We start from the raw sequence: 144,179 nt of genomic DNA on the forward strand, positions 1-144,179 counted from the left end.
TTCTTCTCGAATTACAATGGAGACCTCAGAGACCCGCTCGTGTTGCCTTGGGAAAGTCCAGTCTCCATGCAAGTTGTGAGGGGCCTCTCGGGATTGCTCTCCAGTTGCTACCAGGGCCACAGTCTCATCTGGAGTTGAGGCTGGAACTTCAGGGTTTCTCTCCAGTGCTGACATGGATCCCGGGGTTCCTCTGGAGTTTTCACAAGGTAGTCAGGCCTCATCTCATGTGGAGACATGCCAGTCCGCTTTCCTCACAAGCTGTAACAGTAGTCCTGTCGAGTTGACCTAGGGATCTTTGGCTTTCTCTCAAGGAGACACAGGGCTATCATATGTGCCAACTTGTTGTGAGTCAATATTCAGGATTACAGTTGAGTCAGTGCAGGGTAATCAGGTGTATCTGGAGTGGACTAGGACAACGGGGTCTTTTGGATTGGTGGCACGACCCCTGGAATTCCTCTCGACTATCACGTTGAGAGCGCCTCCTCTTGAGGTGCAATGGGAACGCCGGGATTCTTTTCCCAACAAAGCAGGGAAATGGACCCTCATCTTGAGATGAGGAGGGGAAAATGGGGCTCTTCTTGAATTGTGGCAGGACCCTCGGTGTTCCTCTTGAGTGGAGACGGGTATGTCGGGGAACTTCTTGAGTTGCCTTAAGGGTGTCAAGGACCCTTTTGAGGCTCAAGAGGGATTGAGGGATTTCTCTCATGGTGCCGCAGCGGAAAAAGGCCTCATCTTGCATTGAGGGGAGATTCTCCTGGCTGTTCTCGAGGTGCGGCAGGAGACTTGGTGTTCCTCTTGAGTTACAATGGGGACTTCATGGACCCGCTCGTGTTGCCTCAGGAAAGGCCAGTCTCCATGTGAGTTGTGACAGCACTCTTGGGATTTCTCTCCAGTTGGTGTTGGGTCCGAGGTCCTCATCTGGAGCTGAGGCTGGCACCTCAGGGATCCTCTCCAGTGCTGACATGGATCTCGGGGTTCCTATGGAAATTCAACAGGGGAGTCAGGCCTCGTCTCGTGTTGAGACAGGCAAGTCTGCTCTCCTCTCGAGCTGTGTCAGTAGTGCCAGGCTTCCTGTCGAGTTGACATAGGGATCTATGGCTTTCTTTCCAGGTACCACAAGACTGTTGCCAGTGTCCAGCTCCGGTGGATCCAGTGGACTCTAAATGGGGACGAAATTGGAGTCTGGGAAAGGACTATTTAATTAGAATATAAAACTGTTTAGAAAAAAATACTGTAGTAGGAAAATTTAATGGAGATAAAAGGCTGAATAACTTTGTTTAGGCAGAAAATGAATAAAACCTCGAGAAAAGAGGTTTCCACCATCTACGTTAGGCCACAGGCACCCGCTTGAATAGGGAGGGTGCCCCGCCTTGGGCTCCCTCTCGTGTGGGTCTTAGAAGCGAGGGCAAGTATGTAGACGTGGTGAGCCTCCGCGCCCCAGATGAGAATTCAGCCTGAAAAAGAGAGAGAGGGAGAGGGACAAAGAGAGAGGATTTCGACATGACAGGAGCCAGATTTCCAAGAAACCAGTTCGAGAAGCTGGTCTGAGAAACTGTTCCATCCTTTACTGTCCGGAAAATCTTTTTATACCCTTGGTTGTACCTAGTGATCAATGGATAATACAAAATAATGCAGCGTCAGCAGCCCTGACTCTTATCAAGATCAGGCTTTCTCTCTGCATACCCAGCTGTATACACAAGTCTTAGGTGATTTACATCATCTTATGGCCAGAGGGCCAATTAACATTTTATGGCCCTTTTCTGATAAGGGTCTGTCAACCAGAAAACCTTAAAAGTGTTGTTCTTCCCAAAGTCTGGTGCCACTCTCAGAAAGCACTAAATAAATTACATTCTTACATAGCAAGGACACAACAATTTATAACAAAGAAAGAGGAGTACAGTCATTTGTAACAAAGAGAAAATTAATTAACTCAAAAGTCTAGTGTTGCTAACGTCAAAACTACTATATTCATTTTCTATATCTCAATTACATTGATTAATATCCTTCAGGTGCCTAAAAGATAAAGAATATGGAGGCCTGGCAGCAGTCAATGACTCAACAGTGAAACCCATCACCAATATAATTTGTAGCTTTTTAGAAATGGCTCTGTATCTTTAAGATGATTAAAGCTTCGTGCCTCTCGCAGTTGGGGGGCTGTTAACAATCACAAGTTGTAAAAGTCCCGGGGAACCTGCCAGGAATGTTAGAGAGCCATCAGAGGGATTTGAGCTGAAACATTTCTTTAATATGCATGAGACCGGATGGAGCTCTAAGTTGACTTTTTCCAGAGAAAGGCGGTGGGGGACAGCCCCTGTTAATGACAGAAGAGTGGAAAGCACAGTACAATAAGGCAGGCAGTCTCTGTTTTGGGGGATGGATGTACAAGAAAATCCTTGGGGAAACCCTGAAGCCAGATCATGCCTTTGTGTATGTCAGGCATCCTTCCTCATGAACTTTGCCAAGGGCGGGATTATTCACGCTGGCTTCCAGCAGGCTGTCACACATGCCACTGTGTTGTGAGTCGATACTCGGGGTGACAGTCGAGTCAGGGCAGGGCCATCAGGTGTATATTGAGTGGATTGAGACATCTGGATCTTTTGGAATGGTAGCATGACCCCTGGAGTTCGTCTCCGCTTTCAAGTTGAGACCGCCTCCTCTTGAGGTTCGACGGGAACAGCAGGATTCCAACCGGACGATCAGGGAAATGGACCCTCATCTCGAGATGAGGAGAGAAATACGGGGCACTTCTGGAGTTGTGGCGGTACCCTCGGTGTTCCTCTTGAATGGAGACAGATATGTCATGGAACTTCTTGAGGTGCATCAAGGGTGTCAAGGACCCTATCAAGGCTAAAAGGGAAGGTGGGATTTCTCTCAAAATGCTGCAGCTGAAAAGGGCCTCTTCACGCAGTGAGGGGAGAATCTGGTTTTTCTCAAGTTGCAGAAGAAAACTTGGGGTCCTCTCGATTTACAATGGGGAAGTCAGGGACCCGCTTGTATTGCCTCAGGAAAGTCCAGTCTCCTTGCGAGTTGCGAGGGCCTCTCAGGATTCCTCTCCAAGTCGCTGCTGGGTACTAGGTCCTCATCTGGAGCTGAGGCTGCAACCTCAGGATTCCTCTCCAGTGCTGACATGGATCTCGGGGTTACCTGGAGTTTCCACAGGGGAGTCAGGACTCGTCTCGTGTGGAGACATGCAAGTCTGCTTACCTCCCGAGCTGTAAGAGTACAGTCAGGATTCCTTGTGGAGCCAATATAGGGATCTGTGACTTTCTCTCGAGGTGCCACAGGGCTATCACACATGCCATCATGTTGTGAATCAATAATCGAAGTGATAGTCGAGTCAGTGCAGGGGAATCAGGTGTATCTGGAGTGGACTGGGACAATGGGGTCTTTCAGAATGGTGGAACGACCCCTGAAGTTCTCTCGACTTTCAAGTTGAGAGCGTCTCCTCTTGAGGTGCTAAGGGAATGCTGGGATTCCTTTCCCGACAAAGCAGATCTCGAGATGAAGAAGGAAAAACGGGGCTTTTCTTGAGTTGTAGCGGGAACCTCAGTGTTCCTCTCAAGTGGAGGCAGGTATGTTGGGGAACTTCTTGAATTGCATCAAGGGTGTGAAGGACCCATTCGAGGCTTAAGAGGGAAGGTGGGATTTCCCTTGAGACGCTGCAGTGGTAAGGGCCCCATCTTGCATTGAGGGGAGAATTTCCTAGTTTTTCTCGAGTTGCAGCAGGAAACGTGGGGTTCCTCCCGAGTTGTGACGGGGCACTCAGGAACCGGCTCCGGTGGCCTCAGGAAAGTCCAGTCGCCGTGAGAGTTACGAGGGGACTCTCTGGATTCTTCTCCAGTCTGTGCCGGGTCCTAGGTCATAATCAGGCTGAAGCCTCAACCTCAGGGTTCCTCTCAAGTGCTGACATGGATCTCGGGGTTCCTAGGGAGTTTCTACAGGAGGATCAGGCCTCATCTCGTGTGGAGACATACAAGTCTGCTTTCCTGACGAGCTGTAACCATAGAGTCAGGCTTCCAGTAGAGTGCACATAGGGATCTGTGTCTTTCTCTCAAGGTGACACAGGGCTGTCACACGTGTCATCGTATTGTGAGTTGATACGCAGGGTGACATTTGAGTCAGTGAAGGAGACTCAGATATATCTGTAGTTGATTGGACATCAGGGTCTTTCGGAATGGTGGCATGCCCCTTGGGGTTCCTCTCGACCTTCAAGTTCAGACCGCCTTTTCTTGATGTGCGACGGGAACTCCTGGATTCCTTTCCCGACGAAGCAGAGAAAGGGACCCTCATCTCGAGATGAGGAGGGATAAACGGGGCTCTTCTTGAGTTGTGGCAGGATCCTCTGTGTTCTTCTCGAGTGGAGACGGGTATGTCAGGAATTTCTTGAGTTGGCTCAAGGGTGTGAAGGACCCTTTCGAGGCTCAAGAGGGAAGGTGGGATTTCTCTCGAGACATCCCAGTGGAAAGGGCCTCATCTCGTGCTGAGGGGAGAATCTCCTGGTTTTTCTCGAGTTGCGGCAGGAAACTAGAGGTTCCTCTCGAGTTATGACGGGGACCTCAGGGACCCGTTTGTGAGGCCTCAGGAAAATCTAGTCTCCATGCGAGTTGCGAGGGCCCTCTCAGAATTCCTCTCCAATTGATCCCGGGTCATAAGTCCTCATCTGGAGCTGAAGCCACAACCTCAGGGTTCCTCTCCAGTGCAAACATGGATCTCAGGGTTCCTCTAGAGTTTTGACAGGGGAGTCAGGCTTCGTCTCATGTGGAGGCATTCAAGTCTGCTTTCCTGCTGAGCTGTAACAGTAGAGTCAGGCTTCCTGTCAAGTTCACATAGGGATCTGTGGCTTTCTCTCAAGGTGCCACAGGGCTGTCACACATGAAATCGTGTTGTGAGCCAATACTCGGGGTGACAGTATAGTCAGTGCAGGGGAATCAGGTGTATCTGTCATGTACTGGGACACTGTGGTCCTTTGGAATGATGACACAGCCCCTGCAGTTCCTTTCGACTTTCAAACTGAGACTGGCTCCTCTTGAGGTGAGCCCGGAATGCCAGGATTCCTTTCCTGATGAAGCAGGGAAAGGGACCCTTATCTCAAGATGAGGATGAAAAAACGGGGCACTTCTTGAGTTGTGGCGGGACCCATGGTGTTCCTCTCCAGTGGTAACGGGTATGTCGGGGAACTTCTTGAGTTGCGTCAAGGGTGCCAAGGACCCTTTCGAGTCTCAAGTGGGAAGTTGGGCTTTCTCTCGAGACTCTACAGTGGAAAAGGGCTGCATCTCACTTTGAGGGTCGATCTCCTGGTTTTTTTTTTGAGGTGCGGCAGGAAACTTGGTGTTCTTCTCGAGTTACCACGGGGACTTCAGTTACCCGCTCGTGTGGCCTCAGGAAAGTCGTCTGCATGCGAGTTGCGATTTGCTTTTCGGGATTCCTCTCCAGTCGGTGCCGGGTCCTAGGTCCTCAACTGTAGCTGAGGCTGCAACCTCAGGGTTCTTCTCCAGTGTTGACATGGATCTCAGGGTTCCTATGAAATTTCCACAGGGGCATCAGATCTCATCTCATGTGGGAACATTCAGGTCCGCTTTCCTCCTGAGCTCTAACATTAGAGTCAGCCTTCTTGTCGAGTTTATATAGGGATCTGTGTCTTTCTCTCAAGATGCCACATGGCTGTCACACGTGCCATCATGTTGTGAGTAGATACTCAGGGTGACATTCGAGTCAGTGCAGGGGAATCAAATGTATCTGTCATTGACTGGGACATCAGGGTCTTTTGGAATGGTGGCACGACCCCTGGAGTTCCTCTCGACTTTCAAGTTCAGACTGACTTTTCTTGACATGCGACGGGAATGCCGGGATTCCTTTCCCGACAAAGCAGGGAAAGGGACCATCATCTCGAAATGAGGAGGGGAAAACGGGACTCTTCCTGAGTTGTGGCGGTACCCACGGTGTTCCTCTCGAGTGGAGACGGGTATGTCGGAGAACTTCATGAGTTGTATCAAGGGTTTCAAGACCCATTCGAGGCTCAAGAGGAAAGGTCGAATTTCTCTCGAGACTCTACAGCGGAAAAAGGCCTCATCTCCTGTTGAAAGGAGAATCTCCTGGTTTTTCTCTATTTGCGGCAGGAAACTTGGGGTTCCTCTCAAGTTACAGGGACCAGCTCGTGTGGCCTCAGATAAGTCCAGTCTCCATGTGAGTTGCAAGGGGCCTTTCGGATTCCTCTCCAGTGTGTGCTGTGTCCTAGGTCCTCATCTGGATCTCAGGCCACAACCTCAGGGTTCCTCTGCAGTGCAGACATTGATCTCAGGGTTCCTATGATATTTTCACAGGGGAATCAGGCCACGTCTCGTGTGGAGACATGCAAGTCCGCTTTCCTGCCGAGCTCTAACATTAGAGTCAGCCTTCCTGTCGACTTGACATAGGAATCTGTGGCTTTCTCTCAAGGTGCCACAGGGCTGTTGTCGTGGTCCAGCTCCGGTGCATCCAGGGAATCCGAAGTGGGGATGGAGTTGGAGTCTTGGAAAGGACTATTTAATTAGAAATATAAGAGAGATTAGGAAAAATAGAGTAGTATTTAAATTTAATGAAGAAAAGATGCTGAATTACTTGGTTTACAAGGAACACTAATAAAACCTCAAGACAAGAGTTTTGCAGCATCTACACTTGGCCACCAGCACCCACTTGAATAGGGAGGGTGCCACGCCTTGTGCTCCTTCTTGCGTGGGTCATAGAAGCCAGGGCAAGTAAATAGACATGGTGAACCTCCACACTCCAGATGGGAATTCAGCCTGTAAAGGAGATGGGGGGAGAGGGAGAAAGCGAGATGGAGGAAGTCGACAAGGCGGGAGCCAGATTTCCATGAAACCAGTTCAAGAAGCTGATCTGAAAATCTGGTCCATTCTTTATCGTCTGGAAAATATTTTTATACCTTTGGTTTTACACAGAGATCAAAGGATAATACAAAACTTTGCAGTGTCAGCAGCCCTGACTCTTGTTAAGACCAGGCTTTCTCTCTGCATACCTAGCAGTATACATAAGCCTTAGGTGATTTACATTATCTTCTGGCCAGGGGCCAATTAACATTTTATGGCCCTTTTCTGATGAGGGTCTCTCAACCAGAAAACCTTAAAAGTGTTGTTCTTCCCAAAGGCTGCTGCCACTCAGAAAGCACTAAATAAAGTTACATTCTTACATAGCAAGGACACAACAATTTGTAACAAAGAAAAAGGAATACAGTGATTTATAACAAAGAGAAAATTAATTAACTCAAAAGTCTAGTGTTGCTAACATCAAAACTACTATATTCCTTTTTCTATATCCCAGTTACATTGATTAATATCCTTCAGGTGCCTAAAAGTTAAAGACTATGGAGGCCTGGCAGCAGTCATTGATTCAACAGTGAAACCCATCACCAATATAATTTTTAACTCTTTAGAAAAGGCTTTTTATCTTTAAGATGTTTTAAGCTTCGTGGCTCTCGCAGTTGGGGGGCTGTAAACAATCACAAGTTGTAAAATCCTGGGGAACTTGTCAGGCAAGTTAGAGAGCCATCAGAGGGATTTGAGCTGAAATATTCCTTTCATATGCAGGAGAACGGTTGATGCTCTAAGTTAACTTTTTCCAGAGAAAGGCGGTGGGGGACAGCCCCTTTTAATGTCAGAAGAGTGGAAAGCACAGTACAATAAGGCAGGAAGACTCTGGATTTGGGGGATAGATGCTCAGGAAAATCAGGAGAAACCCCTCAAGCCAGATCATGCCTTTGCGTATGTCAGGCTTCCTACCTCATGACATTTGCGAAGGGCGGGATTCCACATGCTGGCTCCCCGCAGGCTATCACACGTGCCATCATGTTGTGAGTCGATACTCGGGCTGACAGTCGAGTCAGTGCAGAGGAAAAGGGTGTATCTGGAGTTGGTTGGGACATCAGGGTCATTTAGAATGGTGGCACGACACCTGGAGTTCCTCACAACTTTCCAGTTGAGAGCACCTGCACTTGAGGTGCATTGGGAAGGCCGGGATTCTTTTCCAGACCAAACAGGGAAAGGGACTCTCACCTCGAGATGAAGAGGGAAATACGGGGATCTTCTTGAGTTGTGGAGGGACCCTCTGTGTTCCTCTCAAGTGGAGACGGGTATGTCAGGGAACTTCTTGAGTTGTGTCAAGGGTGTCAAGGACCCTTTTGAGGCACAAGAGGGGAGGTGGGATTTCTCTCGAGACACCACAGCAGAAAAGGGCCTCATCTAGCGTTGAGGGGAGAATCTCCTGGTTTTTCTGGAGTTGTGGCAAAAAATTTGGGTTCCTCTCGAGTTACGAAGGAGACTTCAGGGACCCAGTCGTGTGGCCTCAGGAAAGTCCATTCTCCATGTGAGTTGCGAGGGGCCTCTCACGATTCCTCTCCAGTCGGTACCCGATTCTAGGTCCTCATCTGGAGCTGCGGCCACAACCTCAGTGTTCTTCTCCAGTGCTGACATGGATCTCGGGGTTCCTATGGAGTTACCACAGGGGAGTCAGGCCTCGTCTTGTGTGGAGACATGCAAGTCCGCTTTACTGCCGAGCTGTAACAGTAGAGTCAGGCTTCCTGTCAAGTTGAAATAGGGATTGGTGTCTTATTCTTGAGGTGCCACAGGGCTGTTAAATTTGCCATTGTGTTGTGAGTCGATACTCCATGTGATAGTCGTGCCAGTGCAGGGAAATCAGGTGTATCTGGAGTGGACTGGGAAATCAGGGTCTTTTGAAATGGTGGCAGGACCCCTGGTGTACCTCTCGACATTCATCTGGAGACCGCTTCCTCTTGAGTTGCAATGGGAATGCCGAGATACCTTTTTGATGAAGCAGGGAAAGGATCCCTCATCTGGAGATGAGGAACAACAATGGGGCTCTTCTTGAGTTGTGGTGGAACCCTCAGTTTTCCTCTCGAGTGGAGACGAGTATATGGTGGAACTTCATGAGTGGCATCAGGGATGTTAAGGACCCTTTCAAGGCTCATGAGGGAAGGTGGGATTTCTCTCGAGACGCCGCAGAAGAAAAGGGCCTCATTTCGCGTTGAGGGGAGAATCTCCTGGTTTTTCTCGAGTTGTGGCAAGAAATTTGGGGTTCCTCTCGAGTTGCAATGGGGACTCAGGTACCCACTCGTGTTGTCTCAAGAAAGTTCAGTCTCCATGCGAGTTGTGAGGGGCCTCTCAGGATTCCTCTCCAGTCGCTGCCATGTCCTAGGTCCTCATCTGGAGCTGAAGTGGGAACCTCAGGCTTCTGCTGCAGTGCTGACATGAATCTCGGAGTTCCTATGATGTTTCAACAGGGGAGTCAGGCCTCGTCTCTTGTGGAGATATGCAAGTTCATTTTCCTCTTGAGCTGTAACAGGAGTGTCAAGCTTCCTGTCGATTGACATATGTATTTGTGGCTTCTCTCATGTTGCCACATGTCTGTCACAAGTGCCATCCTCTTTGGAGTCAATACACGGGTTGACAGTCGAGTCAGCGCAGGGGAATCAGGTGTACCTGGAGTGGACTGGGACACCGGGATCTTTTGGAATGGTGGCACGACCCCTGGAGTTCATCTCGACTTTCAAGTTGAGACTGCCTCCTCTTGAGTTGGGATGGGAATGCTGGGATTCCTTTCCCAACGAAGCAGGGAAATGGATCCTCATCTCAAGATGAGGAGGGAAAAACGTGGCTCTTCTTGAGTTGTGACGGGACCGTCGGTGTTCCTCTCGAGTGGAGACGGGTGTGTCGGGAACTTCTTGAGTTGCATCAAGGGTGTCAAGGACTCTTTCGAGGCTCAAGAGGGAAGGTGGGATTTCTCTCAAGATGCTGGAGCAGAAAAACGGTTCATCTCGCATTGAGGGGAGAAACTCCTCGTTTTTCTCAAATTGCACCAGGAAACATGGGGTTCCTCTTGAGTTACGACGGGGACCTCAGGGACCTGCTTGGGTGGCCTCAGAAAATTCCAGTCTCCATGCGACTTGTGAGGGGCCTCTCAGTATTCCTCTCCAGTCGGTGCCAGGTCCAAGTTCCTCAACTGGAGCTGAGACCGCAAACTCAGGTTTCCTTGCCAGTGCTGACATGGATATTGGGTTTCCTGTGGAGTTTCCAAAGGAGAGTCAGGCCTCATCTCGTGTGGCTACATGCAAATCTGCTTTCCTCCCAAGCTGTCAGTAGAGTCAGGCTTCCTGTCGAGTTGATATAGGGATCTTTGGCTTTCACTTGATGTGCCACAGGGCTGTTACACGGGCCGTTGTGTTGTAAGTCGATACTCCATGTGACAGTCGATTCGGTGCAGGGGAATCAGGTGTATCTGTAGTGGACAGGGAAATCAGGGTCTTTTGGAATGGTGGCAAGACCCCTTGAGTTCCTCTCGACTTTCAAGTTTAGAGCACCTCTTCTTGAGGTGAGACGGGAACGCCGGGGTTCCTTTCCCGACAAAGCAGGGAAAGGGACCCTCATCTAGAGATGAAGAAGGAAAAACAGGGCTCCTCTTGAGTTGTGGCGGGACCCTTGCTGTTCCTCTCAAGTGGAGTCGGGTATGTCGGTGAACTTCTTGAGTTGCATCAAGGATGTCAAGGATCCTTTCAAGGCTCAAGAGGTAAGGTGGGATTTCTCTCAAGACACCGCAGCAGAAAAGGGCCTCATCTCGCATTGAGGGGAGAATCTCCTGGTTTTTCTTGAGTTGTGGCAGGAAACTTGGAGTTCCAATCCAGATACGACGGGGACCTCAGGGACCCGCTCGTGTGGCCTCAGGAAAGTCCAGTCTCCATGTGAGTTGTGAGAGGCCTTTCAGGATTCCACTTCAGTTGGTGCCAGGTCCAAGGTCCTCATCTGGAACTGAGGCCTCAACCTTGCCTAGAGCCAGCACGGGAGATCCCACACATGACAGAGTCATGCGGAGACGCCTGATGGGCAAGGCGAGTCAGGCCTCAGGTATTCCCCCTGGATTTCCCTGAACATCTACCCTCAAAAAACCAGAGTCTGCCTGCCTTATTGTACTGTGCTTTCCACTCTTTGCCTCTAAAAGGAATTAACTTAGGAGTCCAGTTAACTGTCTCCTGCATATAAAAAAGTGTCTTGGTCTGGGCCCCCTTTGATGGCTCTCTAACTTGCCTGACATGTTCCCCTGGACTTCTTACAACTTTTGAATTGTTTACAGCCCCCCAACCACGAGAGGAACAAAGCTTAAAGCATCTTAAAGATACAGAACCTTTTCTAAGAGCTAAAAATCATATTGGTGATGGGTTTTCACTGTTGACTCAATTACTGCTGCCAGGCCTCCATATTCTTTATCTTTTAGACGCCTGAAGGATTTTAATCGATGTAATTGTGATATAGAAATAGGAATATAATAGTTTTGATGTTAGCAACACTAGACTTTTGAGTTAATTACTTTTTTATTTATAAATCACTGTACTCCTTTTCATTGTTATAAATTATTGTATTTTTGCTATGTAAGAATATAACTTTATTCAGTGCTTTCTCAGAGTAGCACCAGACTTTGGGAAGAACAACACTGTTAGGGCAAATAGGTCTTCTGGTTGTCAAACCCTTATTAGAAAAAGGAGCCGTAAAATGTTAATTGACCCTCTGGCCAGAACATGATGTAAATCACCTAAGACTTGTGTATACAACTAGGTATGCAGAGAGAAAGCCTGGTCTCAATAAGAGTCAGGGCTGCTGATGCTGCATAAATTTATATTATCCATTGATCTCTCTGTACAAAAAAAGGTGTAAAAGTCCTTTCTGGACAATAGAGGAGGGGCCAGTCGCTGGACTTGTATCCCCCATTTCTTCTCTTTACTCTATTTTCTGGCTGAATTCCCATCTGGACCAAGGAGGCTCGCCATGTCTACTTACTTGCCCAGGCTCTGAAGTCCCGTGAGAAAGGGAGCCCAAGGTGGGGCACCCTCCACTATTCAAACGAGTGCCAGTGGCCTAAAGTAGACGGTGCAAGTTTCTTGTCTTGAAGTTTTATTGGCTTTCCCTGTAAACCAAGTTATTCAGTCTCTTTTCTCCAGTAAATTTTCCTACTATACAATTTCTTCCTAATCTAATCTTATATTTCTAAATAAATAAGTTTTTCCTCACCACGCCGTCCCCACTTCGAATGTTCCAGGATCCACTGGGGCAGGACCCTGGCAAGAGGATTCCTCTCCAGTGCTGACACGGATCTCGGGGTTACTGTGGAATTTCTACAGGGGATTCAGGCCTCGTCTTGTGTGGAGACATGTAAGTCCGCTTTCCTCCTGAGATATAACAGTAGTCACGCTTCCTGTCGAGTTGAATTAGGGATCTGTGATATTCTCTCAAGGTGCCTCAGGGCTGTCACACGTTCCATCGTGTTTTGAGTCGATACTCGGGGTGACAGTCGAGTCAGTGCAAAGGGATCAGGTGTATCTGGAGTGGACTGGGACACCAGGTCTTTTGGAATGGGGGCACGACCCCTGGAGTTCCTCTAAACCTTCAAGAAGAGAGTGCCTCCTCTTGAGGTGCAACAGGAATGCCGGGATTCCTTTCCTGAAGAAGGAGGGAAAGGTACCCTCATCTCGAGATGAGGAGAAAATAACGGGGCTCTTCTTTAGTTGTGGCGGGATCATCGGTGTTCCTCTCAAGTGGAGACGGGTATATCGGGGAACTTCTTGAGTTGTATCAAGGGTGTCAAGGACTCTTTCGAGGCCCATGAGGGAAGGTGGGATTTCTCACGAGATGCCACAGTGGAAAAGGGCCTCATCTCGCCTTGAGGAGAGAATCTCCTGGTTTTTCTCGAGTCGGCAGAACACTTGGGGTTCCTCTAGAGTTACGACTGGGACCTCAGGGACCCACTCGTGTGGCCTCAAGAAAGTCCAGTCTCCATGTGAGTTGCGAAGGTCCTCTTGGGATCCCTCTCCAGTCGCTGCCGGGTCCTAGGTCCTCATCTGGAGCTGAAGCCGCAACCTCAGGTTTCCTCTCCAGTGCTGACATGGATCTCGGAGTTCCTATGGAGTTTCCACAGGGGGGTCAGGCCTCATCTCGTGTGGAAACATGCAATTCTGCTTTCCCTCCGAGCTATAACAGTAGCATCAGGCTTCCTGTCGAGTTGAAATAGGGATCTGTGGCTTTCTCTCGAGGTGCCCCGGTGCTCTTCCTGGGGTCCAGCTCCAGTGGATCCAGGGAATTCAAAGTGGGGACAGAATCGGAGTCTGGAAAAGTGCTATTCAATTTGAAATATACAAGAGATTAGGAAAAAATAGTGTAGTAGTAAAATTTAAAGGAGAAAAGTGGCTGAATAACTTGGGTAGGCACAAAAGTAATACAACTTTGAGACAAGAGGCTTGCACCATCTACGTTAGGCCACAGGCATCCACTTGAATTGTGGAGGGTGCCCCACCTTGGGCTCCCTCTCGCGTGGGTCTTAGAAGCCAGGGCAAGTAAATAGACGTGGTGAGCCTCCACGCTCCAGATGGGAATTCAGCCTGAAAGGAAAGGGAGAGAGAGGTAGAAAGAGAAAGAGAGGAAGTCAACAAGGGGGGAGCAAGATTTACAAGAAACCAGTTCGAGAAGATGGTCTGAGAAACTGTTCCATCCTTTATTGTCCAGAAATTCTTTTTATACCTTTGGTTGTACATAGAGGTCAATGGATAATACAAAATTATGCAGCATCAGCAGCACTGACTCTTATTGAGATCAGGCTTTCTATCTGCATACCTAGCTGTACATTCAAGTCTTAGGTAATTTGCATCATCTTCTGGCCAGAGGGCCAATAAACATTTTACGGCCCTTTTCTGATAAGGGTCTGTCAACCAGAAAACCTTAAAATTGTTCTTCTCAAAGTCTGGTGCCACTCTCAGAAAGCACTAAATAAAGTTACATTCTTACATAGTAAGGACACAACAATTTATAACAAAGAAAGAGGAGTACAGTGATTTATAACAAAGAGAAAATTAATTAACTCAAAAGGCTAGTGTTGCTAACATAAAACTACTATATCTTTTTTCTATATCTCATTACATCGATTAATATCCTACATGTGCCTAAATGATAAAGAATGTGGAGGCCTGGCAGCAGTAATTGACTCAACTGTGAAACCCTTTACCAATATAATTTTTAGCTTTTTAGAAAAGGCTCTGTATCTGTAAGATGCTTCAAGCTTCGTGCCTCTCGTGGTTGGGGGGCTGTAAACAATCCCAAGTTGTAAAAGTCCAGGGGAACCTGTCAGGCGAGTTAGAGAGCCATCAGAGGGATTTGAGCTCAAACATTCCTTTCATATGCAGGAGACCTGATGGAGCTGTAAGTTGACTTATTCCAGAGAAAGGTTGTGAGGGACAGCCCCTGTTAATTTCAGAAGAGTGGAAAGCACAGTATAATAAGGCAGGCAGACTCTGGTTTGGGGGAGTAGATCCTCAAGAAAATCCATGTTGAAACCCTGAAGCCAGATCATGTCTTTGTGTATGTCAGAATTCCTTCCTCAAGAACTTTGCAACTGGCAGGATTCCTCACGCTGGCTCCCGCAGGCTGTCACACGTGCCATCGTGTTGTGAGTCGATACTCGGGGTGACAGTCGAGTCAGTGGAGGGGAATCAGGTGTATCGGGAATACACTGGAACATCGGGATCTTTTGGAATGGTGGTGTAACCCCTGGAGTTTCTCTCGACTTTCAAGTTGAGTCCGCCTCTTCTTGAGGTGCGACGGGAACGTCATTATTGCTTTCCTGACGAAGCAGAGATATGGACCCTCGTCTTGAGATGAGGAGGGAAAAACCAGGAACTTCTTAAGTTGTGGTGAGACTCTCCATGTTCCTCTCGAGTGGACACGGGTTTGTCAGGGAACTTCTTGAGTTGCATCAAGGGTGTCAAGGACCCTTTCAAGGCTCAAGAGGGAAGGTGGGATTTCTCTCGAGACGCCATAGCTGAAAAGGGCCTCATCTCTCCTTGAGGGGAGAAACTCCTGGTTTTTCTCGATTTGAAGCAGGAAAATTGAGATTCCTCTTGAGTTATGACAGGGACCTCAGAAACCCGCTTGTAATGCCTCTGGAAATTCAAGTCTCCATGCGAGTTGCATGGGGCCTCTTGGGATTCCTCTCCAGTCGGTGCTGGGGCCTATGTCCTCATCTGGATTTGAGGCCAGAACCTCAGGATTCCTCTCCAGAGCTAACATGCATCTCGGGATTCCTAAGAAGTTTCAACAGGTGTGTCAGACTTAGTCTAGTGTGGACACATGCAAGTCCGTTTTCCTCTCAACCTGTAACAGTAGTATCAGGCTTCCTGTCAAGTAGACATAAGGATCTCTGTCTTTCTCTCGAGGTGCCACAGGGCTGTCACCCCTGCCATCGTGTTTTGAGTCGATCCTCGGGGTGACAGTCGAGTCAGTGCAGGCGAATCAGGTTTATCTGGAGTGGATTGGGGCACTGGGTTCTTTTGGAATGGTGGCACGACCCCTGGAGTTCCTCTCGAGTTTCACGTTAAGATTGCCTTCTCTTGAGTTGCGACAGGAACGCCATGATTCCTTTCCCAACGAAGCAGGGAAATTTATGCTTACCCGGTCCAACCCCGGTTGCATCCAGGGTATCCGAAGCATGGATGGCGAGGTGAGAGAGATATATAGTATAGAGAGGGATAAGGAAAGAATTTGCAGTTGAGAGAATAGAGGAGAGAACAGAGGCTGATATACCTTGGTTTACACAGAAAGCCAATAAAGTCCCAAGACTAGCAACTTACACTGTTCACATAGGCCACTAGCACCCGCTTGAATAGCAGAGGGTGCCCCGCCTTGGGCTCCTTCTCACCTGTGTCTTAGAAGCCCAGGCAGAGAAGTGAACACAGAGGGCCCCTGCACCCCAAGGGATCAGCCTGAAAAAGAAGTAAAGAGAGGAAGAAAGTACGACACGGGGAGGCCAAGCTTGTGCAAGACCCATAGCTTTATTTTCAAATGGAGATTATATACCCTAAGTTTTACATAAGGGAAGATGCAGAGTCATGCAGGGGCAGCAGTCCTGACCCTTATCAATACCAGGCTTTCTTTCTGCATACTTTTCCGTGTGCAAAAGGTCTCAGGTTATTTACATTATCTTCTGGCCAAGAGGCCTGTTAACATTTTATGGCTCTTTTCCTTGATGAATGTTAATCAACCAGAAAACTCATTTGCCTTTGAAGTGTTTTTTTCTTTAATCTGCATCACCCTCAAAGTACTAAATAAAGTTAAGTTACATTCCTACAGAACAAAGGTGCAGTGGGTTACAACAAAGTACTTAACTCAAAGATCTAATGTTGCTGATGCCAGGGCTACTACCTATTTTTTCTATATACCAACTATATCAACAAATACAAGATATGAAAACTTGGCAGCAAGTATTGGCTCAACAATGAAACCCTTAACCAGTCTATTCTAATGATTTTTAACTCCTGAAAAGTCTCCACATTCCTAGAATGTTTTAAGATTCCTGTGCCTCTCGCAGTTGGGAGGCTGTAAACAATCACATGCGGTGTTGAAGAAGTCTGGATAAAGGCAAGTTAGAAAGCTATCAGAGTTGTTTGAATTGAAACACTCCAATCACATGCCCAGGAGACCCATAAACTAGAGCTCTAAGTTAATTTGCTTCAGAGAAAGGTGGTCAGGGACAGCCATCCATTGGTAACAGAGGTGTTGGTGAAAAGTGGCAGAACAGCCAGATTCAGGTTTTGGGGTAGATGCTCGAGCAGGTCCAGAGGATTCCTCAAGTCCTGGGTCGTTTTTTCCTGTAAGGCCTTGTCCTCTTGACCTTTGTCATGGATGCGATCTCCGGTGCTGGCTCCCAGCAGACCCTCATGTCAAGATGAGGAGGGAAAAACGGGGCTCTTCTTGAGTTGTGGCAGGACACTCGGTGTTCCTCTCAAGTGGAGATGGGTATGTCAGGGAACTTCTTGAGTTGCATCAAGGGTGTCAAGGACCCTTTCAAGGCTCAAGAGGTAAGGTGGGATTTCTCTCGAGATGCCACCGAAAAGGGCCTCGTCTCGTGTGGAGGGGAGAATCTCCTGGTTTTTCTTGACTTGCGGCAAGAAACTTTGGGTTCCTATCGAGTTACGACGGGGACCTCAGGCACCCGCTTGTGTTGCCTCAGGAAAGCCCAGTCTCCATGCGAGTTGTGAGGGGTTTCTTGGGATTCTTCTCCAGTTGGTGCAGGGGACAAGGTCCTCATCTGGAGTTTAGGCCAGAACCTCAGAGTTCCTCTCCAGTGCTGACATGAATCTTGGTGTTCCTATGGAGTTTCATAGGGGAGTCAGGCCTCGTCTCATGTGGAGACATAGAAGTCCGTTTTCCTCTCGAGCTGTCAAAGTAGTGTCAGGTTTCCTGTCAAGTTTACATAGGGATCTGTGGCTTTCTCTAGAGGTGCCACAGGGCTGTCAAAACTGCCATCATGTTTTGAGTCAATACTCAGGGTGACAACGCAGAGGAATCAGGTTTATATGGAGTGGATTTTGTCATCAGGGTCTCTTTGTATTCTGGCATGACCGCTGGAGTTACTCTCGAGATTCAAGGTGAGACCGCCTCCTCTTGAGATGTGACAGGAATGCCGGGATTCCTTTCCCGACAAAGCAGGGAAGTGGACCCTCATCTCGAGTTGAGGAGGGAAAAGCAGGGCTCTTCTTGAGTTGTGGCAGAACCCTCGCTGTTCCTCTCAAGTGGAGGTGGTTATGTTGGGAAACTTCTTTGGTTGCATCCAGGGTGTCAAGTAACCCTCGAGGCTCAAGAGGGAAGGTGGGATTTCTCTTGAGATGCCACAGTGGAAAAGGGCCTCATCTCATGTTGAGGTGAGAATCTCCTGGTTTTTCGAGTTGCAGCAGGAAATTTGGAGTTCCTCTCGAGGTACGACTGGGACCTCAGGGACCTGCTCGTGTTGCCCCAGGAAATTCAAGACTCCATGTGAGTTGCCAGGGTCCTCTCGGGATTCTTGTTCAGTCAGTGCCGGGGCCGAGGTCCTCATCTGGAATTGAGGCTGGAAACTCAGGTTTCCTCTCCATTGCTTACAAGGATCTTGGGGTTCCTATGGAGTTCCAACAGGGGAGTCAGGCCTCGTCTGGTGTGGAGACATGCAAGTCCAGTTTCCTCTCAAGATGTAAAGGTAGTTTCAGGATTCCTGTCATGTTAACATAGGGATCGGTGGCTTTCTCTTGAGGTGCGACTGGGCTGTCACACCTGCCATCGTGTTTGGAGTCGATACTTGGAATGACGGTCGAGTCAGTGCAGGAAATCAGGTGTATCTAGAGTGGATTGGGACATCAGAGTCTTTTTGAATTGTGGTACGACCCCTGGAGTTCTGCCAGGAGCCAACCTAAGGAATCTCGCCCGTGACAAAGGTCATGAAGTTGGAGGCCTGACATATGCAAAGGCCAGAACAGACCTCAGGGGTCCCCCTGGACATTCTCAAGCATCTACCCCAAAACCAGAGTCTGCCTACCTTACTGCATTATTCTTTCTCTTACACTTCTGACATTACCAGTGGCTATCCCCCACCACCTCTCTGAAAAGGAGCTAACTTAGAGCTCCAGTTAATAAATCTCCTGGGTGTAACAAGAGTGTTTCAGTCCACAAGCTCCTCTGATGGCTCTCTAGCCTGTCTGATAGGTTTATCTGGCCACATGTGATTGTTCAAGGCTCCCAACTGTGAGAGGCACGAGATGCTATAAACTTTCTAATTACAGATTCTTTTGAAAAGTTAGAAAATTATGAGTATAGTATTAGCGAGTTAGTTAGAAATTATACCGGTGGAGGGTGTCATTGTTGAGCCAATATTGGCTGCTTAGCCTCCATATCCCTTGCCCCTTATACACACCAATTGATATAACTAGCATATAGGAGAAATAAGCATTAACCTTGATATTAATCACGTTAGACCTTAAGTTCACTTCAGTCGCTCAGTCGTGTCCAACTCTTTGTGACCCCATGAATCGCAGCACACCAGGCCTCCCTGTTGATCACCATCTCCCAGAGTTCACTCAGAATCACGTCCATCGAGTCCATGATGCCATCCAGCCATCTCATCCTCGGTCGTCCCCTTCTCCTCCTGCCCCCAATCCCTCCCAGCATCAGAGTCTTTTCCAGTGAGTCAACTCTTTGCATGAGGTGGCCAAAGTATTGGAGTTTCAGCTTTAGCATCATTCCTTCCAAAGAAATCCCAGGGTTGATCTCCTTCAGAATGGACTGGTGGGATCTCCTTGCAGTCCAAGGGACTCTCAAGAGTCTTCTCCAACACCACACTTCAAAAGCATCAATTCTTCGGCACTCAGCCTTCTTCACAGTTCCACTCTCACATCCATATATGACCACAAGAAAAACCATAGCATTGACTAGACGGACATTAGTCGGCAAAGTAATGTCTCCATTTTTGAATATACTGTCTAGGTTGGTCATATCTTTTCTTCCGAGGAGTAAGCGTCTTTTAATTTCATGGCTGCAATCACCATCTGCAGTGATTTTGGAGCCCCCAAAATAAAGTCTGACACTGTTTCCACTGTTTCCCCAACTATTTCCCCTGAAGTGATGGGACCAGATGCCATGATCTTCGTTTTCTGAATGTTGAGCTTTAAGCCAAGTTTTACACTCTCCTCTTTCACTTTCATCAAGAGGCTTTTTAGCTCCTCTTCACTTTCTGCCATAAGGGTGGTGTCATGTGCATATCTGAGGTTATTGCTATTTCTCCCGGCAATCTTGATTCCAGCTTGTGTTTCTTCCAGTCCAGAATTTCTCATGATGTACTCTGCATATAAGTTAAATAAGCAGGGTGACATTATACAGCCTTGACGTACCCCTTTCCCTATTTGGAACCAGTCTATTGTTCCATGTCCAGTTCTAACTGTTGCTTCCTGACCTGCATACAGATTTCTCAAGAGGCAGGTCAGGTGGGCTGGTATGCCCATCTCTTTCAGAATTTTCCACAGTTTATTATGATCAACAGAGTCAAAGACTTTGGCAGAGTCAATAAAGCAGAAATAGATGTTTTTCTGGGACTCTCTTGCTTTTCCCATGATCCAGCGGATGTTGGAAATTTGATCTCTGGTTCCTCTGCCTTTTCTAAAACCAGCTTGAACATCAGGGAGTTCATGGTTCACGTATTGCTGAAGCCTGGCTTGGAGAATTTTGAGCATTACTTTACTAGCATGTGAGATGAGTGCAATTGTGCAGTAGTTTGAGCATTCTTTGGCATTTCCTTTCTTTAAGATTGGAATGAAAACTGACCTTTTCCAGTCCTGTGGCCACTGCTGAGTTTTCCAAATTTGCTGGCATATTGAGTGCAGCACTTTCACAACATCATCTTTCAGGATTTGAAACAGCTCAACTGGAATTCCATCACCTCCACTAGCTTTGTTCGTAGTGATGCTTTCTCAGGCCCACTTGACTTCACATTCCAAGATGTCTGGCTCTAGATTAGTGATCACATCATCATGATTATCTGGGTCGTGAAGATCTTTTTTGTACAGTTTTTCCATGTATTCTTGCCACCTCTTCTTAATATCTTCTGCTTCTGTTAGGTCCATACCATTTCTGTCCTTTATCGAGACCATCTTTGCATGAAATGTTCCCTTGGTATCTCTAATTTTCTGCTAAGTAAATTATTTTCTTGATTATAGCCTACTGCACCTTTGCCCTGTAGGAATGCAACTTTATCTCGTGCCTTTGGATGGTGGTGCTTGACTTAAGAAAAATCACCTTTGGAGAAAACAAGGTTTCTGGTTGACTAATCATCATCAGAAAGGGTCATAAAATGTTAGCAGGCCTCTTGGCCAGAAGATGATGTAAATCACCTGAGAACTTTGTATATCGGAAGGAATGCAGAAAGAAAGAGTGGTTTCAATAAGGGTCAGGACTGCTGACTCCACATGACTTTGTATTTCCCATTTATCTCCAGGTATGTCTTAAAGTATACAAGCGGCCCTGGAAAATAAAGAAACAGGACCAAAGACTGGTTTCCCCCATGTCATGTTTTTTCTCTCTCTTCTTTTCTGGCTGAATTCCCATCTGAAGCATGGAAGCTTGCACACCCTACTAATTTTGCCTGGGCTTCTAAAATCTGAACGGGGAGGCACTTTATGTCTCCACTCCTCCGGGAGCCCAGGAAGATGCCTGTGGCCTCCGTAGGTGGTGCAAACCCCTTGTCCCAGGGTTTTATTGGTTATCCGTGTAAACCAAGTTATTCAGTCTCTTTTCTCCACTAATTTTCCTACTACACTATTCTTCCCTAATCTCTCTCCATATCTTTAATTAGACAATTTTCCTCTAGACACCGACTCCGTCCCCACTTCAAATTACCCTGGTTCCACTGGGGCTGGACCCTGGCAAGTGGTGCTAGAACAGAATTAAAGTTAAGAAAGCCAATATTCAATCCCTTTTTACATTTGTATAAGAGCAATATCCTTGGTTTCCAGAAGAGGGCACTGTTAATTTAGATTCTTGGGTGAAGCTAGGAAAACAGCTGAAAACTTATTATACTTTGCATGGGCCTCTAGATGCTTTTGCTCTGTAGAATATAAGAAATGTTCTGGACTCCTGTCATGAGGCTGTTAGATATCCTATGGGAGAGGCTATAGCAGTGGATGATGGTGGGTCTCCACCTTTTACGCAGATCATATTTTCTGCCATTGACGAAGAAAAGGAGGGAGACCGTGCTCTAACTCCTGAGGAAGGAGAGGGCTTACAGGACACCGTGGCCAGATGCTCTGGCGAGCCTCCCCCCCTCTACACAAACCTTTAAAAATTTATCCACCACTTTCTGATTTAAGGTGACCACCCCACCGCCACCTCCACTTGCGCCTCCCCACTTTGCCCCCAAAGCCTCCCAGAACAATTGCCTAAGGCTGAAAAAGATAAAGAGATTTTTTTAAAAAACAAAAAACAGAGCCTGCTCCTTGCAGAAAACCCCCTCAGGGGGGGCCTCACCCAAGCAAAAAAGAAAAAAAAGAGAGAGATAAAAAAGAAGAAAGAAAGAAAATAATCGTAATAAAATGGATTTTACAAATAAAAAATGTTTCTCTTATAGCTAAATGGGGCATTTTTTCCGGCAACGTCCTGCTAAACAGACACAACAAGCCATGCCAATCAAGCTCAGGTAGCTCAGGACTGGACCTCAGTTCCACCACCTCAACAATATTAACACCAGATAGCCCCACTATTAAAATCCCTACAAGGGTTAAAGGCCCATTACTGACAGATTTGGTGGGAATTATATTAGGCAGAAGCTCTTTAGCCATGCAAGGCCTCACAATTATCCCTGGAGTAATAGATTCAGACTATACAGGAGAAATTCAGATAATGATTTCACTCCCAACTAAAACTTTACAAACACATCAGGGACAAAGAATAGCTCAACTTTTATTTTTGCCTTATCACACTGCAATTGGGCATACAGCTACTCAGAATGAAAGGCAAGACAAAGGATTTGGGTCTAGTGACATAGTTTTTTGGGTAACAGAAATTACTCAGAAATGCCTTATGGAAACTGTTCTGGTCAGTGGCAAGTCTATTGTGGAGTTGTTAGACACAGGAGCAGATGTTTCTTGTATTTCAGGAAAATACTGGCCCAGTTCCTGGCCAACTCATACTACTGAAAGTGAGTTGGTGGGATTAGGAAGAGCCCCTGCAATAGCTAAGAGAGCAACAACCTTAGATTGGCAATTTGATGATACTCGTGGAACTTTCCAACCGTATGTAATTCCTTCACTCCCCTTTACCCTGTGTGGGAGGGATGTACTGTCTCAAATGGGAGTGTTACTTTTTAGCCCCAATGATAATATGACCTCTCAAATGCTGCAAATGGGCTATGATCCATCAAAGGATTCAGTAAACAACAGACAGGAATAATTGAGCCAATTTGCCCAACTCCTAGACAGCTCCATACTGGATTGGGGTATCCAAATTTATAATGGAGGCCATTGTTTTTGCTGCTGACCCCATTACATAGAAATCTCAAGACCCAGTGTGGGTGGAACAATGGCCTCTGCCTAAAGAAAAATTACTGGCAGCTAAAACGTTATTTTCTGAACAACTGGAATTGGGACATATTGAGCCCTCCATAGCCCCTGGAACACTCCTATTTTTGTTAAGAAAAAAATCTGGTAAATGGCAACTTTTACAGGATTTGAGAGCAATTAATGCCACCATGGAGGATATAGGGGCCTTACAACCTGGGCTCCCTTCCCCAGTAGCCGTTCCAGAGGAATATAATATAATTGTAATTGATTTACAAGATTGTTTTTTCACCATTCCCTTAAGTGCTGAGGATATAAAGCCATTTACCTTTAGTCTGCCATCAGAAAACCTTAAACAGCCTATTTAAGGTTTCAGTGGAAAGTTACCTCAGGGAATGAAAAATAGCCCTACCTTATGTCAAAAATTTGTCAATGCAGGTTTAGAAAATATTAGAGCAAAATATGAATAAGTATATATGATTCACTATATGGATGATATTTTAATAGTTCATCCAAATAGAGCTCATTTACAAACCATCCTCCAAGATTTAATTCAGGCATTGTCAGCTAGAGGCTTAAAACTTGCTCCAGAGAAAATTCAAACTAACCCACCCATAACTTACTTAGGAAGGGTTATAAATTCAGAAACAGTGACTCATGTCCCGCTACAATTAAGAAGAGACCATCTCATTACTTTAAATGATTATCAAAAACTTTTAGGTGATATTAATTGGATTAGGCCCTATTTAAAATTAACCACTGCCGAATTAAAGCCTCTTTTTAACATTTTGCACGAGGATCCCAATCCAACTTCAAAAAACAATTAACTGCTTAGGCTCTGGAAACCCTAGGCAAAGTAGAAAAAGCCTTATCTGATAGCTATGTAAAAAGAATTGATTTAGCAGCAAACTGGCAATTCCTTTGCCTAGCAACCCCTACTGTACCTACGGGAGTTTTATGACAAAATAGCCCCCTAGAATGGGTCCATCTTCCCACTCAAGCTAAAAAAAATAGTGGCTTCTTATCCAGGCTTCATAGCTACATTGATATTAAAAGAAAGAAAGCAGAGCATTGAATTATTTGGTAAAGAGCCATCAGAAATTGCAATTCCATATAATAAGGAACAGCTTGATGTTCTTTTAATGTTTGATGAAATTTGGCAGATTGCTATATGAAAGTATTTTGGTCAAATTTTGCATCATTTACCCTCATATGTCTTGTTAAATTTTATATCTAGACACCCAGTCATTTTTTCCTGTTAGATGCAAAAAGTTCCCTATTCCAAATGCTCAGAAAGCTTTTACTGACGGGTCGGCTAATGGGAAAGCTTCTTATAAGGATGTAATACAACATGTCTTTACTTGTTTTTCATATTTGTGTCTGCCAAAAGCTTTAAAAACTGATAGTGCTTCTTCTTATATTTCTAAGTTTTTCCAAGAATTTTGTATAAAATTTCAAATAAAACATAACACAGGCATCCCCTATAATCCAAAGGAACAAGCCATAGTTGAAAGAGCACATCAGACAATAAAAAATACAAAATCAAAAATTAAAAGAAGGGGAATTTAAATATAGCTCTCCCCATCAAATCTTGCAACATGCTCTCTTTGTAATAAATAACCTAAATGCTGATTCGTCTGGAACCACTGCAATGCTTTGTCATTGGTGTCCAGAGCAACAAAATGTAAAGCCTTTGGTAAAGTCCCTCTCCAGACAATGGAAAGGTCCTGACCCATTATTAACTAGCGGTTGAAGATGTGCTTGTATTTTTCCACAGGATGCAGATTCACCAATTTGGATCCCAGACAGACTGATTCACCATGTTGCAGTCCCCCAGACATCCGGTTCCCCCACTGCTTTGATCACAAAAGAGGAAGGGCACTCCTCTGCCCCTGCCGCCGCCACCGCCTCATGGAACAGCTGCATGCCGGGAGCCATGGGCGGGGCCAGCCTGGCTGCCAGGGCCCAGTGTGCCATGCTCACAGCCAGTGGCCCCGCCAGTGTCCGTCTGCACTCGCTTGGCCACCACTGGGCCCAAGACCAGTTTAGCGAGGGGTTGAGGGTGGCGCCCGTGCACTCGCTGGCAAGAGAGGCAAGATAAACATCGAGATCCCAGTGGGACTGACAGAGCTGCTGCAGCACAAACTCCAGGAAGTCCATGGGCTGGTGCCTCAGGACCTCCTCGGTTGCTCCCTCAGATATCATATGGAACACTATAGATGATCATTCAGGGTATCCAATTTGGAAATCTTGTACTTATAATTCAAGGATTGATTACAGAATACCAGGAGGAGAAAAAAATTATTCTATTTACTCTATTTTTGCTTGTCTACCCTCTCCTTATGTTTTTCTCTTTGCTAACAATTCTGGAAAACTTAATATACAAATGAATTATTCAGGTGGACCCAATGTAATGACTTGTGAACAATGTATGCTTTCATCTTGTTTAACCTCTCAATACAATGTTTGTTCTTTTGTAGTGTTGAAATGGCCACCCTGTCTCATGATAACTGTAACTGTAGCTATTCATTGGTATGATAATTATGTTCTTGCTGCGTTACAACAACTACAGGATTTGATGCAACAACAGCGATTTGTGGGCTTACTTATTTTAGGGATATCAGCTTTAATAGCCTCAATCACTTCTGTTACTCTGGCAGCAATATCATTGACTCAACAAGTGCATACTGCTCAATATGTTAATACTATGTCTAAAAATGTTTCTTTAACACTGGCAACACAAGAAGCTATAGATAAAGGCGTCCTAAGATGGCAGAGGAATAGGACAGGGAGACCACTTTCTCCCTCACAAATTCATCAAAAGAACATTTCAACTCTGAGTAAATTCCACGAAACAACTTCTGAATGCTGGCAGAGGACATCAGGCACCCAGAAAAGCAGATCATTGTCTTAAAAAACAGGTAGAAAAAATATAAAAGATGAAAAAGGAGACAAAGGAGGTAGGGAGGGAGCTCCATCCTGGGAAGGGAATCTTAAGAAAAGAGGTTTCCAAACACCAGGAAACACTTTTGCTGCCAAGTCTGTGGCGAGCCTTGGAAGCACAGAGGGCAACATAACAGGGAGGAAAAACTAAATAAATAATTAAAACCAACAGATTATGTGCCCAACAGTAACTCTCCCAGTGGAGAAGCAGCGCAGATGCCTGCATCCACCACTAGCAAGTGGGGGCTGGGCAGGAAGGTGTGGGAGGCGTGGGCTTCAGTGCTTTGTAAGATTCGGGCTGGAATGCCCCGCACATAACCAGAGTGAACTAACTTGGGCTAGCAAACCAGACTGTGGGATAGCTACCACACAAAAAGCTTGAACATAAGATACTGCCAGGACCGTGAACAGAACAAAGGATGGAACAGAAATAGCCGGCTGAAGACCATCCCCCTCCGGTGACAGTCAGCCAGAGCTGTAAGGGCTGGAAGAGGGCAATCGTAGACCAAGAGAGACATTACCTACCAAAATGCAAGCAGGCTTCTTTGATAACTAAGACTTCTGGGGTTTCTGGACAGTCATCATCCGCCTGAGAAGGGACACCAGCAATACACCCAGAAAACTGAGCAGCAGAGATAGGAAAGGCGATAAGTCACAGAGACTGCGCTCGCCAAACACCTGAGCTACTCGGATCTGGGAAGGGCACAAAACACAGGCCCAACCGAATCTGCACCTCTAAGGGCTACCTGAGCACCAAACCTGAGCAGCTTAGACCAGGGAGGTGCATGCAGCCTAGGGCCGGCCTTAGATGGTTCCTGGTGGAGCAACGTAGAGCCTGAGCAGTGTGTGCCATGAGCAGGGCCAGGCCCAGCGGGGCAGAGACACTGCAAGCACACGCCAGTGTTATATGTTTGCAGCATCCCTCTCTCCCCACAGCGCGACTGAACAAGTGAGCCTAAAAAAAATAAAATGTCCACCACCGCCCCACCCTGTGTCAGAGTGGAAATCAGACACTGAAGAGAGCAGCAAACAAAAAAAAGTTAAACAGAGGGAACCGCCTTGGAAGTGACTCCACACTGCCAACAACACCAGGGAAAGGGCCAAATATATCTTTACTATTTTTACGATCATTCTTTTTGTTATTGCTGTTGTTGATATTGTTCTGTGATTTTTTTTCTTTTCGTTTTCTTCTTTTTTTAACCTTTTTAAATTTTTAAGTCCTCTATTTCTCCTTTAATTTTTATTTTTATAACCTACTATTACTTTTCAAAAAAAAAGACCCTATTTTTAAAGCAAACACCCTATATAGTCTTTTTGTGATTGTTGTTGTTGTTGTTTAATAATTCTTGTGGCTTTTTTTTTCCTCCTTCTTCTTCTTTTCTTTAATATTGTATTTTTGAAAATCCAATCTCTACTCTAGATTTTTAATCTTTGCTTTTTTGTATTTGTTGTCAATTTTGTACATTTAAAAACCCAATCTTCAGTACCCAAATTTACCTGAGAGAAAGATTACTGACTTGACCACTCTCTCCTCCTTTGGACTCTCTTTTTTCTAAACCAGGTGGCGTCTGTCTCTTCCCTCCCCCTTCTCTTCTCTACCCATTTCTGTGAATCTCTGTGTGTTCCAGACGGTGGAGAACACTTAGGGAACTGGTTACTGGCTGGATCTGTCTCTCTCCTTTTCATTTCCCTCTTTTATCCTCCTGGCCAACTCTGTCTACTTCCTCCTTCTCCTCTTCCCTGTATAACTCCGTGAACACCTCTGAGTGGTCCAGATTGTGGAGTGCACATAACGAAGTGATTACTGGCTAGCTTGCTCTCTCCTCTTTTGATCCCACCTCATCTCATTCCAGTCACCTCTAACTACCCCCTCCCTCTTCTCTTCTCCATGTAACTCAGTGAACCTCTCTGGGAGTCCTTCAATGTGGAGAAACTTTTCATCTTTAACCTAGATATTTTATCATCAGTGCTGTATAGATGGAGAAGTCTTGAAGCTACTGTAAAAATATAACTGAAAACCAGAAGCAGGAGGCTTAAGCCCAAATCCTGAGAACATCAGAGAACTCCTGAATCCAGGGAACATTAATCGATAGGAGCTCATCAAACGCCTCCATACTTACACTGAAACCAAGCACCACCCAAGGGCCAACAAGTTCCAGAGCAAGACATACCACACAAATTCTCCAGCAACACAGGAACACACCCCTGAGCTTCAATATACAGGCAGCTCAAAGTTACTCCAAAACCATTGACATCTCATAACCCATTACTGGTCACTTCATTGCACTCCAGAGAGAAGAAATCCAGCTCCACCCACCAGAACTCCAACACAAGCCTCCCTAACCAAGAAACCTTGACAAGCCACTGATACAACCCCACCCACAGTGAGGAAACTCCATAATAAAGAGAACTCCACAAATTCCCAGAATATAGAAAGGCCAACCCAAATGCAGCAATATAACCAAGATGAAGAGACAGAGGAATACCCAGTAGGTAAAGGAACAGGAGAAATGCCCACCAAACCAAACAAAAGAGGAAGAGATAGAGAATCTACCTGGGAAAGAATTCTGAATATTGATAGTGAAAATGATCCAAAATCTTGAAATCAAAACGGAATCACAGATAAATAGCCTGGAGATAAGGATTGAGAAGATGCAAGAAAGGTTTAACAAGGACCTAGAAGAAATAAAAAAGAGTCAATATATAATGAATAATGCAATAAATGAGATCAGAAACACTCTGGAGGCAACAAATAGTAGAAGAACGGAGGCAGAAGATAGGATTAGTGAAATAAAAGATAGAATGGTAGAAGTAAATGATTCAGAGATGAAAAAAGAAAAACGAATTAAAAGAAATGAGGACAATCTCAGAGACCTCCAGGACAATATGAAACGCTCCAACATTCGAATTATAGGAGTCCCAGAAAAGGAAGACAAAAAGAAAGACCATGAGAAAATACTTGAAGAGATAATAGCTGAAAAAGGGGAAGGAAATAATCACCCAAGTCCAAGAAACACAGAGAGTTCCAAATAGGATAAACCCAAGGCAAAACACCCCAAGACACATATTAATCAAATTAACAAAGATCAAACACAAAGAACAAATATTAAAAGAAGCAAGGGAAAAACAACAAATAACACACAAGGGGATTCCCATAAGGATAACTGCAGATCTTTCAATAGAAACTCTTCAGGCCAGGAGGGAATGGCAAGACATACTTAAAGTGATAAAAGAAAATAAGCTACAGCCCAGATTACTGTACCCAGCAAGGATCTCATTCAAATACGAAGGCAAAATCAAAAGCTTTACAGACAAGCAAAAGCTGAGAGAATTCAGCACCACCAAACCAGCTCTCCAACAAATGCTAAAGGATATTCTCTAGACAGGAAACACAAAAAGTGTGTATAAACCAGAAACCAAAACAGTAAAGTAAATGGCAACGGGATCATACTTACCAATAATTACCTTAAACGTAAATGGATTAAATGCCCCAACCAAAAGGCAAAGACTGGCTGAATGGATACAAAAACAAGATCCCTATATATGTGGCCTACAAGAGACCCACCTCAAAACAAGGGACACATACAGACTGAAAATGAAGGGCTGGAAAAAGATATATCATGCAAATAGAGACCAAAGAAAGCAGGAGTAGCAGTACTCATATCGAATAAAATAGACTTTAAAACAAAGGCTGTGAAAAGAGATAAAGAAGGCCACTACATAATGATCAAAAGATCAATCCGAGAAGAAGATATAACAATTATAAATATATATGCACCCAACATAGGAGCACTGCAACATGTAAGACAAATGCTAACATGAAAGGGGAAATTAACAGTAACACAATAATAATGGGAGACTTTAATACCCCACTCACACCTAAGGACAGATCAACTAAACAGAAAATTAATAAAGAAACGCAAACTTTAAATGATACTATAGACCAGTTAGACCTAATTCGTATCTGTAGGACATTTCACCCCCAAAACAATGAATTTCACCATTTCCTCAAGTGTGCACAGAACCTTCTCCAGGATAGATCACATCCTGGGTCATAAATCTAGCCTTGATAAATTCAAGAAAATCTAAATCATTCCAAGCATCTTTTCTGACCATAATGCATTAAGATTAGAACTCAATTACAAGAGAAAAACTATTAAAAATTTCAACATATGGAGACTGAACAACATGCTTCTGAATAACCAACAAATCATAGAAGAAATCAAAAAGGAAATCAAAATATGCATAGAAACAAATGAAAATGAAAACACAACAACCCAAAACCTGTGGGACACTATAAAAGCAGTGCTAAGAGGAAAGTTCATAGCAATACAGGCATACCTCAAGAAACAAGAAAAAAGTCAAATAAATAACCTAACTCGACACCTAAAGCAACTAGAAAAGGAATAAATGGAGAACCTCAGAGTTAGTAGGAGGAAAGAAATCTTAAAAATTCGGGCAGAAATAAATGCAAAAGAGACAATAGCAAAAATCAACAAAGCCAAAAGATGGTTGTTTGAAAGGATAAATAAAATTGACAAACCATTAGCCAGACTCATCAAGAAACAGAGAGAGAAAAATCAAATCAATAAAATTAGAAATGAAAATGGAGAGATCACAACAGACAACACAGAAATACAAAGGATCATAAGAGACTACTATCAGCAATTATATGCCAATAAAGTGGACAACGTGGAAGAAATGGACAAATTCTTAGAAAAGTACAACTTTTCAAAACTGAACCAGGAAGAAATAGAAAATCTTAACAGACCCATCACAAGCCCGGAAATTGAAACTGTAATCAAAAATCTTCCAGCAAACAAAACCCCAGGTCCAAGATGGCTTCACAGCTGAATTCTACCAAAAAATTAAAGAAGAGCTAACACCTATCCTACTCAAACTCTTCCAGAACATTGCAAGGGAATTGCAAACTCATTCTATGAGGCCACAATCACCCTAATATCAAAACCTGACAGAGATGCCACAAAAAAAAAGAAAACTACAGGCCAATATCACTGATGAACATAGATGCAAAAATCCTCAAAAAAATTCTAGCAATCGGAATCCAACAACACATTAAAAAGACCATACACCATGACCAAGTGGACTTTATGCCAGGGATGCAAGGATTCTTCAATATCTGCAAATCAATCAATGTAATTCACCACATTAACAAATTGAAAAATAAATGCCATATGATTATCTCAGTAGATGCAGAGAAGGCCTTCGACAAAATTCAACATCCATTTATGATAAAAACTCTGCAGAAAGCAGAAATAGAAGGAACATGACTCAAGATAATAAAAGCTATATATTATAAACCCACGGCAAACATTATCCTCAATGGTGAAAAATTAAAAGCATTTCCCCTAAATTCAGGAACAAGACAAAGGTGCCTACTTTCACCGCTAGTATTCAACATAGTTCTGGAAGTTCTGGCCACAGCAATCAGAGAAGAAAAAGAAATAAAAGGAATCCAAATTGGAAAAGAAGTAAAACTCTCACTGTTTGCAGATGACAAGATCCTCTACATAGAAAACCCTAAAGACTCCACCAGAAAATTACTAGAGCTAATCAATGAATATAGTAAAGTTGCAGGATATAAAATCAACACACAGAAATCCCTTGCATTCTTATACACTAATAATGAGAAAGTAGAAAAAGAAATTGAGGAAACAATTTCATTCACCATTGCAACGAAAAGAATAAAATACTTAAGAATATACCTACCTAAAGGAACTAAAGACCTATATATTGAAAACTATAAAACACTGGTGAAAGAAATCAAAGAGGACACTAATAGATGGAGAAATATACCATGTTCATGGATCAGAAGAATCAATATAGTGAACATGAGTAGACTACCCAAAGCAATCTACAGATTCAATGCAATCCCTATCAAGCTACCAGCAGTATTTTTCACAGAACTAGAACAAATAATTTCAAGACTTGTATGGAAATACAAAAAAACTCGAATAGCCAAAGCAATCTTGAGAAAGAAGAATGGAACTGGAGGAATCAACCTGCCTGACTTCAGGCTCTAGTACAAAGCCACAGTCATCAAGACAGTATGGTACTGGCACAAAGACAGAAATATAGATCAATGGAACAAAATGGAAGGCCCAGAGATAAATCCACACACCTATGGACACCTTGTCTTCGACAAAGGAGGCAAGAATATACAATGGAGTAAAGACAATCTCTTTAACAAGTGGTGCTGAGAAAACTGGTCAACCACTTGTAGAAGAATGAAACTAGATCACTTTCTAACACCACACACAAAAGTAAACTAAAAATGGATTAAAGATCTAAATGTAAGACCAGAAACCATAAAACTCCTAGAAGAGAACACAGGCAAAACATTCTCCGACATAAATCACAGCAGGATCCTCTATGATCCACCTCCCAGAATACTGGAAATAAAAGCAAAAATTAAAAAATGGGATCTAATTAAAATTAAAAACTTCTGCACAACAAAGGAAACTATAAGCAAGGTGAAAAGACAGCCTTCTGAACGGGAGAAAATAATAGCAAATGAAGCAAGAGACAAACAACTAATCTCAAAAATATACAAGCAACATATGCAGCTCAATTCCAGAAAAATAAACGACCCAATCAAAAAGTGGGCCAAAGAACTAAATGACATTTCTCCAAAGAAGACATATGGATGGCTAACAAACACATGAAAAGATGCTCAATATCACTCATTATCAGAGAAATGCAAATCAAGACCACAATGAGGTACCATTTCACACCAGTCAGAATGGCTGTGATCCAAAAGTCTGCAACCAATAAATGCTGGAGAGGGTGTGGAGAAAAGGGAACCCTCTTACACTGTTGGTGGGAATGTAAACTAGTACAGCCACTATGGAGAACAGTGTGGAGATTCCTTCAAAAACTGCAAATAGAACTGCCTTATGAACCAGCAATCCCACTGCTAGGCATACACACCGAGGAAACCAGAATTGAAAGAGACACATGTACCCCAATGTTCATCGCAGCACTGTTTATAATAGCCAGGACATAGAGGCAACCTAGATGTCCATCAGCAGATGAATGGATAAGAAAGCTGGGGTACATGTACACAATGGAGTATTACCCAGCCATTCAAAAGAATACATTTGAATCAGTTCTAACGAGATGGATGAAACTGGAGCTGATTATACAGAGCGAAGTCAGCCAGAAAGAAAAACACCAATACAGTATACTAACACATATATATGGAATTTAGAAAGATGGTAACGATAACCCTGTATGTGAGACAGCAAAAGAGACACAGATGTATAGAATGGACTTTTGGACTCTGAGGGAGAGGGAAAGGGTGGGATGATTTGGGAGAATGGCATTGAAACATGTATACTATCATGTAAGAAATTAATCGCCAGTCTATGTTCAATACAGGATACAGGATGCTTGGGTCTAGTGCACGGGGATGATCCAGAGAGATGATATGGGGTGGGAGGTGGGAGAGGGGTTCAGGATGGGGAACTCATGTACACCCGTGGTGGATTCATGTCAATGTATGGCAAAACCAATACAGTATTGTAAAGCAAAATAAAGTAAAAATTAAAATTAAAATAGAAAATAAATAAATAAAATATTTATCCCCTAAGGAAAAAAAAAGAATCTATAGATAGGAAGTTAGAGATGAGGGTAGGTGCCTTAGAAGAAGCAATAATGCATATTGGGACTGAACTGTAAGCCCTAAAAGTGAAAATGGCTCTGTCTTGTCACGACGACTACCGGTGGATATGCATAACATCCTTGATAGTAAATGAGACAGATTATGAATGGAAAAAATTAAAAATCATAATTCAGGTGTTTGGAACAGCTCTGACATTGCCTGGATTTAGGGAAACTTCATAATCCGATACAGACCATGGAACATTCTCGATTGGATTTTACTGCCGCTGGAGCAGCTAATGACTTTTTCCACAGTTTCTCTAAGTTCATTTCTGGAAAGAACATTCTGTCTACTATTTTCAGTTATGCTCCTGTGGGTGCTGTAATCTAGCTTCTCATAATCATTCTTCCTTGTATTGTCAGGATCCTTCGGCAGAGCATTCAGAAGCTCGCAACTGAACTGCATCTGGCTGTTTTAAGAAATAAAAAAGGGGGAGATGCTGGGAGCCAGCGTGAGCAATTCTGCCCATGGCAAAGGTCATGAGGAAGGAGGCCTGACATACACAAAGGTGGGATCAGGTCTCGGGGGTCCCTATGGACATTCTCGAGCATCTACCCCCAAAACCAGAGTCTGCCTACCTTACTGCATTATGCTTTCACCTACACTTCTGACATTACGGGGGTCTATCACCCACCATGTCTCTCTGAAAAGGAGCTAACTTAGAGCTCCAGTTAATAAAACTCCTCAGTGTAACAAGAGTTTTTCAGTCCACAAGCTCCTCTGATGGCTCTCTAGCCTGCCTGATAGATTTGTCTGGCCACATGTGATTGTTCACAGCCTCCCAACTGTGAGAGGCACGAGATGCAATAAACTTTCTAAATACAGATTTTTTTGAAAAGTAGAAAATTATGAGTATAGTATTAGCGAATTAGTTAGAAATTACACCGGTGGAGGGTTTTATTGTTAAGCCAATATTGGCTGCTAAGCCTCCATATCCCTTGCCCCTCATACACACCTACTGATATAACTAGCATATAGGAGAAATAAGTATTAACCTTTGCCGGGAGCCAGCGTGAGGAATTCCACCCGTGACAAGGTCATGTGGCAGAGCTCTGATGGCAAGGCTAATCAGATCTCAGGTTTTCCCCATGGAATTTCCTGAGCATCCACCCCCCCAAAAATATAAGAATCTGCCTGCTTTTCCACTCTTCTAATATTCTCTGGAAAAAGTCAAATCAGGGCTTTAGCCTTCTGCATTTGAAAGGGATGTTTCAGTTAAACCCCCTCTGATAACTCTCTAGCTTGCCTAACAGGTTCCCCCGGACTTCTTACAGCTTGTGAATTGCTTACAGCCCCCCAACTTTGAGAGGCACAAAGCTTAAAATCATCTTAAAGATACAGAGACTTTTCTAAAGAGTTAAAAATTATATTGGTAGAGGGTTTTCACAATTGGCTCAATGACTGCTGCCAGGCCTCCATATTCTTTATCTTTTAGGCACCTGGGAGGATGTTAATCAATGTAAACAGGAAATGGAAAAAGATATATAGTAGTTTTGATGTTAGCAACACTAGACTTTTGAGTTAATTACTTCTTTTCTTATATATCACTGCACTCTTCTTGTGTCCTTGCTATGTAAGAGTGTAACTTTATTTAGTGCTTTCTGAGAGTGGCACCAGACTTTGGGAAGATCAACACAAATAAGTCTTCTGGTTGACAAACCCTTATCAGAAAAAAGGCTGTAAAATGTTAATTGGCCCTTTTTGGCCTGAAGATGATGTAAATCACCTAAGACTTGTGTATACAATTAGATATGCAGAGAGAAAAGCCTGGTTTTGATAAGAGTCTGGGCTGCTAACACTGCATAATTTTGTATTACCCATTGATCTCTATGTACAAAAAGAAAAAGGTATAAAAGGCTTTTCTAGACAATAGGGGAGGGAGCCAGTCACTGGAATGGTTTCCCCCGTGTCTCCTCTTTACTCTAATTTCAGGCTGAATTCCCATCTGGAGCGGGGCTGCTCACCATGTATACTTACTTGTCCCGGCTTTTAAAATCCATGCAAGGGGGAGCCCAAGGTGGGGCACCCCCCCAATATTCAAGTGGGCGCCACTGGCCCAATGTAGATAGTGCAAGCTCCTTGTCTGGAACTTTATTGGCCTTCCCCGGAAGCCAAGTTATTCAGCCTTCTTTCTCCACTTAATTTTCCTACTACACTATTTCTTCCTAATCTAATCTTATATTAATAAATAAATAAGTTTTTTCCTCGCCGACGCCATCCCTGCTTCGAATTCCCTGGATTCACCAGGGCTAGACCCCGGCAAACCTTGATATTAATCACCTTAGACCTTAGGCTAAGTAAATTCTTTTCTTGATCATAGCCCACTGCACCTTTGCCCTGTAGGAATGCAACTTTATCTCGTGCCTTCAGAGGGTGGTGCCTGACTTAAGAAAAATCACCTTTGGGGAAAATAAGTTTTCTGGTTGACTAATCATCATCAGAAAGGGTCATAAAATGTTAGCAGGCCTCTTGGCCAGAAGTTGATGTAAATCACCTGAGAACTTTGTATATCAGAAGGAATGCAGAAAGAAAGAGTGGTTTCAATAAGGGTCAGGACTGCTGACTCCACATGACTTTGTATTTCCCATTTATCTCTATATATGACTTAAAGTATAGAAGCGGCCTTGGAAAACGAAGAAACAGGACCAGTTCCTGGAAACACGTTTACCCGTGTCATGTTTTCTCGCTCTCTTCTTTTCTGGATGAATTCCCATCTGGAGCGTGGAAGCTTGCCAGAACTACTAATTTTGCCTGGGCTTCTAAGATCTGAACGGGGAGGCACTTTGTGTCTCCACTCCTCCGGGAGACCAGGAAGATGCCTGTGGCCTAATAGGCGGTTCAAACCCCTTGTCCCAGGGTTTTATTCGTTCTCCACATAAACCAAATGTTCAGTCTCTTTTCTCCACTAATTTTCCTACTACACTATTCTTCCCTAATTTCTCTCCATATCTTTAATTAAACAAATTTCCTGTAAATGCCGAGTCCATCCCCACTTTGATTTACCCTGGATGCACCAGGGCTGGACCCCAGCAGAGTTTCTCTTGAGTTTCAAGTGGAGACCGCCTCCTCTTGAGGTGCGACGGGAACGCCGGGATTCTTTTCTGTTGAAGCAGGGAAATGGACCCTCACCTTGAGATGAGGAGGGAAAAACGGGGACCTTCTTGAATTGTGCCAGGACACTCGGTGTTCCTCTCAAGTGGAGATGGGTATGCAACTTCTTTGAGTTGCATCAAGGGTGTCAAGGACTCTTCTGATGCTCAAGAGGGAAGGTAGGATTTCTCTCAAAATGCTGCAGAGGAAAAGGGCCTCATCTCACGTTGAGGGGAGAATCTCCTGATTTTTCTCAAGTTGCAGCATGAACTGCGGGGTTCCTCTCAAGTTACGACGGGGACCTCAGGGACCCGCTCATGTTGCCTCAGGAAAGTCAAGTCTCCATGCGAGTTGTGAGGGTCCTCTCGGGATTCCTCTCCAGTTGGTGCCAGGGCCTAGCTCCTCATCTGGAGGCCAGAACGCCTGTGTTCCTCTCCAGTGTTGATATGGATTTTGGGGTTCCTATACAGTTTCAACAGGGGAGTCAGGCCTCGTCTCGTATGGAAACATGCAAGTCCGCTTTCCTCTCGAGCTGGAAAATTAGTGTCAGGCTTCTTGTCGAGTTGACATAGGCATCTGTGGCTTTCTCTCGAGGTGCCACAGGGTGGTCACACCTGCCATCGTGTTTTGAGTCAATACTTGGTGTGACAGTCAAGTAAGTGCAGGGGAATCATGTTTATCTCGAGTTGATTTGGACAATGGGGTCTTTTTGAATTGTGGCACAACGCTGGAAGACCGTACGTGAAATCCCACTCATGACATGGTCATGTGGAAGAGCCTGACGTGGCAAGGCGGATCAGGTCTCTAGAGGTCCTCTGCCCGAGCATCTACTCAGGAACCAGAATCTGTCTGTTTTATTATTTCATGTCTCTCACCAACACATCTGACATTAACGGGACGGGGGGGGGGGGGGCGCTATCCTCGACCACTTTTCTCTAGAGACAATTAACTTAGATCTTTAGTTAGTAAGTCTCCTGGGCCTTTTTGGAGTGTTTCAATTCAGACCCATCTGATAGCTTTCTAACTTGCCTGACAGGTTTATCCGGACTTTTACTGCTATGTATGTGATTGTTTACAGCCACCCAACCCCGAGAGGCACAGGTTGCTTTAAAAAATCTAGGAATGTAGAGCCTTTTGAGGAGTTAAAAAATCATTAGAATAGAACTGGTTAAGAGTTTCATTGTTGAGCCAATACTTGCTGCCAAGTTTTCATATCCTTTATTTGTTGTGTACCCGGGAGTGCATTAATTAATATAATTTGTCTAGAAAAAACAAGTAGCAACATTAGATCTTTAAGTTAAGTACTTTCTTTGTTATAACCAATTGCATCTTTGTTCTATAAGGATGTAACTTTATTTAGTACTTTGAGGGTGATGCAGATTAAAGAAAAGACATGTCAAGGGAAAATGAGTTTTTTGGTTGATTAACATTTATCAAGGAAAAATGCCATAAAATGTTAAGAGGCCTCCTGACCAGAAGATAATGTAAATCACCTGAGACCTTTTGTATTCCAAAAGGTATGCAGAAAGAAAGCCTGATATTGATAAGAGTCAGGACTGTTGACCCTTCATGACTCTGCATCTTCCATTATATAAAACTTAGGGTATATAAGCACCTTTTGAAAATAAAGTTATGGGGTTTTTGCACAAGCTAGACATCTCTCATACCAATTATTTCTTTCTTTCTCCCTCTCACTCCCTCTCTTCTTCAGGCTGATACATTCGAACACAGAGGCTCTCTGCATTCACTTTTCTACCTGGGCATCTAAGACCCATGCGAGAGGGAGCCTAAGGCGGGGCACCCTCTGCTATTCAAGCGGGCGCCTGTGGCCTACGAGAACAGAGCAAGTCTCTTGTCTTGAGACTTTATTAGCTTTCTATGTAAACCAAGGAATATCAGCCTCTTTCTCTCCTCTAATATCTTAACAGTTGTCTTACCTTACCCTATAACTCTACGTCTATAGATCTATATCTATATACCTCTCTGGCCTAGCCGTCGGGCTTCAGATACCCTGGAACCAACTGGCACTGGACCCCGGTAGCATGCCCCCAGTTCCTCTCGAGCTTCAAGTGGAGACCGCCTCCTCTTGAGGTGCAACGGGAATGCCAGGATTCCTTTCCTGACGAAGCAGGGAAATGGACCAACATCTTGAGATGAGGAGGGATAAACGGGGCTCTTCTTGAGTTGTGGCGGGACCCTCGGTGTTCCTCTCGAGTGGAGACGGGTATGTCGGGGAACTTCTTGAGTTGCATCCAGGGCGTCAAGGATCCTTTCAAGGCTCAAAAGGAAAGGTGCGATCTCTCTCGAGACGCTGCAGTGGAAAACGGCCTCATCTCGCGTTGAGAGGAGAATCTCCTGATTTTTCTAGAGTTGAGGTTGGAAACTTGGAGTTGCTCTCGACTTACCATGGAAACCTCAGGGACCTGCTCGTGGGGCCTCAGGAAAGTCCATTCTCCATGCGAGTTGTAAGGGGCCTCTCGGAATTCCTCTCCAGTTGGTGCCGGGTCCTAGGTCCTCATCAGGAGCTGAGGCCAGAACCTCAGGATTCCTCTCTAGTGCTGACATAGATCTTGGGGTTCCTATGAACTTTCAACAGGGGAGTCAGGCCTCGTCACGTGTAGAGACATGCAAGTCCACTTTCCTCTCAAGCTGTAACAGCAGTGTCAGGCTTCCTGTGGAGTTGACATAGAGATCTGTGACTTTCTCTCAAGGTGCCACAGGGCTGTCACACGTACCATTGTGCTGTGACTCGATACTCGGGGTGACAGTCGAGTCAGTGCAGGAGAATCAGTTGTATCTGGATGGATTGGGACAACAGGGTCTTTTGGAATTGTGGCACGACCCCTTGCATTCCTCTTGACTATCAAGTGGAGAACGCCTCCTCTTGAGGTGTGATGGGAACGCCAGGATTCCTCTCCCAACGAAGCAGGGAAATGGACCCTCATCTCGAGATGAGGAGGAAAAATGGGACTCTTCTTGAGTTGTGGCAGGACCCTCGGTGTTCCTCTCGAGTGGAGACGGGTATGTCGGGGAACTTCTTCAGTTGCATCAAGGGTGTCAAGGACCCTTTTGAGGCTCAAGAGGAAAAGTGGGATTTCTCTCAAGATGCCACAGTGAGAAAGGCCTCAGCTCGCACTGAGGGGAGAATCTCCTGATTTTTCACGAGTTGCGGCAGGAAACTTGGAGTTCCTCTTGAGTTAAGATGGGGACCTCAAGGACCCACTTGTGTTGCCTCAGGAAAGTCCAGTCTCCATGTGAGTTGCAAACGGCCTCTCGGGATTCCTCTCCAGTCGGTGCTAGGTGCTAGGTCCTCATTTGGAGCTGAGGCCGGAACATCAGGGTTCCTCTCCAGTGCTGACATGGATCTTGGGGTACCTATGGAGTTTCAACAGGGGAGTCAGGCCTCATCTCGTGTGGAGACAAGCAAGTCTGCTATCCTCTCGAGCTGTAACAGCAGTGTCAGGCTTCCTGTCGAGTCAACATAAGGATGTGGCTTTCACCAAATGTGCCACATGGCTGTCACACCTGCCATCGTGTTGTGGGTCGATACTCGGGGTGACAGTCGAGTCAGTGCAGGGGAATCAGGTCTATCTGGAGTGAATGAGTAGTTAGGGTCTGTTGGATTGTGGCACGACCCATGGAGTTCCTCTCGAGTTTCAAGATGAGAGAGCCTCCACTTGACATGCAATGGGAACGTTGGGATTCCTTTCTTGAAGAAGCAGGGAAATGGACCCTCATCTCGAGATGAGGAGGGAAAAACAGGCCTCTTTTTGAGTTGTGGCAGGACCCTCGGTGTTCCTCTCAAGTGGAGATGGTTATGTTGGGGAACATCTTGAGTTGCATCCAGGGTGTCAAGGACCCTTTTGAGGCTCAAGAGGGAAGGTGGATTTTCTCTTGGGATGCCGCAGCATAAAAGGGCCTCATCTCACGTTGAGGGGATAATCTCCTGGTTTTTCTCGAGTTGTGGAAGGAAACTTGGGGTTCCTCTCTAGTTCCAACTGGGACCTCAGGGACCCACTAGTATTGCCTCAGGAAAGTCAGGTGTCCATGCGAGTTGTGAGGGGTCTCTTGGATTCCTCTCCAGTCAGTTCCAGGGCATATGTTCTCATCTGGAATTGAAGCTGGAACCTCAGGTTTCCTCTCCAGGGCTGACATGGATCTTGGGGTTCCTATGGAGTTTCAACAGGGGAGTCAGGCCTCGCCTCTCTTGGAGACATGCAAGTCCATTTTCCTCTCAAGCTGTCAAAGTAGTGTCAGGCTTCCTGTCTAGTTGACATAGGATCTGTGGCTTTCTCTCGAGCTACCACATGGCTGTCACAACTCCATCGTGTTTTCAGTTGATATTCAGGGTGACAGTCGAGTCAGTGCAGGGGAATCATGTGTATCTGGAGTGCATTGGGACATCGGAGTCTGTTGCTATTGTGGCACTACCCCTCGAGTTCCTTTCGAGTGTCAAGTTGAGAGTGCCTCCTCTGAGGTGCAACGGGAATGCCGGGATTCCTTTTCCTGATGAAGCAGGGAAATTCACCCTCAACTCGAGATGAGGAGGGAAAACCGGGGCTCTTCTTGAGTTGTGGCAAGACACTCGGTGTTCCTCTCAAGTAGAGACCTGTATGTTGGGGAACTTCTTGAGTTGCATCAAGGGTGTCAAGGACCCTTTCAAGGCTCAAAGGAAGGTGGGGTTTCTCTCGAGACACCTCAGCAGAAAAGGGACCCATCTCGCATTGAGGGGAGAATCTCCTGGTTTTTCTCAAGGTGTGGCAGGAAACTTGATTTTCCTCTCGAGTTATGACGGGGACCTCAGAGACCCACTCATGTTGCCTCAGAAAAGTCCAGTCTCCATGTGAGTTGCGAGGGGCCTCTCAGGATTCCTCTCCAGTCATTGCCCAGGCCGAGGTACTGATCTGAAGTTGAGGCCAGAACGTCAGGGTTCCACTCCAGTGCTGACATGGATCTTGGTGTGCTGAGGTCCATCCCCGGTGGATCCACATAATTAGAAGTGGGGACAGAGTCGGTGAGGAAAAACTTATTTATTTGGAAATATAAAGAGAGATTAGGAAAGAATAGTGTAGTAGGAAATTTAGAGGAGGAAAGAGGCTGTATTCCTTGGTTTAGATAGAAAGCCTATAACGCCCCGAAACAAGGGACTTGAACCGTCTATGTAGGGCCACAGGCGCCCCCTTGAATAGCGGAGGGTGCCCCGCCTTGGGCTCCCTCTCACATGGGTCTTAGAAGCCCGGGCAAATAATAGACACGGCTAGAATCTATGCCCCAGATGGGGATCAGCCAGAAAATAGAGTAAGAAAGAAAAGACACGGGAGAATCAGTCTTTCCAGGAACTGGCCCATTCTTTATTGTTCAGGAAAGCTTTTATACTTTTGGTTGTACATAGAGATCAATGGATAATACAAAGTTATGCAATGTCAGCAGCCCTGACTCTTATCGAGACCAGGCTTTCTCTCTGCATACCTACCTGCATACACAAGTCTTAGGTGATTTACATCATCTTCTGGCTAGGCCTATTAGCATTTTATGGCCCTTTTCGGATAAGGGTCTGTCAACCAGAAAACTTATTGGCTTTAAAAGTGTTGTTCTTACTAAAGTCTGGTGCCACTCTCAGAAAGCACTAAATAAAGTTACATTCTTACATAACAAGGACAAAACTATTTATAACAAAGAAAGAGGAGTACAGTGATTTATAACAAAGAGAAAATTCATTAACTCAAAAGTCTAGTGTTGCTAACATCAAAACTACTATATTCCTATTTCTGCATCCATATTACATTGATTAATATCCTCCAGGTGCCTAAGAGATAAAGAATATGGAGGCCTGGCAGCAGTCATTGACTCAACAGTGAAAACTATCACCAATATAATTCTTAGCTCTTTAGAAAAGGCTCTATATCTTTAAGATGCTTTAAGCTTCATGCCTCTCGCGGTTGAGGGGCTGTAAACAATCACAAATTGTAAAAGTCTCTAACTGTCAGGCAAGTTAGAGAGCCATCAGAGGGGTTTGAGCTGAGACACTCCTTTTATATGCAGGAGACTGTTAACTGGAGCTCTAAGTTAACTCTTTCCAGAGAAAGGTGGTCAGGGATGGCCCCCTGTTATGCTAGAAGAGTGGGAAACACAGTACAATGAAGCAGGCAGACTCTGGATTTGGGGGTAGATGCTCAGGAAAAACCAGGGGTATCCCGGAGGCCTGATCTCAGCCTTTGACTTCTGCCAGACCATCTTCAAAATGACCTTTGTAATGGGCAGGATTCCCCATGCTGGCTCCAGGCATCGGGGTTCCTACAGAGTTTCTACAGGGGAGTCACGCCTTGTCTCATGTGGAGACATGTGAGTCTGCTTTCCTCTAGAGCTGTAAATGTAGTGTCAGGCATCCTTTCAACTTGACAAACGGATTGGTGGCTTTCTCTTGAGGTGCCATAGGGCTGTCACACCTGTCATCGTGTTTCGAGTTGATACTTGGGATGACAGTGGAGTCAGTGCAGGGGAATCAGCTTTATCTGGAGTGGATTGGGACATCGGGATATTTTGGAATTGTGTCACGACCCCTGGAGTTCCTCTCGAGTTTTAAGTTGAGACCACCTCCTCTTGAGGTGTGACGGGAACATTGGGATTCCTTTCCCGATGAAGCAGGGAAACAGACCCTCATCTCGAGAGGAGGAAGGAAAACGGGGCTCTTCTTGAGTTGTGGTGGGACCTTCGGTGTTCCTCTCGAGTGGAGACGGGTACATCAGAGAACTTCTTGAGTTGCATCAAGGGTGTCAAGGACCCTTTCGAGGCTCAAGAGGGTAGGTGGGATTTCTGTCGAGACTCCACAGCCGAAAAGAGCCACATCTTGCGTTGAGGAGAGAATCTCCTGGTTTTTCTCGATTTCGGGCATGAAACTTGGGCTTCCTCTCGAGTTAGGACAGGGACCTCAGGGAACCACTCATGTTGCCTCAGGAAAGTCTAGTCTCCATGCGAGTTGCGAGGGGCCTCCCGGGATTCCTCTCCAGTCAGTGCCAGGGCTGAGGTCCACATCTGGAGTTGAGGCTGGAACCTCAGGTTTCCTCTCTAGTGCTGACATGGATCTCTGGGTTCCTATGGAGTTTCCACAGGGGAGTCAGTCCTCGTCTCATGTGGAGACACGCAAGTCCACTTTCCTCTCGAGCTGTCAAAGCAGTGTCAGCCTTCTGTCGAGTTGACATAGGGATCAGTGGCTTTCTCTCGTGGTGCCACAGGGCTATCACAACTGCCATCGTGCTTGGAGCCAATACTCGGGGTGACAGTCGAGGCAGTGCAGGGGAATCAGGTTTATCTGGAGCAGATTAGGACATCGGGGTCTCTTGGAATTGCGGCATGACCCCTGGAGTTCCTCTCGAGTTTCAAGTTGAGATGGCCTCCTCCTGAGGTGGGACGGGAACACCGGGATTCCTTTCCTGACGAAGCAGGGAAACGGACCCTCATCTCGATATGAGGAAGGAAAATGGGGCTTTTCTTGAGTTGTGGCGGGACCCTCGGTATTCCTCTCGAGTGGAGATGGGTATGTCAGGGAACTTCTTGAGTTGCCTCGAGGGTGTCAAGGACCCTTTTGAGGATCAAGAGGGAAGGTGGGAAGAGTCCCTCATAGCTGGGTCTGGGCCTGGAACAAAGCCTGGCCTCAAAACACTCATCTTTCAGAGTGCATCAGTGTAATCAGAGTGCATCCTATGCTGGGTATTCTTTGTGATTCTCTGGGTAGCTTTCTGTCCCCTTATACACACATCAAAATGCTGACGATGGGTAACCTTCCCTTCTCTCACAGCTCTAGCACTGGCCTCTCATTACAACCAGACTCCACTTCCAAGTCCTGTCCCTACAGCAGTGGGTGCTACAGGTCCAGGACCCAGGGATCTACTGAGGGGAGATCGAGACCTGAGACTTCAAATCCCAAAGACACCAGGCCAGCTGGGTACTGGTCAGCACACTGGGCATATCGGACGTCTGTGCCTGCAGGACCCCCAGCTACAGGCACCGATGTCCCACCCCCTCAGCGAGAATATCCACTTCCACTTGCACCTGTACCTGCTCAGGTTTTGGTAGGAGATCCCGAGTCAGGGGATGAGTCACCACCTCTGCAGGGAGAGACTGCCCTGCCCTCTGCCCAAGACCCAGATGCCCACTATGACTGACCCACCCTTGCAGGGAGAACGGGCCCCCGTTCTGGACAAAGACCCAGAGCCCTTTCAGGAAACATGTCGTCCAGCGGAGCAGTTGGCTCTGAAGCCTCTGTCCCTGCCTGCTTCACGTGGATGCCATCAACTCGCTCCTCACCCAGGGCAGATTGAGTGCCCTTCCCCTGAGCTTATTTGCATCTGGTGTGTGTGTAGCTTTCTTGTGATGTTTTATTTTTTCATGGATTCATGTATTTTTTCTGTTAAGTTTTGTTAATAAATTTTACTTTAATTGATGTAATTTGGGAATATTAAGGCCTTCACAATGCTGTGTAACCATCACCAATGTCTACATTCGCATCTTCTCATTCTATCCCCCCACTTCCCAGCAAAGCCTAGATTCATGTCAAGCATGCCCCATTCCTCCCTCCCCCACCTGACAACATTCAGTCTTCTTCTTTCTCCATTTCTTCCCATTTTTTGGGTGTCCACAATCAAGGCCAATCACTGAAATGATAGAAAAATTGATTATTTTTCTGACAGAAAGGGAACATTATGGGTGCTTAGTCTTGTTAGACTCTTTGCAGTCCCATGGTTTTTACAGTCCATGGAGTTATCTAGGCCAGAATATTGGAGTGGGTAACTTTTTCATTCTCCAGGTGATTTTTCTGACTCTCCACATATTCTAAGACTAAGCTTAAGAATTCTTTTTATTTCATTTGAAGTACCATTTGGGTAACTGAAAGGACAGTGTAGGTACTTTCAGGATGTCATCTGCAAAACCAAGCCCTTTCGGCAAACGTAATCCATATAGGCATTCCTGTTGTAAATGTGACATCTCAGTCAGAAGGGAGATGCAGAGCTCTTCCTGATCCACAAATTCACAGAAGCCAAAAGAGAGAGCTGGAAAATGAATAACACCAACAACCAAAAAAGTGTTCCTCATTGGACAAAGCTAGAGAAAACACAACATCCTGTGGCCCAAAAACCCTCTCGGAAATGAATGTTCAATTAGGAAGAGAAGAAACATGTGAGGGTGGACAGGCCATGCCCATGGCCAGTGTAGTTTTGAGACGGCCTGACTTCTCAGATGAAGACACATGCCAGTGTAAACCCTTTGCAGAGAGCAGTGATGGTCATCACCGTGTAAGTGTTTACTCTGGTGTCAACATGCCCCGGGTACCACACGAGGGAGCAGACGTGGGTCTCTTCCTCTGCCCCACTCCCTCCTTCAGGAAGGCAGCTCAGGTGCTTTCAGGACCTGCCTGCCTGTCTAGCTCAGCCATGAGCTGCGACCACCTCCAGGGTAGACTCCAACTTCTCTTCTCTATGCACTGTGAACCTGCACACAGTGGGCCTTCAGAACCTCAAGAAACTCGCCCCACCCTCACTAGAGCCAGAAGTCTCCCCTGGCATCCTAAAGCCTGTGGAGTCACTTTGGCCCAAGCCCTAGTTCTGGACCCCTGGAGCCTACTTCAACCTTTACAGTGTGAATAATCAGGTCCTTTATACACAGATTCTCAGCTGTCAGATCTGAGCTTTGGATTCACAGTCAGCTCTGTCCCTCCCATGGCAGCCAGGTGGGCCACCATGCAGGCAAAGGAGCACATGAGCTGAGTTTCAAGGGAGGCATTGAAAGGACAGCACTGGATACAACTTGTTGCAAAATGAGGGAGGGTGCCTGCGCATCTCAGAAAAGGCCGCTGGTGTTTAAGGGTGGAGGAGGGCCTCGATGGTGCAAAGGAAAGAGAGATACTCAGGGCCAAAGGCTCTTTGCCTCTGTTTTAGCAGCTCCAATGGTAGCCTGTGAACATTGAACAGGCAATGTGGTCACATGAGCATGACTCTAATTTCCTCAGAAAGCAAGAGAAAGGGAGCAGGGTGTGGGAGGACCCAGAGGGTGTGGCGGGGTGGATGAAGGGAGGTGCCATTCCTTTCTTCAGTGCAAACTGACTTTGTGAGTCTCCGAGCTGCCAGACGGCAGTTACCAAGTCAGGTCCCTGCAGCACCCAGTGTGGGCTGGGTCCCTTAGCCCCTGTCACACAGACAAGCTTCACCATGTGGCCTCCCTGAGTTCTAACAGCAGGAACTGCGGGGTTTGTCTGCATACACACTTCCTTGCTATACCTGAGTTACCCCCTTCTTAGAGCTCTAGTTTTGTCCTCTAGAATAAGGCCATTGATTGCTACCTTAATAGGTTGGTACCTTAAACCTGTGACGACTCTTTAGGGTAATCCTACAATTAGTAGCTGGTGTTAAGAGATATTGGGCTTCCCTGATACCTCAGCTGGTGACATAAGCTCCTGCATTGCAGGAGAGCCCAGTTTCGTTCCTGGGTCAGGATATCCTGATCTGCTGCAGAAGGGTCAGGCTACCCAGTCCAATAATCTTGGGCCTCTTTGTGGCTCAGGAGGTAAAGAATCTGCCTGCGTGCAGAGACCTGGGTTCGACCCCTGGGATTGGAAGATCCCCTGGAGAAGGGAAAGGCTGCCCACTCCAGTATTCTTGCATGCAGAATTCCATGAATACAAAGTCTATGGGGTCGAAAAGAGTCGGACACGATAGAAGGACTTGTCCCTTCACTTTCAAGAGATATCGCCTGAATCCAGATTAGACTGAAGTCTCCCAGTGCCATCTGGCGTTTCTTCCCTGAAGCCAGCCAAAACCAACACACTTGTATTTGCAGGGTCTCCACTTAGCCCGCTGGACAGAAAACCAGCGTGGTTCCACAAGCTGACAGATAAGCAGGAGGGCTCACCGGCAAACGGCTTCCCTCCAGCCTCAGGTGGAGCTTCAAGACCACAGCAGGAGCCAGCGCTTCCAAAACCTGGGCTCAGCAGCACCCTCTTTCTCAATCCAGTGCCTCTGCCCTGACAGGAGCAGAAAGGTCACCAATTGCCCCAGGCTGACCTCACACTCCTCCCACTGCTGTAGACTGACCTCACCAGCCCCGCCCCTTTCAGCAGAACCAGAGCTCTGCTTCCCCTTGATTGCAGCCTGAGTCCCAGGCCTGGGTCCCGATTGGTCACTGCCCAAGTCCTGAGCCCATCACGGTAGCAAGGGAGGATGGAACACACAGATTGGACAGATTCAGGTCATGTGCCCATACTCTTCAGGACACCTGTGAGGGCCTCACCATATGTCAAGGTAGAGACAGTGCAATGCCCCAAGAGCAGGGCTGAGAACCAAGTCACTGTGTCCTTGTGCTCCGTGTCCTGGGACGAGCTTGCACAACGTCTCTACACAGCACTTTGTTCTCTGCAGACAAAATATTCATGACACACCTCTTCCCTTCCCAAGCGTAGTTTCACGCAACACTATTCAAAGGAGCAAGGCCTCCTGTTTGAAGATAGGCTTGGAGATCGCCCTCCTAGCATCTAGGCTTCTTCTGTGTGTCATGGTAGAATAATTGATTCAGTGAAAAAATGCCCACTAGCACCACTGCAAGCTGCTCTGGGCTTTCAGAATTCTTCCCTGTTCTGAGTGCAGGACATGTTCCAGGGGCCCCTCAAATGGAGTGAATTTTGTCCAAGGAAGCCCCTGAGACACTGAATTCCTCAATCACCTTGCTCTATGCCCTAAACTAACAAATGTTTAAAAATGCATTATATCTTGATTATAAAGTAAGGTATTCACTCATCACAAATTGTTATAAAATTTCTCAAGTTTTCCTTTCAATTGTTGGTTCTTCGTATGTGTCTTAATTGCTATGGTGGTGTTTTGTGAGGCAGGGATCCAACTTACTTTCCCAATGGGTGCAAAATAGCCCAAATGGGCCTACTCTCTTCCTTTACATATTCAGTTCAGTTCAGTTCAGTGGCTCTGTCGTGTCTGACTCTGCGACTCCAAGAAACACAGCACGCTAGGCCTCCCTGTCCATCACCAACTCCCGGAGTTCACTCAGATTCACGTCCATCGAGTCAATGATGCCATCCAGCCATCTCATCCTTTGTCGTCCCCTTCTCCTCCTGCCCCCAATCCCTCCCAGCATCAGAGTCTTTTCCAATGAGCCAACACTTCGCATGAGGTGGCCAAAGTACTGGAGTTTCAGCTTTAGCATCATTCCTTCCAAAGAAATCCCAGGGCTGCCCTCCTTCAGAATGCACTGGTTGGATCTCCTTGGAGTCCAAGGGACTCTCAAGAGTCTTCTCCAACACCACACTTCAAAAGCATCAATTCTTCGGCGCTCAGCCTTCTTCACAGTCCAACTCTCACATCCATACATGACAACTGGGAAAACGATAGCCTTGACTAGACGGAACTTTGTTGGCAAAGTAATTAATGTCTCTGCTTTTGAATATGCTATCTAGGTTGGTCATAACTTTCCTTTCAAGGAGTAAGTGTCTTTTAATTTCACGGCTGCACACACCATCTGCAGTGATTTTGGAGCCTCCTCAAAATAATGTCTGACACTGTATCCACAATTCCCCATCTATTTGCCATGACGTGATGGGAAAGGTGCCATGATCTTCGTTTTCTGAATGTTGAGCTTGAAGACAATGTTTTCACAATCCTCTTTCACTTTCATCAAGAGGCTCTTTAGTTCCTCTTCACTTTCTGCCACAAGAGTTTGTCATCTCCATATCTGAGGTTATTGATATTTCTCCTGGCAATCTTGATTCCAGCTTGTGCTTCTTCCAGCCCAGCCTTTCTCATGATGTTGTCTGCATAAACGATATAAAAGCAGGGGGACAATATACAGCCTTGACGTACTCTTTTCCCTATTTGGAACCAGTCTGTTGTTCCATGTCAAGTTCTAACTTTTGCTTTGTGACCTGCATATAGGTTTCTCAAGAGGCAGATCAGGTGATCTGGTATTCCCATCTCTTGAAAATTTTCCAACACTTTATTGTGATCCACACAGTCAAAGGCTTTGGCATAGTCAATAAATCAGAAACAAATGTTTTTCTAGAACTCTTGCTTTTTCGATGATTCAGCAGATGTTGGCAATTTGATCTCTGGCTCCTCTGCCTTTTCTAAAACCAGCTTAAATATCTGGAAGTTCACGGTTCATGTATTGCTGAAGCCTCGCTTGGAGAATTTTGAGCATTACTTTACCAGCGTGTGAGATGAGTGCAACTGTGCGGTAGTTTGAGCATTCTTTGGCCTTGGAATGAAAACTGACCTTTTCCAGCCCTGTGGCCACTGCTGAGTTTTCCAAATTTGCTGGCATATCGAGTGCAGCCCTTTCATAGCATCATCCTTCAGGATTTGACAGAGCTCCACTGGCAATCCATCACCTTCACTAGTTTCTTCGTAGTGATGCTAAGGCCCACTTGACTTCACATTCCAGGATGTCTGATAATACATGAGTGATCACACCATCGTGATTATCTGGGTCGTGAAGATCTTTCTGGTACAGTTCTGTGAATTCTTGTCACTTCTTCTTTATATCTTCTACTTCTGTTAGGTCCACACCATTTCTGTCTTAATCGAGCTCATCTTTGCATGAAATGATCCCTTGGTATCTCTAATTTTCTGAAAGAGATCTCTAGTCTTTTCCACTCTGCTGTTTTCCTCTATTTCTTTGCATTGTTCGCTCCTGAAGGCTGTCTTATCTCTCCTTGATATTCTTTGGAACAATGTGTTCATTGCTTATATCCTTCCTTTTTTCCTTTGCTTTTCTTTTCTCTTCTGTTCACAGCTATTTGTAAGGCCTCCTCAGACAGCCATTTTGCTTTTTTGCCTTTCTTTTTCTTTGGGATGGTCTTGATCCCTGTTCCTGTACAATGTCACGAACCTCCATCCATAGTCCATCAGGCAGTCTATCAGGTCTAATCCGTTAAAAATATTTCTCACTTCCACTATATAATCATCAGGGATTTGATTTATGTCATACCTGAATTGTCTAGTGGTTTTTCCTACTTTCTTCAATTTAAGTCTAAATTTAACAATAAAAAGTTCATGGTCTGAGCCACTCAGCTGCTCATCTTGTTTTTGCACACTGTATGCAGCGTCTCTGCCTTTGGCTGCAAAGAATATAACCAGTCTGATTTCCGTGTTGACCATCTGATGATGTCCATGTGTAGAGTCTTCTCTTGTGTTGTTGGAAGCAGGAGTTTGCTATGACCAGTGTGTTCTCCTGGCAAAATTCTATTATTTGCTCTGCTTCATTCTGTACTCCAAGGCCAAATTTATTCCAGGTGTTTCTTGACTTCCTACTTTTGCATTCCAGTCCCCTAGAATGAAAAGGACAACTTTATGGGGTGTTAGTTCTAAAAGATCTTGAAAGTCTTCATAGAACCTTTCAACGTCAACGTCTTCAGCATTACTGGTTTGGGCATAAGCTTGGATTACCTGATATTGAGTGGTTTGCCTTGGAGAGGAACAGAGATTATTCTGTCATTTTTGAGAGGGCATCCAAGTACTGCATTTCAGATTCTTTCGTTGACCACGATGGCTACTCCATTTCTTCTAAGGGACTCCTGCCCACAGTAGTAGATATAATGGTCATCTGACTTACGTTCTCCCATCCCAGTCCATTTTAGTTCGCTGATTCCTAAAATGTCAGTGTTCACTCTTGCCATCTCCTGTTTGACCTCTTCCAATTTGCCTTGATTCCTGAACCTAACATTCCAGGTTCCTATGCAATATTGCTTTTTACAGCATCGGACCTTGCTTGTTTCACCAGTCACATCCACAACTGGGTATTGTGTTTGCTTTGGCTTCATCCCTTCAGTCTTTCTGGAGTTATTTCTCCACTGATCTCCAGTATCACATTGGGCACTAACCGACCTGGGAGTTCCTCTTTCAGTATCCTCTCATTTTGCCTTTTCATACTGTTCATGGGGTTCTCAAGGTAAGAATACTGAAGTGGTTTGCCATTCCGTTCTCCAGTGGACCACATTCTGTCAGCCCTTTCCAACATGTCCGGTCCACCTTGGGCGGCCCCTCATGGCATGTCCTAGTTTCATTGAGTTAGACAAGGTTGTGGTCCATGTGATCAGATTGGCTAGTTGTCTGTGATTATGGTCTCAGTGTGTCTGCCTTCTGATGCCGTCACACAATGCCTACCATCTTACTTGGGTTTCTCTTACCTTGGTCGTGGAGTATGTATTCATGGCTGCTCCAGCAAAGTGCAGCCACTGCTCCTTACCTTGGACGAGGGGTATCTCATCAGGGCCGCCCCTCCTGACCTTGAACGTGGAGTAGCTCCTCTCGGCCCTCCTGCACCCGCACACAACCTTTAGTGGTGTTGAAACTACAAATCTGTGTGTCAACCACAGGTAAAGTGTAGTCGCTCAGATGTGTCTGACTCTTTGTGACTCCATGGACTGTAGCCCACCAGGCTCCTCCATCCATGGAATTTTCTAGGCAAGAGTACTGCAGTGGGTTGCTATTTCCTTCTGCAGGGGATCTTCCCATCCCAGGGATCAAATCATGGTCCCACATTGCAGGCAGATGCTTTACCATCTGAGCCACCAGGGAATCAAGCTTTCACAAATCAAAAAGATAGTAAACTGAACATAAGAGGCGACTTGCAAGTGATGTATCTGATAAGCGGTTCCTATGTAAAATAGACTAAGAACAAACAGCACTCAAGTCTCCAAGAAAAAAAGCACTACTCTTGTCCCATCCCCCAACACCAACTCCAAACTAAACACTTTAGCTCACTCTAACCTATCCCTAAATCCTATCCGTAATCTAACAATATCCATGTGCATTCAAAGGTATCCATTCATCCACAGGAGAGACAGAGAGAAAGAGAAAAAGGAAGACAGAGACTGAATTTCGAAAGGAAAAGAATGACATGTCTAGAGAGAGACACTGAACAAAAGAGAGGAAATGAGATTTTACAGACTTTTTCATAAATCTATCTCAAGTTAGAAGTAATTACAGTGCCCATCCACTGCAGAAGTGGGAAAATGACCCAAGCTTATGAGAGTAAAGGAGAAGAATGCAGGGAGCCATTATAGGCTCAGCCACCCACAGAAGCCAAGATGGGGCACTTGAACCAGAATCTCAATGGAAAAAAGAGGACCAGAAAGTTGGGTCCTCTTTTAAATAAGAGAAGGCGACCTTCCAGTCTTCCTTTCAGTCTTCCATTGGTGGAGGGAGAGGGCTGGGTCCCAAAATGGCAGGAAGGGGGATTGCCTTTGCCGAGGTCCCAGAGCCCATCCAGCCCTGTTTCTGCCCCATTCTGTGCTAGGTCAGCCATGTATTGAATATTGCCTTTGGAAAGTCCCAGGGCACTAGCTCCATGTGATATCAGCCCCATGAAAGGCATGTAGGTGTTGTAGGCTGACAGACCAAGGCAGTAGATGAGAGATTGACCCCACTCTGCAGATGGAGAGACTAGGGAAACCCTGAGGGGCATATGGCTTGTCAAGGGCCACATCACAGATGAGAAGAAGGAGCCTGTCTGAAAGAGCTGTGCCATCAGAGCTCAGGCCCTGGCTGCACCCAGGCCTGCCAAAGCTGTGGGGTGAGCAGTGTGGGTGTCACTGTGCCTGCACATGGCCTAAGGGGGTGGGTGAACAGACAGAAACCCATAGGTTTGCTTGGGGAGCTTTGTGTAAGGGACCTCGGCAAGGAACCCAGGAAATTACGTCACTTCCTGGCAACAGAACCCAACAGAACACAGAAAACGGATCTCCAGGCCTCACAGCAGAGAGGAGCCCCCAGCCAGTTCACAGGCAGCTGGGATGTTTAGCTGTTTGCCCCTTGCCAGAGGCTGGGGCCTCGGGAGAGCTCACCAGCAGAGTGTGTTGGAATGCAGTTGGTGCTGCCTAGGACACCCCGCCCGAGAGGCCTCTGGCCTTTTGCCCAAAGGAACAGAAAGGTAACACGGGAGCTCCAGCCTGGGCCATGTCCCCTCTCCCATCCCATCCAGGTAAACCTGAGTCCTTTGCCTGTGTGTGTGGATGGGGGTTTCCTGGGGTATCTCTGCCTCAAGCAAGCCCCTCGGATGTGGCTCAGAAATCTGTGGGCTGGGTGTGTCCACACACCAGGGGAGAGCAGGCTGGGCAGAATGGGGAGAGTCCAGGAAGCACCAGCTGCCCAGGAAGACCCCACACCCTCAGGGGCGTCTCCTTCGTCCAGGGTGGGTACCTGAGCAGACACATGTTTCTGCTGGCAGCAGAATTTCGAGCAAGCAGAAGCAGCTGCCATACTGGTCAGGCCCAAGTCAGTAAACTCCAGGCAGGGCTGGCTGACAGTCAGTGTCATTTCAGAGCTTCCCAGTTGATGTGGCCAATGAGGGGGGCACTCCAGTAACCTCCCAGAGGGAAGTGTCGGTTCACCATCCCCCTGCCCGTGAAGCCCAGTGCAGGGTCCAGGTGAGCGTGCCCATGTAGGGATCAGCCCAACTGGGAATGAAGAGGAAGTGGGGAAGGCCTGCTCCACACACCACCCAGGACACACCCCGGGGCCCAGTCTCAGGCTGCTATGGAGCTCAGCACACCCGGCTCTGACCCTGAGCCCCGAGAACCCCAGCCTCTGAGGCATCAGGTGGACCTGGAGCACAGCAGCACAGAATACAGAGGTGAAGAGGCTGGGGCTATCCATGTGAGTGTGTGGGGAGGGGGTGCTGAGGTACACAGGGAGAAGTCCCCCAAAGCTGGTCTGGGCCTGGAACAAAGCCTGGCCTCACACCACCCATCTTTCACACTGCAGTCAGAGTGCATCCTACCCTGGGTATTCTTTGTGATTCTCTGGGAAGCTTTCTGTCCCCATATACACACATCAAAATGCTGGCGATGGGTAACCTTCTCTTCTCTCACAGCTCTAGCACTGGCCTCTCATTAGAACCAGACTCTACTTCCAAGTCCTGTCCCCACAGCAGTGGGTGCTACAGGTCCAGGACCCAGGGATCTACTGAGGGGAGATCGAGACCTGAGACTTCCCATCCCAAAGACACCGGGCCAGCTGGGTACTGGCCAGCACTCTGGGCATATCGGACCTCTGTGCCTGCAGGACCCCCAGCCACAGGCACCGATGTCCCACGCCCTTAATGAGAACATCCACCTCCACCTGCACCTGTACCTGCTCGGGCTTTGGCAGGAGAACCCGAGTCAGGGGATGAGTCACCACCTCTGCAGGGAAAGCCTGCCCTGCCTCCTGCCCAAGACCCAGATGCCCACTATGACTGACCTACCCCTGCAGGCAGAACGGGCCCCCGCTCTGGACAGAGACGCGGAGCCCTTTCTGGAAACACCTCATCCAGGGGAGTGGTTGGATCTGCAGCCTCCATCCCTGCCTGCTTCCCGTGGATGTCATCAACTCGCTCCCCACCCGGGGCAGATTGAGTGCCCTTCCCCTGAGCTTATTTGCATCTGGTGTGTGTGTAGCTTTCTTGTGTTTTTCTTTATGGCTTTATGTATTTTTTTCTGGATACAAGTTATGCTTTTAGGCTGGTTTAGAGACCATAGATTCACAGCTTGTATATTTTTTATACTCAACTAGATTCAACATTTAGCCAGAATCAAGAATCACTTTGAACTTTCTTTCAGGAAGTCTGAGAATTATTTCTCCTTCTGGATACTCACTTCTCCTTCTGCTTTCTCATTTTCATACCAATACATTCTCTCTTTTAAACGATTACACTCCTTGATCAACTACTTTGTTTCTTTCCTCTAGCATCAGACCTTGTTTCTTGCGTTCGGCCTGAAGTTTTCTCACGATCTGCTGAAACTGGTCTTGGATGCTAATGACCATCTTCTCTTTACTGTCGGCTCTGTTTTGTGCATTACCCAGTTGCTGTCAGAGCAACACGTTTTTCACTCTGGAGTTGGGATAATCTCTTCTCTAAGGATTTCTGCTTTCCAAGGTATGTATTCACTTTGCTGTGTTCATTCTGATATATGTGTTCAATTTCCTGCTTTTGACACTCTGATTGGCTTAGATCTCTCTGGACACGTTCTAACATCAAAGTCTTTTCTCTAAGATCATCTCTCGTGTGATGCAGCTTGATTTTCAGCTTATTGAAGATACTTTCCACTGTAGATAGTTCTGGGAAAGCTTCTCATTGTTATCGCTTAGATTAGCCAGATCAAACTTCATTTTGTCCTGCAAGCATAACCACTCGTCTCTCGCTCTCTGGAAGGCAAGTTCCAGGTCTCTTCTTGATGTCTGACCTTGATCATGATCGTGTAAGGCAGCAGCCAGTCTAGAACGGTAGGATTTCACGTCCATTTCCAGTCTTTGTTTACTTTCTTTTTCGTTCTCCAGCTTAGAGGTTAGCATTGTATTCTCAGCTGTCAGAGCATTAAGCTGGCCTGTATAGTGGGATATAGTCTTTGTTAACGTTTACTCACTCAGTTTTACTGCCTTTTGTAGATCATCATCCTTTACTTTGAGAATTTCCATGTCCTCAAAATAGTTCTCTTCCTTTTCCCGGTGCTGATGTTTCAGCGCATCTATCTCCAGTCTCAGCGTGGCAAGTTCATCCTGCAGCTTGTGGTTTTTGTGCAACAGGTCTTTTGCTTCTTCACAACTATCAGAAACCTAAGTGAAACAAAGGAGATTTTTAGCTAGTACTCAATAAAGTGACATTCCATGATTTCCTCTGAAATGAAAGACTAACTTGTATGTTTATGCAATGAAAAGACTGCACCAAGTGTGTCTCCAACAGGGAAAAATAAGGTTCAATTCAATCCTCAGACTTTATACAAGCAGAATTCCCAAAGATTCAAACATTTAATGGAAGACAATGAATCCACGAAAGTAAAAAAGAAATCCCAAGAGACTTTTCAAGAAGCCCAGAACTGGAAAGGCTTCTTTCTGAACTACAACAAACCCAGAAGGCTTAAAATAAAAGATTCATAGATCTGACTACACTTAAAAATTGCATCTGATGTGGAATATTTATATAATGGAAAACTAATAAGCCATAAAAAAGAAGGAAATAATGCTATTTGCAGCAACAGGGATGGGCCTAGACATTATCACCCTAAGTGATGTAAGTCACACAAAGACAAGTATTATATCATACTGCTTATATGTAGAATCTAAAGTGAACTTATTCACACAACAGAAAGAGACTCATGGACACAGAAAACAAACTTGTGGTGACCACAGGGGAAAGCGGGGTAGGGGAAGGGATATATTAGGATGTTGGGATTAACATATACACACTAGTAGATATAAAATAACCAAGAGACATGTACTGTACAACATAAGGAACTACACTTAATATTCTGCAAGAAGAATCTGAGACAGAATATGTGTGTACGTGTGAGTGTGTGTGTGAGTGTGTATGCGTATTAGTCACTCAGTCATGTCCAACACTTTGCGACCCCACAGACTATAGCCTGCCAGGCTCCTCTGTCCATTGGATTTCCCAGGCAAGAATACTGGAGTGGGTAGCCATTTCCTTCTCCAGGCTGCTGCTGCTAAGTCGTTTCAGTCGTATCTGACTCTGTGAGAACCCATAGACTGCAGCCCACCAGGCTCCCACGTCCGTGGGATTCTCCAGGCAAGAACACTGGAGTGGGCTGTCATTTCCTTCTCCAATGCATGAAAGTGAAAAGTGAAAGTGAAGTCGCTCAGTCATGTCTGACTCTTAGCAACCCCACGGACTGCAGCCTACCAGGCTCCACCGTCCATGGGATTTTCCAGGCAAGAGTACTGGAGTGGGTTGCCATTGCCTTCTCCACCTTCTCCAGGGGATCTTCCCAACCCAAGGACTGAACCCAGGTCTCCTGCACTGCAGGCAGATTCTTTACAGTCTGAGCCAGCAGGGAAGCCCCATTTATATAATATACACACACATATACATATATATCTGAATCACTGTGCTGTATACCTGAAACTAACAGAATATTGTTAATCAACTATAATTCAATAAACAACACCACTTGCTAGGTTTATAAACACTGTATTTGATACCTCTATACATCTACTTCACAGTAAGAGCCTTACCTCTGTATAAATAGACTAAATTTTGTACAAAAAGTTTTTCCTTGAGAATATGCTACCTTCTAACATTTTAATAGGCAATTACAAGAATTACACCTATTAACAACTGTACTAGGCAGCTGTACAAATATTAACTCATTTGCTGTAATGATTCTGGAAAGGAAAAAGTTAAAAATATGAGTAAGCTGCAGCCTTTTCGCCATGTCTTTGGACTCTACTAGTCTTCTTACATCAAAACACATGTCTCTAGTACAAACACATCAATACAAAATAAGCTTCCTATTTCATTCATGGTACATACACTAATGGTAAATAAGGTAAAATTTAGAAAGCTCTTAGAAAACTATGAGATTATTTTCTGCTGCAATAACTTTCATTATCTGTCCATAATGTTTAAAATAGTAAGATGGGGAAAATACAATGAAAAACACTTAATAACTATCACTAAATATATATTATGGCATATCTATCACTGTTTTCAAAATTTCCTTGTACTGAAATAAGACACTCACAGAGCAGAGTGCTCATTTTCTCACAAGCAGAAGAATGACATTCAAAATGTGGTCTCTGAACTGCCTATAGCTTCCTCCTTACCATCAGGGGAAGTGGTAAACTAACCTAATGATCAATCGAGGAAGTGAAATCATTACCAAAACCCAGAATATCTTTAATTGGTAGCAAGAGTTCTCTTTTTTTTTTTTTCTCCCATTGGTGTGGGGGAGGCACTTTTATATGTTGTTCTAAAGAAACTACTTTTTAAAGTGTTCAAAAGTGTTTTTACAACTGATGTTGCAGTTTTTACAAAACGAAAAACAGTAAATGATGTGAAAAGGTCGCTGACAGGATATTGGTTAAAGAAATGACAGTGGAGCCAAAAACGGACTCTGATTTAGACACTGAAGGTGATGATATGCATGGAGTAACCGACACGTTCACTCCAAGGCAGAGGGACTTGGTCAGGTAGCACAGTCAATGGTGGACCACACACGGTCTTCCTTGCCTAAACCACAATCAGGGTCCTGGCTCCCCCAAGATAGTCACAAAAGATTTGAGATCGATTCCTATGGAAAACATTAAAGGCCTCTCCTTGGATGAGGCCATCGTATGTCACTACCTGACTGCTCTAGACAAATGGATTTGAATTACAAATACTACTTTCCCAAGCTCTTCCTGAGAGCTTTTCATTGTGGGAGATCTGCTGCTAGGACCTCGAGGATGGGACCCAGTCCATGTTTGAGAGGGACATTGGGTGTGGGAGCATATACCTCTGCTCTGAGATGCCACTTGAGAACTCTGCAGAAGGAAGGATAACCAACTTCAAGAGTGTCTGGTTTCTACCAACTGCTGGAAAAAAATTCCTGCACCTCTCAAGGACGCCAGTTAACACTTGTCCTTGAGGACTCAGCTAGGGTAGCTGGAGCCAGCTCTGAGCTGTTCATGGGGCAGGTGGACTGGAGGGTGATGGGCACAGAGGGAGAGGGGTCCACGACCCTCAGCCGCCTGCCAGATTGAAGGCCAGAGGCAACCTGATGTAAAATTAGGCATGATGGTCCCTCCCAGCACCCCTTCTCTTCTAGACCTATTCACTCATGAATGGTCTGTCGAGGCTGAAGGATCGGTTGCCTGAGGTGGGCTGAGAGCTTAACCTCCAGTTTCTAAACCATTCTCAACCCTGTGGTTTCTCAGGATCTATTGTGTGAGCTACTGACGTGACCTCTTCCTCCCTCTGCTTGAAAAAGTGCACCCAGCATGTCAGGATCATACAATTCTTATTTCTAGCCTTGTTTCTTTGGGAACTGAATTTCTTTTGTTTTGTTTTTAACAATTAACCTAAAATTTCCTATAACACTGAACAAAATGACACTAAATAAATGGCAATTTTTTTAAAAAGGGGATATTATAAATAATATTGATAAAATCATGTTAGAAATTTGAAATTTTCACCAAAGATTACTCTACCTGATTCAGATTATTTCTCTCAGGCTTCAGTTTCATTTCTATTGCTTGGAGAGTGTGTTCTAGGTGCTGTTTCACTTCAGCTTCTTTATTATATTGGTCTTCTTTTCTTCTTAAATGTTCCCTCATTTTTTCATATAACATCTCAGCATTTCTTCTATTCTCTTCTTGCTTTAAGGTGAATCTGCAAAATTTAAACCTCTTCTTAGAAAATCATGAGATTATTCACTGCTGCAATAACTTTCGTTCCCTCTTCACAATGTTTAAAATAGTAAACGTGGGGGGGAAATACAATGAAAAACATTTAATAATGGTCAGTGTTTTCAGACAGAGGGTTAAGAAAAAAATTGCATAAATTTTTGTTTTCATTTTCTCTTGAGAAAAATGGCTACTTCATAAATCTATGGGTGGGAATGTAAAGTAATAAAAACTTTCCTAAGAATAGTTTAGAAATATAGATCACAGATCTTTTTTAAGTTCTCATACTTTGACCAAATTATACGATATTATTAAAGAAAATGTAGTTAAAATAATTAGAAAGGTAGAAATGCATTTATAAAAAGGTGTTCCTTGCAGTATTAAATAGAACACAGAAAAGTGAAAAACAACTGAAAGTCAATTTGGTAAATATTTAATGGGGTTTCCATTATGGCAGACTTTTGTATGGTCATGAAAATGATGATTTGGAAAAATATACATTAAGGTATTAGAAGCATTTAGTGTTAAGAACTTGATATATTATTTCCAAGAATTTCACATTCCACAATACTAATAACACTTTCTCCTCTGTAAAATCCTAGAGGATAAGTTAGTCCTTATAACACGTCTATGTCTCTGCAGTATTAAAGCAAACAATAGTTCAAATATTTCTTTAAAAGTGAGGTGTACAGTACCTCAAGCTGCTGCGCTCATGTTCCCACTCCACTTTCTGATGCTCTAACTGTGATTTCACTTCTTTGGTTTCTGACAGCTCTTTTTGTAGCCCACGAACCTTACTTTTCATTCTGTAAAATTCTCCTCTAAGTAGTTCACAGTGGCTTCTTTGGCTTCTTTGAAAATCTACTAATCTTTCATGCGACAGAATTGTATCTTGAATTTTCAACAAGCTAACAGAATCTGCATGATGAAGAAAACAAAGACAGAAACAAACGAAAAATTATGTGAGTAATTTTTGAATATAAAGGACTGTGCCTTTCACGTTCACTCATCCATGCACTGAACAAGTATTAAGGGTCTATAATGTGGAAGACATTATTATTCTAAGCTCTCCAAATAAAACAGATGTCCCTGGCTCTTGTTTAGCTTGAAACCTAGTAGCAGACAAAGACAAATAAAATAAATATGAACTCAGATAGATACTCTAAGAAAAGAGAGTTCTATGATCACATAACAGAACTTGACATAGACTGGGTCCAGGAAAGATTTCCCTGGGGAAGAGATGTCACACTGAGAAATGAAGGATGAGCAGGAAGTAGTAAGTAGAGTAGGAGGAACAACCCTGTGAACAGTCTCCAGCTGCCATATGTTTTAACCAAGACAGAGTGAACAGCTACTGATTTACCTTCCTGAGTGGAGCGAGCAAAAACAATGCCGAAAAAATACATTAAACAATGATTTTCATGACAAAGGGCTTCAGGGAACGAAAGACAATGATCCTGGAAACACTCAAGGTTAGCCTAAGGAATGCCCCAGCTCACTGCCTGGAGAGAATTTCCAGGCCCCAACACGGGGAGAAGGAATGGAAGCTGAGTCAGCCAGACTCCCTGACAGGAGGTGATGAAGCTGATAGTCTGGTGAAACCAAAGTGGGCAGAGATCACAGATCAGAACTGTGGAGAGGAGAGTGTGGAACAGAGAGGAAAAGGACCCTGGAGATCTGAGGAGGAGCCCCTCGGGCATTTAACAGAGGAATGAATAGCACCCATCTGGGAGAAACCACCTGAGACCAGGGAGAAACCACCTGAAAAGACTACAGGAACCTGTGACTGGTGCTCACTCAGTCCCAGGAATTCTATCTATTCTCATGAGCCAGGCTGGAAAAACTCCTATGTACCAGCAGAATGAACAGGGTAGTCAGCAAGGTCTTGCTTCCAAGGCAGGAAATAATCAGCCCTAGCCCCAGGGCCCCTCTGGATGCACCTAACGAATCATGAGAAGCAAGAGCACAGAAGGATCTCTGGAAAACTCTCAATATTTGGAAAATAAATCACACAGATCTAAATAACCCTTGGATCAAAGAGGTAATGAAAAGAGAAAGTACAAAGTATTTTAAACTGAAGGAAAATGAAAACATTAAGACCAGCAGACATTTTAGGAAACTGACAAGCTGATTCTAGAATTCATGTAGAAAGAAGGGTGAAAACTAAAACCAGATGGAACTACACAATTTTGACCTTTAACCAGGCAGCAAAGAGAGGCAACAGTTGGGCTTGAAGCAAGGGGGTAGCATGATGAGACCTGAATGTTTAAAAATAGGCAATAATTACAGTTGCTGTGCAGACCAAGGTTCTGCCAGGTGGAGTGGCAGGGAAAGAAGTCCTGACATCATTTCAGTTACTCTAGGAGGAAAATGATGCTGACCTGACCGTGGGTGGAGGCATAGGAAAGAAGAGTCAACAGAAGGTACAGTGAGTGAGAGGATCATAGGCCTGTGGCTCAGAGTATACACTCACTTTCATGTCCTTTTAATGCAAAAGAAACTTCTGAGATGCACAGCACTGTAACATATCCCTGGCTCTAGAGCAGTACTGAGAAGGTGTGCATATATCACTACTCTATATACAGACAGGCTTTCCGTTAACATTTACACTGCGGTCCTACCTTTACACCCCACGTCAAGAGGTTCTTGCAATGTGGAATTTGTAAAGCACATCACCATACTCAGAATCAGTCTCGGATGACTGAGTTAAGTCATCCAAGTTGTTCACGTAATTGATTTGTTCTTTGACCTACACGTAAACAATACTGTTTCACAATGTCTTTAAAATATGTATAAATACACCAAGTGTACAGAGGTGATAAATCTCAGTATCAAAACAAAAACAGACATTTCTTACAACAAGAGATTTTTATCAAAAGGATAACTTTATCAACAGTTTTTCTAAATGATGTGTTCAAAGTAAACTTCTCTACAACAAAGGATGATTTTCTTTTTTACCACTATTCCTTTGACAAAGTATTTTCGATAAGGATAATATTTTTTAAAGTTCATTTTTTTTTTACTATACCTTCTTCTTTTCATACCGTGTTTTCCTTGCAGGCCTAAAAGAACAAATGATTCTTTTCAGGCTAATATTAAATATTCAAAAATACAAACAATACCTAAACTTTTCTTTTTTATATAAACTCTTTGCATTGGCAAGTAATTGTCTATAAAGGATGCAGAAATAAATAAAAGCAGCATTAAAGGACACAGAAAATATATCAGTAATATTAATAAAGTATTAAAGTTAGATCCAAGGAAAGGAAAAACATAAAGTTACTTGCATTGTGTGATAGGAAACAGTATACAAGTGTTTTTTGCACCTGTCCTTTTCCATAAGAACTAACTTTTATGGCAATACTACCTATTTGGGAGGTATTCCTTCAGTCCTTCTAAGAAAGAAATCCATTTGAATAACCAAGATATTAGCTTTCTGAGGATGTCCTATGCATCAGCCATGCATTATTAGAAACACCTGACATGTCCTAAAGGCATTTTAATCCTCACAGTCATTCTGGGAGATAGGTATAGGAGGAAATGGAGCACACAAAGGCTGAGGAACTTGCCCAAGCCCACTCAGCATGTCACCAACAGACCCAGAATTCAAACCCAGGAAGTCTGGCTTCAACACTGCTCTTCCAAAATATGTTGAGAAAGTAATATTGAAAAGCCTTTTAAAGTAATATGATAGCAAATGAATCTATGGTATTATTTCAGGTCTAGCTATAGCTATAAATAATGATTTCTGAATCTTAAAACATATTTATCAAAAATTAAAAAGACTTCAGAGGTAGGCAAGCCTGCAAATTACTGTCAATAAAGTTTTATTTTCTGTAAAGAAATTCATCAATAGGCATTCATTCATCCATTCTGCTGTTTCTTCATGCATCTGACATACATGTATTGAGCACACAATATGTGTTAATGACACGCTTAGTAAAGGAAGCACGGGTTTTGTCATTTAAATCTTTATCATGCAAAAGGAATAATTTGTGAAAGACTGCTAATAATGTTTTTCTATTGAATATAAACAAAATCTTCCCCTTTTCCTTGAAATCTATAAACAACTATGAAGTTAATATGATGTGATGTTTCAGAGCACCTTACAGAATCATAGTTACTCACCATGTTACTATCAACTAGAATCATCAAGAAATGACCATATCCTATTCAGTACAGCCTAAGTGTTTGTAAATTCACAATTACATAATTTTTGAAAATCTATATATGATAGAATTAACTTAAGCAATCATCTGCATATTCCATTACATAGAAATATTACACTTCAGAACCAATGAACAAGCCCTTACCATAAAACTATACATGAACAGAAGTATTATGTACAATTAGTTTACTGTGATAGTTTAAAGATAATGTCATACAATCAATAAGCTTCCTACTATTGGAAATGCAAACAAGACTAAACTAAATAAACACACCCTCTGCTGGCTCATTTCCAATACCATGCTGCTGCTACTGCTAAGTCACTTCAGTCGTGTCCAACTCTGTGCGACCCCATAGACGGCAGCCCACCAGGCTCCCCCATCCCTGGGATTCTCCAGGCAAGAACACTGGAGTGGGTTGCCATTTCCTTCTCCAATGCATGAAAGTGAAAAGTGAAAGTGAAGTCGCTCAGTAGTGTCTGACTCCTAGCGACCCCATGGACTGCAGCCTACCAGGCTCCTCCATCCATGGGGTTTGCCAGGCAAGAGTACTGGAGTGGGTTGCCATTGCCTTCTCCTTCCAATAGCATACATACTCTAAAAGCTCCCTTCTTAACATAAAATAAGTAACACCTGTGAACTCCACATTCCTCTTCAGTTACCATCCAGTTCTTCATTTCCTGTCCCAATAACATTCCCTACTGAATGTTTACATGTATTCATTACAGTCCAGCTTCCAAGGGGACTGTTTACTGAAATGACTTCTGGCCAAAGGCACTGGTCCTCACCTTAACCTTTAAGCAGTATTCGTCCACTAGAGTTGAGCAGTCTTAGCCTGAGCACTGTATATTGCTGCTCTATTTCCAGAAGAAGTATTCAGTGTTAATATTTCTTCCCCTACAAACATGGAATCTGGAGAATGTACCTGTCATCACCCTGATCCACTTCCCTTAAAATGCTGTCATCATTCACATGCAGCAGACCACCAGTCAATGAATCAGTCTTTTCAAATATTGGTGCAATCACACATTCTTCTGGTGTCCATTTGTCATCATTCTTTTTCTTTACTTCCTTCCTGTGCACACCAGGATAGCTACTTTTAAAAGTCCACAAAAAAGCCTATGTTTTCTAATAATTCAACTGGTAAAGAATAAAAAGCAATCAGTTCTTATAAAATTCCAACTCTTACCCATCTTAAGTCATTGATTAATTCACAAGACAGTTATAGAGTACCAACCATATGCAAGAAAACAAATTCTTCTTTCAAACACAGATATGATTATGATACAATTATGATGTATAAAACTTGACATATGAAAGTAATAAGTGAAATAAGGAAAGATTTGCAGAAGAATTGAAGAGAGGAGGTCATGAGAAACAGAAAAGGGAGAAAATCATTATACTTGGAGACTCGAATGTGAGCACAAACATCAGGCACAGGACGTCTGGGTTGTTTCTGAGAAACCTGGAAGGAAGAGCACAAAATACATGGAAAAAAGTAGAGAGATGCATCTGGAAAGACACTGAGAAGAACCTCAAGGGCTATGTTGAAAACCTGGAGTCCACTGGCTAAGCGCCTTGACTCTTAGACATGGGAGTCATAAGTAGATTTACATTATATTTTTTATTTTGCTACTAAATATAATAATGGTGAATTTAGGGATTTCCCTGGTGGTCCAGTGCTTAGGAGTCCACCTACCAATAAAGGGGGCAGGTGTTCCATTCCTGGTCAGGGAAGATCCTGCATGCCATGGTGCAACTAAATCGTGCTCCACAGCTACTGAAGCCAGCACCCTAGAGCCCACGCTCAGCATCCAGAGAAGCCACCACACTGAGAAGCCCAAGCACTGTGGCAGCAAAGACCCAGCGCAGCCAAAAATAAGTCAAAAAGAGAATTCACAGAGAAAAGCCACACTTAATTTAGGTGGTATTTTAAATGACATGAGGCACGTATACCATGAAAGAAGAAACAAAGGAAATATTTGGCCAGGGGAGGAGAGTTCACTTTTAAACCACCTGCATAATGTGGCGACAGCGGCATCATGGCTGAAAGACCGATGCCTCATCAGTTCTCCCGCCACCAATGCAATCTCGCCTCCATCCATGGACACACTCAAAGAGCTAGGAGAGAAAAACCAGCCAGCCAAGAGTACTCTTTCTAGAAAAGTTGTCTTTCAGAAATGAAAGAGAAATAAAGACTGTCCCAGACAAAGCAAACCTGATGGAGTTCATCACCACTAGTCCCGCCTCTTGAGAAATGCTGAAAGAAGTCCTCAAACTGAAATGAAAGGATGTTCATTAGCGACGAAACAAATTTAACTATACAACACACTGATTAAGACAAGTATGCAGTCAAATCCAGAATATTCCATATGTAACATGGTGGTATGTTAACAAAGGAACTCTAGTAAATAAGGCCAAGAGTATTAAAAAATAACTATATCTCTAGTAAAATATAAAATCTGTACATCACAAACATTAGCTCAAGTCAGAAATTATTTTATAGTTAAATAACAAGGGGTGTGCTGTTAAATATTGATATAGGATTACCTATCAGAACCCTCATTCTGCATAGCAGGAAACTCCTGGTTGCTATTTCCTCCACGCTTTCTCTGCTGAAACAATCCATTCTCATCAGCAGCATTGCATACATTCTCTGATACTTCCACTTCACTACTTTTGTGCTTCTTTTCTTCTTCAACCTTTAATGGAAGTTTGACACTAAGAATAATTGCTATGTACTGATTATAAAGATCTTTGTTTTCAATTTTATTATTTGACTCAGTGCTCGCCCTGAATTTAAGTGATAAAAATATTTCTGTGTTTATTTTAATTTTATCACTTACAAGTCACTGAAATGTTTGTAAAATCTGCTCCTTTCTGTTTGAGGAATTTTGAAAATTTGAATTTTGAAAATTCCCAAAATTTCAAAAATGGCTTTCTTAATAAGATGCAATTATTCATATTCAGTCTTCCCCACCTGACTGGCAGAGACAGAGAAATACAAAGACAAAGACACAGAATCTGTCCTCTTTGGTCTTTACCACCTGGAGTTTCCATTAAACAGCCAGATGTAGAGGATGTGACACCTTCATGCCTCAGAAAGGAAACATTCTTCTCTCTGCACTAAAGCAATTCTTTCCCCTCTGCCTTTTACAATTCATTTTTCACTTCCATCTGGGAGATAGCAAAAAAAGTCATGGTGAACCAGAGTTTACCAAAACACAAGGAGCAGAATGAAACTGAGGAGTTGTTAGTTAGTGTGGAATTCTGGAATATAAGTAATGCCTCCCAATTCCACATTCAATAACCACCAAACCTTACAGCTAGAGGATATAGAAATAATTTCCTAGTATTGCCTCACTATTTACCAAAAACAGCAATAAAATCAAAAAATGTTCAAGGTTTTCTTTAAGGCCCCTAAACAGGCACTCCATAGCATTTTATGCCACCAGAAGAGATGATACAATTCTGGAATGTCAAATGTTATATATTACCAAATGAATTCATCAGATTAATCAGATAAGTTAAAAGTGTGACTTTGGCACAGTAACTCAATGCCTTAGTTGGGGGTAAGGTTCATCTTTTTTTTTTTTTTTAAACAGGAGAATACATACGAGTTTTTTTGTTTGTTTGTTTTTCTTTCTTTCTTTTTTTGTCTTTTTGTCTGTTCAAACTCAGTCAGAGCACCTCTTACACAAAAGAGTAAACGAACAATTTAAAAAACCTTATTACTGAAAAAAGAAAAATCTCATAGCATCTCAGAACTCAGTCTTCTCCTTTGTAGAGAAACATTTTTTTTTTTCTTTTTTGCTCAGGGTTTATACTACATATGGTCTTCCCGGGTGGCTCAAATATTAAAGAATCCACCTTCAATGCAGGAGACCTGGGTTCAAACCCTGGATTAGGAAGATCCTCTGTAGAAGGGAACAGCTAGCCACTCTGGTATTCTTTCTAGCCTGGGGAATTCCATGGACAGAGGAGCCTGGAAGGCTACAGTCCAAGGGTTTGCAAACAGTTGGACATGACTGAGCAACGTTTATACACACACACATACACACTATCTATGTAACAAAATCACACATGTCAAAACTTTCTACATTTTAGTAAACAATATAATGGAAAGGTCTGTCTCAAAAGAAACATCTGAGAGTGCTGATTAAAGCATATGTGGGAGCACATGTATTTGTTATTTAAAAGATGCTGAAGCGGCCATACTGGAAATCTAAATGCCCAGCGATTCCGGAGAGCAGAGAAGATCACACATATTCAACCACAATGAAGAGATTAGAGGGAACACATGTTCATGTCTCATCTCTCAGTCATTCTTCCCATTCTATGGAAATATAACTTATATTTAACCCAACAGAGTTAAAGGGGGGGAAAAAAAGACACAAAACCCTAGCTGATTATTCTTCTTAAGCAATTTCCTTGGTGCTTATTCTGGCTCAGAAGACCACATAGCACATAGCTAAATGAGTTTCCCAGTCCATATGAAGACTGATGGAGAAGAATTAGATATTAGAATTGATTGAAGAACAAAAGCCATGAAAATAGTTTCCTGAATTCCTGTTATTGAGATAATAATAGATTTCTACACAATTACTTCTTTGGATGACCCCACTTTATTCATAAATGGAAAATCAAAATGGACCACATCATCAAGAAAGAGAAAAATCAAAGCAAGAGAAAATGAAAAACTCTTTTGGAAGTTAAATTTTATCTTTTTCAGAGCCAGCAACTCTACTCGAAACATGCCTATTTCATTCTTAAACATATCCGTCTCTAATTCTTAATTTACATGCACTTCAGATGCGCTGTGACTATTAGGTGGAGAAGAATTCCCATTTTCTAATTCGGGTTCCATGCTTTTATTGTCACTAGCACGGCAATTATCTGCATGCAGTGGCTTCTGGAACCAGTCCTGTATTGCTTTATTTTTCAGATCAGTTTTTTAACAACAGCAAGGGGAACGTGAATTTTTATTTGAATTTGATGTTTCATCTTACCAGAGTAGACAAGCCACAGACTAGAATGACATGCCTGTCCCATGTCTAATTTCTGATTAGTGGGATCTTGCTTCATTTTTGTGACATCTGCATATCAATCTCTTGGTCTTTCACTTAGAATATAACTACCGGCTCCCCTACTTTTTTATTTTCTGTATCATTACAAAAACTCTCCTCAATTGTCATAAACACATGTTCAATGTCTAGCTGATATTTTTCAAAGTCTACTTTATTTTCAGGGAAACAAACCTTTGAAGATGACCCACGAGCCTATCCAAGGGACCCAGACTTTACAGACTACAGAAAAACATTTTTGAGACTGGGTTCTTTTTGTTCAGGAAATGCTTGGAATACTAGAGAGACAGATATTCCAAATGCATCTTTTTCCTCACAATCAGGTATATTATTTGTAAGATTAGGAGATATTTCCTTTTGGTTTGCTCCTTCTTTAAGGTTATCACGTAGTGGATCTTCCTCAGGAGAAACGGTAATTTGGCATTCCTCACAAAATTTCACTGAACTTCCACTTTAACTCATTCGTGATGGACTTTAACTTATCTTTCCATTCTAATTTGCCTTGTTTGATACACATTTTCTTATACAGTACTACACCAGATATTGAAATTTACAGTTTTACATACCTGTGCATGGTTTTCTCATCTTCATCAAGTTTTTCTTGTTCTTCCTCAGTTATCATTTCCAAGTCTATTTCTCTTGACAGATCTGCAGGTTTAGTTAATATTATTTTGAATGTTTAGATAAAAGACATAATCCTCACTTAAAACATAGATCTAAAACATTGTGTGAAATGACATTAAATCAATCTTAATCTTCAGCTGAATATTTACTTCTTTAAGAACTACTTCCAATGACCTAAAAACTTCAACAAACCATTTGGGAAATACTAGATGTCACCAGGTTGCAGGCACACAAACAGCTCAAAGATTCAGTCACTGCCGCTGCTGCTAAGTCGCTTCAGTCGTGTCCGACTCTGTGCGACCCCATAGATGGCAGCCCACCAGGCTCCCCGTCCCTGGGATTCTCCAGGCAAGAATACTGGAGTGGGTTGCCATTTCCTTCTCTAATGCATGAAAGTGAAAAGTGAAAGTGAAGTCTCTCAGTCGTGTCCGACTCCTAGCGATCCCATGGACTGCAGCCTACCAGGCTCCTCCATCCATGGGATTTTCCAGGCAAGAGTACTGGAGTGGGGTGCCACTGCCTTCTCAATCCAAACAGCAGTGAACAAAACAATAAGAAACCAAACAAAATACAGGACAGACATATAAAGTCACCATACATTCTCTTCTCTACTTCATAACAGGACCTTTTTAACAACATGCCAAGCATCAACTGCAACATTATTCAGGGTTTACAAAATTCCTCTTGCTTTTTAGCTTTAATCAGTTCCTTCATCTGAAATGCTTCCCTCTACTTTTCTGACAAATTACTTTTCATCTTTTAAGGCTCAACCTGCTTTGTGAAGTTGTCTTTGATTACTGCCATCTTTCCCCTGATAAAGAGGTATGCCTTTCCTTGTGGCTACCTTAGTACTTTAAAGATTTTTCTAGTGTATCTTTCTAGATTTTCCTAGTGATAGATATAGACATGAACAGTAAATTATTCCTTTATATGCCTATCTTCTTGGCTCCTAGACTGCAGAGGACAGGCTCTTAAAAGTCATCTCGGTAAATATAGAATTTTTTTTTTGAAGGATAACTGCTTTACAGAATTTTGTTGTTTTCTGTCAAACCTCAACATGAATCAGCCATAGGTACACATATATCGCCCCGTTTGAACCTCCTTCTCATCTCCCTTCCCATCCCACCCCTCTAGGTTGATACAGAGCCCCAGTGTCTCTCATTCAATAATTATTTCTCAGGTTTCCGCTCAGTACTAGACACTGGAGTTTAACGAAAAATGTAGAAAAAGGTGTCAGGGATGGCTTTTCTAGAGATAAGGCCTGAGGGCAGACTTACACAGTTCAAGGGAACAGAGGGCAGGAGAGGGAGAGCATTTCAGGCTGTAGCAAGATGGGGAGAGAAGCACACACACCACAGGGTAGATATTTGTCCAAAGTGAAGGGATGGGACTGACGAAGGTCATGGCATCCATTCCCATCACTTCGTGGCAAAGAGATGGCGAAACAATCAGAACAGAAACATACTTCATTTTCTTGGGCTCCAAAATCAATGCAGATGGTGAATGCAGTCATGAAATTAAAGGACACCTGCTCCTTAGAAGAAAAGAAATGACAAACTTAGCATATTAAAAAGCAGAGACGTTACTTTGCTGACAAAGGTCGTCTAGTCAAAACAAAGGCTTTTCCAGTTGTCATGTATGGATATGAGAGTTGGACCAAAAAGAAGATTGAGCACCCAAGAACTGATGCTTTTCAACTGTGGTGTTCGAAAAGACTCATGACAGTGCCTGGACTGCAAGGAGATCAAAACAGTCAATCCTAAACAAAATCAGTTTTGAACATTCATTGGAAAGACTGACACTGCCGCTGAAGTTCCAGTACTTTGGCCACCGGATTCGAAGAGCTTACTTATTAGAAAAGACTCTGATTCTGGGAAAGGTTGAAGTCGGGAGCAGAAGGGAATGACAGAGGATGAGACGTTTGGATGGCATCACCAACTCCATGAATGTGAGTTGAGTAAGCACCAGGAGATGGTGAAGGACAGGGAAGCCTGGAGTGCTGTGGTCCCTGGGGCCACGTAGAATCATACACCACTGAGCAACTGAACAACAGCAGGGACAAGTGACGAAGGTGCCAGCAGCAGTTCAGAATTCTAGAGCAAAGGACTGAAAGGGCTAGAGATAAAGGGTCAGGCAGAAGGCAGATTATGAGAGCATCAATGGCGCCTTAAGAGGTCTAGACATTAATGTGACTCAGAGTGCCTCATGGTCACGTTTGCTTTTGAGACTGGTGGCTCTAAACACCACGGGAGGGAGGAATCTGAAGGGCATAAAAATAACCGGAGGAAGGTGAATCTGAAGGCATTAATACTTGGAATAACAAGGTGATGCAGGCCTGAACTGAGGGAGTTTTTACAGAAATATTTAGGGTATAAAACTTTTAGGGTACAGTATAGACTAAATCTTTAAGAAACAAATAAATGTACAAATCCAGGGACCCTGAAGGATAAAATAATTGCTCGTTATTTTATAAAATGTATTGACTGAGAAGAAAATGATCCACATGAACTGACTGAAGTGGCTTCTATCTATTCTGTAGTTTTCCTATCTCACATCGTCCAGTGTTGAAGGGACTCCTGTAGGCATTTTATTTGAATTTGTTTTTCTTGGACCTACCAAGCTCACAGAGAAACAAGAGCAAACAACTCAGTTGTATAGATTAAAAGAAAAAAAAGACAAACATGTTGAGTTTAGAGCCTGTAGTCACTATTCTAGGAGATAACTGAGAATATTCTGTAAATGCAAGATGAGGATAGAAAAGAAAAAAGTACAGGAGTGAAAAAAGAAACAGTGGATGATTTCTTACCATAGTCCTGACCGTATGCTAAATTAATTAGTATTTATGGACAATACATTCTTAGACATGGTTACTCAATAGACTGGGCATCCTAGTAGAATTAGAATTGACTTTCTATATACTGCTTTTAAGTGATACACCACTCCTTTATACCAAGCTCCCTTGTGAACTCTTAATTCATTACAAATACTAAAACAAGTTGATATACTATGTGGACACAGCTGAGAAGGAGGTACTATATAGCAAATTTCCCATGACTCCCATTCCCACTGGGAAAGTCAATTCTAAAAAATACGAAGTCATAGAAAACACAAGAAATATTTTACTATTTGGTATCAGAGTTGATTTTGCAGTTCTACTGAATATAATCATAACTAATACTTATGAATTGACAGCCATATAAAAACATCACTACGAAGTCCCATTTTGAGAAGGCAGTCTCTAGATGGTACCTAGTCTCCCAACTAGTCTCAGAGTTCTAAACAGAATCCTGCTACCCACTCTCAGGTATATGCTAAATACCAGCCTGAACGAACTTACTTTTTCCTAACTCTCTTTATTATTTATTATATTACTATGGTCAGAGGGAGAATGCAAACACCTTGCTAAGAGGTATTGATTGGCTGTAGGTTGCATAAACGGAGAAGGCAATGGCACCTCACTCCAGTACTCTTGCCTGGAAAATCCCATGGGTGGAGGAGCCTGGTAAACTGCAGTCCATGGGGTCGTGAAGAGTCAGACACGACTGAGTAACTTCACTTTCACTTTTCACTTTCATGCATTGGAGAAGGAAATGGCAACCCACTCCAGTGTTCTTGCCTGGAGAATCCCAGGCACGGGGGAGCCTGGTGGGTTGCCATCTATGGGGTCGCACAGAGTCGGACAAGACTGAACCAACTTAGCAGTGGCAGCAGCAGCAGGCTGCATAAAAGGAGTCAGCACAAGGTAGACTTTGCCACAAAATCTAATTTGGAACCATCAGAAGGACGGTAAGGCTGTGCCCAGGTGGCCCACAGCTGAGTGCTCTGGGCTTCTGCATTACCTTCTTTGCTTCTGTTTCCTGGCAGCTCCGACTTGCATAGCTGATGGAGCGAGTAATTCCCTACCGGGAAAACCGCTGCAGTCTTCATCTTCGTTTTATCTATTACAGTCTTCTGTCCAAATTCTGTGGATGCTGACTGATTTTTGGTCATTGAATGGGACACGAACGCACACTGACCATCAACTTTCAAATGCCTGGCTCTTTGATAAGTCTCATTATTGAGGCTCAGAGCGGCAGAAGCCCAATTTGAAAAATGTGAAAACAAAGTCTCAATTTATTAGAATGTGAGAATACAACTCTGACTAACTTGTACAAAATCTTTCTTCAGAGAATCAGTTCCATGCCCTCCTCTCCCCTGAAACTCACTAGTCCTTCACAGCTTAGAGTATCTCACATGTCACTGTCATTCATGAAGAGATGTAAACTAGTGTGTCTCATTTCTTCTACTTTTTCATTGCCTAGTATTACTGATTTTGATTCACTCAACTTCTATTACATATTCTATATTCCATAAGAACTTTACCAATAATTATTTTCTCAACATCAGTTCAGTTCAGTTCAGTCACTCAGTCGTCTCCAACTCTTTGCAACCTCATGAACTGCAGCACGCCAGGCCTTCCTGTGCATCACAAACTCCTGGAGTCTACCCAAACTCATGTCCATTGTGTCAGTGATGCCATCCATCTCATCCTCTGTCGGCCCCTTCTCCTCCTGCCCTCAATCTTTCCCAATATCAGGGTCTTTTCCAATGAGTCAGCTCTTCACATCAGGTGGCCAAAATATTGGAGTATCAGCTTCAACATCAGTCCTTCCAATGAACACCCAGGACTGATTTCCTGTAGGATGGACTGGTTGGATCTCCTTGCAATCCAAGGGACTCTCAAGAGTCTTCTCCAACACTGCAGTTCAGAAGCATCAATTCTTCTGCGTTCAGCTTTCTTTATAGTCCAACTCTCACATCCATACATGACTATTTTTCAACATACAAATATATTATTAAGAAAATTTATATCTACCTTCTTTTACACTTAATTATGCCTTATAATACTGTGTGCTCTAGAGACCATGGTTTTAAAAACACTTTTAATGAATGCTACTACTTTAATTAATGTTACAAACCTAGACAACATTAAAAAGCAAAGACATTAAAAAAAAAAAAGCAAAGACATCACTTTGCTGACAAAACCCCATAGAGCCAAAGCCATGGTTTCTTCAGTAGTCACGTACAGATGTGAGTATTGGACCATAAAGAAGGCTGAGTGCCAAAGAATTGATGCTTTCAAACAGTGGTGCTAGAGAAGACATCTGAGAGTCCATTGGACAGCAAAGATCAAACCAGTCAAAAATCCTAAGAGAAATCAATGCTGAAATCAATGCAGAAATCACTGGAAGGACTGATGCTGAAACTAAAGGTCCAATACTTTGGACACCTGATGTGAAGAGCTGAATCACTGGAAAAGACCCTGATGCTGGGAAAGATTGAGGGCAGGAAGAGAAGGGGATGGTAGAGGATGAGATGGTGGGATAGCATCACTGATGCAATGGATATGAACTTGGGCAAACTCCGGGAGAAGGTGAGGCACAGGGAGGCCTAGCGTGCTGCAGTCCATGGGCTCACAAAGAGTTGGACCTGACTTAGCGACTGATCACCACCACCAATGACAACTTCTTTAATTACAATGAGATGGTCTTTCCTCAGATTATCAATATCTTCAGAACTGATTTTTAAGCCCTGGATAGACATCATAAACTTATATGAGACATGATACTCTTGTGGGTGACCAATTGTTTCCACGTGAAAATAGGATAAGTCTAGGACCACACTGGATCACAGAGCACCATGAGGGAAGAATGAATGCAACACAGAAATATTTGCTTAACAAAAAAAGGGAACTCTCAGGTCTAAATTTCTCAAGAGAAATCAAAGAAACAAGCAAGAAATGTAAAAGTGAAACTTTAAACCCCGTGTCAACACAAAGGTCCCTTTATCATTTCACATCCAACCATGCCAATGGTTTAAAATGCTGGTTCTATAGTGTGCCCTGAGAATTCCTGAAGTCCAGAGACCCACTGGGCCAGAGGATCCAAGAGGTCAAAACTCTTTTCACAACAACTCTAAATGTTATTTCCATGCTCAGTTATGTTCTGAGTGCACACAGGAGTTCTCCAGAGACAGGATATGTGACATCAGAACTCTAATGACTAGTGGAATTAGCCATTATGATTGTGTGTGCCTGTATTTTTACCATTTTTAGTTTATTTTACAGGATTCTCTGGCTGAGGCGAGGGTTGGAGGTGGCTTGCTGCACAGTCAGGGTCACTGAGTGCAGCAGTGCATGCATGGGACCTGTTGAAGGAGGTGCCATTATCTTCATTACCTCCACCATAGTTTGGCCTCAGGTCAAACAACAGGGAGGGAACACAGCCCCACACATCAACAGAAAATTGAATTAAAGATTTACTGATCATGGCCCTGCCCATCTGAACAGGATCCAGTTTCCCCTTCTGTCAGTCTTTCCCATCATGAAGTTTCCATAAGCCTCTTATCCTTATCCATCAAAGGGCAGGCAGACTGAAAACTTCAATCACAGAAAACAAACCAAACTGATCACATGGACCACAGACTTGTCTAACTCAGTGAAATTATGAGCGAGCCATGCTGTGAAGGGCCATCCAAGACAGACAGGTCATGCTGGAACGTTCTGACAAAACACGGTCCACTGGAGAAGAGAAGGGAAAACCACTTCAGTATTCTTGCCTTAAGAACCCCATGAACAGTATGAAAAGGCAAAAAGATAGGACACTGAAAGGTGAACTCCCCAGGTGAGTAGGTGTCCAATATGCTACTAGAGATCGGTGGAGAAATAAATCCAGAAAGAATGAAGAGACGGAGCCAAAGCAAAAACAACACCTAGCTATGGATGTGACTGGTGATGGGAGTCAAGACCAAGGCTGTAAAGAGCAATACTGCATAGGAACCTGGAATATTAGGCCCATGAATCAAGGCAAACTGGAAACGGTCAAGCAGAAGATGGCAAGAGTAAACATCGACATTCTAGGAATCAGTGAACTAAAATGGACTGGTTTGTGGTTTAGGACGTATGTCATGTCCGACACTTCTGACTCCATTGGCTATTTGTAGCTCACCAGACTCCTCTGGCGATAGGATTTTCCAAGCAAGAATGCTGGAGTGGGTTGCTGTTAGGTAGGTAGAATAGGGAAAAGGAGTCCAAAATGGCAGTGGCTAAAAGACAAGGAAGGGAAAAGCCCATGAAAATAGAACAAAAAAAGGTTCCAGGACCAGAGTGAAGACTTCAGGTAGAACAAACAACACTCCTGGCTAAGCCCAATTTGCATAGGGCAGGCCCAGGTGGAAGAAAAACATATAAAAGGAGGAGCCAAAGCACTCTCTCCCTCTTTCTCTCCCACGTACGTGTGCTCTTTCTCTCTCTCTCCCTCCCCCACACACTCCTCCACTCTCTTCCCTTCAAGTCCTTGGGTTGGCATGCCCTCACGCTTCAAGGATGGAATCTCCTGCTAACTTCTAATAAGATAGAGCTGTAACACTGATTTGCCTAAGCGCTATAACAAGGTTTGTCCAAGACCCAAGAGCTGTGATGAACCGAGGGCTTTATTTTTTTTTTTTTTATTTTTCTAATTTTAAAATCTTTAATTCTTACATGTGTTCCCAAACATGAACCCCCCTCCCACCTCCCTCCCCATAACATCTCTGTGGGTCATCCCCATGCACCAGCCCCAAGCATGCTGTATCCTGCGTCAGACATAGACTGGCGATTCAATTCTTACATGATAGTATACATGATAGAATGCCATTCTCCCTAATCATCCCACCCTCTCCCTCTCCCTCTGAGTCCAAAAGTCCATTATACACCACTGTGTCTTTTTTCCTGTCTTGCATACAGGGTCGTCATTGCCATCTTTCTAAATTCCGTATATATGTGTTAGTATACTGTATTGGTGTTTTTCTTTCTGGCTTACTTCACTCTGTATAATCGGCTCCAGTTTCATCCATCTCATCAGAACTGATTCAAATGAATTCTTTTTAACGGCTGAGTAATACTCCATTGTGTACATGTACCACAGCTTTCTTAGCCATTCATCTGCTGATGGACATCTAGGTTGTTTCCATGTCCTGGCTATTATAAACAGTGCTGCGATGAACATTGGGGTACATGTGTCTCTTTCAATTCTGGTTTCCTCAGTGTGTATGCCCAGCAGTGGGATTGCTGGGTCATAAGGTAGTTCTATTTGCAATTTTTTAAGGAATCTCCACACTGTTCTCCATAGTGGCTGTACTAGTTTGCATTCCCACCAACAGTGTAGGAGGGTTCCCTTTTCTCCACACCCTCTCCAGCATTTATTGCTTGCAGATTTTTGGATCGCAGCCATTCTGACTGGTGTGAAGTGGTACCTCATTGTGGTTTTGATTTGCATCTCTCTGATAATGAGTGATGTTGAGCATCTTTTCATGTGTTTGTTAGCCATCCGTATGTCTTCTTTGGAGAAATGTCTATTTAGTTCTTTGGCCCATTTTTTGATTGGGTCGTTTATTTGTCTGGAATTGAGCTGCATAAGTTGCTTGTATATTTTTGAGATTAGTTGTTTGTCAGTTGCTTCATTTGCTATTATTTTCTCCCATTCAGAAGGCTGTCTTTTCACCTTGCTTATAGTTTCCTTTGTTGTGCAGAAGCCGAGGGCTTTAATGTCCGTCGCTCCAAATCTTTGTTGTGACGAGACAAAGAATGGAGGAACATACACTCCCATGACAGTTGCCATTTCCTTCCTCAGGAGATCTTCCTGACCTTGGCATTGAACTCGGGTCTCCTGCACAGCAGGTAGATTCTTTACCAACTGAGCTACCAGGGAAGACCCCAACTGGACTGGAATGGGTGAATTTAACTCAGATGACCATTATGTCTACTACTGCGGGCAAGAATCCCTTAGAGCAAATGGTGTAGCCATCACAGTCAACAAGAGTTCCAAATGCAGTACTTGGATGCAATCTCAAAAATGACAGAATGATTTCTGTTCATTTCCAAGACAAACCATTCAATATCACAGTAATGCAAGTCTGTGCTCTGACCAGTAACGCTGAACAAGCTGAAGTTGAACGGTTCTATGATGGTCTACATGACCTTCTAGAACTAACACTGAAAAAAAAGATGTTCTTTTCAATATAGGGGACTGGAATGTACAAGTAGGAATTCACAAGATACCTGGAGTAACAGGCAAATTTGGCCTTCAAGTACAAAATGAAGCAGGACAAAGGTGACCAGAGCTTTGCCAAGAGAACGTACTGGTCATAGCAAACACCCTCTTCCAACAACACAAGGGAAGACTCTACACACGGACATCACCAGATGGTCAATGACCAAATCAGACTGATTCTATTCTTTGCAGCCAAAGATGGAGACACGCTATACAGTCAGCAAAAACAAGACCGGGAGCTGACTGTGGCTCAGATCATGAAATTCTTATTGCCAAATTCAGACTTAAATTGAAGAAATTAGGGAAAACCACTAGACCATCCAGGTATAACCTAAATCAAATCCCTTAGGATTATACAGTGGATGTGACAAACAGATTCAAGGGATTAGTTTTGATAGACAGAGTGCCTGAAGAACTATGGACGGAGATTCGTGACATTGTACAGGAGGCATTGATCAAGAACATCCCAGAGAAAAAGAAATGCAAAAAGGCAAAATGGTTGTCTGACAAGGCCTTACAAATAGCTGAGAAAAGAAGAGAAGCTAAAGGCAAGGGAAAACAGGAAAGATATACCCATTTGAATGGAGAGGTCCAAAGAATAGCAAGGAGAGATAAGAAAGCCTTTCTCAGTGGTCAATGCAAAGAAATAGAGGAAAATAATAGAATGGGAAAGACTAGAGATCTCCTCAAGAGAGTAAGAGATACCAAGGGACCATTTTATGCAAAAATGGACACAATAAAGGAGAGAAATAGTATGGACCTAACAGATGCAGAAGATATTAAGAAGAGTTGGTAAGAATACACACAAAAAAACTGTATGGAAAAGATCTTCATGATCCAGATAAGCATGATGGTGTGATAAGCAGATGGCTCTTTACTTAGAGCCAGACATCCTAGAATGTGAAGTCAAGTGAGCCTTAGGAAGCTTCACTATGAACAAAGCTAGTGGAGGTGACGGAATTGCAGTTGAGCTATTTCAAATCCTAACAGATGATGCTATGAAAGGGCTGCACTCAATATGCCAGCAAATCTGGAAATCTCAGCAGTGGCTACAGGACTGAAAATGGTCAGTTTTCATTCCAGTCCCAACGAAAGGCAATGCCAAAGAATGCTCAAACTACTGCACAATTGCCCTCATCTCACACGCTAGCAAAGTAATACTCAAAATTCTCCAGGCCAGGCCTCAACAGCACATGAAACGTGAAATTCCAGACATTCAAGCTGGATTTAGAAAAGGCAGAGGAACCAGAGATCAAACTGACAACATCCACTGGATCATCAAAAAAGCGAGAGTTCCAGGAAAACATGTACTTCTGTGTATTGACCACCCCCAAAGCTTTGAACAGTGTGGATCACAACAAACTGGAAAATTCTTCAAGAGATGGGAATACCAGACCACCTGACCTACCTCCTGAGAAAACTGTATGCAGGTCAAGAAGCAACACTTAGAACTGGACATGGAACAACAGACTGATTCCAAATAGGGAAAGGAGTATATCAAGGCTGTATACTGTCACCCTGTTTATTTAACTTATATGCAGAATACATCATGCAAAATTCCGGGCTGGACGAAGCACAAGCTGAAATCCAGATAGCTGGAAGAAATATCAATAACCACAGATATGCAGATGACACCACCCTTATAGCAGAAATCGAAGAACTAAAGAGCCTTTGGATGAAAGTGAAAGAGGAGAGTGAAAAGGTTGGTTTAAAACTGAACATTCAAAAAACTCAGATCATGGCACCTTGTCCCATCCCTTCATGCAAATAGATGGGGAAAGAATGGAAACAGTGACAGACTTTATTTTGGGGGCCTCAAAAATCACTGCAGATGGTGACTGCACCTGTGAAATTAAAAGACATTTGCTCCTTGGAAGAAAAGCTATGACCAACCTTGACAGCATATTAAAAAGCAGAGACATTACTATTCCAACATCAATCTGTCTCGTCCAAGCTATGGTTTTTCCATTAGTCATGTATGGTTGTGAGAGTTGGACTGTACAGAAAGCTGCACACTGAAGAACTGATGGCTTTTGAATTGTAGTGTTGGAGAAGACTCTTGAGAGTCCCTTGGACTGCAAGGATATCCAACCACTCCATCCGAAGGGAATTCAGTCCTGAATATTCATTGAAAGGACCAATGCTGAAGCTGAAACTCCAATACTTTGGGCACCTGATGTGAAGAACTGACTCACTGGAAAAGACCCCGATGCTGGCAAAGACTGGAAGCAGGAGGAGAAGGGGAAGATAGAGGATGAGATGGTTGGATGGCATCACCAACTCGATGGACTTGAGTCTGAGTAAACTCCAGGAGTTCTGATGGACAGTGAAGCCTGGTGTGCTGCAGTCCATGGGATCGCAAAGAGTCGGACACGACTGAGCAACTGAACTCAGCTGAACTCCCATATAGTAAACATCAATAGACATAAACAAAAGTTCCTTGGAATTCTCAATAGTTTTTAGAAGTATAATTGGATCCTAAAGCCAACAACTTTCAGAATCACTGTTTCAAAAGATCATATCTATCCAATAGCCATTAAAGTATGATTACTTTCCCTACTTCTAATAATCAAAACCACAAACTCACACACACACACACACACACACACAAAAAGAAACACATGCACATACAACACACACACACACAGTCTGCTCATCAAAACATCTGATTGGCCTACATTCATCTGTATAATGATACTATAATGAAACAATTATAAGCTGAAATACAACTGACATATTAGCAAGTGAAGTTTTACTCTAGGGAAAGGTTAGAGTTAAAACAAGCATTTTTGGACATTAGAAAAAACTTAGAGTCTAAAGTTTAATCTCGGAGAGTTCCTGAGATGTATAGAGATTCCAAACTGAGAACTTCAGAGTATCAAAGCATATACAGAAACATGTTGAGCTGAAGCTTACAATTTAAAATTTTCTTGTTCTTATCCTTGTAAATATCTTTTGTTTCAAAACACAGGTATCAACAATAACATTTGTTTTATGTATGTCCAATTCTTCAATTAAATTTGCAAAGAAAATATTAGAAGTATGAAGACTGAGCATTTCAAATAGTTCAGTGTCCCTCTTTCCAGAGTTAACTGTGTACTTCAAAATTTATCTGAACTGGAAGTTTGTAAATCCTTCATTCTGACTGTTTTATTAGGAATAGACTCTTTCATTCTGACTGCTGACTGAATGGGGTTTGGAAACAAGTTGATTACTAAGTAATGTACATAGGAGACGATCCACAGTTCAGAATTCAAGATAAAATCATAAACATTTTTGCCTTCACGTTAGGGTATTTCCCAGGAGAATCTAAAAGGAAAAAGGGACACAAAGTTATTTACATGTAAATATGAAATCTAGCTGTACATTCATGCAGAGTTAGTACCGAGCAGAATCCTCGTGCTCAGCCTTGGCACTGAATACATTCAGTTTTAGTGTCTTGTTTTTAGGGGGATCTTAGCACACTGGTAAGACAGACATAGGAATCTACTAAAGATAGTGAAAAGGAAATACTACATTTAATTGCCACAGAATTATTAGAAATTAAAAATCTTACATGTTTCAAAATCAGTGTAGTATTTATTAGAAGTATTTCTAGCATGTAGGGAATGAACCCTATTAATCTGTTTGGCTTCAAAATTTAGTTTGGTTTGGTACATCATGCTAATGCTTCAAAGGATTTTGATGAAACAACTTTCAAAGAATCAGCTATCTTTAAAAAAAAAAAAAAGTCAATCCCTCTTTTTTCAAATTAATCTAATTTGAGTAACAAATACCAGCACAACATATATCTTTGATGCCTAAGAGTTACTCGGGAGAGGCTGTGGTTTCCCCCACTTCTTGCACCCCCTCCCACCTCCAGGATTCTCTGGAGCAATAATGATCTTATCTCTTTTCAGGGCAAATAAACTGCAGTGATCTAGAAGGAGTTCTCTCAAGTGTCCTCATCAACTCCAAACTCACCTCCCTAAGGCCTTCCTTTCCTCCTTTTGTCCTTTCACTAGATTCTCTCCTATCCAAAGGGTAGTAATCTCTGCATCTGCAGACTTAAATCTTCCCCATTGACATCCTTTCTATGGATCATACCTACCTGCGGTCTTCTTTACAGCCTGGGGCCTGGTGGACCGGAGTCGATGAAAAGAAAGCAAAAGAGAGAGACTAATATTCCCTGGGTTACATGGAAAACCAATAAAGCCCTAGAACAAGGCTTGTACTGCTCACTAAGGCACAGGGCGTCCTCTCAAGGAGGTCTTGAAAGCCCGGGTGGCAAAGTGAGCTCGGCAGGCCTCTATGCTCCAAAGAACTAGCCAGGGAGAGAAGGAAGGACACGGGAGCCCCAAGTCTCTAGTGGAACAAGGGTGCATTATTCGTGTTTGTGTGAGTTTATATATTGTTATACAAGGAAGCTTTAGGCAAAAAAATAAAGTTAAGAAAACAACAAAAGCCAGACGTACAACAACGGTTACCAATGGAATAACGAGGAATAACAATCATCACAAGGCCAGAAGTAAATCCATATCTTGAGTAAGAGGGTCGTGACTAAACAGTTTTACTGTAGGGTAAAAGTTACTGAAGGAAATCCATGCATGCGTTCCATCCCATGACCTCAGTCCTGGGAACAGCGTGCTGCTCCACTTGTTCCTGGAATACCAGGAACTGATAAGGAACAGAGGGTTAATGAGAAACAGAAAACAACATACAGGAGTCTTAAAGTTAAACATTCCCTGACACCTACCATTTCTTTCTCCCTCTTTGCTTAGCAATGGTATCTTACACCTATAACTGCTACTTCAACTCTTTGCTTCCCTCTGGCTATAAACAAGCTAAGAAAGAAACACAAAATAATGCTTTTCTTTGATCCTGTTATGTCCTGCACTATCCAATGCTCTTCTTCCAGATTTCGCTATATGCAAGGCTACACCCTTGCTACTCAGAGAGCTTGTCAAAAACACAGAATCTCAGACCTCATCCTCAGCACGTGCACTTCACACATGGTCCCCAAGCAACTAATTAAAATTTGAGAAACTCTGGCCTACACGGAGTCTGCTTCTACATGACTTCAACTTAATTCATTCTCTGGAAATCTCAGCCTCCATTTCCTCATGCAAACACGCCCCCCCAAACTGAAATGGCATTAGAAGTTGGAAACCTTCCAGTGGACTCTCTCTGAGGCTGTGGGATCCTTGGTCTCCCCATCACGCCCCCTGCTCTCTCCTTCTTTCCAGCTCTCTTGTTTTGTCCCATGTGACACCATGCTGGAAAGCAGCAACATTTCGTATGACACTGATCTGCACACATTACAGCTGAGCACCTATGGCGATGCTCCCCCAGAGGATGACACACCGCTCTGCACGCTCAGGGACCGCAGTTCTGAACGTCTTCCTAATTACGAGTAAACAGGAAGAGGCAAGAACTTTGCTATTCTTCTCTGACAAGTTTTGGTGCCAGAAGCTCACTTCAAATTCACCATCCATGTCAAATACTCTCCCTTTATCTAAAGACCTTCATTACTTATTGCCCCCTTCCCCCACAGACCTGTGCTTCCTTTTCTTCATTTCCTCCCTGTACCCTCTGCCTCTCTCATCCTTCATTCCCTCTTGCCTCTTAATTCTTGACCTTCCTTAGGTCATAGAGTATCTTGAAACAGAACTAATAATTTGTTTTTAATTATGTGTCACATGGAATCTTAATTCCTTGAGCAGGGATCAAAACTGCACCACCTGCATTGGAGAGTCTTAACAGGACAAAGTTTTAAACATTGGACCATGAAGTAAGTCTAAGAACTAATAATTTAGCTCCTTAAACTGGATTCTCAACGTAATCTGTGGTAGACACCTGATAAGATACATAATTGCCCTCCTTTTCTCATCCTTTTTCTCACTACCCATCCGACAGGTGATTTTCTTTGCTATTAGAATGTATCAGCATTCTCATTTTCAATCAACATTCTGTCAAATTATTTTTCTGTAAAATATAGTTCTTACCTTCTACTTGTCCATTTAATGTCTTTTTTCCTCTTTGACCAGCAGTTCCAAGTAAATGATCCACATACTTCCATGGAAGGCTCTCAGAGATACTCTGCTAGAATGGATGATAACAATGAGTTGCATGCAGTTTTCCTAATCACTTTTGAAGAAATACCCTACTTTTAACCTGGTTAAGACAGGTGGTGGGATCCTTTTTGTCACCATAAGGACCAGGGGACTGGTTTGGGAACAAATACAGTGAAAGAAGAGTTACAAACAGAACAACTTACCTTGGTACGACCAAGGCCTGCTACAGACTTGAGAAGTTTTGAAACAGGCTCAGGCTATAGGAAGGCAGGGTTATAGAAAATAACTATAACCTAAATATAGGAAACATATTTAGAATTTATATACAATAGATCAGTAACATATCAGTATTCATAAGCCTTATACTATTCAGTATTCTCATGCTTATATTATGAGCAAAGCCTCTGTTCCATATGATTTTATTAATATGCATCTACACTGTTCTTCAAATTTTATGACAGATGCCCTCCAACCAGGGTGATGGTTTGGGAAATGTTTCAACCACATCTTCAACATTACTATCAGAATTACTGTCCTGAGAGAAAGTTGTACTCTCTGGTCTCAAAATGCCACGTTTTGCTTCTGCTACAGTGAAAACAGAAAAGAGTACATGAGAACATGTGTCATTTCAAATCAAGGAATAACACCAGGAAGACAGTCCTCAAATAACTTACTGTTTCTCCTGGATTGCTGAGAAGCCTTCATTAGTTTCGTTAACTTTTATTTCAGGACATGCTGGAGAAGAAAATAAGAGCTTGAAGAATATAACAAGTACCAACCTGAATAAAAGAATTATAGCATCCCCCATTCCTCTATGATCTAACACAAAGAGCACAGGCTCTGGAGTCATTCAGATGTGGATTCAAATCCCAGTTCTGTCACTGACTGACCTGCTCATGGGGAAAGGATTATGACAGATGACATCAGAAGCCCCAGATGTTCCTCTCCGTACCCCTAATTGACTGCTATACAAATACTAGGACACCCACTAGATTACTTTCTCTTCCAAAATGTTCTAGGGTAATAATTTATGCCCGGCAGTTTAGAGCACTATTGAAAAACTAAGACATTTAAATTAACTGCTTTATTTTGAAATTTACTTCCATGATTAATATATACATAGATTATCACTTGTGAAGGGAAATATGAAAGTTTAGGTTTTAACAGCACCTTATTTAGATGGGCTAGAACTGCAAACAGGATAAGCTACTTCTATTCTGTTTGTCAAACAGCTAGAGACCAATGAAACAGGGAAAAAAATCAGCTGCTTCCATGAAACAGGGAAAAAACAAGGTTAAACCCATAGGAAAATGATCATGAATGAAAGCCATACTCTAAATAGAAAGCCATAAGCAAACAGGTTCACAATAAAGACAGAGAGAGGGACTGAAAGAACAGACACTGAAGAAATGTGTTCTGCAAGGAAAAATTAGGTTAACAGTAAATATTTTTTAAAAAAATTTTAAAGAGGAGGAAGAACAAAGGAAAAAGTGAGACATTTCTAGTCAAGAACAAACTTTATGGAAAAAAAAACCAAGTATAATAATGTATGTGGAGAAACATATTTAGAATTTATATACAATAGATCAGTAACATATCAGTATTCATAAGCCTTATACTATACAGTATTCTCATGCTTATATTATGAGCAAAGCCTCTGTTCCATATGATTTTATTAATATATTTTTATGCATCTACACTGTTCTTCAAATTTTATGAAAATATCAACCTAAGTTCAGCTCAGTTCAGTTGCTCAGTTGTGTGCAACTCTTTGCGATCCCATGGACTGCAGCACACCAGGCTTCCCTGTTCATCACCAACTCCCAGAGGTTTTACAGACTCTTGTCCATGAAGTCGGTGATGCCATCCAACCGTCTCATCCTCTGTCGTCCCCTTCTCCTCCCGCCTTCAAACTTTCCCAGAACTGGTATTTTCCAATGAGTCAGTTCTTCGCATCAGATGACCAAACTATTGGAGTTTCAGCTTCAGCATCAGTCCTTTCAATGAATATTCAGGACTGATTTCCTTTAGAATGGACTCATTGGATCTCCTTGCAGTCCAAGGGACTCTGAAGAGTCTTCTCCAACACCACAGTTCAAAAGCAGCAATTATTCGGCACTCAGCCTGTTTTATAGTCAAACTCTCACATCCATACATGACTACTAGAAAAACCATAGCATAGACTACTAGAAAAATCATATGAAACCATAGCTTTGCCAGAACTTTGCTGGCAAAGGAATGTCCCTGCTTTTCAATCTGCTGTCTAGGTTGGGCATAGATTTTCATCCAAGGAGCAAGCATCTTTTAATTTCATGGCTGCAGTCACCATTTGCAGTGATTTTGAAGCCCCAGAAAAGAAGTCTGTCACTGTTTCCATTGTTTCCCCATCTATTTGCCATGATGTGATGGGACCAGATGCCATGATTTTCTGAATGTTGAGTTTAAGCCAACTTTTTCACTCTCTTCTTTCACTTTCATCAAGAGGCTCTTTAGTTCTTCTTCAATTTGTGCCACCATGGTGGTGTCATCTATGTATCTGAGATTATTGATATTTCTTCTTGCTATCTTGATTCCAGCTTGTGCTTCATCCAGCCCGGCATTTCACATGATGTACTCTGCATATAAGTTAAATAAGCAGGGTGACAATTTACATCATTGATGTACTCCTTTCTTGATTTGAAACCAGTCTAACGTTCCATATCCAGTCCTAACTGTTGCTTCTTGTCCTGTATACAGATTTCTCCAGAGGCAGGTCAGATGGTCAGTTATTCCCATCCCTTGAAGAATTTTCTACAATTTGTTGTGATCCACAGAGTCAAACAGTTTAGCACAGTCAATAAAACAGAAGTAGATGCATTTCTGGAACTCACTTGCTTTTCTATGATTCAGAGGATGTTGACAATTTGATCTCTGGTTCCTCTGCCTTTTCTAAAGCTAGCTTGAACATCTGAAGTTCCTGGTTCACGTACTCTTGAAGCCTGGCTTGGAAAATTTTGAGCATTACTTTGCTAGCATGTGAGATGTGTGCCATTATGTGGTAGTTTGAACATTCTTTGGCATTGCCTTTCTTTGGGATTGGCAGGAAAACTGACCTTTTCCAGTCCTGTGGCCACTGATGAGTTTTCCAGACTTGCTGGCATATTGAGTGCAGCACTTTCACAGCATCATCTTTCAGGATTTGAAATAGCTCAACTGCAATTCCATCACCTCCACTAGCTTTGCTCATAGTGATGCTTCTTAAGGCCTACTTGACTTCGCATTCCAGAATGTTTGGCTGTAGGTGAGTGATCACACCATCCTGGTTATCTGGGTCATAAAGATCTTTTTTGTACAGTTCTGTGTATTCTTGCCACCTCATCTTAATATCTTCTGCTTCTGTTATGTCCATACCATTTCATCCTTTATGGTGTCCATCTTTGTATGAAATGTTCCCATGGTATCTCTAATTTTCTTCAAGAGATCTCATTCTATTGTTTCCTCTATTTCTCTGCATTCACTACTGAAAAAGGCTTTCTTATCTCTCTTTGCTATTCTTTGGAACTCTGCATTCAAATGGGTATATCTTTCCATTTCTCTTTGCCTTTTGCTTCTCTTCTTTCCTTAGCTATTTGGAAGACCTCCTCAGACACCATTTTGCCACTTGCTTTTCTTTTTCTTGGGGATGGTCTTGAGAACTGCCTCTTGTACAATGTCATGAATCTCCATCCATAGTTCTTCAGGCACTCTGTTTATCAGATCTAATCCCTTGAATCTATTTGTCACTTCCACTGTCTAATCATAAGAGTAAATACTACATGAAACTAATTTCAGAGCAGGAAAACTAATTTCACAACAGAACACTTTACCTTAGTATTAAAATCTAAGACATCATCATTTCATGTAGGCCTTAAATCAATGCCATGTTTGTTGGGAAACCTTTAAAGCAAAAACATACAATAAAAATAAGTGATCTCATGTCCTTGAACAAAAGGAAAAAAAAAAGTGAAAGTTTGTCTATATATTAAATGAACTTTGTTGACATGAATAAAATTTGGCCTGTTTTAAAACAGCTTTTTTTTTTTAATTTTTTAAAGATTTCTTGATGTGGATCACTTTTAAAGTCTTTACTGAATTAGTTCCAATGATGCTTCTATTTTATTTTTTGGCTGTCTGACCCCGGGTCATGTGAAATCTTAGCTTCTCTGACCGATTATCAAACCCACACTGCCTATATTGGAAGATGTCTTACTAACCATCTTAACCATTGCACCCCCAGGGAAGTCTCCAAAAAAGTTTTTTGTTACCTATTTCTGCATCCATCTCTCCCAACCTATGAAATATCTAGTGAACACTCATTCTTAGTTTCCATAACAGAGAGTAACAGCCAATGTATCGGCAGAGCCTAGAAATAATTTGTTTTCACTAAAAGTTCTAATAGCTGAACTGAAAATCCAATTGATGGATTGCAATAATTCTTGTTTGCCCAAACTGGAATAAACCTGATGACTTAAAACAAAGTAGAAGAATAGGCTTTTCCTTCTCCATTGTCTGTTCAAGGTTCAGAGACAAATCTGAGTCCATCCAAAATGGGAGTCTTGGTCTGTCAGCAGGGATAGCACTTACTGAGATGGCACCACTTTTCTCCTTTACTCTAAGGGAGTACAGGGAGTTTCCCCACAATGTCGAAACTTAAAATGTACTCAAGTCAAAGAACTAATTTATATATTTAACTTATATGCTACATGGGTACTTCTCAGTCTCTGCTGAGGGCAATGGGAGTGGACCTGAGAGCCAGGAAGGCCAATTGTCAAACCTCCTAAAACCACAGTGGCATAATTAAGTAAAAGTAGGACACAGCTACTTTACAAAGCTGCTATGATGACTCTATGAGGTCACAAATGTTAAGCACATAATGCAGTGTCTAACCCAGAGTAGAACACTCAACAAACATTAGTTTCTCTTCTCCATGTTCCCTTAGTTAAACATAATTTAAAACATCCATAAAATCCTACCTCCTTGAAGAGTCCTCTTCAGAACTCTCATCCACTATTAAAGAAAAAAGCAATATACATTTTAAATCAATGGAAGAAAAATACAGACTATTAAAACTTCAAGACCGAGGCTTTGTTTAAAAGTATTCCTTTCAAACCACACCCGGAGGCCACACTAGAGGAAGGGAACAGTGGTTGTACTATACACGTAGGCCACTAATGCCTAAGAACCACTCCTCCCCTTTAGAGTCATCAAATGCAAAACAAAATAACAAAGGAAAGAACTGCTCTTTACAATGACCATAGTCCTAACCAAACTCCAGGAGACTGAGAGAAAATGATACTATACCATGAATACAATCAGTACTATAAGCTGACAGTAGCACGCTTAAACAGCCCAGTATTTCTGGATTTCTATTGCCTGGAGCACTGAACAGAGACTATAGGTGTCTTGCTGGGACACGACAACTTCTCTGGCTCTTCAGTTCACAATGAAAACGCCCTATCACAGGGAAGCTTGGTCAAAGGCACTGAACCTCAGAGCAAGGTAAAACATCGGAAACAAAAGTCTTCTCTTCCTGGCTCTCTTTCCAAAGGCAAGAGAAGCATGAAAGACGTAGTGATTCCAGGTTTAGAAAGGATAATCTCTAGAAAGGCAGGTAGGGGAGGGCAAATGGGTAAAGGGGCTCAACTCAGTGGTGAGAATGGGGAATAGACTTGTAGTGGTGAGCTTCTGTAGGGTACACAGAAGCTGAACTTTTTTTAAAAATTCTCTCTCTAACTATACATATATAGATATGGAACTTCTTTAAAAAAGTTCAGCTTCTGTGCATATATATATGCTAACATGTTTAAAAAGAATCTCTTGAGACTATCTCCTTCCATTGCTCAAGAGTATCTGGACCACACAGAGCAGGATGGTCCAAAGAGTGGTGTGTACTAGTGAGGGATATCATTATATCAATCCTTCCCATTATATGGCTAATGTTTATAGAAATCATGCTTTTTCAGCTTGGAAGCCATACATCATCACATCCTAAGCTGATGAACAAGGGGAGGGAGGGAAGGATGGAGGGAGCCACAGACTCTGGTGCTGTTGGACAACATTTCCCAGGGGTCGTCACGATCTGATGCTGGAGGGATGACTCACATGCAGTGACTACATGGGGAGAGGAGCACTGCAAGCTTGAGCAAGGAAAGCAGGGGCAGTTATTTTTCAATGTTTGCACCCTGTGACATCAGAACAATGCTTAGTACATAAAAGACACTTGAAAGTTATCTGTTTAGTGAACAAATGAACAAACAAATAAGCATGTTTTTTTGAAATTTTTCTTTAGAAAAATACAGAAATTAACCAGAAATAACTCTATTCTGAGCGTATTTAAGACCAAGACACTGTCATCTCTGTATCTCCTCTGACTAGTGTAATAAACCAACCTACAGTTTTTGTTGTTCAGTCACCAAATCGTGTCTGACTCTTGTGACCACATGGACTACAGCTCACCAGGCCCTTCTGTCCATGGGATTTCCCAGGCAAGAGTACTGGAGTGGGTTGCCATTTTCTTCTCCAGGGGATCTTCCCAACACAGGGATCAAACTGTATCCCCTGCATTGGCGGGTGGATTCTTTACTAATGAGCCACCTGGGAAGCCCCCTTTGATTAGATCGCAGAGTCAGACACGACTGAGTGACTTCACTTTCACTTCACTCAATTAAAGGAATCATTGGATACCCTGTACAATGTGCTAGATGCTACATCCAGTGGACCTAATGCTGTTTTTGTGAATGCAAAGTATTTTTGTGCTTTTATGAGAACCTGCAGAGTCCCAAGTTGTTCTATTTGAATATCTATTATGATAATCTTTTAACTGATGGCAAGAGAACATCTTGTTCTTACAAAACTACACTCTCATGACAATTGTCCAACACACAAAAGAAAATATCTGATCCTAATGAAGTCAACCTATCTCATTCTCTCTGGATCTGTAAGGAATGAAGTTGGTAATCTAGACCTGCTTGGTACAAGAGGCAAAATAACTTGTTCTCAACCAGGCATTGCTTTTCTGCCTTCTGTACAATTGGTAGGTATCTTTCAGAAATAATCTCTCACTACTATGCTGCACACTGGCTCAGCTTTGCAGTTATTGTTTATCATTTCTTATCTTACCAGGAAGGGATTATTCAAGTTCCCAGTTTTAATGATGGTAACTATTTTAGTGAGACTAATCACTACACAGTAACTACTAACTATTCATTCACTAAATGCAAACCATTTCTAAAAATGAAAGCTCACTTTCATAAGATGTCCAATCTGCTATGCTATGACTATAGATGAAATATACATCATACTCACTTAAAAATTTTTTTCTGATTTACACAAAGATCTAAGGATTTTAGGGGCCATACTAAAGAGATGGATTTCTTTTCAGGCAATACTGTCTTTGATATTAAATCACCTACAATTAACTTCTTAAAGAATTCTGAATACTAGAGTATAAAGAAATTAATTTAAAAAATAAAATTCACATGCAATTTCACTAATTTTTTCACAGTTCTTTCATTACTGAAACTTCCTCATTTCTACTTTATCTATGGTAGAATCACGGAGAGTAATTTGGTGTCAGATGACGTATCTGGGTTGCTATTTTCAGAAGTTTTAGATCTCTTTTCTTTATATTCAGAAATCAGTTGGCCAAAGCTATGTATTAAAAATACAATAAATAATATTTTAACACTGATATGAAAAACAACTACCAAATTCTTAGATCATTTCAGGCAATACCAGAGATAATATCAAAACTTCAATTGTCGCATACTTTTCAAGTTTCTAAGTTCTATAAACTTTTATTTAGCATGTAGTAAAGGAAAAAGTAAAGGTATATTTTTACCCTGCTTATTTAACTTATATGCAGAGTACATCATGAGAAACACTGGGCTGGATGAAGCACAATCTGGAATCAAGATTGCCAGGAGAAATATCAATAACCTCAGATATGCAGATAACACCACCGTTACGGCAGAAAGTGAAGAAGAACTAAAAAGCCTCTTGGTGAAAGTGAAAGAAGAGAGTGAAAAAGTTGGCTTAAATTTCAACATTCAGAAAACTAAGATTATGGCATCCGGTCCCATCACTTCATGGCAAATAGATGGGGAAACAGTGACTGACTTTGTTTTTGGGGGCTCCAAAATCACTGCAGATGGTGACTGCAGCCAAGAAATTAAAAGATGCTTACTCCTTGGAAAGAAAGTTAGACCAACTTAGCATATTCAAAAGCAGAGACATTACTTTCTCCACAAAGGTCTGTCTAGTCAAGGTTATGGTTTTTCCAGTAGGCATGTATGGATGTGAGAGTTGGACTATAAAGAAAGCTGAGCACACAAGAATTGATGCTTCTGGACTGTGGTCTTGGAAAAGACTCTTGAGAGTCCCTTGGACTGCAAGGAGATCCAACCAGTCCATCCTAAAGGAAATCAGCCCTGGGTGTTCATTGGAAGGACTGATGTTAAAGCTGAAACTCCAATATTTTGGCCAACTGATGCGAAGAGCAAACTCATTTGAAAAGACCCTGATGCTGTGAAAGATTGAAGCCAGGAGGAGAAGGGGATGACAGGAGATGAGATGGTTGGATGGCATCACCGACTCAGTGGACATGATTTTGGGTAAACTCTGGGAGTTGGTGATGGACTGGGAGGCCTGGCATGCTGTGGTTCATGGGGTCCCAAAGAGTTGAACGCGACTGAGCGACTGAACTGAAAGGAAAGGAGATAGAAAAGGAAGATGAAGTAATCATGAACTCAGGGCCGTACAGCTCCAGTAATTAACTAGATTTAGCTTGGCATATGAAAAATCTCTCGAGCTTGCAAATCCTAGTTCTATAACCAACTGCTCTTTGTTCCTGGAGGAGTTGTTTCTCTTCAGTTCAAAGTCTTCCTCTACACAACTGGGATATTACTACCTTATTTCACAAGAGGGTTAACAGGATGTAACGAGATAATATGCCCCCAAAATGCTTGCAGAAACAGTCAAAAAGTGGAATAATTTCATCTTCAACTTTATTGCTGTAACTACTTTGGAATTCCAAGTAAATCCCAATGTGTGCCTTTTCATATGTTTAACATTCAAGTGTTCCATGAAACTGTTGGTGATTAGCTGTTCTTTGTGGTTTGTAATGTAGGGAATCTCAGCTTTTAGATAATGTGTACCTAAATTTATTTATAACATAGGCATTCACTACATTAGAGAACATAATGATCCCCCATTATTGCAGATAATTACACCAAGAGCAGAAAACTAATCACAATCAAGACCTGCCCTGGACCACTACTCTTCCTTCTCTACCTACTCAAACTCTGAACCAGCAGATCTTTCTGACAATGATTTTTAATCTCTATGTTCCTCTCCAATTCACTTGGAAGACATATCCCTACTCTTACAGTGGGTACTGGCAAGCTCTAGACAGGGCTTACCTCTCTGAATTCCAACTATCTTACTTGAGATTTAGGGATTTCTGCTGAATGGGTTCCTTATGGGGCAGATTCTGAAAACATTTAAGGTGGAGGCAGACAGAAATCCGTTGGAAGATTTTCATTATTACAGGAAACAGATCCCTTGAGGGGCCAAGCATAATTAGGGAATCTCAGGCAAGCTGGCACCCACTACTCTGGGAAGGATGACAGGGAACCTGTGACCTAAGAAAAGGTGCCCCCACAGGACAAAAAGCCGCCTTGAGGTTCAAGTCTAGATACAAAGGGGAAGGGGAAGTCTGCTCAATCTCTACAGGAGCACTTGACCCTCTCTGACAGCCTAAAATGGTCCCCACTGACATCTGCTAGCAGAAAAGATAAATAAGAGCCTCAAGGGCACCTCATCGGGAAGATCTAGGCTTCCACATGAGCTCCACATAAGATCTCTGAGTGAAAGGGGAAGCTAGGCGGCCCAGCTGCCCGAACTGGGTGCTGGTGCTTTGTTTGCAATAGTGACTGAGTGACAAGCGTATATATGAGAACAAAGGAGCTCTCACTCTGAAGTTGACGTGTGCATCACCTTAAAGGCTGGGGAACCTGGACCCAGAGGGGCGGCCTGGGAGCAAAGGTCAATCGTGAGCCCACTGCAGGATGAGTTTCTTTTTTTTCCTTTTAAAATGATTTTATTAAAGGTCTTTATAGAGCCACATCCAGACTCCAGATCCAGCTTCCAAGCAGACCCTGTCAAGACCAGCTGTAGCAGCAGTGCTGCAGCAGTAGAATCAATGCAAGCAAGAGAATGATGAGAAGGAACTATTTTCTCCCCTCCAAATGACTAGTGGAAGAGGACTGTCTCGTTGACCTTAGGGAATCCTCCGGGTTCTTGGAAAATTCAAGCAGAAGCATATAGAAAGGCAAGTCCTTAAGGGAAAACAGGATTTGCTGCTAAACTAAGTATTTCAAGACCCAAAGAACTAGTTAGAAATATCACAACTGTGACACTGTTCATATGCCATACCAAGAGGTCACACTCAGAATGAAATGGCTAATGTCAAGCTTTCTAAGGATTAAGGTCTACATGTCCTGAGATAAAGCACACGAAGCCCACAGCCAAGAGTAGCTAATTGGCCTTTGCTTGGCTTTCAGCTCTGGAGGGGGAACATCTCACCACCATTCTCCAAACTGCCTGCACCAAACTGGAACTCTCACTGGTCATGTAGCAAGTAACAGTTAAAATTATTTTTGGCTGCAGTTTAGTGAGAACTAGCATTTTAATGTGAACACTTACATATTAAAGCCACCAATAACAGCATATTCTTCTACAGTCCATCCAAAAACATCTTGAGAAAAGATGTCAGCACCTTGTTGAAGGAGAAGCCTGACGACATTTGCTGATTCATACTTGACAACAAGTATGAGGGCTGTTCTAAAACAACAGAGAGATGACTTCAGACTCAGGAAGTTGAGTTGACTTCCTTAAACAGTTAATTTGATATGCTTTAGCAAGTGAACACCTTGCCCTTTCATGAAGAACTGACCATTTACAGGCTCAAGTGTTCATCTTTGCAAATTATCTCCAAGGCTAAAATGAAGGGAAGGAAAAGAAGCCTCCTGTCCCACTGGGATGCCAGGTAGGAGTACTTACTATTTCAAAAGTCCCTGATGGGGACTTCCCTGGTGGGCCAGTGGATAAGACTCCAGGCTCCCAATGCAGGGGGCCTAGGTTCCATCCCTGGTCAGGGAACTTGACCCCATATGCTGCAACTAAGAGTTCCCACAACTAGGACCCCATGCAGCCAAATAAATAAATATTTTTTAAAAAAATAATAATAAAGTCCTTGATGGACAAGAAATGATACTGAGGTCACTTATCTGAGGCAGATGACTATTTAAGGGATAAATTCCCCATTTCTTCCTTAGTCTGATATATTCAGCTTCAAAGTCAGCTAGAGGTTGGGTTAAGGAAAGGCTACTTGCAGGTTTAAATCAAAAATATTGATAATAATGGGAATAAACATAGTCATGATGGCAGTTAATGCTGTGGACAAGCATGTGATAGGCATTAAAAATGAAATACTATATATGAAATCTTTCTTACACACAGGCACCTTTGAAAGATGCATTACTATTTGCCTTTTTTATCAGGAAACTTATTTGCTGATGATAACCCTAATTGGTAGGAAACCTAGGAATTGAACCTAGCCTGAATCTAAAGCCCATCATTTTCATCTGTATCATCCACCTCTGACTTGTCTTTGTTAAAGGAACTGTTTATCCAATCAAAGCTACCTTTCTTCCTTCTACCTGCATTAAAAATGAAAATATCAAAATGTACTAAAATGAGAAAGGATAAAAACTGATGAGCCCACAGGATCTGGTGACAGTGAGTAATAATTACCTTTTTGTGGCTGTTGTTATTTAGTCGCTATGTTGTATCTGACTCTTTTGCAACCTAGTAACATCAGCATTCTTCAAACAAAGTAATTTAAAACCAAGAATTATCCAAAAGGCAAAATCAAGTCTTTTAGGTTTACTATGCATCTTATAAAAATATCTACATATGGGATACAGATAAAGATGGCGGAAGAATAGGACGGGAAGACCACTTTCTCCCTCACAAATTCCTCAAAAGAACATTTCAACGCCGAGCAAACTCCACAAAACAACTTCTGTAGGCTGGCAGAGGACATCAGGCAACCGGAAAAGCAGACCATTGTCTTCAAAAACAGGTAGGAAAAAATATAAAAGACGAAAAAGGAGACAAAGGAGGTGGGGAGGGAGCTCCGTCCCGGGAAGGGAAGCCCGTCCCGGGAAGGGAATTTTAAGAAGAGAGGTTTCCAAACACCAGGAAACACTCTCCCTGCCGAGTCTGTGGAGAGCCTTGGAAACACAGAGGGCAACATAACAGGAAGGAAAAATAAAGAAATAATTAACACCAAGAGATTACAAGCCCAACAGTAACTCCCCCAGCGGAAAAGCAGCACAGACGCCTGCATCCGCCATTGGGAAGTGGGGGCAGGGCAGGGACGCGCGGGAGGCGCGGGCTGCAGTGCTTTGTAAGAATCGGGCAGGAATGCCCCACGCGCAACCAGAACGATCTAACTTGCGCTAGCAAACCAGACTGTGGGATAGCTACCGCACGAAAAGCTCGAACATAAGACACCGCCAGGACCGAGCACAGAACAAAGGACGGAACGGAAAAAGCCGGCTGCAGACCATCCCCCGCCGGGGACAGGCAGCCAGAGCCGTAAGGACTGGAAAGGGGCAATTGCAGACCCGGAGAGACTTTACTTACCTAACTGCAAGCAGGCTTCTTTGCTAAGACTTCTGGGGGTGCTGGACAGTCACAATCTGCCCCACGGGGGACGCCAGCGGTCCACCCAGAAAGCTGAGCAGCAGCGGCAGAAAAGGTGACAAGCCGCGGCGATCGCGCTCGCCAAACTCCTGAGCTACTCGGACCTGGGAAGGGCACAAAGCACAGTCCCAGCCGAATCTGTGCCTCTGAGGGCAGCCTGAGCGCCGAACCTGAGCGGCCTGGACCGGGGAAGTGCACGCAGCCTAGGGCCGGCCCCAGACGGTTCCCGGCTGAGCATCGTAGAGCCGGTGCAGTTTGTGCACCACGAGAAGGGACAGGTCAAGTGGGGCGGAGACACTGTGTGCACACGACAGTGCTATTTGTTTGCAGCATCCCCCCTCCCCCCTCCCCACAGCGCGACTGAACTAGTGAGTCTAAAAAACCAGCAAACGGAAGAAGTTAAACAGAGGGAACCACCTTGGAAGTGATCCCACACGGCCCAAAACATCAGAGAAGGGCCAGATATATTTTTACTATTTTTAAAATCATTCCTTTTTTTTTTTCTTTTTTCTTTTTTTTTCTAACCTTTTTTTTTAAATTGTTAAGTCATTTCTCCTCTAATTTTTATTACTATAACCTACTATTACTATTTAAAAAAAAAAAAAAAGAAAAAAAAAAGAAAGAAAGAAATTTTTTTTTTTTTTTTTTTTTAAGGCAAACACAATATATAGCCTTTGGATGGTTCTCGGTGGTTTTTTGTTTTTTGGGTTTTTTGTTTTGTTTTGTTTTTTTAGTTTGTTTGTTTTTTAATAATTCTTGTTTTTTTTTTTTCCTATCTTTCTTTCCTCCTTTTTCCTTCTGCTTCTTTTCTTTAATATTGTATTTTTGAAAGTCCAACCTCTACTCTAGATTTTTAATCTTTGCTCTTAGGGTTTTTGTTGTCAATTTCGTACATTTAAAAACCCAAACTTCACTACCCAAGTTTACCTGAGAGCGAGATTACTGGCTTGACCACTCTCTTCTCCTTTGGACTCTCCTTTTTCTCCACCAGGTGGCCTCTGTCTCTTTTCTCCCCCATCTCTTCTCTATCCAACTCTGTGAATCTCTGTGTGTTCCAGACGGTGGAGAACACCTAAGGAACTGGTTACTGGCAGGATTTGTCTCTCTCCTTCTCATTCCTCTCTCTTATCCTCCTGGTCACCTCTGTCTACTTCTTCCCTCTCCTCTTCCCTGTATAACTCCATAAATACCTCTGAGCGGTCCAGACTATAGAGCGCACATAAGGAAGTGACTACTGGCTAGCTTGCTCTCTCCTCTTTTGATCTCACCACATCTCATTCCAGTTACCTCTAACTACCCGCTCCATCTTCTCTTCTCCTTGTAACTCAGTGAACCTCTATGAGCGTCCCTCAATGCGGAGAAACTTTTCGTCTTTAACCTAGATGTTTTATCATCGGTGCTGTATAGATGGAGAAGTCTAGAGGCTACTGTAAAAATAAAACTGAAGACCAGAAGCAGGAGGCTTAAATCCAAAGCCTGAAAACATTAGAGAACTCTTGAATTCACGGAACATTAAGCAATAGGAGCTCATCAAATGCCTTCATACCTACACTGAAACCAAGCTCCACCCAAGGGCCAACAAGTTCCAAAACAAGACATACCGCTCAAATTCTCCAGCAACACAGGAACACTCCCCTGAGCTTCAATATATAGGCAGCTCAAAATTATTCCAAAACCTTTGATGTCTCATAACCCATTACTGGTCACTCCACTGCACTCCAGAGAGAAGAAACCCAGCTACACCCACCAGAACTCCAACACAAGCCTCCCTAACCAGGAAACCTTGACAAGCCACTGATAGAACCCCACCCACAGTGCGGAAGCTTCATAATAAAGGGAACTCCACAAATTACCAGAATATAAAAAGGCCACCCCAAACGCAGCAATATAACCAAGATGAAGAGACAGAGGAATACTCAGCAGGTAAAGGAACAGGAGAGTTGCCCACCAAACCAAACCAAAGAGGAAGAAGTAGGGAATCTACCTGAGAAGGAATTCCGAATATTGATAGTGAAAATGATCCAAAATCTTGAAATCAAAATGGAATCACAGATAAATAGCCTAGAGACAAGGATTGAGAAGATGCAAGAAAGGTTTAACAAGGACCTAGAAGAAATAAAAAAGAGTCAAAATATAATGAATAACGCAATAAATGAGATCAGAAACACTCTGGAGGCAACAAATAGTAGAATAACGGAGGCAGAAGATAGGATTAGTGAAATAGAAGATAGAATGGTAGAAATAAATGATTCAGAGAGGAAACAAGAAAAACGAATTAAAAGAAATGAGGACAATCTCAGAGACCTCCAGGACAACATGAAACGCTCCAACATTCGAATTATAGGAGTCCCAGAAGAAGAAGACAGAAAGAAAGATCATGAGAAAATCCTTGAGGAGATAATAGTTGAAAACTTCCCTAAAATGGGGAAGGAAATAATCTCCCAAGTCCAAGAAACACAGAGAGTTCCAAACAGGATAAACCCAAGGCGAAACACCCCAAGACACATATTAATCAAATTAACAAAGATCAAACACAAAGAACAAATATTAAAAGCAGCAAGGGAAAAACAACATATAACACACAAGGGGATTCCCATAAGGATAACAGCTGATCTTTCAATAGAAACTCTTCAGGCCAGGAGGGAATGGCAAGACATACTTAAAGTGATGAAAGACAATAACCTACAGCCCAGATTACTGTACCCAGCAAGGATCTCATTCAAATATGAAGGAGAAATCAAAAGCTTTACAGACAAGCAAAAGCTGAGAGAATTCAGCAACACCAAACCAGCTCTCCAACAAATTCTAAAGGATATTCTCTAGACAGGAAACACGAAAAGGGTGTATAAACCCGAACCCAAAACAATAAAGTAAATGGTAACTGGATCATACTTATCAATAATTACCTTAAACGTAAATGGGTTGAACGCCCCAACCAAAAGGCAAAGACTGGCCGAATGGATACAAAAACAAGACCCCTCTATATGCTGCTTACAAGAGACCCACCTCAAAACAAGGGACACATACAGACTGAAAGTGAAGGGCTGGAAAAAGATATACCACGCAAATAGAGACCAAAAGAAAGCAGGAGTGGCAATACTCATATCCGATAAAATAGACTTTAAAACAAAGGCTGTGAAAAGAGACAAAGAAGGCCACTACATAATGATCAAAGGATCAATCCAAGAAGAAGATATAACAATTATAAATATATATGCACCCAATATAGGAGCACCGCAATATGTAAGACAAATGCTAACAAGTATGAAAGGGGAAATCAACAATAACACAATAATAGTGGGAGACTTTAATACCCCACTCACACCTATGGACAGATCAACTAAACAGAAAATTAACAAAGAAACGCAAACTTTAAATGATACATTAGATCAGTTAGACCTAATTGATATCTATAGGACATTTCACCCCAAAACAATGAATTTCACCTTTTTTTCAAGTGCTCATGGAACCTTCTCCAGGATAGATCACATCCTGGGCCACAAATCTAAACTTGATAAATTCAAAAAAATCGAAATCATTCCAAGCATCTTTTCTGACCATAATGCATTAAGATTAGATCTCAATTACAGGAGAAAAACTACTAAAAATTCCAACATATGGAGGTTGAACAACACACTTCTGAATAACCAACAAATCACAGAAGAAATCAAAAAAGAAATCAAAATATGCATAGAAACTAATGAAAATGAAAACACAACAACCCAAAACCTGTGGGACACTATAAAAGCAGTGCTAAGAGGAAAGTTCATAGCAATACAGGCATACCTCAAGAAACAAGAAAAAAGTCAAATAAATAACCTAACTCTACAACTAAAGCAACTAGAAAAGGAAGAATTGGAGAACCCCAGAGTTAGTAGAAGGAAAGAAATCTTAAAAATTAGGGCAGAAATAAATGCTAAAGAAACAAAAGAGACCATAGCAAAAATCAACAAAGCCAAAAGCTGGTTCTTTGAAAGGATAAATAAAATTGACAAACCACTAGCCAGACTCATCAAGAAGCAAAGAGAGAAAAATCAAATCAATAAAATTAGAAATGAAAATGGAGAGATCACAACAGACAACACAGAAATACAAAGGATCATAAGAGACTACTATCAGCAGTTGTATGCCAATAAAATGGACAATGTGGAAGAAATGGACAAATTCTTAGAAAAGTACAATTTTCCAAAACTGAACCAGGAAGAAATAGAAAATCTTAACAGACCCATCACCAGCACGGAAATTGAAACTGTAATCAGAAATCTTCCAGCAAACAAAAGCCCAGGTCCAGACGGCTTCACAGCTGAATTCTACCAAAATTTTCGAGAAGAGCTAACACCTATCCTGATCAAACTTTTCCAGAAAATTGCAGAGGAAGGTAAACTTCCAAACTCATTCTATGAGGCCACCATCACCCTAATACCAAAACCTGACAAAGATGTCACAAAAAAAGAAAACTACAGGCCAATATCACTGATGAACATAGATGCAAAAATCCTCAACAAAATTCTAGCAATCAGAATCCAACAACACATTAAAAAGATCATACACCATGACCAAGTGGGCTTTATCCCAGGGATGCAAGGATTCTTCAATATCCGCAAATCAATCAATGTAATTCACCACATTAACAAATTGAAAAATAAAAACCATATGATTATCTCAATAGATGCAGAGAAGGCCTTTGACAAAATTCAACATCCATTTATGATAAAAACTCTCCAGAAAGCAGGAATAGAAGGAACATACCTCAACATAATAAAAGCTATATATGACAAACCCACAGCAAACATTATCCTCAATGGTGAAAAATTGAAAGCATTTCCCCTAAAGTCAGGAACAAGACAAGGGTGTCCACTTTCACCGCTACTATTCAACATAGTTCTGGAAGTTTTGGCCACAGCAATCAGAGCAGAAAAAGAAATCAAAGGAATCCAAATTGGAAAAGAAGAAGTAAAACTCTCACTGTTTGCAGACGACATGATCCTCTACATGGAAAACCCTAAAGACTCCACCAGAAAATTACTAGAGCTCATCAATGAATATAGTAAAGTTGCAGGATATAAAATCAACACACAGAAATCCCTTGCATTCCTATACACTAATAATGAGAAAGTAGAAAAAGAAATTAAGGAAACAATTCCATTCACCATTGCAATGAAAAGAATAAAATACTTAGGAATATATCTACCCAAAGAAACTAAAGACCTATATATAGAAAACTGTAAAACACTGATGAAAGAAATCAAAGAGGACACTAATAGATGGAGAAATATACCATGCTCATGGATTGGAAGAATCAATATAGTGAAAATGAGTATACTACCCAAAGTAATTTACAAATTCAATGCAATCCCTATCAAGCTACCAGCCATATTTTTCACAGAACTAGAACAAATAATTTCAAGATTTGTATGGAAATACAAAAAACCTCGAATAGCCAAAGCAATCTTGAGAAAGAAGAATGGAACTGGAGGAATCAACTTGCCTGACTTCAGGCTATACTACAAAGCCACAGTCATCAAAACAGTATGGTACTGGCATAAAGACAGACATATAGATCAATGGAACAAAATAGAAAGCCCAGAGATAAATCCACACACATATGGACACCTTATCTTTGACAAAGGAGGCAAGAATATACAATGGAGTAAAGACAATCTCTTTAACAAGTGGTGCTGGGAAAACTGGTCAACCACTTGTAAAAGAATGAAACTAGATCACTTTCTAACACCGCACACAAAAATAAACTCAAAATGGATTAAAGATCTAAATGTAAGACCAGAAACTATAAAACTCCTAGAGGAGAACATAGGCAAAACACTCTCAGACATACATCACAGCAGGATCCTCTATGATCCACCTCCCAGAATTCTGGAAATAAAAGCAAAAATAAACAAATGGGATCTAATTAAAATTAAAAGTTTCTGCACAACAAAGGAAACTATAAGCAAGGTGAAAAGACAGCCTTCTGAATGGGAGAAAATAATAGCAAATGAAGCAACTGACAAACAACTAATCTCAAAAATATACAAGCAACTTATGCAGCTCAATTCCAGAAAAATAAACGACCCAATCAAAAAAATGGGCCAAAGAACTAAATAGACATTTCTCCAAAGAAGACATACAAATGGCTAACAAACACATGAAAAGATGCTCAACATCACTCATTATCAGAGAAATGCAAATCAAAACCACAATGAGGTACCACTTCACACCAGTCAGAATGGCTGCGATCCAAAAATCTGCAAGCAATAAATGCTGGAGAGGGTGTGGAGAAAAGGGAACCCTCCTACACTGTTGGTGGGAATGCAAACTAGGACAGCCACTATGGAGAACAGTGTGGAGATTCCTTAAAAAATTGCAAATAGAACTACCTTATGACCCAGCAATCCCACTGCTGGGCATACACACCGAGGAAACCAGAATTGAAAGAGACACATGTACCCCAATGTTCATCGCAGCACTGTTTATAATAGCCAGGACATGGAAACAACCTAGATGTCCATCAGCAGATGAATGGATAAGAAAGCTGTGGTACATATACACAATGGAGTATTACTCAGCCATTAAAAAGAATACATTTGAATCAGTTCTGTTGAGATGGATGAAACTGGAGCCGATTATACAGAGTGAAGTAAGCCAGAAAGAAAAACACCAATACAGTATACTAACACATATATATGGAATTTAGAAAGATGGCAATGACGACCCTGTATGCAAGACAGGAAAAAAGACACAGCTGTGTATAACGGACTTTTGGACTCAGAGGGAGAGGGAGAGGGTGGGATGATTTTGGAGAATGGCATTCTATCATGTATACTATCATGTAAGAATTGAATTGCCAGTCTATGTCTGACGCAGGATACAGCATGCTTGGGGTTGGTGCATGGGGATGACTCACTGAGATGTTATGGGGAGGGAGGTGGGAGGGGGGTTCATGTTTGGGAACACATGTAAAAATTAAAGATTTTAAAATTAAAAAAAAAAAAAAAGAAAAAAAAATAAAGAAGATTACCACCTTGAAAAAAAAAAAATATCTACATATAAAGTAGAGGTTAAAGAATTCTTTTAAAAGAATTAAGAAACTCAATATTGTCATGAAGTAAACTAAAAAGCAAAATTCATATTTCACAAAGCTAATAAAACTAATTTGAAATCCCTCAACTATTACAAGATGAACCATCCAAACAAAAAGAGGTTGCATATGACATCAGTCAATATTATGAAGGAATATGAATCCTGCTATACATTCCTGCTATATACTGCTCATAATTCCTAGTCAGAATAATTGATTTTCTACCCAAGTGATGATGTGCTGATCACAAATGAACCCTCTTATTCATTTAACCTTGATATTACAATCCTAGAATAGCACTAAGGGTTTTAAAAAGAAAAAGAACAACAGTACCTTTTCATCTTATCAACCACATGTATATTTGTTTCTTTCTTCACTAAAAACTCCACCATTTGCCCTCTCCTTTCACGTATCACAAGTAACAGTGGTGTCAGGTCATCCTGTAAAACAGGGAAAACCATTTCTAATGTACCAGTTAACCTATTTCTAAACTGAAATTAAAATCGTGCAATAGATTCTCTGAACTTAAGAATAAAAGTCAGAAAGTAAATGAAAAAGAGCCCCCTCCTCACTGCCCTGTGCACCTTCTTTATCTTTAATATGCTCCTCCTCTGGGCATTCCCTGGTGGTCCAGTGGCTAAGTGTCAAGCTCCCAATGCAGGGGGTGCGGGTATCATTTAGCTACTGTATCAACTGCATATTTTAGGGACAATGCTGAGGCAGAAATATATAATTCTATCTGTAGCATGCATAACCTCTCCAAGGATGACCATGAGTAAACTCAAAGGTTTACAGACATTCCAGTGGGAATATTACTCTCTACATGAACATGCAAAGAGAGAAATTGTTTTTCTTTTCTTTTTTTTTTTTTTTTTTTTCAAAAAATCAACTGTAGGAACCCTGTTTTACTGCTTTCTCAGAAATGTCTCCTGGAATTTAATCTTACTCATTCTCTCTTCCTTGCTTGCTCTTTCCACTGCCCTTCCTTAAGTTAGACGTTCTGGCTGAGAGGTCAGCATTAGCTAGATGCTAACTGCATACAGAATGAGTGCCCTCCCCACCTTATCTTCAAAGACCCTTCTTGATGACTCTCATGTGATTACCTCCAGACGGCCAGGAGGAAGCTTCCAAAATCCTAAAGTTCTGGTGTCTGTCTTGCTTTACTGCTCTTTGTTAAAGATTGCAGCATAAAATTACCAATAAATACATGCTCAACATTTTCTCGGGGAGTTGCTCTTCCACCAGCTCTCCCTGTGCTGTCTCTTATAATCTTGTGTATTTGTGAGAGTTATTCAGTGCGAAACTGCCACAACCAACTTAACAATTCTAATTTGAAAAATTCAATCCCTTTCTTAAGAGATTTTTTTAGATATGAAATCAATTATAGATTAATTAGACTGTCTTTAAAAACCTTCAAATATTTATCAAAATGAACTATCAATCAAAAATTGGAAACTCAAATGCTTATGGACGGAAAGCTGATGACCTGAGTAAGTGAAAAAGCCAGGTGACACCTGTAACCCTAAAAACACATGTCCCACACAGAAGGGGTGGCCTCTGCACATAGACCAAACAGTAGGAAGGACTCAAGGGGGTCTAGATTTGGTCCTTGGAGAAGCCTGAAATTCTGCATGAGCCTCCTAAATTTGAAATGTTGACTCAGTTTGTGGAGGTAAACTAAACATATCCAAGGGCCATGTTTGATTTACGGCCCACTTTTGGTTTTATGTTTGCTGTTTCCAAACAGGGTATAAAGCAAATATTGGTATGTGAAGCTTTTCCTTTCTTTAGTATCATATGTTTCACAAAAAGTGTGGGTCCCAATATGTAATAAATATGGCTATTAAGACTCATAATTCAAGTAAACATAAATTCTTTTAAAAAGACTCATAATTCACAGTCATGAATGTTTCTACTGCCTGTTGAAACTACAGTCTATCTCTAGAATTCTTCTAGATTGTTAATAAAAGGGATCATGAGTTACCAAGCCTGCTGAAAATAAATGCTTAAAACAATTCTCCTCTGTACTGTTACTAACTTCACGGGTTTTAAATCTCTCATCTGCTTATGCCAGGGATCAGCAATTCTAACAGACAAACTGCAAGAGTCTGTCCTGCAGCTGACACTAAAAAAAGCTCATGAGTTACTATTACTTCAATCAGGAAAAGCCTGTTAGTAACAAACATCTGTTGACATAATGACTTGAACGGTAAGTGAAGGTCCAGAGTCCTTAAAGGGTCAGACTCTATAGATGAAGTGACTTCACCATGAGCAAATCACTAAAGACTCTCAGAGTGTCACTGAATGATGAGTGATTGGAAGGAAAAGGAGTTATTGTTCAAGCCCATAGATATTGTCAAAGATACTCCTTTTAATGTCTCAAACACAGGGGCAGAGAAAAAGTCAGGCTAATATTGTTGGAAAGGAGGGAGCTGATGGAAGTAGCTAGCATTGATCAAACTCCAACACTTCAGGAGACTACTTTCTTTTGTGAAGGGTGCATTTAGAAATTGCATGTATTCACTCCATAGTTATTCATCAAGGATTGGATCAGAATCTCAAGGGAATAGTTCTAAATACACACGCCCAAGCATTCCTCAATTTACTCAGTCAAAATCTACAGCAAACAGCCTAGGCTAATACATTTTAAAAATAAGTTTTCCCAAATAACTGTGGTTCACCAGCAGAATATAGCTGAGAATTAGTGCAGCAACCACTCCAGTATCATCTCTTACTCACACGGCCAATTCCTTCTCTTACATGAAGGTTTGAATGAAAAAGAAAAGTGTAAGAGGCAAGAGTCATCAAAACTTCAGTTTTTTTAAATTTTCCTGGGTAAACAGTGGTAGAACAGGGACTAGCAAAAGCAAAAGGCAACCTGATCTCATTATTTATAAACCCCTTATTTCCTTCCTATCAAGACATTCTAGATGGGAGAGCAGAGTCTAGACTCTTATCTAAATGGATGGTTCTGCCAGAATAGGGTAATATCAGGTAGTTATTTGCTCTTCAGTAAAGTAGCTCAGTCGTGCCCTACTCTTAGCAACCCCATGGACTGCAGCCTACCAGGCTCCTTTGTCCATGGGATTTTCCAGGCAAGAGTACTGGAATGGGTCGCCATTGCCTTCTCCAGCTCCTCTCTCTTAATTCCCACTTAATCACCACCTGTTCACTGTCAGTCTGTTTGTATCAGAGTCTTCTTAAAACTGGCACCTAGGCAAGTTTACAATTCACTCACACTCTTTTTCAAAATAACAACTATTTTCCCTGAAAACAGAAAAGTGTGTAAGAAATATATAAACTGAAGGGAATAAAAAGCACAAAACAAAATCTCGGGACTTCCGTGGTGGTCCCATGGCTGGGTCTCAATGCTCCCAGGAAAGACGGCCTGGGTTCAACCCGTGGTCAGGAAACTAGATCCTACATGCTGAAACTAAGCCCAGCTCAGCCAAATAAATAAGTATTAAATAAATAAATCCTCTTCTTGGCATTTCCCAACTGCCAAAATTCCAGCTTGGCTTGCACTTTTCACTTGCTCCTTTTCCTTTCCTTTTACCCTCTTAAGACTTGGGCAATGAGAGAGAAACTGTGTTTATATAAACCATTTTTCATAAAATGGGAATTTGTGAACAGCAGCAAGATTTCTCATATGTTGTAAAATGCTTTTGTTATGTTTGAATTTCAAGACAAAGTCTACTGAGGCAAATTTTGCTTTACTGTGTTATTTTAGACTGATTACTAAAAAAAAAAAAAAAAAACACTTAAGTGGAGGAAAATATTTGGAAAATGTTTTACCTTTAACAAGTGCAGTGTTATCACAAATACCAGTCATAAACACATAAAGGAATGCTTTATTCTCTAATGCTTGAGAAATATCATGATTTAAAGTGAAATCATAGACAATTTGGTTCTTCAAAATACTTTGACACAAGGAAGGCTGGAGCTTCCAAAGATGAAAAACTGAGCCCACCTGTGAGAGTGAAGGGAGTTCCTGGTGGGGCTGCAGCTGCAGGACGTCACGTGTGTCCTGGAGAAAGCAAGAGGGGCGGCTTCGCCACCACCAGCTCCACACGTACAGCTGCAACCCCACTGAGCAGCTCCCCGGGGCTGAGCGTGGGAGACCCCGAGGTGTACATCACGAACCAAGCGGTCACCAGCACAAGTGAACACCCTTGCTGGGTATCAAACATGACCTGACCCTCTTGGCTGGATCTCAGAACCAGGGTCCTGGAGGGCTCAGGGCTCTAGGCCTGCTGCCTCCCAGGCCCACTTACACTCACCTGGCTCCCCTTCATGGGCACTGGGTCTCCTTCCTCCTCCCACCCACCCTCAGGGGCACCCATTCCCTGAGCCCCTGGAAGCAGCCACTCCTCACATCACTTCACTTCCCCCAGGCCTTCATCATTTGTGGGCTCCGAGCCTACCACCCACTCTCTGGCACGTTCTGATGGGAAATCTTCCTTCTGGGGTAGACGGCTGGCTAGGAGACAGAGCTTTGCCCTCTCTGTGGGCTCCAACATTTTTCCCCACCCCTGCAGTGGCTTTGGAGTTGTTTCCATGGTAACAGGGCTTGATGGACACTATTCAGTTTACCTATTTACATAGTTAGAAATAAAACACTTCTAGTTTAAAAAAATGCTTTGCAAATATTTTGTAAATAAAGTTAGTTGAGATATACCTTGTTCCTGGTTTTTATATTGGCATTGCAGGAAAGCAGCTTTGCTGCGAGTGATATATTCTGGCAAAAGACAGCGTAGTGGAGAGTGGTGTTCCAACTGACGTCCATGACATTTGGGTCAGCACCATGCTCCAGCAGAAGATTCGCATGCTCCTCTTCTTGGCATTCTACGGCCTGTAAGTGTTGCACCAAGAAACAGAGTGTAAATTCTAGGAATTCAAAGTAAATGGTCCACAAGCTTCACTGGTTTGCTATATCTAAATGAGATACATTCACTATAGTCTCAGTTGTTAAATCACATCCACCTCATGTGGACACGGTTCGCTGCCCCATATCTTCATCAGCACTGTCCTATTTTCATTGTCACAGAGGTTAAGCAGGCATTGTCTTTCCAGGAGCAGAGTTACCACCGCTGAATGGCCATTGGCACAGGCCAAGTGGAGGGCAGTCCTATGAAAGCAAGAGGAGTTTTCAGGAAACTGTAGTGTTCCTGTTTCAAAACAAACAATTGTTCTTGTAATTGAAAACATTCAATAGCATGCTATTCTTATCGCTCTAAAACAAATATTTCATTTCCTTCTGGAGAAAGAACATTATATATTAGCTTTAGCTCCTCTTAACACAGTAATGAAAGAACAATTTACTTGAATTGAATGACCATTACCTTGAGATTCAGCTCAACTTGGGTTTGAATTTGACTTTCACTCCGTCACTTAGCTGTCGCTCAGCCTCTCTGTGCCTCAATTTCCTCAACAACAAAATGGAGAGAGAGAAGTAGTTCTCTCACAGGATAGCACTGCGATGCTTAAATGAGATCCATACAAAGAGCTTAGAACCATTCCTGGCACAAGTAACAGCTCAGTAACTGTTAGATAATATAATCATACTTATTATTATTACTACTATTTTACAAGGACAACATCTCAATGAAGTCAAAGGATACCATACCTCCTTTGCAGATACATTTTGAGGATTAGAGACAACAATGTACTTCAATGATTCTAATATGTTCATTTTCTGACATTTTAATGTCTCTGACATTGGAACAAAATGTATAATTCATAATGTCTGTACAACTATAATTGGTAGCATTTTTGTTTGCTCATTTCTCATTTTTCCTGTTGATCTAATTACCATAAGGTCTTTTTGTCTAAGGTTTCTTCTTTTTAATTAAAATATAGATGATGCATATTACATATTATTATATATTACAGGTACACAACATAGTGATTCACAATTTTTATAGGTCATACTCCATTTAAAGTTATCATATGACATTTGCTATATGCCCCATGTTGTGCAATATATCCCAGTAGCTGGCAGGATTTTAGTTCCCCCACCAGGTATTGAACACTGAGCCCACAGCAGTGGGTCTTAACCACTGGATGACCAAGGAACTCCCTAGATTCCCTTGACTTCTGAAAAGGCTGGTAGTTGTCAGAAAATATCAATCCTCAAAAAAAATTCTTAAAAAAAAATTGAAAGTGAGAAATCATTTTTATCTGTGCCACATTCCTATTAGTGCCAAAAAGACAAGCCCTGTCTGCTAATCTGACTTGCCTATAGACAGCTTGATCTACAGAGAGTTTTAAATTGTTTGTGTTGTTAAAATGTTAAATCAACATCCAGATTTCTTTTCCTTTGTTTCTTTGTGTTTGTGTGCCAAAATCCAGGAAACTCCAGAATTCCTCCTTCTGAAATCATTCTTAGAAAGGTCTTTGGGGTGGGAGGGAGGCTCACAAGGAAGGGGATGTATGTATACTTACAACTGATTTATGATGTTATATAGCAGAACACAACACAACATTGTAAAGCAATTATTCTCCAATTTAAAAAAATTAAGGTTAAGAAACAGTAGAAATAGAAAAAGCAGAAGGTCTCTGTCAGCAGATAAAAAATGTATAAATAGGAATCTAAGTTTTATTCTGGTACTTTTCTCACTGTGCATATTTGAAATATTTGATACATACTCTTTGAAACTTTTTGGTGAGATAAAAATTGAGTTACTTTTCTCTTTTACCAGGTTATTTCTCCACCATCTACACACAGTTTATCATTTCTCACAGAAAAGGTCATCATTTTCAAGTTCTAAAGTTTTACATACATTTGGGTGTTTGGGCATTCTGTTCCATTCATTTATCTATCTTTTCAGTCGTTAGTAAATGAACACTTTGTGGGCACTTGTAGCACATTTTGATATCTAGAAGGGCAAATCTTCCTCTACTATACAAAACTTTTAATTTCATCACAACACTTAAAGACAGCATATGTAACCCAAAATCTTTAAAACCATGAAATGTTGATTTGCTTTAAATATAGAAAGACCATACATCCTAAGAAAATGCCTTCCTATGCAAGGACACAGCCAGCTTCCAACTTCAAAGCTGTCTTCTAAGGTCCTTCATCAAAGAACACATATACCTAAGTGTACACTAATATAAAATGAATATTGAATTGTATCTGAAGAATTTTTAATCCAGAAGTTGATTTGGCATGGGAATTATTTTGCTCACTATGCAGTTTTCTGTAATATATAACCTTACAGTATAAAAAATATATACATTAAAAATAAGATATTGACAACATCAGAAATCTCTCCACTGCCATGATCCACAATAGGCGATCCATGAAGAAGTGCTTTCATAGATCACATGAGAAAAAATGTGAGAGCCAGAAAGTTCAGAAGATTTCTTGAAGGCTATATAACTTGAGAGCTTTTACTCATAAGTACATCATGCTAACCCATGCAAATAAAAAGCAGGAGGAAGAAAGGAAAAACAGATGCTATTCATGTTTCATTTCATTTCTGTGATTACCAACATGTAGTTAAATGACTTCAAAACTATCAGTAAAGCTCTATAAGAGGAATTATAAGTGGGTCCAAAACCAGCTAAGGCTTTTTGCTGCCTATAGAGTCTGCGGGGTACTGGATCCCAGGAAGGTATCTAGGAGCCTTGGATGGGAAACTCACAGGAGGGATCTCTGCCAGGCCCTTCCACCCTGCTTACCTGTTCATCTTGTCCCTGTCGTTCAGGCCATTTTTTCCAAACAACAGAACATGCTGCACTTTGGCTACGTTGCCCACAATGGCAGCTTTGTGGATCTTTCTGAGGTCTTTGTCTTGGATGTGGTACCTGGGCTGGAAGTTGATTCCATGACCACTGTCTCTCACCAGGTTGATCGAGGAGCCAAAGGGCGACACACCCTTCTTACTCCCGAAGCCAAAAATCTTCTTCATCACAGAACCTATGGACTCTAAGCACACCTCACCTCTCCCTCGGCTCTTCACAGTCCCCTAAACCCAACACAAGCACTACAGGTAAGCCAGAGCCGTCCCGCCACAACCTCCCAGCTGGGAAGCTCAACAGTTTGGAATCTTTCATCCCAGAATGATTGTTGCTAAGCAACACCTCTAAACACATTGCCCATGTGCACAGAGGCCTGCTGTGCCAGCCCAGTGCTCATATGCAAGAACTGTAAGTTCATTTCCGAAAGAAACAAACAATATCAATAAACCCTTACCTAAACTAAGAAGAAAAGAGAGGAAACTGAAATACAGAAATGAAAGTGACATTATAACTGTATAACTGTCAAAATAACTATAGTATACAAAGCAATCTACAGATTCAGTGCAATTTCTATCAAATTACCAATGGCATTTTTCACACAACTAGAACAAAAAATTTTACAGTGTGTATGGAAACAAAAGACCCCAAATAGACAAAGCAATCTTGAGAAAGAAAAGCAAGAGCCGAAAGAATCAGGTACCCTGACTGCAGACTACTCTGCAACACAGCACTAGCACAAAAACAGAAATATACTGAATGATCAATGGAACAAGACAGAAAGTCCAGAGAGAAGCCTACGTACCTGTGGCCAATTAATCTAGGATAAAGGAGGCAAGACTGTATACAAAGGAGAAAAGACAGGCCCTTCAATAAGTGGTGCTGAGAAAACTCAACAGCTACATGTATAAGAAGGAAATCAGGACACTCCCTAACATCGTACACAAAAATAAACTCAAAGTGGACTAAGCACCTAAATATAAGACAGGTCCTGTAAAACTCAGAGGAAGATATAGGCAGAACACACTCTGACATAAATTATAGCAGGATCTTTTTTCATCCACCTCTTAGAGTAATGAAAATAAAAACAGAAATAAGCAAATGGGATCTAATTAAACTTAAAAGCTTTTCCACAGTGCAGGAAATCGTAAACAAGACAGACAACAACCCACAGACTAATTGCAAATGATGCGATTGACAAGGGATTAATCTCCAACATATTCAAACAGCTCAAAGAGCTCAATATCAAAAACCAAACAACCTGATCAAAAAATGAATATAAGATCTAAATACACATTTCTGTAAGGAACACCTACAGATGACCAAAAAGCACACGAGGGATGCTCAGAAAGGAAGCTTCCCATCACTAATTATTATAGAAATGCAGAAATACTATAATAAGGTATCATTTCACACCAATCAGAATAGCCACCATGAAAAAATATACAAACAATAAATGCTAGAGAGAGTGTGGAGAAAAGGGAACCCTTCTACACTGCTTATGGAATGCAACTAGGTACACCCACTGTAGATATAAAGTTTTCTATAAAAACTAAATATAGAGTTGCCATATGATTCAGCAATCTCAGTCCTGGGCATATATCTGGAGAAAACAATAATTCAAAAAGGTACATGCACCCCAATGTTCACTGCAGAACTGTTTACAATAGCCAAGACACTGAAGCAACCTAAGTGTCCATCAACAGAAAAATGGATAAAGAAGATGCGGTATACACACACACACACACACACACACACACAACGAACTTGGAATATTACTAGGCCATAAAAAGAAATAATAATGCCATTAGCAGCAACACAGATGGATCTCGAAATTGCAATCCTAAGTGAAGTAACTCAGACAGAGAAAAACAAGTATCACATCACTTACACGTGGAATTTAATAAAAATAAGCTTATTTACACAACAGAAACCAACTCACAAGATCTCAAAATCAAATTACGGTTATGAAAGGGGAAACATGAGGGGAAGGACAAGTTAGGAGATTGATATTAACATATATACACTATTTTCTAGTAGTCATGTATGGATATGAGAGTTGTATAATAAAGAAGGCTGACTGAAAAAGAATTAATGCTTTTGAACTGTGGTGTTGGGAGTAGATTCTCGAGAGTCCTTGGACTGCAAGGAGATTAAACCAGTCAATCCTAAAGGAAATCAATCCTGAATACTCATTGGAAGGACTGATGTCGAGGCTGAAGTTCCAATACTTCAGCCACTTGATGTGAAGAGCTGACTCATCACAAAAGACCCTCATGCTGGGAAAGATGGAAGGCAGGAGGAGAAAGGGGACAACAGAGGACAAGAGGGTTGGATAGCATCACCAACTCAATGGACATGAATTTGAGCTAACCCCACAAGATAGTGGAGGACAGAGGAGTCTGGCGGGCTGCAGTCCATTGGTCGCAGAGTCGGACATGACTGAGTGACTAACACTTTCACTTTGAATATGGAAAACTTAACAGTGCTGGTTTTTAAATCGCTTAAGTTAGCTGCAGAGAAAATACATGGGGTACTTAGATACTACTGTTTACATCAAAAGTACCTAGATACTACTGTTTAAAAGTAGTATTAATACTAATTAAAAGTAGTATTTTTAAAATACCATATAAATTTTCATCATACACACAAAAATATTTTCCTTTAATAAAGATTTTTGCATCATGTTTAATTAGAAACAACTAAAATGTCACGAAAATAGTCCAGAAGGGAAATTTTTACTATTTATCTTTCAGATCATTTTTCTTCAAAATCTGTACATATTCTTGTGATGTTTTCAAAAGCAGGTTCTGAAACAGATTTGACCCATCTGTAGCTCCTAGGAGAGACAATCCATGGACTCAGATTTAAATTCAGCAGCAGCTGGAAAGAAAAAGGATTACATTCTTTATCTAAAATACTTGACTTAACTCAGTAAAAAAAAAAAAAAAAAAAAACCCTGAGATATTTCTAAGTGCTCTGAAAAAATGAAACATATCTATAAATGACAGAAAACAAAATACAAGATTACAATTATATAATCAGCCCATGGTCCCACATGTGGCTGAGTATTCTGGCTTTCTCATTCTTCATTCATTTACTCAATAACTATCTGCTAAGGTGTTGTGATAAACACTGGAATTACAAGATGAAGATGACCCAGTCACCCTGAGAAATGATAATGCAATAAACTGTAAAAATAGATGAACAGACAATTTCCATACAGAGTCATAAATACTAAGACAGGTATACAAGATGGCACAAGGAACACTCAGAAGGGACAGCCGGCTTTGTGTCAATACTGCCAGCTTTTTGGTGGAGGTGCTATGGAAGTAGCTACCTGAAGGACAGGAAAAAGTACAAGAGTCAGAGGGGAGAAGTATGTACAAAGACCAGAGGTGAGGAAACGAATCTGTGGGATCCTGTACAGTCTGGCTGGTTAGATGCACAGCTAAGGGGCAGAGTAAGGTGGTAAAGAGATAAGGCCAACTACTTTGGAAGGACCCAAATTGATGCAGGTGTTTGGAGCTTTTCCTGATGGCAAGAGATAAACTAGTGACAAAGTCAATGAAACAGAAATTATAAAGTCACCCACCAAGTGACAGCTACATAAAAATGACTGCTTGAGTCTGGGTGTTCTATCCTTAACCACTACCAGACACTTGAGACGTTGATGAACTCCACGCTTTCTGAGAATGGTGTCAGGGTGCAGATGGGCAGTTCCACAGCGATGGCAGTAGTAGAAAAAGGATACAGCCAGAAATAAATAGAAATGCATAGACTTTTGGGGATTTTTTTTAAATTATGGAACATGACGAATAAATGAGGAAGAAGAATATTTTTCACTATGACTGCTCATGCTTTCACATTTTTTATTAGCTATGTATAAGAAGAAAACATTTAACATAGCATCTGTTATCCAAACAATGGAAAGAGATGCCATTTATTATTTACAGTGTATTTCAGAAATCAATATCTAAATTTAATTCATACATTTTGGCAACATATCTTCTCTTAGTTCTCTAGTTATACTCCTGTCCAACTCCTGCCACATCTGAAGTAAGTCAAATATTATTTATCTTTAAGTTAAGCAAGAGATATTATCATAGGAATGTTATATAGCTTACTAAATGTGACATTTAAATAATACTTTTAGAGACTAGACCTAATTTGAAGATTACTTAAGTAGAAAAATAATCACATAAATAAAACAAAATGTATTCCTACTTATTCTGCTTATAAATAACAGAGAACCTATATATGGAACGTTAATCTGGTAAAAAGTACAATAAATATCAGTCTATTGAGTACACATAATTTCAAAGAATTAGAGAATGACCCATGATCCTAGGAATGACCGACAAGATTACTATCTTTTCCCCCTAACAGCTCCTGCCCTAAATACACCTTTATTTTGATTTCTAGGTGAGGATCCTGTTCAAATGGAGGAAGTAGTTTGAGCTAAATGTTATTAAGGAGAACACATCTGCTGTTTTCTTTAAACTTTTCCATTTAAAAAACCACAGGACCTCTGGCCACTCCTTTGGCTAAAAGGCTTTATACTTGTCTCCATTTTATATAATATGATTCCACACAAAAGTTTGTTTTTTTTTTTAAGAAAGGTTTTTACTTTGAAAAAAAAAAAAACTTTTTTTAAGATATGAGAGTCATGATTTAGGCAAAGTTCATAATTCTACAAAAGAAGTAAGAAAGCCAATGACTTTCTTACTGAGTCCAGAGTCCTATGCCAGTTTTTTCTTCAGATTAAGAAAAAACACATAGATTTTTAACTATAATGCAGAGAAAATGGATATGTAAAACCTTCTTGCATAGTTCAATAATATTTGTGGCATGACATGACATAGTAGCTTTCTAACTAAATCATGTTTTAAAGGCAAGAACAAGAATAAATTATTGTCAAACTCCTATAAGTCACAGCCAGGTGATACAGTTAATTTATAAAGCATAAATTAAAAAAAAAAAAAACACGACAGGGAACTTGAAGGAGAAAAGTTTCAAAGTGAGGACTTGTACTCCTACCCTCCTTATGAGAGGTGAGGAGATTTACCTAACAGCTGAGTTTTGGGAGAGTGCTTGCTTGGTTCCAAATCTCTACTTTGAAAAGATGTATGTGCCTACAGCACCATGAACTTGGGTTTGCAGTAGGCAGCCTGTGTCTGGGACGGGGGTCAAGCATTTGCTTCCTCCTCTTAGGCCTGTGTAGGCAAGTGTCTGACTTGGGATGAAGTGTTCGGAGGCCCACTGTGACTACATAGCTAAAGCATGTCCTCCAGGTTCACAGCTCTCAAGTACTAAGACCCAGTGTAGATGCAGTGCGGTGAAAGAAACCTTAATTGCTCTCCTACGGTGGCAAGAAACCAAATGAGAAAACAAGTTGAGACTGCATTTAACAAGGGCTACTTTTCCATGCATCCCAAACATCAGGAAAACACCATTAAAACTATAAAACTGTGCACATTGACTGAAATGGATATTTTAATCACAATGATTGAACAGTGAAAACTGGTTGCAATTTCAAGACTCCCCATCACTGCTATCTTAGATACCATTTATCCAGGTGATGTCAAGATACAGATAAAGTGAGCTTCATTTATAATATTTAAATGTTTGAATTAACTACATATCTAGAAATATTCTACAAATGCTCAGCAAGATTCTTTTTAAATTTTAAATTAAAATGCTATAGGTAAAATAGCAATTAAAGAAAATGACAAAAATGTCATTTTTGTAAGAAATGACAAAATTTATGTAAGAAAATGACAAAAAAATGTTAAGCTAAAACTAGAAATTAATGTTTTAGTTTAGTATTATAAGTTTATTTAATTCATAAAAAAGATTTATCTAGGCTTCCTTTAAACAAAAAGCATCCATATGTGGTTAGTGTTTAGATGCCAGTGATTCACTTATGCTTAGAGATAAAAAAACTTCGTTGAGTACAGCAGACCTTGGAAATGATTATGAACCATTGCCAACTGAAATCAATTAGAAAGGAAGTGAAACATCTGAAAGAATACTTTTGGATACTAGGCAATAAGATTTCATTTCTAAAGTAGAATTTAAACGCAGCTTTTCAAGAAATTTAATAATTTAGTAAGTATCTCTAAAAATCAAGAACTTTGGGACAAAAGAATCATAAAATTTCTGTCTCCTTTATTAGCACAGCTAATTATCACTTTTACTTAGTGTGCATTAAGTCAAATAAATAACTCAGAAGTTCACCAAATTAAAAACAAGGATCATTCATATCAGAAATCTGAAACCCAGTGGAAAAAAGATAATAGAATTAACCTTGGTCAAGTCTCCATGCTGTTATTCAAAGGGCATGGAATTGAGGTAGGAAACCCTATGTTTGCTCTTGGAGTAAGATTTCCGTTGGGCACTAAAGGATTATTGAAATTTCCGACACAAAAGGGCTCCAGGACTGGCCTCGTGCTAAGAGTGCTGAGTAAAGATTTGTTCTGCTCTTTCTCCACCTCAAGTTTGGTGCTGATCACTGCCAGCCTCTCATGAGTCCTGGGGAAGATGGAAAACACCAGCTTAATGATTTGCATTTTTAAAGCTGCCATATAGTAAATGGAATTCCCAATAAACTGTTTGAACACTGAAAACACAGAGCAGACCTCCTGTAAACAATGATAGTTGTAACCTTGCTCTAAAGAAGTAGACGTATCTAGGGCTCCTTAAGTAACAAGTCACAATTGGGAGAGGAGAGAAAGGGCATCAGAGAGAAAGGGAGGTGGCCTCACAGTGAAACCTGCTGTCCTCTGGGACACACCTGCCTCCAGGAAACAGTTCAGGGATGAAGAAACACTGCATCCCACAAAGCCACTTTCAAGCATTTGCTTTCACCACCCTTCTATACAGGTTTCACTAATGACCTCAGAGAAATTAAGCTTTTGGCTCTGAGGAGTCATCTAGAGTCACAATCTAGAGAGGAGGACAAGAAAGTCAATGGGTGATTGAAAAGAGCTAAACCAGCCCCAGGAACAATTACAAGCATCCCCTGCTTTTCCAAAGTTCACTTTATGTTACTTCACTTCTAGGAAAGGCCTACGTAAGCATCTGTTTTAGAAAAAAAAATTTTTTTTTGAAGGGACTTTTTGATTTCATATAGAAAGGTTCAGTGCACGTTTTACAGTGAGAGGCATCACGCTCCCCAAGCAGGGAGACTGGCCCCACTGAGCTCCTTCCCTGGAAGCCACACCCCACATCTCAGTGTCAAGTCACCACAACCATGAACCCTACCTGGGAACACCTGTGCTTCACTTGTGCGTATTCACTTTAGGTTTCAACTAGCAGAACGTGCCCTCAGGTACCTGCTTCTTTGCTGTATGCTGCTTTGGCTTATGAAAGGCTTCATAGGAGTGTTCTGCTTTCAGACAGTGGGCAAACCTGGACTAGGCACTGGAGGTGGGATCTGCCCTTTCCATCCTCGACACCCTGCCTCAGTCAGGTCACCATACTATTTCTAGCCGCTCTGTGAATTATCCTGCCTTTCACCCCTGTGGTAATTGCCCCCAGTTTCACAAGCATGCCTTTATACAGTGTGCTGCTGCTGCTAAGTCACTTCAGTCGTTTCCGATTCTGCGGTAAAACTTAAAAGGACACAGTATTGATAGTTTGTCTTAGGGCGCCCTCTAGCAGTGACCATCTAGTTAGCTTTCACTTCCTACTAATCTCATGAACAGCGCTCTATAAAAATTAGGCTTTAGAGACAAATTGACGAACTAAATTTACTTTCTGTGATTTTATGTTTTGACTTACTTGTCTAGTTTACCTTCCAATCACTTTCTAACTTCTAGTTCTACTAGGCAGAGTTGCTTATATTTTTCCAACTCTGCTTTATGAGAATCTTCTTGCAAAGTTTTCACCTTGGAGAGTTCAGATTCCAAGTCTTTAATTCTGAGTTCCATCTGACTTCTTATGGAAGCATTACCCTTCTCTTGTAACTGCTTTAAGTTCTCCTGAGATGCTGCTTGTATCTAAGGCAAATTTTAAAAGATAACATTTTTAAGATAATCATTAACCTGGAAAATGATATTTGCTCCCTTTAGTTTTGAGTCAGTGATTCAGAGAGCAATTTTAAAGGTAAAAAAAAGAGAGAGAGCAGAAGTTTAAAACAATTATTGTCAATGTGAAGTGAATTAAATGTGAATTATAAAATTAAAGTGGAATTATTGTTATAGCGGTGCTTATATAACCTGGTAATTCAAAGAACAAGAGAACTTAAAATTTCAAAAATTGAACAAGACAACTTAAAAATAATTCAAGAGGATGGTACCAGTTCTAAACCACAGTGTTTTCTTTTCCTCCTAGCAGTCTTGTTTTATGCCAAATGGTCTTATAAATGAAAGGATTCTCTAGTGAGAATCATTCTGATAGGTCAATGTGGTAATAACTGTGATGGAAACGGAAATATTTAAAGGGAGAAACAAGTGGCCCCTTCTTTCCAGAAAACTACCAAACCAACTGCTTTAAGGGAAGTAGAGGAAACACATAAGCTGTATAGATCCAAAATGTAATTTACAATGAGGTGAACTCAAGCACATGACAGATGAACAAATTAACCTGCAAAATAAGTTGACTTCCTTTAATTTCTCTACAAGATCCTGTCTCGCCCTTTCTTCAGTCTCCCGTTTATACTGCTCTACTTGACTGTGTTCTATCACATTCATTTCTATGACTTCTGAGGTTCACTGCTTCTTGGTCCAACTTCTTTTTACTCTTCTCTAGTTTTTCACACTTCTTTTGCATTCCTTTCATAGATAATAACTCCTCTCAAAGAACTTGATTTTTTGCATCCAGGTGCAGACATTTTGAAGATGCGGTTTCCAGCTCTGCTGTAAGATCATCAATCGGCAAGAATAAAATAATACTGTTTGGTAATGAGGCAAGTGGACTGAGCACAGCCTAACTCAAACCGAGGATCAAGTAGATACGATGGTATCTGTATTGTAGAGTGTAGAACCAGGGATTACTCAGAGAATCAAGAAAGAAGTTCAAACCACCAAGAGTCACAAAACATATTCTTCACCATCATCATCTTTGTCACACAACATTTGCACTTGATTTTACACTCTTTTATATTTTTTCTCCATAAAATGACTACAAGTAACCTCTTAGCAGAATGTCTATTACTCCTTCCCCGCATCTTAATGCCCCATGTGTTAAAGAAGTTTGAGGGATACTGTATTCAGTTATCTAGGGCTGAGTTAATAAACGTTTCCCAAAAGAAGATTGTGAAAATAAGACTCTCATTGATAAATCTTATAAATATGGATTCTAATCCCATAAGTCTTTTTCTGACCTATGAATAGCTTTTGCTAATTTGAACTGTATTCCAAAGAAAAATAATTAAAAAGGTTAAAGAAATTCCATCTCCTAATAGCTTAGTGAGGTGACCTATACATTTTTCTGAACAACAACAAAAAAAAAAGCCTAATTTTTGTAATCACTTGTTACTTTTCATAAAACAGACCATACCAAACAAAATAACAAACAAATTTTGCGGGGAATTTCAGTGACACCGAGTTGCAAAGAACTTTCCTTTAGACAGAATGATTACTCGGTAAGTCGAGGTGAGTGGAGGTGGTGGTATTGAAACTGTCTACAAATTCTTTGACACTTTTCTCTGAAATTCCCTCCCCTTAAATATGTGCTGGCCTCAGTAACTGATTTCTACTGGACAGAGTCTGGGGAAACTGACTTTTGCTCTGTGGGAAAGCTCACCCTTAGCAGCAGTCACTATGCTGTGAAGAAGTCCAGACCACATACTGAGCACCTTGTCAGTGCCCCCACTGACCCCCCCCCCAACTAATGTCCCATCCAAAAGCCTGCTCCAACTGCCAGACATTTGCATGAACTAATCTTCAGATGACTCTGGTCCCCAACTTCACGACATCCCAGCTGATGCCGACTGGAAAAGAAACGTGCTGGCCTCACTCACTGAGCCTTGCCCCAACACAAATTTGTGAACAAAGTAAATGCTGCCTTGAGCCACTAGGCTTTGACGTGGTTTATTATACAATTTGCTGGCAATAAATACCTGGCATAGATACTGTTATTAAAAATGCCATTCAGTTCAGTTCAGTTCAGTCGCTCAGTCGTGTCCAACTCTTTGCTACCCCATGAACTGCAGCACCCCAGGCCTCCCTGTCCATCACCAACTCCTGGAGTTCACTCAAACTCACACCCATCGAGTTGGTGATGCCATCCAGCCATCTCATCCTCTGTCGTCCCCTTTTCCTCCCAGCATCAGAGACTTTTCCAATGAGTAAACTCTTCGTATGAGGTGGCCAAAGTACTGGAGTTTTAGCTTTAGCATCATTTCTTCCAAAGAACACCCAGGGCTGATCTCCTTTAGGATGGACTGGTTGGATTTCCTTGTAGTCCAAGGGACTCTCAAGAGTCTTCTCCAGCACCACAGTTCAAAAGCATCAATTCTTCGGTGCTCAGCTTTCTTCACAGAAAAGAACTAAAAGATGTGAGAATGCCTTTCAACCTGGAGGTAGGTGAGGTCTGAATGGATGCAGAGAAAGAAATGAAAACCCAAAGGGCTTCATGACATTGTAAACTGAATCCTGATGCCCCTTAAAGAGTCTGCTGGTGACAGCTTCTAGGCAAGACAAGAAAATGACACTGAAACACAGTGGAAAGGAGACTCTTGCTACGAACCAGCTGAAAGCAACATCAATGAGAGGGAGAAGCTATCAAAAAAAGGGGGGAGGGGACTATTAAATATAAAGGAACCAGGCCCAATCATATTTGGGTTCAATATCTGTTATCTCCTTTACAGCATCTCCACATGTCCAGTGGTCACATGATGCTAAAAGAGAGAAAAAGCTTCTGGGCTAAGATCAAATCTAGGGTGTTGCCAGGAAAACATGGTCTAAAGGTGAAGCCTGTAGATTGTAAAAGCCTTCATTAAGATCTTGGAAAGACTTAAGGTGGTGCCTCAAATTCCTTTAAAGATCTTAAGGGCATAAGCATTTTAAAGGCATCATCCTACAAAGCTTCACAAGAAGCCCAAGGTGCAGAGCTTCTCTCAAAAAAGATTTGTGAGGGTAGCCTCTCCAATGACGTGAAGCCCAATCCAATTCACAGGACACTAAAAGCTTTAAAGATAAACTTGGCAGCAAAAAACAGTGCTTGGCCTAACAGAGACCAAGACATACAAATGAGAATAGGCCTTTGGGATTTTCTTAGAAGTTCAATAAAGAGGAAGCTGGCTTAAGAAACATGACTCAGCTACAGACAGAGGTCATTTCTTTTGAAAAGGACAGCACACAGAGCTCAGAGGGTAGAGCAAAGGAGAAGCACTCCTATGAGTAGGACCAAGTCCTCATCAAAGAGCTGGCAGCACCAAACTGGACCTCAAGGTGCCATGGACTATGGTGCCTCCCGTTTCCCATTTCTGGACGGGAGAGTCCCATCTAGTCATTCAGCAGAATGGTGGGGGTGTGGGTGGCAGATAACTTGCCCCTTTAGTTCTCAAGTCAGTACTGAGAGGGTTGTGCTCACAGGGTCACACTCTAGAAATCACACCCAGAAATCACACCCATCCCCATGTGCCATCTGTACCTGATGAAGATGGTAAGACCTCGACTTGAGCCTGGGCCTGACACTTAACAACTGAGACTTGTGAGGGAATGAGTAGGGAAAAGGGTATTTTTCATTGGAAGGAATATGAAAAAATTGTGGCCACTGAGTAACTGTGCTAGTTTTTAAATGTACCCATTAGTTTTAAAATCTTTATTTGGTAAAAAAAAAAAAAAAAAAAAGTAGAATATAGGCCAAGTATAACTGACTTGCTCCTATTGAACAGAAGATGAAAGCGATGCTGTGTGAACTGCAAAGCAAGGTTAGACAAGGTGGCAGAGCTTCTGTGTGGCTCTCAACCTGGGAACCAAGCTCCATGTTGCGAGTAAGCCCAGGCTGCAAAGAGAGCCTAGGTGTTCAGGGTAGGTGTTTCACTTGTCTGCCTTCACCAAAGTCCAGCCAACCACAGATACCAACTATCAAGCATGCAGCCCCCAGCCCTCGAGCTGACCCACCTGAAGCTGAGGGGACGAGAAGCCAGCCATCCTGGCCACCTTTTCCTAAGTGTAGATTTTGAACGAAACCAATGTTGTTTATTGAAGCCACTAAACTTAAAGCTGATTAGGAAAAAACAGAAAAATGGATTTTTGAAAAAGAAAATAAAAGCATAACTTAAATGCAGGTAGAAACTGATCTCCTATAAAGTGCAATATAATAAAGGGTGAAATTTTTAATGACAATGTTGATGAGAAGAAGCAAATAACTAGAAGAAAGAGTTAAGAACTATTCAGGAAGAAGTTTTTTTCAAGGTGCCCTTCAATTACAATTTCTTACAAATAGGCAGGTGTGACTCTTTAGAATTTCTGCTCAAGTTTGGAAACAATGAAGACTAGTAAGCAATGAGACCTATGATTTGAACTATAAGAAATAACTAGAAATAGTTTAATTACCAAAATCAGACTTTTGACCTCATCTCAATTTACTGAAATTCTAAAAGAGATGGGTAGCTTTGAGTAGTTACTAATCTAGAACTCAATCTTCATTGTCCTCTCCTCAGAGAGAGAAATAAAACACCACGAGATGCCACTTCATACTTGCTAGGATGGCTATACTCACAGACAGGTAATGACTAGTGTTGACAGGAATGTATAGAAATGAGAATGTTTTACGTACTTTGGATAAAAATATAAAATGATGCAGCCATGCTGGAAAACAGTATGGCAGGTCCTCAAAAGGTTAAACAGAGTTGCTGTGTAATACAGCAATTCTATTCATAACTGTATTCCAAAAGAAGGGAAAAAATATGTTCACACCAAAACTTAGACATAAATGATCACAGCAACATTACTGACATTAGCCAAAAAGTAGAAACAACCCCAAAGGTCCATCAGATGATGAATGGATAAATAAAATGTGGTACATCCATACAATAGAATATTTTTGAGCAAAAAAAGCAAGGAAATACTGATACATGTTAGATGTACCTTGAAAATATTATGCTAAATGAAAGAAGGCAATCACAAAGGATCCCATATTGTGTGATTCCACTGACACGAAATGTCCAGAAAAGGGACAGCTCCACAGTCAGGGAGTGGAGTCATGCTTCCCTCAGGCTGGGAAGGTCAGGAAGGGAAAACTGGCACAGGGTGATTTCTTTGGAGGGTGATGAAAATGTTCTAACGTGGTGATGCCTGTATAACCCTTTAAACACAATAAAGTTACTGAACTGTACAGTTTAAATGAATTAACTGCATGGTATGTTCATTAGATTTCAACAAACCTGTCACCAAAAACAATGGATGCTTTGGGGTCATTAATGCTATGCTGCTCAGCTTCAGATCACCAGCCAGGGTTTAAGACAGAGAGAGTCAAGAGTGTGCCCTTTTTATCTAAAAATGGTATATGGAAAAGCTGTCCTTTTTACTGGTGTCCAACCTAAAAAATTAATAGACCAATCTGTGTTTCACTGCTCAAAGCATGGAATGATTTATATTTTCCCAAATTAAGTGATTTTGGGGTTCTAAAACTGATTAAAAATTACCTTATGTTTTACATATTAATTTGAATATCCATTTCAGTTTGACTGGTTTTTAAATCTCCATGGAAACTAAGCTCTCCATTTTCATATTCATTTAACTTCCTTCTTGTCATTTTTAAGAGTTTCTTAAATCTGTAGTGGAGAAGGCGATGGAATGTATAGAATGAGTAAGTTCTTTAAGAGCAGATATTTAATAATTAAACAGATATATGTTCTATCAGATAAAACAAACAAATCTATAAGTTAGAATCCTTTGTCATTGTTCAAATATAATATTCCTTGAAAGCATAATAACTAAATTCTAATCTTAGATAAATGTTATGAAAACAAATTTTATCACATTTAAATAGACTGTGTGTGATATATGTAATATATGAGTTCTTATAAATAAGTTAAAGTCAATTTTTAGCATGCTAGTGTGAAATAATTTATTATTAAATATTAGTTATAAACCAGAGATCAGTATTCAAGCTAAAGATGAAGAGATATGATATATGAATGTTTTTTGAAAAGACACAAGACACGTTTGTTCCTACTGACCACAGGCTCTACAAAAAGAAAAGAAAATAGATTTAAAAAAAAAAAAAAAAAGATTCTCGCTTAAAATTGAAAAAAAAGAAAAATCTTTGGTGCCTGAGTTAAGCGTGAAAAAACCCAGGCTGAGAAGGAAATCAGAAGAGAGAGAGAGTGTACCAGTCTCTTCAAGACTGTTTTAAGAGATGTAGAAATCTTGCCCAGCACATTGTTAACAAAATGCAAGGCAATGTAGAGAAAATTAAAAAAGAAAAATATTAATAAGAATCAGAGAAGAACCCTTTGTATAATCATCACTTGGCATCCACAGAGGATTGGTTCAAAAATCCCCCAACACTCCGTGGATACAAAATCCATGGATGCTCAAGTCTCCCTAAGCACATCTTCCCTATACTTTCAGTCATCCCTAGATCACTTACATTATCTAATATAATGTAAACACTTTGTAAATAGTAATAAATACAGCGTAAACACTATAGAAATAGTTGCCAGCTTGAGACAAATCCAAGTTTTGCTTTTTGGAAATTGTCAAATTTTTTTCCCTGAATACTCTTTGTCTTGGGTTGGCTGAATCTGTAGATGATGAGGATTAACTGTACTAAGCAAAAAAAAAAAAAAAAAAAAACCAGAAGCAGTTTTTTATCTTACTGATCAAAACATGGTCACTAATTTTATTATTCTTTAGGTTACACATAGATTTTTGTATGTACATTTTATAACTAAAATTTGGGGGCAAAAAGAAAATATAAGCTAAATCAAGATACTTTTTACTGTTGTTCAACAATAACATAAGTAGGTTTTTAGATAATAAATTACTTGAATGATGAAGGGAAGGAACATAGTTAAAAGAAGGCAGGATTACCAAAAAGAACAAAGATACTTTGCAGAAGTAAAAATTCAGCATAGATGATGAGGAAGAGAGTGACATTACTATATGCAGAGTCACGGTTGTTACTGTTTTAGAAATCATTACAGATAAGTACAACACTGCTTCACTCAAAACCATTTCAGATCGTGCTGACTTTCCACAGTAAACTTTGAAATAGGATAATGTGTTTAATTATGAAAATACACATGAAAATGAATTTGTGTCTAAGGTTTTAAATAAAATAAAATTATACTTTTATTAATAGTTGAAATTATCAGAAATATTAAAATCTTACCCAGTAATCTCTTTTCCTAACTCACTGTTTTTCTTCTTTTCTTGGTCCAAGCTATTTTCCAGAGATTGTTTTAATTCAATGTATTTAATTGTTCCTTTTTATCCTCAGACTTAGAAAAAAAACAATTTAAGAAAATTATTTTTAAACACCTGGAGAGACTTATTCTTTCTTAAGAATATTATTTCTCATGGGCTCACAAGTTAACATGAATTTATAGTAAACACAGTTTTTAAACCTGATTTGATGCCAATAACAGATTTCAAAATGATGACTTTTCTTAAAACAACTTAAAATGATTTTTCATTTCATCATTTTTCTGGAATTTAAATTGCCAACATTTATTTGTTAAAAATAGAAACTTTTACACACAAAATACTAAATGTTAATGAAAGTTTTTTTAAAGACTGCCTATATTTACATTTTACTTCCTAGAGATGCTCTAAAATCATTTTCATCAATGGTTCAAGATATTCCAGGTTTTGTTAAGTCACACCTTACTAAAATAATCTTTGAAATTTGAAAAATTCCCATGCAACCCCCATCTCTTAAAAAAAAATCCAACAAATGAAAAATACATTCGTTCAGAAAAATGGTTCTATACAGACATAGTATTCATTCTTAATGAGGAGAACAAACTACAATATTTAAAATGATTCATTCTCAAAAATCTCACAGAAAGATCTGGATCACAAAAGAAACTCAAAATTCTCAATCAAATCATTACTCAAATTTCTGGACTCAAATAGATGTTTGTGTACCAATGTTCAAAGCAGCATTATTAACAATAGTCAGAAGGTGGAATTTCATTGACAGATGAATGAACAAACAAAATGTGGTCTATATAAAATATTGCTTTTGGACTGCCACAATTTTTTTAATTAAAATCTTACTATAAAAATCATTAATTTTATGAATTCAGTTGACTTCTTCTATAGAAGACTCACAGTACTAGTAGCAAGAAGTACCAATAAAAATACAATAAGCTAATCAATGAAACTTTTTACATTGTCCAACATATTCTTATATATTATTAGTAAAAAAAAAAAAAAGTTAAAATCCTTTCTCAGTATGACAGAAATTAAGAGGTTGACTTACTGATCTTGTACTTGACAGGTTCTTCTGAAGCTGTTCATTTTCGCCCGCTTGCTTTTTGACTGTAGTTTGTAACTCAGCATTTTCCATTTCAACCCTAAAATGCAGATTTTAAAATAATTATTTTCACACATAGGCTTTTTTTAAAGATTTTTTTTTTACATAGGCCATTTTCAAAGTCTTTATTGAATTGACTGCAATATTGCTTCTGTTTTATGTTTTGTTTTTTTGGCTGTGAGGCACATGGGGTCCTAGCTCCCCAACCAGGGATCAAACCCACACCCTCTGCCTTGGAAGGCATAGTTTTAACCCTTGGACTGTCACGGCATTCTTTCACACGTAGATTTTTAACATATCACACTGTTTTTGAACAAACATCTGCAGGTTCAATTACATAGGTTCTTAGAATTTTGAAAAGTAGATGATTTGGCAACTGTACTGTTTTTCTATTTGTGACTAATCACCTTCCCTGGTGGCTCAGATGGTAAAGAATCTGCTGGCAACACAGGAGACCCAGGTTCAATCCCTGAGTCAGGAAGATCCCCTGGAGAAGGGAATGGCAACCCACTCCAGGATTCTTGCCTGGAGAATTCCATGGACAAAGGAGCCTGGACGGCTAGAGTCCACGGGTTGCTAAGAGTCAGACATGACTGAGCGATTAAAACTTTCACTTTTCACTTGTGGATAATGTGCAAAATATGGAAATAATGGGGGGGGTAATTATGCATCTCAACACAGCTCAAAGGTGAAATGTTACACAGCTTCACGATAATGTGGTTATTATCACTGTTGATCTATTCTTAGATTATACTGTTTATCTGCTTTATATTTATTTTCAACGCTGCTTTAAATCGTACTTTTTGACATGATCCTGTGTTTTCCAGCACATCTCACAGCCTCTGTAAGTTGATCCTGTGCTTCTTGCAACAAAAAAAAAGAAAGAAAAAACAACTGTTTTAACTACTAATAACCTAGTAAACCCGCCATCATTGGTTTTTGTCTCTTGTCTGCATACTGTTAACAGCTACTTTCCTGCCATACAGCAGAGATGAGTTGTTACAAGAGACACCTTACAGTGCACAAAGTGAAAATATTTCCTGCCTGCCCTCTGCAGGTTACTGACCTCTCTTCCAGCACTCAAACACAACGTCATCCATGTTTTAAATCAGATTTTCTCAAATAAACACACAAATTTATAAACTACTCAAATGCGGAAAGACAGAAAACTACCTTATGGTAAACAATTTTTTTTTTTTAATCCAGGCTCCGCATCGGCCATCACTTTAAATATCCACATATGTAAATGACCACAGATCTTCCAGTAGTTATGACAGCTAACACTGCTGTTGGTGACAACCTGGTGTGAGGCAGTAGCTACACAGGAGCCAGAATGTGTGGGCCTCTGTCACAGTTCCATCAGTTCTGAGCTGCGTGTCCTAGAGCAAATCACTTAACCTTTCTGTATCTCAGTTTCTCCATCCATAAAATAGAGATAATGGTAGCATCAACCTCAGTGGGATGTTTGGAAGATTATATTGCGGAGTTTACATAATGTACTTGAGAGAAGGAAATGGCTCCAGTATTGCCAGAAGGAAACCTGCTCCAGTATTCTTGTCTGGAGAATCCCATGGACAGAGGAGCCTGGTGTGCTACTGTTCATGAGGTCACAAAGAACTGGACATGACTGAGTGACTAACCACATACATAAACTATTTAAAAGAGAAGTGGCATAGAATAAGAACTGTTTGTAATTGGTGTTATTACAGTCGCTGTATTTTATCTGCAAAACAATTTGATATATCAGGCAGATGTCATGCCAACAAAAGTCATTTTCAACACAAGTCACACTGAAATCCCTCTCCATACCATTACAAGTGGCAGTAAGGGTGAGCACGAGGCCCAGAACATATACATCCAGTACTTCAAAAATGTTCACTGACTCCACTAACCAACTAGCAGTGTTCTCCGCTTATAATAATTTGTAACTTACTTCCTCTCTGTACTACTCAGTGGACAATGACCATGGGTTAATATGCAAAGAGCACCTCCTGGATGGAGTGGTATAGAACTTAACATAACCATCAGAGGAAGGGTGAAGTCACTGCCATGGAAATGTTACCCTACTGCTAAATCAAAGTTCTGAATCAATTCATTCCCAGGAACTGTTAATGTCTAGCAAGTACTCAGATGAGAAAATTAAGGTTACAAGCTATGGGTATCAGAGAAGCCAACTCCAGAACCTCACAGCTGGTGAAAGGCTAGAAATCCATAAATCCCACTTCTGGCTACATAATGAAGGAAGGAAAATTTACATTTTTATTCCAGAGTCAGGGGAAAAAATGAGCATTTAATTGAACAATTCTATTCTATTAGACTAATAGAATTTAGTTTCTTAATAAAAGTTTTACTATACCAGTATCTCCAAGAAGAAATTATTGGTATGGTAAAAAGTAGTTAGTTGTATCCTAACAATTGTTAAGCTAAAATATTTTCTGTTTATGCAGACAAGTATTGTGCATATCAATAAATATTCCCTGTTAAACCAATGTATACTTAGACAAGATTCTCCCTCATGAAAAAAAAGGACAACAATATAAAATTAAGGGCTAAAATATTCTTCACAGACTAGATGAGAAAGGCTGAAGAGAAAAAGCTCAATGAGAACTGGACAGTCAGGAAAGCTCCATGGATGAGAAGAGACTGGGCACCAGGTCTGAATAAATGGAGGACTAACCCAAGAGAAAACAAAACTGTGAACACTGAAAGGACAGTCTGAGCAAAGGCCAAGAAAAGGTGAAATCAGCCAGTTAACTCTGAGGATAAAATCCAACCACAGGAAAAGAAAAGTGTGTCCACACAGAAACCTGTAATTCAGTGTTCACAGCAGCATTATTAATAGACTCAAAGTGGAAACAACCCAAAGCTTCATCAACTGGTGAATGGATAAACAGCTTAGCCACATACTGTTTATTGTTTGACAATTGACAGAAATAGAAGAAATGATAACATTCTATAATATGGATGAAAATCAAAAACATGACATCAAATGAGAAAAGCTCATCACAAAGGAGCACACACTATGTGATTCCATTTATAAGAAAGCCCAAGACAGATACTACACTGGTGTTTGCCTGGGGCTGAGGGAGATTGGGGGGCCATGAGGGGCAGCTAAGGGATGCAGGGTTTCCTTTTTGGGGTGATGGAAAGGCTCTAAAATTGGTCACAGGTGACACCTTTCTACACTAAGAGATAGTGAACAACACATTTTCAGTGGGTGAATTATATGATACATGAATTATATTTCAATAGCTTTTTTTAAAAATTCAATGGCAGAGTCTAAATAATTTTCTTAATTCTCTATTTTGGATGTACATACTATATACCATCTGAGTACCTCCAGGCTTTTATAATATATCTAAAATGAAAAGATGGCAAAGCTTAACTTCAACTAGTTTGTATAATACCCTTTCCGCACAAATTATTCTGAAATCTATGAAATAAATATATATATAAAACTCTACAGTCATTGACATAAGTGAAGATGAGAAAAGATAATTTCCTGAAACATTCCATTAAACATCCTCTGATTTTATCTGGCTTGCCTTACCATCTTTTCCAATGAGTCGACTGAACTGAACTGACTGACTGCCTGCCTTATCATGGCAATACAGGTATCACACACAAAAAATGTATTGTTTCAAAGAAATAGTCTCTCAACTTCTGTGAAGAATGCTGCACAATTCTTAACTTTTCTAAGGGTAAATAATGTAAGAAAAAATATATAATGCAAATGGCAGAATGAAAGTCAAGTTTTAGAAATGAGTGCATTAAAAAGATAATAAAATTGTAGTATATTACTTGCAATGAAAATACAAAAGAAAGCTGTCCATGAAAACGAGTGTCCTAAAACACTTTATCCTACATATAAACAGTCAACATATTCACTTTCATACACACCTGACTTGTGAGTTGACATAACTTCTTCTTTAAATCCTGTGCCTCAGCTTCTAAGTTGGCATGATAACGTGGCAACCTCCAGTGACGCCTATGACATAAACTGCTTTTTGAGGGTATCAGCCAGTTCTTGTTGAAGTTGTCTCACAACTGCCTAATAAGATGCTCTGTCACTGAGTTCATCAAATCACTTTACTATTATATTATGTTAATAATAGATAACTCCAACATAGGTACTTTGAAAATTATCACCACAGACAGCAACTCACTTTCTTTTTCCTCCTCACTGAGTTTGGTTACAGCTACAGAAGGGGCCACCCTCCAGCCTTCCTGATATTAAGTTACTCAGACAAAGGATGTGGCCCCACTGTCCATGCCCTGCCCCTCCCAATAAATGTGCACAGCTTCACCACCTCACGTCCGGAAAGAAATGAGCGTGTAGGTGGGAAAAGTGATGGAAAATTCCACACTGCGGAAACATTTTCCTTTCCTTTTTTTATTAGAAGCTTTCATTAACTCAGAGATCTTCACATATTCCAACCAGTGCTCAGATGTTTCCAATAGATTCCTACCTCAGCAGAAAAATGAGGCCATTCCCTTGTTGCTTATCTATTTTATATCTAGTAGTATGTCTATATTAATCCCAAACTCCTAATTTATCCCTCTTCCCCAACTTTGCTCTTGGCTAACCATAAGGACCTACTGGAGAGCACAGGGAACTCTACTCAATATTCTGTAGTCACCTACCTTGGAAAAGGAACTGAAAAATAATGGATATATGTGTAGGAATAACTGAATCAATTTCCTGTACATCTGAAACTAACACAAAATTGTAAATCAACCATATTCCAATATAAAAGAAAAATGAAATTTTAAAAATGAGGTTGCTCCATGGCCTTCAAGGAACCTCGATATCCTGGCCTCCACCTGCCTCCAGACTGCAGCCCCTACGACCTTCTCCCTGACTCCATTCCTGCTGCTCACGAATCCTGTCATCCTTCATTTTTAGTGGACAAACTTGTATTCAAATGATACTAATTGATCCTTAAAACGAGAATTACGAGCAAATTGTTTGTAAAAATGCTCTAAGTAAATAACATAAATAGCAGTGGGAAGATTAAATCAGTAATAGTTTGGCTAAAGCTCACCACTCGAGTCCCAAATTATGATTCAATGACAAATAGATGCCTTTAAAGCATTGAGAGGTCATAAGAAAAAATGATTCAAGGCTGAAATTTTCCCAAATTAATTCAAATTGATATAAATAAAATTAAAATTATACCAACAAATATGACAAAAAGGTATGACAAGCTACTGAAGCCAAAGTACAATATATAAAATACATGAACCATGTACACCCGTGGTGGATTCATGTCAATGTATGGCAAAACCAATACAGTATTATAAAGTAAAATAAAGTAAAAATTAAGTTAAAAAAATAAAATAAAATACAGCATCTGGGAAACCTGGAATTGACTGTCAAGGTAATCCATGTAACTGAAAATTAATTTTGAAATATTCATTTTAGGTTTGAGCATTTCACTTCTCTGCTTCATCATGATACTGAAATGTGGTAACATAAAGATTAAAATTCTTATCCTAATAGTAAAAGAGTAAATTACTAACACTATCTATATTAACAATTTAGAACTGAATCTCTTAACATTTCATAAGCAATACGATGCTCTACTCAAAGTAAAGCATCTCTTGGGTCTAATTTTTATTTGCTGGATACAAGGTGTACTTTTAGGCTGGTTTAGAGACCACAGATTCACAGCCTATGTATTTTTTATGTTCAACTAGATTCAACATTTAGCCAGAATCAAGAATCACTGTGAACTTTCTTTCAGCAAGTATGAGAATTTCTTCTTCTGGATACTTACTTCTCTTTCTGCTTTCTCATTTTTGTACCAACACATTCTCTCTTTTAAATGATTACACTCCTTGATTAACTCCTTGTTTCTTTCCTCTAGCATCAGAAATTGTTTCTCACGTTCGGCCTGAAGTTTTCTCACGATCTGTTGAAACTGGTCTTGGATGCTAATGATCGTTTTCTCTTTACTGTCAGCTCTGTTTTGTGCATCATCCAGTTGCTGTCGGAGCAACATGTTTTCACTCTGGAGTCAAGATAATCTCTCCTCTAAGGATTCCTGCTTTCCAATATATTTATTCACTTTGCCTTGTTCATTCTGATACGTGTGTTCAGTTTCCTGCTTTTGACACTCTGTTTGGCTTAGGTCTCTCTGGACACGTTCTAACATCAAAATCTTTCCTCTGAGAGAATTTCTTGTGTGATAAAGCTTAATTTCTAGGTGATTGAACTTACTTTTCCGCTCTAGAAAGTTGCTGGGAAAGCATCTCGTTGTTATCTTTCAGGTTAGCCACATCGGTCTTCATTTTGTCCTGCAAGTGTAACCACTCATCTCTTGCTCTCTGGAAGGCAAGTTCCAGGTCTCTTTCTGATGTCTGACATTGATCATGATCGTGTGAGGCAGCAGCCAGTCTAGAACGGTAGGATTCCACTTCCGTTTCCAGTCTTCGTTTGCTTTCTTTTTCATTCTCCAGCTTAGAGTTTAGCATTGTATTCCCAGCTGATGGAGCATTAACCTGACTTAATATACTGTGATATAGTCTTTGTTGACATTTCCTCATTCAGTTTTATTGCCTTTTGAAGATCATCATTCTTTCCTTTTACAATTTCAATGTCATCAAAATATTTCTTTTCCTTTTCCCGGTGCTGATGTTTCACTGCGTCTATCTCCAGTCTCAACGTGGCAATTTCATCCTGCAGCACGTGGTTCCCGCACAACAGGTCTTTTGCTTCTTCACAACTATCAGAAACCTAAGTGAAACAAAGGAGACTTTAATTAGTACTCAATAAAGAAGTGATGGAATTCCAGTGGAGCTATTTCAAATCCTGAAAGATGATGCTGTCAAAGTGCTGCACTCAATATGTCAGCAAGTCTGGAAAACTCAGCAGTGGCCACAGGACTGGAAAAGGTCAGTTTTCATTCCAATCCCAAAGAAAGCCAATTCCAAAGAATGCTCAAACTACCACACAATTGCACTCATCTCACATGCTAGTAAAGTAATACTCAAAATTCTCCAAGCCAGGCTTCAGCAATACGTGAACCATGAACTTCCTGATGTTCAAGCTGGTTTTAGAAAAGGCAGAGGAATCAGACATCAAATTGCCAACATCCACTGGATCATCAAAAAAGCAAAAGAGTTCCAGAAATACATCTATTTCTACTTTGTTGACTATGCCAAAGCTTTTGACTGCGTGGATCACAATAAACTGTGGAAAATTCTGAAAGAGATGGGAATACCAGACCACCTTACCTGCCTCTTGAGAAATCTGTATGCAGGTCAGGAAGCAACAGTTAGAACTGGACATGGAACAACAGACTCGTTCCAAATAGGAAAAGGAGTACGCCAAGGCTGTATATTGTCACCCTACTTATTTAACTTCTATGCAGAGAACATCATGAGAAATGCTGGACTGGAAGAAACACAAGCTGGAATCAAGATTGCTGGGAGAAATATCAATCACCTCAGATATGCAGATGACACCACCCTTATGGCAGAAAGTGAAGAGGAACTAAAAAGCCTCTTGATGAAAGTGAAAGAGGAGAGTGAAAAAGTTGGCTTAAAGCTCAACATTCAGAAAACAAAGATCATGGCATCCAGTCCCATCACTTCACGGGAAATAGATGGGGAAACAGTGGAAACAGTATCAGACTTTATTTTTGGGGGCTCCAAAATCACTGCAGATGGTGACTGCAGCCATGAAATTAATAGATGCTTACTCCTTGGAAGAAAAGTTATGACCAACCTAGATAGCATATTCAAAAGCAGAGACATTACTTTGCCGATAAAGGTCCGTTTAGTCAAGGCTATGGTTTTTCCTGTGGTCATGTATGGATGTGAGAGTTGGACTGTAAAGAAGACTGAGTGCTGAATAATTGATGCTAAAGCTGAAACTCCAGAACTTTGGCCACCTCATCCGAAGAGTTGACTCATTGGAAAAGACTTTGATGCTGGGAGGGATTGAGGGCAGGAGGAGCAGGGGACGACCAAGGATGAGATGCCTGGATGGCATCACTGACTCAATAGATGTGAGTCTGAGTGAACTCCGTGAGTTGGTGATGGACAGGGAGGCCTGGCATGCTGCGATTCATGGGGTTGCCAAGAGTCGGACACGACTGAGCAACTGAACTGAAAGTGACATTTCATGATTTCCTCTCAAATGAAAAACTAACCTCTATGTTTATACAATGAAAAGACTACACGAAGTGTGTCTCCAAATGGAAAAAATAAGGTTCAAACTCAGACTTTATACATGCACAAATACCTAAAAGTTCAAAAATTTAATTGAAGACAATGAATCCATGAAAGTAAAAAAGAAACCCCAAGAGACTTTTCAAGAAGCTCAGAACTGGAAAGGCTTTTCTTTGAATTACAATGAACTTGGGAAGGCTTAAACAAAAGATGTATAGATCTGACTACACTTAAAAATTGCATCTGCTATGGTTTATTTGTACAATGGAATACTACTATGCCATATAAAAATGAAATGCTATTTGTAGCAACAGGAATGTTGGACCTCGACATTATCACACTAAGTGAAGTAAGTCAGACAAAGACAAGTATTATATCATACTGCTGACATGTGGAATCTAAAAATGAACTTATTTACAAAACAAAAAGATCTTCACAGACACCGAAAACAAACTTACGGTCACCATAGGTGAAAGGGAGGTATGGGAAGGGAGAAATTAGGATGTTGGGATTAACATATACACATCAGTATATATGAAATATATGAATTGTTACTTTTGAACTGTAGTGTTGGAGAAGACTCTTGAGAGTCCCTTGGACTGCAAGGAGATCCAACAAGTCCATCTTAAAGGAAATCAGTTCTGAATGTTCATTGGAAGGACTGATGGTAAAGCTGAAACTCCAATACTTTGGCCACCTGATGGGAAGAACTGACTCATTTGAAAAGACCCTGAAGCTGGGAAAGACTGAAGGTGGGAGGAGAAGGGGATGACAGAGGATGAGATGATTGGAATGGTATCACCAACTCAGTGGACATGGTTTGAGTCAACTCTGGGAGTTGGTGATGGACAGGGAGGCCTGGTGTGCTGCAGTCCATGGGGTCGCAAAGAGTCAGACACGACTCAACTGAAACTGAACTGATATATAAAATAACCAACAAGGATCAACATAAGGAACTACACTTAATAGTCTACAAGAAAAATCCTCTGCCCATGGAGTTCTCCAGGCAAGAATACTGGAGTGGGTAGTCATTTCCTTCTCCAGAGGACCTTGCCAACCCAAGGATCAAACCCAGGTCTCCTGTATTGCAGGCGGATTCTTTACAGTATGAGCCAGCAGGGAAGCCCTATATATGTGTGTGTGTATATATATATATATATATATACACACACACATATACATATATAGCTGAACCACTGTGCTGAATACCTGAAACAACATAATACTGTAAATTAACTATAATTCAATGAACAGCACTACTTGCCAGCTTTAAAAACACTGCATCTGATACCTAACCTACACAGCTACCTCACAGTAACAGCTTAGCTCTCTATATATTTAAATAGACTAAATTTCATAAAAAAAACTTTTCTGAGACGATGCTATCTTTCTAACATTTTTACAGTCAATTAGAAGAATTATCCCTTTTGATAACTGTACTAAGCACTTCTACAAACATCAATTAACTCATTAGCTATAATTCTGGAAAGGAAGAAGTTAAAAATATAAATAAGCTGCAGGCTTTTCGCCAGGTCTTCTGACTCTAGTAGTCCTCTTACATCAAACCACAGTTACTTCTTTAGTACAAACATACAAAGTAAGCCTCTTATGTCACTCATGGTACACACACTAATGGTAAATAAAGTAAAATGTAGAGAGCTCTTCTTAAAAAATCATGAGATTATTTGCTACAGCAATAACTTTCATTATCTCTTCATAATGTTTAAAATAGTAACATGGGGGAAATACAATGAAAAACACAATAATCATCACTAATATATATTATGGCATATCTATCACTGTTTTCAAAATTCCCTGTACTGAAACAGGACACACAGAGCAGAGTGCTCATCTTCTCACAAGTAGAAGAATGACATCCAAAATGTGGCCTCAGAACTGCCTATAGATTCCTCCTTACCATCAGGGAAGTGATAAACTAACCTAGTGATCTTCTGAGGAAATGACATCACTACCAACAACCAGAATATCTGTCAGTAGCAAAGTGTGTTTTCTTTAGAGGGGGAGGGGGACTTTTATAAGTTTGTTCTATAGAAACAACTTTTTAAGGTGTTCAAAAGTGTTTTAACAACTGATGGCACAGTTTTTACGAATTGAAAACCTGTAAATGATGTGAAAAGATCATTGATAGGGTACTGGTTAAAGAAATGACAGTGAAGCCAAGAACGGACTCTGATTTAGACACTGAAGATGATGCCGTGCATGGAGAGACCGACACGTTCACTCCGAGGCAGAGGGACTTGGTTGGGTAGTGAGGTCGATGGTGGACCACACACGGTCTTCCTTGCCTAAACCACAATCAGGGTGCCAGCTCTTCCAAGATAGTTGCAAAAACTTTGAGATCAATTCCTATGGAAAATATTAAAGGCCTCTCCTTGGATGAGGCCATTGTGTGTCACTACCTATCTGCAGCAGACAAACGGATTTGAATTACAAATATTACTTAATCCAACAGATGGAAAATGTTTCCCTCCTCAAAATATAGATATATAGGCCTTCAAAATCCTCTACACTTTCTATGATGTGTAGTGTTGGTTTCTAAAATATATACATACACAGAGACATATACACCTATTTGAAAATGACTATAGAAAATACCTCAGTTCATTTCCTTATTAGCCATTTCTATATCTTTTTTTTATTTTTGGCAAGGTGATTAGCCAGAATTCCATCCTGTAACATTCTGGCATTCCATTCTCGAGAAAGCTGCTTCTGAGTGTCATTTTGCTCTTCTATAACCTGGAGAGACATTATATGAAGTTTTGGGCCTATACATTAAAAAAAAAAAAAAAAAAGTTAAAAGCTTAGGAGAAGAATCTAAAATGAAAAAAAAAAAAAACCTGTTTAAAGGAAGTAGCCTTTTTAAGCACAAGGATTCCCAGATGAATAACTCAGATCTTAATTTAAATGCCTGTTAAATTTATCACAGAGCAAAAACATAGGCAGACATAGTATTGTGAAGGAAAATTTCTTTACAAAGCACCTAACTAGTTTCTTCACAGTGTCAACGCAAGTTAGCTTGTATTTTAACATAAAAAAGCCAAAATTAATACATGGATTGGAATTAAGAATACTACTTTGTCTAATTTATCAAAAATGCCAACCATTATGTTAATGATTAAGCTTGATTTATGTCCATTCCTCCACTCAGAAAACATACACAGACCATCTATGAGAAGCCAAGAATGGCAAGAAATTAATAACTTAAGCTCTAAATGTCACAGTTCATTCTTCAGATAACAATTTTGTTCTAAACCTAAAAATACATATTAAATTAAAGGGATACTATACATAATATTGACATAGTGTCAGAAATTTGAAAATTTCACCAAAGATTGTTCTACCTGATTCAGATCATTTCTCACAGTCTTCAGTTCCATTTCCAGTGCTCTGAGAGTGAGTTCAAGTTGCTGTTTCATTTCAACTTCTTTACTATATTGGTCTTCCTCTTCAGTTCAGTTCAGTTGCTCAGTCCTGTGTGACTCTTTGCGACCCCAATGCCATTCTCCTGAATCATCCCACCCTCTCCCTCTCCCACAGAGTCCAGCAGACTGTCCTATACATCTGTGTTTCTTTTGCTGTCTCGCATAGTGGGTTATTGTTACCATCTTTCTAAATTCCATATATATGTGTTAGTATACTGTATTGGTGTTTTTCTTTCTGGCTTACTTTACTCTGTATAATCGGCTCCAGTTTCAGCCACCTCATTAGAACTGATTCAAATGTATTCTTTTTAATGGCTGAGTAATACTCCGTTGTGTATATGTACCACAGCTTTCTTATCCATTCGTCTGCTGATGGACATCTAGGTTGTTTCCAGGTCCTGGCTATTATAAACAGTGCTGCGATGAACACTAGGGTACACGTGTCTCTTTCAGTTCTGGTTTCCTCCGTGTGTATGCCCAGCAGTGGGATTGCTGGGTCATAAGGCAGTTCTATTTCCAGTTTTTTAAGGAGTCTCCACACTGTTCTCCATAGTTTGAGTTCCCTGAGTCATACAGCAAATTCCCCCTGGTTGACTATTTACAAATGTCAGTGTACATGTATCCATGCTGCTCTCTCCATTCATCTCACCCTCTCCCTCTTGTTCCCCACCCTTGTCCGTAAGTCTGTTCTCTATGTCTGCATCTCTGTTGTTGCTATGTGAACAGATTCGTCAGACCCATCCTTCTAGATTCCATGTTTTTCTCTTTCTGACTGACTTCCCTCTTTAATATGCTCTAGGTTCATCCCCTTCATTAGAACGGACTCAAATATGTTCCTTTTTATGGCTGCATTCCATACAGGCTCTGATTGTTCCTTAGCCATGTTTTGAGGAGGGTCATGGAGCTATTCTGCTCCATTTCATTTTGGGCCTCCAGTCTGAGTGCTCACAGCAGAGCTGCTTCTGGGTGAGCCCTCTGAGGTCTGTGAGCGCGGGGCTGCCCGCTCTTCTCTGGCGGCCCGCAGGGGGCGCCAAACCCCCTCTGACCCGCGGGGGCAGGACGCTTTGCCTTCAGACTGGGCTCGGTGACCAGCTGGTGGGAGCTTTGTCTCCTCAGGGCCCTCAGGGCTCGGGCTCCTGGATAACGGGGCATGGCGACCCCATGAATCCCAGCACTGCTCCCTAATTTTTTCATACAACATATCAGCATTTCTTCTCTGCTCTTCTTGCTTTAAGCTGAACCTGCAAAATTTATACAGCTTTTCTTAGAAAATCATGAGATTATTCATTGCTATAATAACTTTCATTCCCTCTACATAATGTTTAAAATAGTAAAATGGGGGAAAATATAATGAAAAACACAATAATTCTTACAGTTTTCATGCAGAGGGTTAAGAATAAAACTCCATCCATTATTTTTTTCTGTCTTGAGAAAAATGACTACTGTATACATCTGTGCATGGGAATGTAAAGTAATATAAACTTCTTAAAGAATAGTTTAGAAATATAGATCACAGACCTTTTTTAAGTTCTCATACTTTGACCAAATAATACAATATTATTAAAGAAAATATTCAAAATAATTAGAAAGGTAGAAATGAATTTATAGAAAAAAGCATTTCCTGTAGTATTAAATATAATACAGAAAGTGAAAAACAACCAAAAGTCAATGTGCTAAATAATTAATAAGGTTTCCATTATGGTGGACTTCTTTATGGTCATGAAAATGATGATTAGGAAAAACATACATTGTTATTAGAAGCATTCACTGTTAAGAACCTGCTATATTTCCAAGAATTTCACACTCCACAATACTAGTACCACTTTCTCCTCTGTAAAATCCTAGAGGATAAGCTAGTCCTTATAACACGTCTACATCTCTGCAGTATTAAAGGAAACAATAGTTCAAATATTTCTTTAAAAGCGAGATGTACAGTACCTCAAGCTGCCGAGCTCTTGTTCCCACTCCACTTTCTGATGTTCTAACTGTGATTTCACTTCTTTGGTTTCTGACAGCTCTTTCTGTAGCCCACAAACCTTACTTTCCACTTTTTTAATCTTTCCACTAAGCAGTTCACAGTCGCTCTTTTTTAAGTCCCACTAATCTTTCATACATGTGCAAAATGATGGGTTTTACTTCAATTTCTGTTAGATGATCTAGAGGATGACCTTCACTGATGTTCTTCCATGTAGGTGACCAGTTTTCCTGTCACTGTTTCTTAAGAAGACTGCCATTTCCTCTTCGCTCACTCCTGGTTTGATTTTCATGAACTGACCACATACATGTGGCTTCATCCCTGGGTTCTATTCTTTCCTGGAGTCCATGTGTCTATGTTCCTGCCAGTTCCTCACTGGGATGGTTACTACAGCTCCTTGATGTACTTTGAAGTCGAAGAGGAAGATGCCTCCAGCTGTGTTCATCATTGTCAGATTCTTTTTGGCCGTTTAAGGTCCTGTTCAATATTCAGATCAGTTCGGTCACTCAGTCGTGTCTGACTCTTTGCGATCCCATGAATTTCAGCATGTCAGGGTTCCCTGTCCATCACAAACTCCGGGAGTTCACTCAGACTCACGTCCATCGAGTCGGTGATGCCATCCAGCCATCTCATCCTCCCTCGTCCCCTTCTCCTCCTGCCCTCAATCCCTCCCAGCATTAGAGTCTTTTCCAGTGAGTCAACTCTTCACATGAGGTGGCCAAAGAACTGGAGTTCAGCTTTAGCATCATTCCTTCCAAAGAACATCCAGGGCTGATCTCCTTCAGAATGGACTGGTTGGATCTTGTTCCAGTCGAAGGGACTTTCAAGAGTCTTCTCCAAAACCACAGTTCAAAAGCATCAATTCTTCAGCGCTCAGCTTTCCTCACAGCCCAACTCTCACATCCATACACGACCACTGGAAAAACCAAAGCCTTGACTAGACAGACCTTTATTGGCAAAGTAATGTCTCTGCTTTTCAATATGGTATCTAGGTTACTCAAACTACTGCACAATTGCACTCATCTCACATGCTAGTAAAGTAATGCTCAAAATTCTCCAAGCCAGGCTTCAGCAATACGTGAACCGTCGACTCCCTGATGTTCAAGCTGGTTTTAGAAAAGGCAGAGGAACCAGACATCAAATTGCCAACATCCACTGGATCATCAAAAAAGCAAGAGAGTTCCAGAAATACATCTATTTCTGCTTTATTGACTATGCCAAAGCTTTTGACTGCGTGGATCACAATAAACTGTGGAAGATTCTGAAAGAGATGGGAATACCAGACCACCTTACCTGTCTCTTGAGAAATCTGTATGCAGGTCAGGAAGCAACAGTTAGAACTGGACATGGAACAACAGACTGGTTCCAAATAGGAAAAGGAGTATGCCAAGGCTGTATATTGTCACCCTACTTATTTAACTTCTATGCAGAGAACATCATGAGAAATGCTGGACTGGAAGAAACACAAGCTGGAATACAGATTGCTGGGAGAAATATCAATAACCTCAGATATGCAGATGACATCACCCTTATGGCAGAAAGTGAAGAGGAACTAAAAAGCCTCTTGAGGAAAGTGAAAGAGGAGAGTGGAAAAGTTGGCTTAAAGCTCAACATTCAGAAAACAAAGATCATGGCATCCAGTCCCATCACTTCACGGGAAATAGATGGGGAAACAGTGGAAACAGTGTCAGACTTTATTTTTTTGGGCCACAAAATCACTGCAGATGGTGACTGCAGCCATGAAATTAAAAGACGCTTACTCCTTGGAAGA

At 41.5% G+C, this 144,179-nt stretch overlaps 1 pseudogene; it reads right to left on the reverse strand.

Annotated features, from left to right (window-relative positions):
- Positions 1-33,683: 33,683 nt before the first annotated feature.
- LOC138072328 (ankyrin repeat domain-containing protein 26-like) lies at positions 33,684-112,542 on the reverse strand (annotated as a pseudogene).
- Between the last annotated feature and the right edge of the window lie 31,637 nt (positions 112,543-144,179).

Source organism: Capricornis sumatraensis, unplaced genomic scaffold, assembly GCF_032405125.1.
Source record: "Capricornis sumatraensis isolate serow.1 unplaced genomic scaffold, serow.2 scaffold3, whole genome shotgun sequence".
Taxonomy (NCBI): Eukaryota; Metazoa; Chordata; class Mammalia; order Artiodactyla; family Bovidae; genus Capricornis; species Capricornis sumatraensis.